The 144,179-nt window shown below is 38.8% G+C and overlaps 2 protein-coding genes across 2 annotated transcripts; both read right to left on the bottom strand.

Annotated features, from left to right (window-relative positions):
• Positions 1-9,303: 9,303 nt before the first annotated feature.
• On the bottom strand, positions 9,304-19,457 carry Tbr1 (T-box brain transcription factor 1). Its single transcript, XM_087900006.1, has 6 exons — positions 18,096-19,457; positions 17,345-17,499; positions 16,709-16,830; positions 15,967-16,125; positions 14,841-14,902; positions 9,304-11,812 (listed from the first exon to the last, which is right to left on the bottom strand). Exons 1-6 carry the CDS (start codon positions 18,785-18,787, stop codon positions 10,954-10,956), a joined length of 2,049 nt encoding a protein of 682 aa, XP_087756132.1. The 5' UTR covers positions 18,788-19,457; the 3' UTR covers positions 9,304-10,953.
• A 3,689-nt stretch (positions 19,458-23,146) lies between these two features.
• Psmd14 (proteasome 26S subunit, non-ATPase 14) lies at positions 23,147-106,182 on the bottom strand. Its single transcript, XM_048425812.3, has 12 exons — positions 106,022-106,182; positions 97,189-97,326; positions 95,022-95,073; positions 58,293-58,364; positions 57,945-58,064; positions 55,250-55,320; positions 54,155-54,305; positions 42,697-42,804; positions 36,427-36,501; positions 34,123-34,248; positions 26,052-26,114; positions 23,147-23,540 (listed from the first exon to the last, which is right to left on the bottom strand). The coding sequence occupies exons 3-12, from the start codon at positions 95,067-95,069 to the stop codon at positions 23,442-23,444; spliced, it is 933 nt and encodes a 310-aa protein (XP_048281769.1). The 5' UTR covers positions 95,070-95,073; positions 97,189-97,326; positions 106,022-106,182; the 3' UTR covers positions 23,147-23,441.
• Positions 106,183-144,179: the final 37,997 nt, after the last annotated feature.

Genomic DNA, 144,179 nt, shown 5'->3' with positions numbered 1-144,179 from the left:
CACACACACACACACACACACACTTAACCAAGCTTTTTCTTTTAGTCTTTACATATAGGCATTTTAAATCCTAAAGCTGGTGACAAGCAAAGCTTTATAATCTACATTATATTTCTCAACAAATAAACAGGTCTTATTTCACCCTATAATTCTAATTCTCCCATATATAAACAGTATACAAAACACAAAAACACATAATGCAAACCTTTTCCTAGGGAAATATCAAATATTCCTTACACTTTAGGGCATTCTAAATCTGAACAAATAAAAAAATGTAAGTTTCTATGATGTTTGTATAATAATATATTGTATAAACCTCTCACATATGTAAGTATTGACTCTGTTTGATGGGTGATGGTCTCAAATGGATGTGACAATTAAGTGACTTGGGAACATGTTATGAAGCCATCTGAGTAAGCAAGCAGCTTGTATCTGCCCTGTACTTATGAGAAGGAATTTTCTATCTGACATATTTAGAGGTACTCCCTCTATAACTGAATTAAAGTCTCTTTTATAGCATGCATTGCCTAAATGGAATTCCCACCCTTAGACTTCTGTATTTGTCCCACACAATAGAACTGTTCTGGATAATGTGATGTTTCTTATTTAGAGAATGACATCAGATGCCAAATAGAAAGTGCTTCCAGAACGCTCTCTGATTTCATTTTTCCCAGATAAAAGCTACTGTGCAGCTGACTGTAGAGTTTCCAGAGGCAGCACTTGGCATTTCGTTTTCTCATATAGAACTGAAGGACAAAGATTTCTACGCAGAAAGAGAGAAGACACCGTACTTTAGATCACTTTTCTCAAGAAGCTAAGCTGCTTCTTTTTAAAAATGTTCATACTGATACATGATTTAAAAGAAAAAGAAAAAATATTTGAAAATAGTTATTTAGGGTCTGGAGGTCTGGGTCAGTGGAAAAGCACTTATTGCTCTCACCAGAGACTTGGATTTGATTCCCAGCATACATAGTAGTTCATGATCCTCTGTAAGTACAGTCCCAGGGTGCTCAACCTCCCTTTTCTGGATTCCAAGGGCACCAGAACTCCTATGATGCACATACATGCAGGCAAACAGTTATGCAATAAAGTAATATGTAAATCTAAAAAATGTCATTTTTTAAAAAGAAAATAATTATTTTTAAGGGCTGAGGAATATATCTCTATGACAGAGCAATTGGCTAGCATCTGAGAGGCTCTGAATTCAATAATCACACCATATGGAAAGAAAAGGTTTAGAATAAATGACCATTCTTCAATCTGATTATTTTTACTGTTTAATTACTATTATAGTAGTCCTTAGGTATGAGATTATTTAGGACAGCTGTCTTGCCACCTGACAAGAGAGAACAAAGCAATCAACCCTGATTATAAAGAACAGTAAGGCCTGGGGCATGTAGGGCACAGTTTAAACCAAGCACTCAGGAACAGAGGCAGGCAGACCTCTGTGAGTCTCGGGCCAGCCTGGGCCCCTGTCTCAAAGCAAAAACACTTAAGAAATATTTTTAAAGGTTGAAGATCCTAATGATGAAGAAGATAAAAAAGGATTTATCATTACATAGCATCACCTTTTATGTCTTCCTGTACTCAGGTATACTGTTCAATAAGTCATTCACTCAATTTTTCTTACACAGCTCATCGTTCTAGAAAAAATATTAAAATTTATATAGAAAGATATGATACAAGAGAGATGTGGGGACACGCTTGACTAGCCAAATTAGCAGTGCTGCTTTGTTTTTCAAATGTAGAGCCACTGTTCAAGAGAATCACGAAATATATTTTCTAGGTCATATCTAAAGTTTTCTTTTCAATAACATTAAAAGTAATTTTAAAACATCAAGGGAAATTTATGTAGTAAAGACAACATTTTGTGAAATTTTGCCTGTGTGTTTCAGTTGTTAAAACTTTGAAAGCCACCACTCTGTAGCAGTAACTCTATCCTTGCTCACAACATTTGAATTTAATCTCCATTAAGAAGTCAGAAATTTCTGGGCAGTGACGGCACACACCTTTAAACCCAGCACTTAGGAGACAAAGGCAAGAGGATCTCTTAGTTCGACACCAGACTGATCTACAAAACAAGTTCCAGGGCAGAGAAGAAACCCTATCTCAGAAGAAGAAAAAAAGTCAGAAATCCACAAATAGATCAATTTATTGCAGCTGAAATGCATTTGAAAAGTTTCATTTTACAAATAAAATAGTGTAGGTCATTATAAAGTGTCTTCTTTTTTTAAGCCAGGCATAGTGGTGCACACCTCCAACCCTAAAAACTTGGGAAGGAAAGGTAGGCAGCCTGATCTACAGAGTGAATGCCAGGCCAGCGGGTGCTACATAGTGAGACACTATCTCAAAACAATAACAATAGGATGTCTTGCTTTGTGTTCACTGTTTCTACAACCCACTAAGAGACAAATTTCAAATTGGTTTTGAAACCAATATAATGTGAGTAACTTACATTTTAAATTTCCATGACATCAACTATAAATTATCAGTTATAATATATGAATATTTCTTTAACATGGTTAAGTTTTCATCAACTTCTTACTCAAATGGAGATTAAAGTGTGTGCAAACTAAGTAATAATAAATTTAAAGGCTTCTTATCCTAATTTGGGGTGTAATTATTTACACAAAGAAGGGATTGTTGATTGTTAAAAGGTACTGTAGGCTCTGGTAGGAGGGCATAGTTTCTAAGGCAAAATAAAAATGCATGTAATACCAAAATCTTCATTTGCTTTTGATTTTTTTGTTATCATGCTAATGCATGCATGCATGCATATGCATACACACACACCTTTTTAAGACTATATTGAAAAAGTACTAATAATAGTGTGCTTGTTTTGAAAGATACATATAGTATATATAATTGTATAGTCATAAAATTTCTTCCTTTTGGATGGCACATATACTTCAGATCGTTGCCTTAGAGGGGTTAAATTAACACAAAGAAAAATTAACTTTTAAAAAATTCATTTTACTCATCATCATGTTAAGCTTGAGTTAAGAATAAAGAGAACATTGCATTTATATCATAAGTCTCAAAGGAGGCCAAATAAGAAACATGTAGACTATAAATTAAAATATCAGACCAAAAGAGAAGTCATCAAGTAGGTAAAGACAATGAGTTGAAGAAGTACATGAAGAATAACACTTTAAAAATGAAAGTCGGCATTTTTTATCACTTAGAAACCAAGGAAGAACATTGAGGATGGGAGTTAAAGAATTCTGTGTAAGATTTTGAATGGCCCTTTCCTACAAGCCTCTGGGGTCCACTACCACCCAGTGTCCTAAGCATAGCTGTAAAATAAATAACAAGGACTGTTTAAATAAGACAAGAAGAGCACGGCCAGATAGTCTTTTTCACAACTATGCTTCCACATAACTCAGGACAGACATATATGAGGCCAGACACACAGAAAAGCATACTTTTTAGAAACTTTTTTTTTTAAATGAATGGATGAACGGGCAAGCAAGCAGAGCAAAGAAAGCCAGAAAAGAAAAGCTAGCAAAAAAAAAAATAAAGGAGTTACAAAATCTATGATATCAAGTCACAAAAGGGCCAATTATGACTTAAAACAGCTAAAAGAATAAGACTATATGGTAACAAGGCCATTGCCTTTAATTGCAAGTGCCATGGTGAACACATAAGAAAGAGTGTAGTAGTGTCCACACAAATGAGGAAGCTGAATTGAAAAAGATCAAAGACAGCATTGACAGATGGATCTTAAACACAAAAGAGATCAGGGATAAATGCAGTGGCGCACATAGCTAAGGAAGCTCTATATGAAAAGAACCCAAACCAGTAATAGATAAAAATATTAGACAGTTCTTTCACAAATATAAAAAGAAACCAGATCATAGAAAAGTGAATATACAAATAAAATGAATATACAAGAATGTAGAGGAAAAAAAAGCATAATTTTTAAGGATAGGAAGGATTAAATAAAAGGACACAAAGCATCTAATATTTGTCCCCCATACTTTAAAATTTCTTTGGGGGAAAGTGTAAAAGTTCTAACCTTAAATAAGCAAACTGATGAGTCAGGATAGAGTTTATAAAGATTCAGGTTGAGGGTGGTAGCAAAAGAAAAAAAAAAAAGGAGTAGGTTCCAAAAAGAGTTGTTGGCAAGAGCTGCAACAAGGGCAGAATGAGTGTCAGAGAGAGAGAGCAGAGATGGAGGAGGGAGGGACACATTTGTTGAGGAAGAAGTCAGTATGTTTCTTTGACTTTCTCCACAGGAACAAAGCAGAATGTAAGCATTAATTAAGAGAATGAATGCCAAAGGTGAATGAGCTGTAACAATTATTAACAATATAGTCATTTTAAGAAATAGTAAATTAAGACAGAGGTAGAAAAAGATTTCATCTGACTAAAACAGTGTATTTCATGTTAAGTAAACCACGAAAGGATAAATTCTCATTATAGTGTGTCTTCTCAAAAGAAAGCTTCTGAGTAGTAAACATTGTTATTATTTGGTAAACTATATCCAAACATAATTTTTTATTCAAAATGACAAGAAGTTATAAAAACACTAGCCACTTTGGAAACACTTTAATTAGAAATACTACTTTGTCTTCCACAAATTCCCAATCAAGCAAGTCATTTAAAATAACATAAATATATATATGATAACTGAATATTCTCCAAAACAATTGTGCTAATTATAGGTGGCCTAAATTTAATCTACATAAAGTCCATGTGTACTTTACTCATTGAAGTTCACAAATATTAAGTTACCATATATATATATATATATATATATATATATATATTATAAACAGAGAGATTAAATTTAGAATTCCAAGAGGTAGCCTGTAACTGGCTGCACTACAAAGAGGGACAGGTGACTAATTCATACTGTAGTTACAATCAAGAAAATAGTTATCTTCTGTGCATAGCAAGCTCTTCTGGAAGTCTAGAAAGAATAACTTTTGTTGATAGGAGATTGCAAATGTCTGAATGTTCATGCATGTGCTTATCATAGTGAAAGAAGCTATTTAAAAAGCACAACTTGAATCTATCTGAGATAATGGGGTTTTCTACAAACTTTCAAAGGCAGATTTACATGTGCCCACAAACGATGTGGCCTATACAGTGTGCAGTGGAGTGCAGTGTTCTACTTGTTTGCAATGGTTTTATTTTTCGACTAGTTTTTATCACACTTGGCATGAACAAGGGAACATGTGCTTTGCTAAATTTGAACTTTTAAGATGAAACTGAATTAACTGAGAACCAAAAAATTGCTTCTGAAATTTTCTAAGATTGAAAATGCCTTTCTTTCGTGGTAGGAATGGCAAAATAAATGACAAATACATCCTGAAAGTTCAGATGTGTGTTAGAAGGTCCTGTAGTTTTAGAACAACACGGTTGGCTTTTTTCCTTTTTACACACCTGAATGATAAGATTGAACTGAAATAGCTCTTCCACCCATATAATACACTTTCTCTAGCAGAATAAGTATACTAAACACAAATCTAAATTAACCTAATATAAATAATAAGTCTGATATAAGCAGATTTGTTTTATTTTCCAGCCATAAATTTTAATAAATTTATCATTTCTTGAAATTTAGTATCTAACCACCAAAGTAGAGATCCAACTGTTACCTTGAAACTTAATCCTGTTTTTTTGTTTTCCTAATGACATTAACTATACTGGCTACAACAATCAGAAGCACCTCTTTAGAGATGCTTTTCCATCCTAATTTCCATCAGCCTCCTCATAAAAAAGTGGACCATAATACAAAGGACAGATGCTTCTCTGTATACACAATGAGAGTTCTATCATGCACACACTTTTAAAGACTTGAAGTTTAAAACCATTTTAAAACAAAATCGAAGGAGAAATTGCAGGCTGTGTTTATAAGGATTCTAGTGACAAGCAGTAGGTCAAACAACCGGGAAGAATCAGCTTGTGGTACAGCTTCATTGTACTAATAATGTCACAGTTAGTACATTTATTAAATTAAATATTACCAGCAAGGGTCTTTTAAATGCCATGTTCCTGATACTAGATTATATATTTATTTCAGAGTTAGCATAGTAAGAAGGGGAGATATCAGTAGAAGGTCTATTAAGCTATGCCCCCCCCCATTGAATTAATGGAACTATTCAAATCAAACGTTTCACGCCATGCCTTGAACACCACTGCAAACCATACTGTGGGTGTAAAACACAGGCAAGGTCGACATAATCAGCTCAGATGAGACCAGTGACTTGTGCACCATCAAGTTTACTTCATTGTGAAAGCAGTGGGGGTTTCTTTCAAGGGAATATGTTTCTAAGTGTGATAACCTAATACACAAGCCAAAGAGGGAAAACAAAAAGGCATGCAACTTTCAAAACCGTTGATCTAAACTAAGTGTAATGCAATGGCCAAACCATTGCCTGTCTTGTCTGTCTTCTCAGAGACACTCACATCCTGTTGATCTGGGAAAAGGAAATCTAACTTCAATGACTTTAGTAATTCACAAAGATTTAAATACACAGTTGCTGCCATACTAACTTAGATATTTTAAAATTTGAGTTGAAGGAGCCTCATACCTAAGCTTATCTATTGCTGCTGTTTCTTTCGAGGAAACCTAGACACCACGCTTATTTTAACATCGGATCATAGGTTCCACTTTTTTTTCCTATGCCATGTCCAAAATGCCTGTGACTGACTAATCAGACACATGCTAACAACGTGCTGCACTTGAGACCAAGCTGAATATTGATATAAAATTGCTTATGAACATACATTGTCTATCACTTGTTTTAAACTTTTTAAAGAATGTATACAGCCTCCATTTAATAACGCTTCGTTCCTAACCTTTATTCTAAACCGAAAATCCTTCAAAACTTCAGGGCTGAAAGGATAAATAATATCACCCCCAAAAAGGTGAGACCCAAAAGAACTGTTAACAGTTGGATTCGCAAGACAATATAACTTCCGGATATCAGAATCTTAAGTTCTCCATGGGCGCTAAGTTCCTAATTGCTAACAGCTCCCGTTATTTCACTTTTAAAAATCAGGAACATTATGATTTGTGAAATAAATGGGTAAGTTCCCCGCTGATAACTTAAAAACTAACAAACTAAACAACCCCCTCCCGTGAGGGGTCCTGAAGGCTATTGAGTGCAGAGGCCTGGCTTTGCAGCAGGCTGACACCCCGAAGGCCTGGCCCTGCGCCCTGCACGTCGAGGCCCAGGCTGAGGGCTCACACCAGGCCTCACTCAGACCTGAGGCCTGGGCTTCTCGCTTAGCGCGAGCCATTGAGGTAGAGCCCGGGTCCCGTCGCACTGGCAGCCGCGGGACGGCATCTGCCTGCAGCACCAGGTGGGCTTAGGCCTCCAGGGCCCTGCAGCAGTACTCGATGGATGGACGGCCTGCGCGGGACCGACCGACCGACCGACCAGCAAGATGGCACGCGGGTGGCCAAGGGCGGGAAGCGGGCGGAGGACGCCAAGGGTGGCGCGCTCCCCTCACCCCTTCCTTCCTCCCTTTCTGTGGAAGCGCGCCTTCGAAAACCGAGAGGACTGAGTCCGCGGGGAGGCTGGGCCGTCGCTCTGGGTGCCCGCGGAGGGCGGCCCGGAGCGTGAACCTGGAGGGCCCCAGGGCCCCAACTCCTCCGCCCCGCGGCCACGCAGCCTCCTCCCCACGAGGAGGCGCCGCGCGCGCTCGTGCTGTCAGAGGAGCAGAACGCACACAGCCTCCGAGCGGGAGCGCGTGGCTGCGAATTTACCTCACGCTGACTCAGTCCACACAGCAGATGGCGGAGCTGCGAGGCAAACGACCTCCCTGGTGTTTTTTAAGCTTTGCTAAGAGCAGCGAGCGCGCGTCTTTCGGCACGAGGCGCCTCGTTCCTGTGAAAAGAGCTCGCCTCGGAGTCTAGGGGCTTCGCTGACGCACTTGACACCGCTCCCGGGCTCCCCGGGACCGGGGACCTGGGAGGCGGGCGGCGCGCTCCCGCGAGCGGGCCTCGGGGGCGAGCGCGCTCGGACAGCCCGAGGCCACGCGCCCCCGGAACCCTGGGACCCCCGCGAGCGTGCGCGCGGCCTCCACGCGGCCCCGGGGCTGCACGTGCTTCTGCTGCTGGGCCCCGGCCGGGCTCCGAGCGCAGCCCCGGCTGGGTGGGTGCATGGTCCCGGGCACGCACTGCTCCACGGCTTGCCCAACACACACACACCGTGTTTTGTACTTTTTGTCGTTGTCTTTACTTCGTAGGTGAGGAGAGGGGAAAGGAAAAACAAAGGAAAATCAGTCATCGGGTTTTTTTTTTCTCTCTCTCTCTCTTCTCTGTGACACACAAGACTCCAAGGAACGCCGTCTAGCGGCGGGATTATCCAGGGAAGGCAAATCACTGCAATCTCTCCCTCGACCTTTCATTTTAATTGGAATTCTGAAGCCTCTTTACAGCTGTCACACCACAAAGGGGACACGGGGCAAACTCAGGTTGCTGGTAAATTTAGTTCTGTCACCCCAGGCCAGCTCACACTAAAGTAGAAGGTTGAACCAGTACCTGCCCCTTCCCGGCGTCACCCTCTCTTTGGAGACTAAAGTCCAGAAGTCGCCTCTCTGAGGTAAAGACAGAATTGCAAACTTGAGCATGAGATTCCGCACCGCCATTTGTTCGCAAGGGTGAAGACCTGGCCTGGGTAAAACTGAGGCAAGGATTCCATTACAGAAGAAAGAGCAGCCGCCCCGGGCATCACCCCTCACTTGCCAGTCCTTCTCCAAAGCAAATTTTAACTCAGTCCTTAAAAACCACCCTTCCACGTGTTGGTCCTGCGGGTCTTTCTCCACCCCACCAGGAACAATACCTGAAATCACCCTCTCTAGAGACATCGGCCCTTCGGGTGTCTGCATCTCCAAGGCCTCTTTGTAAAACCACTTTCCTCAGCACCTGCAGTCAACAGTCTGGCTTGACTTGCTTTAAATTGCACCCTACTCTCTCACCTAATACCTGGCAGATTGCTGTGTGAAATCTAAAGAGATTCTTAACTCATCTAAAGACACTCCTTTTCCTGTCGCTTCAACTTCAGAGAGAATCAGAGCTGGGTGAAAGAAGGTGCATGTATTTCCCTAGAAAAAAAAACAAAAAACAAAAACACAGCAGTAAAGAGAACTACACTCATAGGGAATTAATTGTAAATAAGAAGAAAATAGTCCTTAGTGGTGCTATGAAATAAAACTAAGGGGATGTAGGAAGTGGTTACTATTAGACTCCCAGAGCAGAGGGAAGGGGCTAGCCTTGCTTAACCCTTCAAAGTCATAACCTCTAGTGATTATTTGCAAATTGTAAACTGCTCTCAAACACCACAGTTAGCGTTTTACCAGGTTTATTTTACTTGTTATACACAGACGATACAAACGAGCAGAAAACAAAACGATTCTCAGTGGAGTGTGTACTTGTATAAATTATTCAATTCACGGACAAAACAAAACAAATATAAAAATCACAACATTTGATTTACAGAAGAGCCGAAGTATACACACGTTTAGACCCTGAATTCCTATTAGGAAGAATCCCCCATGGGCTGGAATCTAGATTGAATATTGTGTATGATGCATATTTCACATTGATTTTAAAGTACAAAAAAAGTATAAGTTTGCTACACAACATTAGAAATCCTACTAATCTATTTCCAGGGGGATTAATGCTCCTTATCAAATATAACAAGACTTGGGGGGAATCAGTCTTACTTGCAATAATGCTATTGTTTTCCCAAGAAAGTCAAATTTCAGCTGTCTCTAAGTGGTGGGGGGGAATCGTTTTCAAAACTAAAATGCAGTAAAATATACAACTCACACAATTCATCTTCACTAGACTACACTATAGTTACCAACAATCCAGTCATCTATATCAGTAGATTATTCATTACAAAGATTTACAGCATATAAAGGTGGCATGGGGACTGAAAAGATAGTCAGAAACAGTTTGTCAGCATATTTGGCACCTGCACAGACCAGTAATGGATTTGGCACTTTGGGGAAAAACAAATAAGGCAAAATAATATTGCTGATGTGGAGCTATTCCATTTAGAAGGAAGAGGGGGACAGACAACTCCAGTTAACTCTGCTTTGCGGGCTTCATGCCACTTCATGGACTTGCCTAGGAACACAGGACTAACTAGCTTTTACAGGTGTTCCTGTGGCGTCCCCTTAGCTACGGCCTGTGCCCTGGGGCACATAGTGGTTACACCGTGTAAGGAACTGAGAAGTGAAAGAGAGTCATCACTACAGAGTGTTTCATGTTTCCAGAGCCTCTTAGAATATTTTTAATATCGCACAAGAAAACAAAGGGGGGGTGGGGAGAGAAAGAAAGAAAGAGAGGAGAAAAAAAAGAGGGGAATAAAAAGTTAAGCATGAACTGGTTTTGTGCCTTGACGATGAGAATAAAAACTAGCCATTCGTTACAATAAATTAACACTATATACAATCATTTCACAGGCTTTGTTCCACTAAAATTATGAACATCCCTACCATCCATCCATCCATCCATCCACTCGGGTATAAGAAAGGACGCGCTGGGTGGGTGCAGGTTCTAGAGTCAACATCCTATAGGGAGGCCAAGACAAGGCGGGTCGGGATCGCTGCTGTCTGACAGGGCTGCCCAGGTCTCCTAAAGTTGAAGAGTTTTCATTCCAAGAGAAAGAAGGAGAAGGTGAGAGAAAAAAGAAAAGAAAAAGAAAGACGGGAAGGATCATAATAACTTCACAGAAGAAAAGTTGGAAAACCACAAGGTTCACAGCCAGGTTCAAGGTCGGTGCGCTAACTGCGGAGGCGGCTGTGCAGAAAGGAAAAAAAAAAAAGTTTTAAAAAAAATGATAATGGGAGACCTGCACTTATCCCCCGCAGACGGTCATCGAGGGTCAAGTGAAAGAGCGAATGCGCAAGAGCGGGCCTGGGGAGGAGGACGTGGGGCAGAGCAGAGGGGCCGGGTAGGGCGCGGGCGAGCGCGGGCCGGGCGGCCTAGCTGTGCGAGTAGAAGCCGTAGTAGCCGCCTATGTCCTTGGCGCAGTTCTTCTCGCAGTCCCGCTGGGCCAGCACCTCGCTCTTGAGCGGGGACGAGCTCTCGGACACCGGCGTGTCGGCGGGCGAGATCCGCCTCCGCTTGGCCTGCTCATAGATGCCCGAGTCGCTCGAGTCGATGGACTTGATGGACGAGGGCGTCTCGATCCAGCTCGAGTCGGACAGGTCCTTGGGCTTGGCGTCGTCGGCGGCGGCGGGCGCCAGGGGCGAGCGCTCGGCCGCCAGGCCCTCGGCCTCCTCGCCCAGGTAGGGGTTGGCGCCGGCCATGCGCGCGGCCGCCGCGGCGCTGTTGGGCCAGCAGGGCAGCACGGAGCCCGACTTGGCGCCGCAGTACTGCGGGGGGCTGCGAGCGCCCCAGCCCGAGGGGTCGGCGTAGTAGCCGAGCGGGCGGCCCGTGCAGCCCGCGGCCTGCAGCGGCAGCGCCTTCACCCCGGCGGCCGCGTACGACAGCAGCGTGGCCGCGTTGCCCGCGAAGTCCGTGGCCGTGTCGTAGGCCGAGGCCGCGAAGTCCAGCCGGTTGTTGGCCGGCGTCACGAACCAGCGCTGCGGTGACGGCGCGCCCGGGTCCTCGGCCTGCTGCGGCGACAGCAGCCCGTTGGTGTGCGGCACGCTGCGGTCCGTCCCCGGCCCGGGGCCCGCGCCGGCGCCCGGGTGGAAGCGGGCCTTGGCGTAGTTGCTCACGAACTGGTCCTGCAGGAAAGAGCCGGCCATGGCGTAGCGGGCGCCGGGCACGATCTGCGAGCGCGGAGAGTCGTTGGGCGACGGGGTCAGGCGGTCCATGTCGCAGCCCGTGTAGATCCTGAGGGGAAGGGAGAAAGAGAGAACCGAGGGGTGGCGCGGAGGTCCCTGGAGGGTCCTGGAGGGAAAGCCACCTCTAGTGTTGCCCACCCGCACACCGTCCATCTGGAAGTTGCGTTTGCCATACAGGGTGCAATCAGCAGAAGATCACAGACCCGCACCCTCCCTAGCCCAAACTGGAGGGAGATCAGTTTATCTGCAGGACCCTGAGCCGGACCCACAGTGAAGAGTGGAGGTCTTCCATCTTCCCGTTACCGCTAAGTGCGCTAAATGCACGCCACGGGGAACAAGATGGGGCCTCCATCCACTGATCCAGAATTGTACTCAAATTATGGCAGAGTTATCCAAGCACCAAGTTGCTCTTTGCCCGTTGGGCCTTTCCTCTCTGGGGAATTTCCGAGTGAAATTTCTAAACAAGTGGCCCACTCTCTCCACCCATTTAAGACCTCCTATGTTTATTGAGTAGTTGAGAGGATTCCTTTTCTTTTTCTAGGTAGTTTAAGAAATCCCCAGGGAGGAAACCGCGAGGGGAGAGTGGGGACAGACTTGTCCAGGTAATAACATCAAAGGCTGACTTTCACCGGCCAGAGTCCCAGAGGATTGCTGCTGGAATCCTCTAGGTAGTTTTGTCTGCTGCCCCCCCCCACCATGAACGCCCTTTAATTCCCATCTCTACCACTGCAAAAAAAATAGAAATTACTACTTGGAAGCAACACTTAATAATCAGTAAAATTCTTTAGAAGAAAAAGTGTACTTTAGTCTTCTCTACCCAGCTTTTGATCCATTACTAAAAGAAAAGGAGGAGGGAAAAGGCCCTTTTGGGGGGAACTTACAGTTAACACCTTCCTCCAAGCAACCCACCACTAATAACTAACCCTTCTTTACAGAGCTTAGGTGTGCTGGGTTGGACACATGGGAACTGTTTACATAAGCACACAACAATTCTCTTAGGTACTATTATTTCACTTTCCTGATAAGGAAACTGAGGCAAGGGAAAGTTATAGAACTTCCCAATAATCAAGAGAGATTATGTTTGGGGGGAATTACCTTAGATAAAATATTCACTTTAGGCCCTAGGCCTACGTGAACCCATTAGAATTGAAGTTGGTCAATGCTGTGTTCCCTCATAAACATGCAAACATACCTCACTTTTTATTTAGCTCATACACAAGTGTTTGCATCTTTAGTCAACACACTGTTTTAAAGTAGTGCCTTGGTATTGTCAGATCTTAATCCTAAAGAGAGACAACTTCCCAGGGTGTAGTTAAGCAATCTTCTAGGACCCCTTGAACTCTCATGCCCCCCCCCATGCCCTCTAATCAAACCAGGCCCAGATTACTAAGCTTAAAGAGGAGAGTGTTAAAACTACTCAACTCCCTCTCATCCCCCTAAAACCAGGGATTGCTTTTGTATAGGCAAATCTTTACAACAAACTTATGGTGATTTAAGAAAGGGAGGGGCTTATCCAATAGAAGGCAGCCAGAGGACAGGGGCAGATGAGAGTTACAATGGCTGCCCAGGGGCATTCTGCTTACAAATAAATAAATTAATTAATAAAATATTCCCTCCTGAAATTTAATTCCTGCTTCATTTTTTTAAGTGGAGGAAAGCAGAAAGGGAACATAATTAGCAATGTACAAATATCTTCTCTGTTTGCCACCACAATATTCTTTAAAAGAAAAAAAAAGCAGTCTGAGAAAGATACAGTTTAGATGCCCATCCAGCTCTCAAAACACTTGGGATTACTGAATTGATTTGTGCAAAATAAATGCTTATGAACAGATGTTAGCAGAATTAAAAGCTCAAAATCTGTACAACTCTCTTCCAACATCCCTAGTCTCTTGGGCCACATTCTTTCCACTGTTTGGAGTCCATCTTTTTTCATATTTTGAGACCTGAAGCAGCAAAGTTTTATTCTAGAGAATCACATTTGTGATTTTGAAGAGGACTGCTTTGAACTGCTTTTAGGGGACCTGTAAGAAAGTTGGAGCCAGTAGACACCAGTTACTCCCTCACTGATAAAAAATATTGAGAGGGGAGATGGTGTCTGGAGACTGGGGTACAGGAGCTCCTTGTCTCTTCCTCCACACATTTAATCTGTTCCTAGTCAAAGACCTAGCCAACACTTTATCTCTATCCCAAGGCCAGGAAATTAAAGTGCATATTTCTCTTTATCTTTAATAGACAGAAAAAAAGTAGGCAAATCACACCATCGCACTTTACATTTTGCTATATAACACTATCTGAAAACTCTTAGGGGCTATAGTCCTTGCATGAGAATCCCAGAACAAATCTAGAAAGAATTCAGTTTGTATCTACTGCTGCCCCAAACGACAGTCTTGCTCTGAGAAAGGCCTAGAGATGGGGGGGGGGGGGGGAGCAAAGAAAGGGAACCAACACATTTAATAAAACCATGTATGCAAAAAGTAAGAGGAGCCATATTTCTTCTGAAGCTTGCGAATACGATGCAACCACACCTCAGTGCTGCCCAAAGCCTGTAGGGACTGAGTCAGGCTCTGCTCACCAATTCGCCTGGGGAGAGCACGTCTTCATTGGGTCCACAGGAAACTGCACAGGAGAGGCTCTCACGCAAAACTTGGACATGGAGAACTCAAAGTCACATATGCCAAGGAGACTATAACAACTGCCAGGGCCACATGTACTTTCAGGCAGAGTAGCCCCCCATTTCAGACCCAGACGATCTGAACTGAGCATCTGCAGCCACAAACACAACAAGCACTGGGAAGAACCAGGACAGCTTCCTCAGCCAGTCAGCCAACCCCAGCGGTGGCCAACATCTTTGGAATTTGAAAGAAAGCTAAGGATAAGTAGGGAAAAACCTTCTAACCGAAATCACACAAATACCAGGCCACAAGGTTACCAGAGAGAGCACCAACATGATAAGGGAGGGAAAATCCCAACCAATTTTCTCACACATTTGACTTTCAGAATCCTGAAACACAACAACGACCCTTAAGCTAGTGGCCAGTTCAATAGCTATCTGCGAAGGAACATGGAAAATTACTTACGTGTCATAATTATCTCGAAATCCTTTTGCAAAGGGGTTGTGATCTATTTTTAGTTGTGTAATCTGGAGGAAGAGAAGAAAGGGTGATTGTGGTCTCACCTTCTGCATGGGAAAGTTGTGTGTTTGAGACTATATCATCTGCCATTGACAGGGTCTTGGGCCTACTGAGCCATCAAACAGCAAAGGTTCTCTAACAAAACTTTAAGAGCATAGCAGGAGAGGAACAGCAATAAGTATTGGGAAAGTTGTGGAACTGGGTTTAAATTAATAAGACCCAATAGCATTTCAGTTAGTTCTCCTGTGTGCTATACGTTTATTCAAATAGTCATTACAAAATACTGACTACGTGTGATGCACCAAGACAAAAATCCTTAATATTTTTAACTCTTTACTGTTTTCAAGCGTTTAACCATAGATATATTTTTTTTAAATGGGCCAATTCTGATTCTCGATGGAAAAAAAAAAACTGTAAGCTGCATTTTAAAATTGGGCTGATTTGAAATAATCGTTCCTATTTCTGATATTTTGACTTGCATGACCAAACACAAAACTTCTATCGTTCTAGAGAGTCACCTCAGTTTTTGCAAACATGCAAAAACTGCAAAAGTTCTAGTGCTACCCAACTCCATTAGTCCCCGTAACTTGATTTTATTGGAGTTTTCACATTGCATAACTACGAATGTGTCTGTACTCCCTTTCCTGCTCAGAACTCTCAAAACAGTAATATCTGTTCATTTTAGACACCAGCTATGAGATTTTAGAAACATTTTATTTTAGATTTCCTAACTTGCTAATTGTTTCCTGAAAGCGAGATTTCCCCAAGGAAGAAAATACACATTTTGACGTGTTCTAGTTTAAGGACCAAACTAAAGCTCGGAAATGATCGGTCCTAGAAATCTTGGCCACTGCACAACTGGGGGTGGGGTGGGGGGCGTAGCGGGGCTGGAAGTACACAGGCAGAGCTTCCCCACCGGCTAGGTGTATGGGGAAGGGCCTGGCAGGCGCCTAGCACTATCCTAAGCCCTGCTGTAGGGCCATTTGTGGCCGAAGCTAGTATGCGCAGGGTAATGGAAGACCAGGGGATAAGGGGGTGCCACTTGCCCGCGCCCAGCCCTGAGCCTCCTTACATCCGTGTTCTGGTAGGCGGTGACAGCGATGAACTGAGTCTCCGGGAAAGTGAACGTCTGGACGCGGCCAGGCTGGCTGGTGTCCTCTGTGCCATCCTCGTTCACTTCTACCACGTGCAGACGGGGTTGGTACTTGTGCAAGGACTGTAAAACCACCATCTGTCCGCGAAAAGAAAAGAGAGCGCCTTTTAAAATGCGTGGCTGTTCGCACCAGCCCTGGGGCTCGCTCTGGGCCGGATTGAGCCAACTGGAGGCCGCTGCACCAGACTGGCTGTGGGACTCTCCCGGTGACGGGGTGGCTGGGACACACTGACCAGGATCTCTGGGATCCAGGATCCTCTCTGGGCACTGGGAAAACGAAGCCCGTCTGCCAATCATCAGTCCCTTTCCCCAATTCCTCCTTAGAAGAGGAACAAAGATTTTTCACAACCTACAAATCTCAAATCTCCTGCGTTTATTTTCCAAAATGAATCAATCAATCAGTATGTGTGTTTGGAAAGGTGAATTCCAGAATGAAGTCAGGTAGAAGGTAAAGACAGCAACTTAATGAATTAAATATAATCTGGGGAGGAAGAAATTATTCTCGAAATCGTCACAGATGGAAACAAATCCTACCCAGTTTTCCGTGCTGATAGAAACTAAAGAAGGGTGTGTGTGTGGGGAGAGAGAGAGAGAGAGAGAGAGAGAGAGAGAGAGAGAGAGAGAGAGAGAGAGAGAGAGAAAGGGAGAGAGAGAGACTGACCTGCCCATTGTTGTTTGATGCTCCCTTGTTGTTGGTCAGCTTTAGTTTTCCAAAAGAGATTTCTTGCCGCATCCAGTGAGCCCCAGTGTTGGGGGAATCCGGATGCATATAGACCCGGTTTCCTTGATAAAGAAATAGTTTGTTTACATATGTTCTGGACACTGCCCAGTCCCAAGTCCTTAGCACATGAAACACACACACACACACACACACACACACACACCTCTTACTACACAGAGAAGCCCATTAGCTGTTTCTTGGGAAGGCATACTTTCTTCTATTAAATGGATATTATTAAAATAGGTTTACTGTCCAGTCCCAACTCTATACCACATACCACACACACACACACACACACACACACACACACACACACACACACACCTTCACAGCGAGGACCATTAGCTGGGCTTTTTTTTTAAGCCGCGATTTCTTCCCATTAAGTGAGAATGATTAAAATAGCTTTTGCATAATCCTCCCCTTTCTTGCCGCTCAGTCTGTCCCCGTCCCTCTCCTTCTTTAGGAAGTCATTGGCCGACCGTTTTAAAAGTCGCTCGAGCCAGTCCACAAAAGGCTTTAATTAATCATTCTCACCTAAATAAGTGTCAAGAAAACGTGTTAATTGGAAGGACTTGCCTTGCACATTGGTGTCCGCTTTGCCACAAGGAACCCATTTGCCTCCTTGAAACCTCCAGTGATTGGGATCCGCCAAAATCACATCCACAAAAATATTGTAATGAGCGGTGGGATCGAGACCAGAAATGTTAAAACTCAAAAAGGGAAACATGCGCCTGTTTAAATTAAAAGGGGAGAGAAAACAAGGAAAAAAAGAAAATAAATGTTAGAGATTAAATGCAAGAAGCGGGGCGCCAGATAGCCAAGCAAAACTTGTCCTTGTAGTGTGTTTGAACGAATATTTGCTGCTCTAGAAAAGGGGTACTGGGAGAGGGGAAGACGTAGGGCCGAAGCCGGGGACGGAGCAGTGTGCTCTGCAGTGGGGGGCCGGCAGGTATCAGTGCTAGGGTGAAGAGCGGGGTTGACCTGCTTCTCCACCTGTCGGCACAGGCCAGCCTTGATGAGCTGCTCTAACACTGGCTGCTGCCGCGGCTCTTCGTCTTGCTCCGTCCACTGACTGACTCTCCGACCGCACTGGTACAGCAGACTCCCCGCCACCAACATCACCACGGCGGTTTTTATCCCTTCCATTTTCCCCTTTTTCAAAACCAGCCAACTCCAGGACGCACCCGATCGCCTTTCCACTCCGCTCCCCGACCCCACATCGTCGCTGCCCGGCGGTCACAACTTGGGTGCTCTCGCCCAGGGTCACGCCTGGAACAACGGCAGCCAAAAAAAAAAAAAAAAAAAAAAAAAAAAAAAGTAGCATTACCTTCCCTGTTTAGTGATGATCATCTCCGTTTGATGCCGATGAAATTTCAGCCAAAGTGGCCTGTTGCACAGGTATACCTGCGCCTTGCCCGGCACCAACCCGGGCTGGGTGGAAGAGAATTGGTAGAACGGAGCTCCTTGGTAGGAGTGGCCGTACTGCTGTGGGTAGGGGTAGCCGGCCGTGGGGTAGCCCTGCGGCGAGGAGTTGGACAGCAGGCTGTTGTAAGCTCCGTTGGTGATAACCGGGTGGTGGGCCATGTAGCGGCTAGGGCTGCCGATGGAGAAGGCGGGATGCGCCGGTCCGTGCTGGCCGGGATACGGGAACATGGCACTGGGAGCAGTGGCCGCAGACTGTGGCTGGCTGGACTGAGAGAGGAGGTAACGATCTGCAGCAGAGCCATCGAAACTGTGACGAAGCTCAGAGACCCCGTCCAAGACAGGAGAGAGTTTACTTCTCTGGACGTCCCCTGGTGAGTCCTTGGAGTCAGGAAAATTGTCTGGATCTGACTGATTCGTCATCCCCCTGGTAATTTTTTTCAAAGGTGAACTTCTCTCCAGGTTGTCAGTGGTCGAGATAATGGGATGATCGTGCAAGACAAGCTCAGATCCGCCCGAATGTGGGTAGCTGCTGCTCACATTGAGAAATTTCTTGGAGAGCATGATAGACGGAGAGAGGCAGTGCTCCAGCTGCATAGCTCTAGAACCTGAACGCTCGCCCTCCCGTCCCTGGGTTTTAAAGTCCTGTTTATCATAAACTAGGAATCCACAGACCCCTCACTAGACAGAAAGCACTTCAACCAGCAAATGCTTCTCTAAGGTTTGATTTACTTTTTTTTTTCCCTGGGAGAAGAGATTGGCCAATTGACACTATGCAGCAATCAGAAAAGGCTCACTTTTGATCTTGCTGCTTATGCAGCCGATGAAACGGCTCCTGCCATTGGTTAGCTGCTGACAGTAATTTAATTAGATAGACATTAATTAGGATAATCACCTGGCTCCTGGTCGCGACGATCATGGCAAATTGAAGGGGATGATTTTATTGTTGGTTTGGGGGTGGGGTGGGGAAAGTGTGTTGGTTTACGTGAGCTCTGTTATGTCACCTTTAAGCTTTGTGACCACCGCTTTAGGAAGATTCAAAGATGTGCAATTTACTAAACATTTCCTAACCCCCCTTTCTCTCTATAGAGAGGAGGGGCGGAGGAGGGAATTCGATGATGCTAGGAGACTTTTCGGATCTGAATGAGCCAAATATTCAGTTGAATGTAACGATTTCAAGTGCAAAGTATACAAAGCGCGAGCCGGTGGCCTCTTCTCGCCCTGTAAAACTTCCAGAGTCTGTCTTTTCCAGTTAATACACAGAAGCACACACACCTGAGTCTGTGCTTTGTGTGTAGGTTACTGCGTGTCCTTGACGCCCCCTCCCCCACCTTTAAACTGCCCGACTAAATAAATAAATAAACAAACCTCCAGCGCGGAAAGCTTCAGCCTTAAGGTGGAGAGAGGAGAAGTGGAGGCAAAGCAGCTCACCCACCCATCAACCCACCTCGGGAAGGTTCGGTTTCCGGCTGGGGTACAGAAACAGTGACAATCTATGATCTCCTTTTTAAGTTTTGAAATAATCATAAGCCGCCGCACCGAAGCGCTTTAATGTATGTGCAGTCATGTTTACTGGGTCGTTACTAAATATTTTATCAGCCAACTTGGTTGCAGATCATCTGAAGAGCAGCTAGCTGGGGGCGGGCGCCATGTATCCTTTGAGTCCCACCGCACTTCCTCCTTTCGAAGGAGGCCCTGGCTTGGTGACAGGTTCATAAGCCTCGCCAGGAAAAAGAGAGGGCTGAATCCCCAGTGCAAATGGGTTCGCTAGAAGCGTTGATCTGGGGAGACAGAGTGGAAGTGGTGTCAGCGCAGTGATCTTACTGAACTCGTGTGTGTGTGTGTGTGTGTGTGTGTGTGTGTGTGTGTGTGTGTGTGTGTGTGTAATGTTTACATAATCCAGAGGGAGAGAAAAAGAATCCATGCCAGTAATTTTGGATTAGAAAAAAGAACCGGTTTAAAGAGATTTTGCACAATAACACCACGAGGCCCCAAGCAACTCCGAGGTGTAGGGGAAAAAAAGATCCCCCAGTACCTACTCCACAGGAGGCCAGCCACAAGTCTAGAGCACCAGAGATCAACGACCCCAGACCTGCTGCGTGGGGCCAGGCATTGACAATCTGCTCAGTAGCTTTCCTCCCTGAAGGCGGTAGGCGCAGGAAAGCGGAGTCAACTCCGGGCTTAGCTCAGCTCGGGCCAGCAAGGTGGTCAAGAGGCGACCCGGAGACTTAAGGAGCGCCAGGCGATCCTGTCAGGCTCGGACCACAGAGGCTCAAACTCCACCCGTTAAGACACACAGGTGGAGCATCCGTCTTCAATCCAGCCGCCCGAGTATCCCGGGCCAGAGTAACAGCGTTCAAGACTGGAAACGTGGGGTGGGACTCCGGTATGGTTAGAGAAGAGTTAACAGATTCGGGATGTGGTGGAGTTTAGTAAACAGCGGCCAGTCAGCCAGTGCTGAGCCTGCGCTGCCACTGGCAGCAAGAAGGTACCAGTTTTGGCCTCCTAAGGGTGCAGGAACAAGGCCCATCACTGGTGGCCATAGGCCGGACAAGTTGATGATCAGATGTCTCAGAATCAAGAAGCAATTTTCTGGGAGAAAAATAACGCCAGATCCGTTTTCCCTTTGAAAGCAAACCTCAGCTCCTGGCCAGAAAGCTTCATAAACAGGCAGGATTTTAGTTGTTCAGGCATTGGCGCACCGGGTTGGTTGGTGGTGGTGATGAATAGCTAGGATGGTATTTGATGCTTTCTTCCCTTAATCTTTGCTGCCACTTTTGCCCCATTTAAGCTGCTTGTGTGTTCTCTTTGAATCCTTAGCTTCTGTCACCAAGTGCCTCTCTCCCTTCTGATTCTTACATCATCTTGCCCCCTGAGCATGACACAGTCTTAAATTCATATGAATGGGATAGATATCACCTAAGCTTTTTTGCCATCCTTGACACCTTAAAAAATACGGACTCTTAAAAACAAAAGGAATACCAAAGTGACCAACAAAGTGTGAAGATTGAAAAGGTATGTGCCTTCCCTAGGAATTGAATTTGGAGGTGAACAGGAACTGTGACCCACTTTCAATAATCAGCCCAAAATTCAGTGGTTCCTCACATATACGTCTTGCCTTGAACTTTGTGTATATTCACAAGGAAAATGGGGACTCTCGACAGAAGACTGGGTGGGACTTGGACTTATATATGTGCTTCCTTAGCACTGGTCCAGGCAAATCAGTTTCAACAGAGCAATTACATCTCTGCACTAATAACACGGGGGTTTGTTACTAGACCATCTTTAGCTCCTCATCACCTCTGTTGGGGGTAGGGAGTATCTAGCTCGTGTTTAACAAGTTGGTTCAATGCCTAATGCGCCTAGGCTATCAGGCTGCTGGTAAAATGGTTATATATCGCTAGACAAAGGTATTTGCTAAGTGGCTATTAGGACGACCTGATTTTGATCAACTTAAAAATATTTTTAAAAAGACATGATTACCAAATTAAAAGATTGTGCCAAGGTGCTGAAACTGATAGTGTATCCAACATAAAGCAGGCAGGAGGAAGTGGTCTGTGGCTACTGGAAACCAAGAAAGTCCACATAGTCCAATAAGAGCAAGGCAGGGAGGGCAATGTAAGCCTTCCTAGTCACAGCATTTAGTAATTCAGGGTACTCTCAGGAAACCAAACACGAATGCAGGATCCAGCCCTGGAAATACTGAAGCTTCCCCCTCCCCTGAAGGCTCTCTATTTAACACACACACCCCTAGTTCTCCAGTATCTGTGAAAATTGTCATTGAACTTAATAGTGAAAACCCTGTATCTAAAAAAAAAAAAAAAAAAAATCATGCCCTTAAGTGTGAATTAGTCAAAAGAGAAAATTCTACCCATTTATTTTAATTTTAAATAATTAGATACAATCCCAATAACTTAATGTTGCAGTTAACAAAATACTATATCTAAAGGATATATCTCTATAAGACAAGAAATAACCAGAACGTATCATTCCATGGGAGGGAGGGAGGGAGGGAGGAAGGGAGGGAGGGAGGGAGGGAGGGAGGGAGGGAGGAAGGAAGACTGAAAGATCCTGGAAACTTAAAACAATTCTCTACCTTCAGTTTCTGATAGTCATCAGATGGTAAGCGCATAAACACAACTGTTGAATTATCTGGTATTTGGGTATACTATGCATGGCATGCATGATACCCCTAGTAGGTGAAGTCTAAAGTTAACAAGTACAACCCTTTCACAAAGAGTTAGAAAAACTTTCACCATATTTTCACAAGGGTACAACCTAGAATTAAATCTGTCTCCATACTGTTAGCTACTACTTGGGGTATTCAGTAAACTGCTTTTCAGTAAGTATTTATTATATAAAGAAGGGTATGGCTATGTGCTTTATTTATGTGAGAAGCTACGAGAACTGCCAATAAGCCATACTATTATACCAAACACCAAGTACTTCGGCGTTAATTCAGGAAACAACTATCGTTTATAAGCTCATGACATTCAACACACAAGAATTTATTTATTTATTTATTTATACTTTTTATACTTTCTATGCCTGGGCTACAGGAAAATCTAGTGGTGTTCCCAGCAGTCAACTTCTAGACAGTTTCAAAAGTGTTTGTAGAATATACTCTTCAAATTGTGATAGTTTAAAATTGCCCGCCTTTTAAATAAACTTTTCTGAAATCCTGATAAGTGTAATATGTTAAGATATGAATATATAATGCTGGCTTGAGAGAAAGGCTTTAAAAAAAAAACCAATATTTATCTGGGTTACTCCCTAATGAGGAAAAACTCACTAATGGCGACCACTAATTTGTGAAGTTTTATTATCACAGTGATGCTTCATGTGTTGTAAAATTTCAAAACGCGATGAAAAACATAGCTTTGTGTGAGATCTCCAAAGTACTGTCAAATGTTATTCTGCCACTTCCACCCAGTGCCAAAAAGACCTCTGGAGACATGGATTGTAAATGTATTTTATTTCGTAAGCAACAATCAAAATATATTTGTGCTACTGATTTTTTTCAAATAGTAAATGGGGTCTTAACAAAATTTGTCCACTTTGATGTATTCCTGAACAACTTTGGAATCTGCAGAACCCTGACTAAATTAACAGAAGCAACTGCACAGCTGAGATGGAAGTGGCACAGGTGACTTCAGGCCACCACATCGCCTGCAGAGCTCCCTACACTGTGAGCATTAGGACAACGAAGGAAAATACACTGAGAGTGTCACTGACAGCTCTCTATGTTGCTTTATTTAAATACAACAGTATCCAACATTGCTGCCAAACACTGGACAATATTTGAAGTCATAAGCACATCCACATGTTCTTCCAAATGACGTTTGGGATCCTAAAAGAAAAAAAGTAAAAGAAGAAAAAGATAGCTGTGTTACTGGTAAACTACATTTTTTTCCCAAGAGCAGATTAAATTAGTAATGAAGCCTAAATTTACACATATTTTATCATTCAGTTTTTCTAACACATTGTTACATTCTTGATTGAGGCTTCTAAATTTGTTAAACGGAAACTAAAAAAATTACCCAATGAAAGACAGATTTGTGCTAGTTATAGATAAGTTCCACGGATTTTCATAAAGGGTAACAGGTAAAAGGTACATTTATGTATTTGTATATGCACGAGTACATTGTGTCATTAATATATTTTAATGTCTGATGAAGGTTTATTTAAGGTGTAGGTAAGCAGGTAATGTGAATAATATGAATTGTAAAAAATGAATCCTGTAAATCTTAATATTTCAAGAGAATTATTCAGAAATATTCTGGGATCAAAAGCCACTATAATTGAAAATTTTAAATATAATTTGGATTTATTATAAAATATTAAGAATGCTTCATCCAGCTAGTCTGGAAAATTGTATCACTGGAACTTAAACAGGCATGACTCTGAAACCTGATCAGATCCATTTTAAAATAAGTCAGGTTAAAAATGAAACTTAAAATTGCACTATAATAAAACAAAATTAAATGTTTACTATGTTTAAGGATAAATAAGTTATTTCATCTAAATTTAAAAGCTTAAAATAAATATTGCTAGCAATAAGAAATGATCTTAAAGCATTATTTTCTTATATGTGTTTTAAAATACCTAAGATTTGTAACTTTATACAAGTCTTCTTCTCTGGCTTTATAACTCTTAGCTCTGCTTTTCTTGTCCCTAGTTTCAACACACCAATTTCTTACAACTGAAGATTCAATGACTAGACTATGGTACTATTAGGGCTGGCCCTGAACACATTCCAGGTGAAGGTCCTACAAAGACCAGCAGGAGGAAAGTGGGCCAGTGACCTAGTTAGCACATGTAAAACATGGGCACCTTGCTCAGGCCTTCATCCCACACCTGGGGAAGTAGAGGCCGGAGGATTTCTGAGACTCTTGATGTCAGCCTGATCTACATAGCAAGTTCCAGGATAGCCAGGGCTACACAGTGAGACCCTGCCTTAAAAAAAACAAAACACCATGATTCTGATGATTTGTTTATTTGTTTGTTTTTGAGACAGGGTTTCTCTGCTTAGCCCTGGATGTCTTGGAACTCTCTCTAAAGACCACGCTAGCCACAAACTCAGAGATCTGCCTGCCTCTGCCTCCAGGCACCACCAACACCTAGTGATCCTGATGATTTCTAAACTTCATCAATTATACGTTTTCCAGTTTCAATTTCAATTTAGTCCTTTCATTTTCCTGTGGGCCATTAAAGAAAATACACAAGAACCCACAGCCTCGGAAAGTAATTTATTTAGTGAGTTCTAGAAAGGGTAATGTTCCAAACTAGTAATCTAACATATATTAGATGAAAATAAGCCGTAGAAAATGAAAACAAGGCTGATATCACACAGACTGGAAAATAACATGAACTTCATTTTATTCTGATTTCAGGGTACTCATTTTAAAACTGTAATAATTAGAATATACTCATATTTGAGTACATATCACAAATTTATAATTTATGATAAAGTCAGACCTTTGCCCCTACTACTCTGCTGGACTAATTGGTTTTACAGTGAATCGGTAACTCATTTATCAGTTATCTACATTACTTGCGGCAGCTGGGTGATTCTTAGAGATTTCCCATCCAAGAATGGTCCTGGCCCAAACCTACAGAGCTTGTGAGATGTGGTGGGATCAGAGCATATGGTAGGATGGCTGGAAGCAAAGACAGCTTAGTGTCTTGCATCTGAAATATCAAGATTCTGCCAACATCAGCAATATGATAACCATGCTCCATGAAATGGGGAAAAATGTAATCAACATTCTTTAGAAAAACAGTCTAATTACTCTGTAGATTCTTTTAATTGCTGGGTATGTTCCCCTATCCTCTGATAACCAGGTTTAAATATATATTTCATCTTAGAAGGGCAAAAGAATCACTATTTAAACCCTTTCTCACCAAGTAGTCAATAGAATTCTAAACTTTCCCAGGGTGTCAGCTAAACAATAAAATGTATCTTTAAAAATAGTTACATATGAAGTAAATCTATAGGAATACTACCTACCTACTGAAAAATGTATCATTAACAAAATCGTTATTAGTTAAATAAATCTACCATCCTTTTTATTTTACCTCATCTACAGTAAAATTAACTCAGGACTCGAGTTAACTTACTTTTAGTATACTATTTTCACCTGTGTGTCACAGGTACAGAGTTATGATTTATTCTCTACAGATAACAAAGAGAATCTGATATCTAATAAATATAGTGGCCTTTAAAATTTTACTATGTCTAAATGACAGAAGAAAAATGTAGTATAAATAGACAAGAAAAAATGATAGTGTCCCGAAAATAGTCTTAACGCTACAAGAGCATGCTAGCATGTGACTGTATAACCTATTACAGTCTCCTCACCTGCTTGCCAACATTCTTTATTGCCAGCTGTTCAGGTGTCATCTTATCTTCTTCTTCTACAGCCTGTGAGTGAACACAAAGGAGAGCTCTGAATTCTGTATTTACTTTTCCCACTCAAGGATAGCCACCAAAGCAAAGGTGATCATAAATTCCATTCAAAGCATCTTTTATTAAAACAATTTGTTGAAAAAAAGCAATTTTGTTAATCCAGAATACCAACATTTAGAAACACTTAAGAAAACATATAAACAATACTAGAAAATATTACACTGGATCACTGAATGGCACTGGAGAGATGGGGAGCTGGGAATACGGGGTAGTTTCTTTGCTACTAAATTCCTCTTTTTCCGCTCTCCTCCCCTAACTTCCCCCTTCAAGTTTCCATTTCTCTTTCATTTCTTTTGCCAGTCTAGCCTGTGTGTATCTATTTGGTATCAGTAAGGATCAAAAGATCTGCTGAGTTTAGATCTAACATATGCCATCGTAAGTTAATCACTACACATCTTTAAATTTCTACAATACACATTAAGAAAAAACTCACAATTACACGTGAAGTAACCATAAAGAAATAACTTCAAGTTTTTAGCATCAAATTAACTCCAGAAATTAAAAATCAGATTAACAGCACATGAAAACCGTCTACCACTTCAGAGTTAACTACAATTCTTTGTGAGTTACCATAAGCTTTCTAGTAAAAATCCCTCACACTACTTAGATGTTAGGTAAAAGACTAGAACTGCAGCCCTGCCCTCTGGAAGCCTCCCACAAGCCTCCCACAAAGAGTTTCAACCTGACCAAGTCTGCATTTGGACAGTGGGTATATTAGGCCTAAAGACAGAGCCTGGATCTGGTGAACTCATGGTCTATAATTTATTCAAGGCATCCGATAAAGAGAAGATGAAGAGACTTAAAGATCACCAACTTCCATAATGCTACCACAGCATTTACCACAGACGGTAGAAAGGGGGTAAAATAGTGGTGTCAGAAAGCAGGAAACCCAAATCCCAGTGAGGGTTAGATTTGGACACTCTAAACTTAATAATCTCACAGCTGCCAAATTTCTTCATGTGTGAACAATGAACATGTAGGAAATGCAATCATCAGACATTTCCCATAAACTGGGAAGTTTGGCTGTATTTCACACCTTCTTAATAGTTTTGTAAACAGAGAACTTGAAAATGAGCAAAGATGGCAAGTGTCTAATTTTATAAATGGACAAACTATCTAGAGAATTTGCGCCAGTAGAACCTGCCTAAAGAGAAAAGATGGTGACTATCTCTTGTGTCTGCTGGTGACTGGAGGGTGCTTATTTATAACGTATTAGGAATTACATGCAAACCTGAAAGCAGGAAAAGATTCAAGGCACAAACACTCCAACTAGAATTCCCCAGACAGAGAATATGTTCATTTTCCAAGTCAGATGTCACTCTGTTAGTCCCTGCTAGTTATAAAAGTATTTCTAACTAGGAATTGCTTTCCCTACGTTTCATTGTCTTACAAAAATGAAAGGCAATATAGTTTATCTTTCTAAATTACTTTCAAAATTGTGACAATGTACTTTGCTGCCTTGAAAACGTGCTAGATGAATGGATCAGTTCTCCTGAGTGTGTACTCCATAGCCATTCAGCGCTAGCTCTTCCACACACATGGCAACAACAGTACTTACTACAGTACTGGAAGGAGGCAAGAGTTTTGGAATTTGGCTCGAAATACCAATTCACATATAAATAATCATTAGAGAATATTTTGGATTAATGTAAGTATCAAAGATGGCAAATATACAAAGATGAAAGTCAAAAGCACTTAAGCTTTTTAATATTATTTGAAAGGAAAAATATGATATAAAAAGCACCGATAAAATTCTAAAATCTTGTACAGCATTTAACCACTTTAGCAATTAGTTTTTCCATCCCCAATAATTAAAGAGAGTTCACAAACTCTTTGAGAAGTGCAGATGGTAAAAAGTACTCCCAGCCATGGGTGCCATCTGGGAGAGGAGGAGCAGCTGCAGATTCAGGCATGCACTAAGGTTGCAAACCCCCACGACAGGAGATGTACGCACATCCCTTCCAGTATAAGAGAGACCTGGTCACGCCATCCAAGTCCTCAGCATTGTCTCTCTACCTAAGTTACCTAGATCTACCTACCATCTGGGCAAGCCCAGTCTGTCTTCACTCACAGTTCTAATCTGGCTAGTCCCCAGGAAAAATTAAGAAATGGTAGCAGCAGAAACAAATGAAATTCAGGCACAGGCAGTGTCCTCACTAGGGAACTTCTGTGTTTATGGCAACTTCTGAGATTTGGCTTCAGATTTTGCTTTTGCATTTGTGCTCTTCGGTTTACTCAACCAACAAAAAAGCACTGAAAATGTTTGTGGCTATTCACACTAGAAACGCTTTTAACAGTTTATCAACAAAGACCCCCAGATGGCTATCCCATCATGCACGGTCTGCACAGTTCTAAGAAATTCTTGGAATTTGGTCTGCTATGTGATAGTAATCCCCTCAAATGTACCCTCTATCTTAAAGAGACTTTTACTAAAACCATTAACACCATTCTCTTTTTTTCTACTAATGATCAAAATTTTCAAATGAACAATATCTCAAATTTCATCATTATTTATCTTTTAATATAGACTGGACCCTTGGCAGGTCTCTAGCATTCCTGACAGATAGCCACAGAGCAACTCCACTATTCTGAACACCTGTACAATTAATTACTCCAACACCTGTTTTCTCTCCTGTCTCTTAACCACTGCTTTTTAACATGTCTTTTCCCACATATACCTCTGAAAAGCCCTTTTTTCTTTACTGACATTCTTTCTTTATTCTACAATATGTTAAAATTTCATTTAAGTACACGCTTTCAAACAGCATCAATAGAGCAATTTATTTTTCATGAAACAAAGGACAAAAAAGCTAGAATGGCATATATTATGTTTTTACCAGTAAACAATCTCTGTGTTAACTGCTAAATGTTTGTTTCTTTTGTTACTTTAAATTTTATATCTCATAGTGAATATGACTAAAACTAATATTGATTAGAGAGGCAGAAAGTCTAAATAAAAGGCTTTTAGAAGATATATTTTTGGAAAGCAAAGTGAACAAACATGAAGCAATATGTAAACTTTCTAGGACAGAAGAAACATGACTATAAATGACAACAAAACTTTTGACTACCACCACTAAATTGCAGCATATGTATTCATGTATAAATGTGTCTATGTATATATGTATGTATGTTCTTGAGACAGGGTCTCAGCATGTAGCTCTGGCTCTCCTGAAACTCACTATGACCAGGCTAGCCTCAAATTCACAGAGATTCACCTGTCTCTGTCTCTGAGAACTGGGATTAAAGGTGTGCGCCATCACTGCCCAGACTCACAGTAACATTTGTAAGGAGGAAACCTCATTTCTTTAGATGGTGCAACATGAATAGTAAAAAAGCCAAATACATGATTTACTAGACAACCTCACACAGATCCTTTGCAAAAATCTTAACAGGGAATTCAATTTTAAAGCATAATAAAATCAAATAGGGGATATAAAATAAAGATACTATGAGTATGTAAACATTTGCATATATAACAGCAATTTGTAACCCAGTCTTTTGAAAAACAAAAGGGGTTTTGGTAAGCTAACATAGTGGCACACACCTTTGACCTCAGTACTAAGAATCTGAGAGTTTGAGGCCAGTTTGGTATAAATATTAAGTCCCAGCCAGGGTTCTGTCAGAAGAGAAGAAAGGGAGGACGAGAAGTTTCTGGAAGTATCTGCTACTTGCCAATATCCATCTTCCTTTCTTTTTCTTTTGTCTGATTTTCCTACAGGAATCAATGTTCTCAGCTACAAGACTACATTATATAGACTTTCTTGCTGCCAGAGGCGCTCAGTGGGCCATGTTCTGCCAATAAGAGATAATCAAACTTCTGGCTGGACTATACAAAGGCTCCTAAAAAAAATTCATCCCTTTGGTTTTCCTTTTCTCCAGTTGTAAACTCAGGCTTAGCAGCAGCTCTGTACCTTATATGATGATTAAGAGATGGATGTCAATACAATGAAAGTAGAAGAGAAAGACAGAAGAGATCAGAACCTGACTCTGCAGTCTCCCACTGGCCTTAAAGTGGAAGAGAGAACTGCAATTCTGTTTAAGCAACAGCTACTGAGTTAACATGACACTAGAAATTTAAAAACACAAAGTCAAGAGTTACAGTAAGGATAGAATTTCCTATCTCCTATCTTAAAGATGACAATGTTACTAAAACAATGTTGACTTATGACATATATTTAAAATAAATATCACTTTCAGGGAACTGGAAAGATGGCTCAGCTGTTAAACGCCCTTACTATTCTTCCAGAGAATTTATTCAGTTCCTAGCACCCATATGGCAGTTCACAACCTTCTGTAACTCTAGTTCCAGAAGATCAAATGTCCTCTTCTGGCCTCCCTGGGTAACAGGCATGCACGTGGTAAACATACATACACACATGTAATGCACGTTGTACACATACATACATATTCATACATATAAAATAAAATACAAGCTGTAAAATATTACAGAATACTCCCACTGGTAGCATGTTTCATAAGCTTTTAATATAGAAAGTTTTGTCTACTTGTTTGGTTTTTCCTTTAATAAGGTGGAAACTTTTTCATGCTAAATACCATTTTTGTCTAATTCTTTTGACCATTTGTTTTAAAAAGCACTCTAACCACCTATAACATTCCTGACATAACAGTTCTGAAAGTTATCTCCTTATTCTCTTGGATTTGTTTCATTGCAAATAATCTATCACATTACATTCAAATAATGATGATTTGACCCATTTTCCTCAATATTTACTTCTTGTTTTTCTTATCTAAGTACATGAGCACAAAAATTTTCTACCTAATAAATATACTTAGTTTATATGAATTAATACAAAATTATCTCATTTATCTAAAAAGTAAGCTATCAGGCAAGATTTTTGTTTCTGTGGGGGTTGGTTTGTTTTCTTTGAGACAGGGTTTCTCTGTGTAACAGTTCTGGCTGTCCTGGAACTTTCTCAGTAAACCAGGCTGGCCTTGAACTCACAGATAGGCACCTACCTCTTCTTCCAGACTGCTGTGATTAAAGGTGTATACCACCATGCCTGGTTTCTATGTTATTCTTAAAATGATCTTTTGTAATACATCTTTTCACCAGACATTCATTTACAAATATGTAATGAAACATTTGCAGTTTTAAAATCTAGCAGCAGCATTTTAGTCTCCATAGATGAGGGGTTTGGAACACAGTGCTGTGGGTGTTACAGTCTAGTCATTAGAAAAACCAAATGAGTTATTACAATAATAATCAAGCAGAACTCCTGTATGGAATTCAGACCAGAAGAATTTAATTATCTTCAAACTCATTTTACTTTAGGACCTGACTGGCATCTAACAATTACCTTAGTTTCTAAATCCCAGCCAATTAAAAAGAATGCCATGAAAAACTGGTAGGATGGGCCTTCCTTGTGTATTTTAAGTGTTACTATAAAATCTTCACCGTTTTCTTTCAATCATAGAGGGAATTACATTCCCAAATTTGGACTCTTCATATCACAGCTTACACACTGTTTTCATTTTTTAACTAAACCTTACAAGATTTTTAGTGCTACAGAGATTTTTAAAACTGTAATATAGGAAAAAAAACTTCTATGGATGGGCAGCAGAAACCATAAATAGGTTACTTCCTGGCAGAAGGAAATATGAATTTACTTAAATGTAATGTTACAGAGAAATAAAAACCATTCCTACAGTCTGCTGAATAACAACTTGTTCTTTCTTTTTACAATAAAAGGTAAACTACTTTAAATGACAAACTACTACTTTCTCTCTTCCTCATCCTCACAGCATGAAAGCACCGCTAGAAAAAGAACTCGCTTACCAGAGGGTTCCAGATGAAATTATGCTCTAGGATAAACTTGTCCAAACCTAACCTAACTGCAGGAATGTGGTTTTGAAGACCCTACTGGCTTTATGGCAAACCTTAGTTCTTTCAATGACCTGCTATTACATTTGGTGAATCTTATATACTGTTTCTTGTACAGTAATTTTTTAAATATACTATAGTATTTAAAAACAAATTTTACTTTCTGGTATAACAATAACCAGTCTTTTGTTCTGGTTTTTTTTGGGGACAGGGTTTCTCTGTGTAGCCTTAGCTGTCCTGAAACTCAGAAAGATAGATGCCCTGCCTTTGTGCCTCCCAAGTGCTGAGATCAAAGGTGTACACCACCATTGACTGGGTTACAATAATCAGTCTTAACTACGACTACTAAATCTTGAATTTGAGCTTTTACTATTTATTAATTTCTTTTCCTTTTTTTTTTGTTTATTTTTTGAAACAGTGTTTCTCTGTGCAGTCCTGGCTGTTTTGCCTGGAACTCATTATGTAGAGTTCCACTTGAGCCTGGCCTCAAACTCAAGTGATCCACCTGCCTCTGCCTCCTAAGTGCTAGGATTGAAGGCGTGTACCGCCACCGCCCAGCATTATTAATTTTCAATCCCATATTTCTAACTGTTGAAGAAATGTAACTTTGGATATTTATGTGTGTATCTTGGTAACGGTCACAGAACTAGAAAGGGAGCAGTGAGAGGGGAAACAACAGGAAGTGAGGCAGGGAGGAACAATAGAACACATGTGCCATCAAAGTGGAGAAGGCATGGGGACAGAAGAATGGGGAGAATCAACCAAGCCAGAGCATGTAAAAATACCACAAGGAGACCTGTTATTTTGAATGTCCAGTTTTTGAAAAATACCTTTCTTCATTCCTTTCTATCTACATTGAAAAGGTTACCGCTACCAACATACTTCTAGTCACAAAGGCAGGTAATGTTAAATTGTCTTGTTAGGAATTGTCTTTATGTATCTAGTTTGTTCCACTTCGCCATGTCTTCCAGGTTTATCGCATTGAAATGACAGGACTTCTTTCTTTTTAAAGACTTAACAGTATTATATTGTGAACACACACAGGAGATACAGAGTGAGAACTGCACATTCATTTGTTGCTGGACACTAGGAGACTCTGTGCCTTGGCAATTCTGAATATTGGTCAGCAAACCTGCCTCTACCTACACAGCATTGTCCCCTGTGCAGCAACCTACGCTGCGCTGTCCCCACACCAAGCTTCTCTGCATGGGCTGGGAATGCAACTCAGGTCTTTACAGACTGCACCATCTCCCCACCCCAAAACCTACACGTAAACATTTTCAGGGGAGTATGCATCATGATCTTTTCACATGATTTTTAATGGCCCACGTAAGTCAGTCTCCCCTAGTCACTGCTCTTTTCCACAGCACTAACTATGATACTACATTGTCCTTGTTTATGTTCTCTTATAGAAAGTAAGCTCTCTGGGCAACAGGGATTTTTAATGTCTTTTTTCTTTTTTTTAGCATGCCCCAGTGCCTGGCACATAGTAAATTTTCAGTAAATACTGATTAAGTGAAAAATGTAAAAGGTCATAAAATAAATGAGATGTAGCAAAAAAAAATTATTATTTCAATTTTTGGAGACAGGGTTTCTCTGTGTTGCTCTGGCTGTCATGGAACTCACCTGGTAGATGAGGCTGGCCTCAAATTCAGAGATCTGCCAACCTGTGCTTCCAGAATGCTGGGATTAAAGGTGTACGCCACTATGCCTAGCTTATATTTTATTTATATGTACGTGTATTTACATGCGTATGCCACGTGCCAAATCCTCTGGAGCCGGAGTTATAGGAAGTAGTCAGCTGCCTAACATGGGTGCTGGGAACCACTCAGGTTCTAAGCTGAGTGCAACAAGATGCTCCTGACTACTAAGATGTCTCTCTAGCTCCCCAGCTGCCTATTTGAAAAAAACCCAGGTGAACCCAAAGTTCACATATTTTCTATGGCTACATTTGCAAAAACGGTGGAAGGTTTTGGGAAGAGTCTAGTTTGCCTATACATCAAATATTTATTTTCTAACCTACAAAATAGGTCTATTTTTCATTATTTATTTTATATAACCACTTGGTACCTAATTATACACATTTTAACAGTTATGAAGAAAACAAATGATGTTTACCTTATTGTAATTCTTGGCTAATTCCAACATCTCCTTTACCACTGATTCATTGTGTTTACAATGTTCACTGTAGTCCTGAAGTGTCAATCCTTCCATCCAACTCTTCTTATGCAAATTTAACAGCATCTAAACATAAAAGAAAAGGAAATTATTTTGTTGCCTTAAAAACATTTCCTTTCCCTGTCTTGAGAACAAAAAGACTTCACAAAAAATAATGAATTTAAACTTAATTTTATCCAATCAAATAAGCACCAATTGGAAATATCCTAAATTTATACCACTGTACCCAGGAGCTCCAATCCTCTGTCTGTGTACTGACCTCGGTTGTCCTTTGCTTAGCAGAGACAGATGCCTTTTTCCTAACTACACTAACTGAAAAAAAACCATCTCACATTGTTTGAACAAAGGTATTTCTTCCCTTGTCTTAATGTTAATTTTATAGTGTCTATGAACATTTTCTTCTTTATTCAGTTAACATTTAATATCCTCAGGGTTTAGCTAGACTCTAAATCACACACAGTTTGTTATAAAAACTTAATATTTACTTGTTGATAGGACTGAAAAACAAAACCAGAAAAACCATCAAAGATATGTTTACTTTTCAAACACATCAATAAACTGGGATTAGGCTACCAGCTGAGAATCTAAACAACTTAGATGCCCAAACTGGACCCAAGTTCAAAGACTTCATCAAGAATGCATTTGTGTGCACATGCAGACTCTGGGGCAAGGGGCGGGCGGACTGCACTCTGGAGCCCAAGGTGGCTTCCGACTTCGATTCAGCTCCCCAAAGATTACGACCCCTCACCTGCCTTACAAACTGACGGTTTCCTTTTACTACGTTTATTTTTGGGGGTGAGCACATGTGCCACAATGTGAAAGCCACAAGGGTGCCTTACTACTCTGGTCATCATCATGTCTGGAACAAAGCACCTATGCCTGCTGGGCCATCTCACCTGCCTAAGTCCATTCTACTCTTTGTGTGTGTGTGTTTCCCTGGCTATCCTCCTATAATGTTTCATAAGACTTACTACTTAAAAGAAAATAAAATCTACGTATATGTAGGTATGTGCATGTGCCCGGAGAGGCCAGAAGAGGGCATTGGATCCCCTGGAGCTAGAGTTTCAAGCAATGGCGAGCAACTTGATATGGCTGCTGGAAACCAAACTCAGGTCCTAAGAGCAGGACCACTGAGCCATCTCTCCAGGCACTTTTTTACAAGTTTAAGATTTTTCTTTAAAGTCATACTCTAGAATTTGCCTTCAATCAAGCATTACCACTGAATTTCAGGTTTCTCTTTTGATAACTGACTACATGATGAAATGTGAAGCAAGCATCACAACAGACTGCTTGATGCTGCTGTGCCGCTCCCAGCGCAGCAGTTCAGACTTCAGTACGCCTGCCTAGTACGCACAAGACCCTGCCTTTATACCTGACAACAGACTGACAGACACCCCCAACAAACAAAAAGAAATCTCACAGTGTACTTTAAATTGCTCAATCACAAAATTCTCAATATATAAGTTCTGGAAATATTCGGGTTTGCTCTTTTGGTTTGTTTTTCTCATCATACTACTTAGAGGTTTGCAGCTACTTATGATAGGTATTCCAGCAAGGTGTTACTGCTGGAAACAAGTCACATGTCAAAACCACTATGTGGCTTCTTCCTTTGGTCTCAGAAGCAAGAACAACATATGTTAAACAGAAAAAGAAATAAAAAGAACAAAACAACAAAAGAAAACAAAATCGACCAGGGAATTCCTGGGATGCCCAAGTAATTCCTATTTCTTTGCCTACTTCCCATGTTCTCTATGTCCCCACTTTGTACCAATGGTTCCAATCCCCATGTTCTACACTGGCCTATAACTGAAAGCTGAGAATGGGATTTTACCAACAGTCACTACAAGTGCCAAGACATCTCTACCACACCTGGACAAGGATTCTACTGGAATGCTCAGGAAAGACTTGAGGTTGATTATCCAGGTTAGCTAGATAAGGGCTTTTGTTCTGAGAGAGCAGATGAACTAAAAAATTAATAATACAAATGTAAAGGTTTGGAGAGATGGTTCTGCAGCTAAGAGTATATGCTACTCTTGCAGAGGACTCAAGTTCAGACTCCAGAACACACATCTGGAGGCACACAACCACAGGAGACTCCAGTTCCAGGGGATCCAACAACCTCTTCTGACCTCTGAGGGCACCAGGCATGCAAGTGGCACACAGATATACGTGCAGGCAAATCTCATGAACATAATTATAAAAACTAATTTTCTTTAAAAAGAAAAAGATTTTTCATTGACTTACCTTCTGTTCCAGTTCATTTTTTCGATAATTAATAGTGATGGAGTAATAATGTCTGTTTAATCCATGAATTAATGCCTATAAAAACAATTTTAAATGATAAATTAATCTTTCACCTAATCTAATACAAATATTTGAAATTGTTGACATATCTTAAGCATGACACACCCACCTCATCTTTGTTTATTTTTAAGATAATGTACCTCTGTCTGGCCTGAAACTATGTACACCAGGCTGACTTTGAACTCATAGAGATCTGCCTGACTCTGCCTCAGAAATCTGGGATTAGGGTCTGAGTGTCCACCATGGTAAAAGCCCTTGCTACCAAGCCTGTCAGTCTAAGTTCCACCTCTGGGACCCACAGGGTAGAAGGAGAGAACCAACACCTGCAAGTCCCCTCCCAACAACACAAAATATGTAAAATGTAATACATTTTTAAATATGATTAAAAGGGATCTTATTATAAATACAAAGCAAATATTTTTTCTCAGCTACAAGTTTAAAGGATTGGAAATTTAATTAATTCTTCAAAGCAGTTTAGGTACTTCACAAATTCAAACTTTTCACAGCCTTGCACAGAGGCCAGAGAAAAAAGTTGTCTCAACTCATCATAAGCAGCTACAAACCAACTATTCATATTTTATTGTCTGATTTTTATGGTGTTTAGGAGGGAGTTTGCTATTTCAGAAGGAAAGTCTAAAACCCTGTAATAGTAAACATGTCTCTCCATCCACATTAATCTGGGGTTTCTCTTTTGGTTAAGTCAATTTTCACTAATTCAAAGATTTATGAATTAGTGAAAGTCCAGGCAAGTCTTCAAACTATCAATGAGGAAGCTAGGGAGGTATGTGTGTACTAATTCAAATGTGTGCTCATGGATTTGTGTGTCCTCGCATGTAGAGACCTAAGGTCAACTTCAGGAGTCTTCTTTGATTGCTCTCCACCTCAATTTCTAATACAAGGTCTATTCACTGAATTTGGAGCTTATAGATTATGCTCTGCTGGTTGGCGAATGGGCTTCTGGGATCTGCCCGCGCTAACTCAGTGCTGGGGTTCCAGATGCAAACTGCCTGACTTTTTACTTGACATCTCATGTCTGTCAAGTGTCAGCAGCACACACTCACCACCTGAATCACCTGTTGAGACCCAGAAGCTTGTTCTTTACCATGTCCCCCTCATTCATGCTCTTAATTCAACAACAAGAAATCAAAATAAACAGGCCAATCACAACAAAAACTTAAGCTATTTTTTTTTTTAAAAAAAGTAACTATAGGGGGAACCAAATACTATTGTTTTGAATGCACAACAAAATCATTCCTAAGAACGCTGTACTGGATCCAAAGGTCAGTGTCTCAGCTATCATCAAAGTAGGAGCTCATCCCCACAGCTGGACAAATGGACAAGGAGCAGAGAGTGACAAACTTTGGAACACTCAGTCCTAAATGTCTCCTCGGTACTCAGGAAGCAATGCATGTGGGAAGGCAGAAGGTTTGTAAAAGCTAGAGGGATGGATGACACCAAGGAAGTAATATCTTCCAGACGCAACAGGACTGGCACACATATTGCGTGTGTCACAGGCTGTGGCACACACACAAGACAGACAGGGTCCCATCCTAACCCAGCAGTTATCTCCAACTGACAACCACTTACAAATGAAAAATTAGTTTTCTCCAATGAAGGCTCACTGGGCATACAAATCACACATAAATAACAGCAGGCTCCATGCCTAGCAGTAGATGACAAACACAAAAAGAACTTAATGGCATTTCGTAGATTCTTTTTGTCTCAAATTGCTTTGTTTAGAATTTTTTTTAAATATTATGTCTTTTGCTTGTATATCATGATTTCCAATGTGTTTTGTTTGTGTAGATGTGTGGTTCTTATGCATTTTCTTTTCTTTTTTTGTTATTATTTTACTTATTTTCTGTCTGTTTTCTAGAGAGGACTTGGAGTTGGGAGAAGTAGGGAGATCTGGAAGCAGATGGAAGAAGAGAAACAGTGATTAGAATATACTATAGGAGAAAGGAATTATTTTCAATTGAAAAAACTGAAAAATAACTATGTTGTACACTGCCTAAGAATCTCTCTAGCAACATTAAGTTCAGTTGTGGTTCCTAACAGTATTCGAGAAACCTTAAAAGAAAAAAGAAAAAACACCATTAGCCTCCAAAGACAAAAGAACTAGAATTATAATTTATAATTTTTCAACAACTGTAAAAACTAAAAAGGACTTGGGGTTAACTGTCTGGAAATAAAGACAGAGCTAACCAATAACCACCACATTCTAATTAGGGTTTTTGCAGTCTAAGTCTTAAGCGTTCTAAGACGGAGGAGAAGAGTGGGGAAGTGAGTACCTAACGACTGCCTAGCATGTGCTGTGCGTCCCACACATTCTAACATGAGAATCTAGTAGGTTCATTCTGTGTACATGACACTAACTCTTAATTTATCCTAATTACTAGCTAATAAAAGGTAGCACTGAGGATTTGAAGCCAGATCACTGACTACAATCCATGTCCGTTCTGATGTACTGTGCTACAATGCAATCCGTGGTAAGACTAAGTCTACATATTTTTAAGAACAGTCTTAATTTGGAGATTTACTGACCAATTAAAAAAGGGGAATTGACCATTGATGTCAGCCAAGGACCTTTAAGAGGTTGGACCAGGTTAGGGAGTGACCTTTTTGGTACCTAGAGAAAACTGCCATCCCACACAGGGGCTGTCATTCTCTGGTATTTGGTGGCACTATTTGGTTTTCAATTTTATTATTAAGACAAATGTAGTAAAACACAAACACCATGACAGATTAGCAAGTGCATGATCAAACAAAGATAGCCAACAGTCTTCCAACTTCACTTACTCACCCACTGCACGCACATCCCCAGGATATTCATTCCAGATTATAACCTCATGCACTAGGAGGACTGAATAGACCGGTGGTTCTCAACCTTCCTAATGCTGGGCCTTTAATCTGGTCCCTCATGCTGCAGTGACCCCCTCCAACCTTAAAATTATTTTTTTGTGTTACTTCCTAACTGTAATTTTGCTACTGTTATGAATTGTAATGTTAATATCTGTGTTTTCGGATGGTCTTAGGTGACAGCTGTGAAGGGGTCATTTGATGCTCAAAAAGTGGCAACCCACTATTTGAGAACCAGTAGATCCGTGTATTTATGGTAAACACAGCAGGTTTTTTATAAATCAGCTTGCTGGACATTATAGCACATACTTGTAATCCCAGCACCCAGGCGATTAAAGCAGAATTCTGGTTTTGAGGCTACCCTGGACTACATGGAGCCAGGTTAGCCTGGACACACAGTAAGACTGTCTCAAAACAAAACAAAGCATCACACAGACAACATATAAAATATGCCAAAAATGTATTTAATTAAATTCTCAACTATAATATAAAAGAATGAGACGATCTAGCAGTTCTTGCGAAATAACAGTAACTCAAGCAGCTCCGTTTTCTGGGCCTCAGCTGCTCGTCTAGAAAATGTTTCAGGGTCATTATAATAGTTTCACTGCTGTTTCTTACAACTCTGTGTTTTATAATTATTGAAAATAATGTTTTCAAATGCTTTCACTCTAGTGCACAATGTAGGCGCACTCAGGGCTACACTTAGAGATTCAAAGCCCTGTGTATGCATTGGGGAACCAATGTTTACTAGTGTCCAAAAGGATGACAACTCCAAAATTTATTGTGATATTTATGGATCTAAAATATCAAAAACCCCAAGTTTTTAATGGAATCCTTAAAAAAAATCATTAAAATAAATACTGCCACTTGACAATAAAACATTGACAATAATAATCAAATGTTCCAGGTACAAAATAATATAGTTTTCTGTATTAATATAGAAGCCAATAGCACAGTTTTAGGTATTACACTTTGTACTCCCTTAGAACAAAGGCTTCTCTGAAAGTGAAAATAAAGTTTACTTCACTGCCATGAACACCTGGGGTTAAAGAGATGGCTCCAAGGTTAGGAGGACTTGTTGCTTTTGCAGAAGACCGGGTTCAATTCCCAGCACTCATATGGTGGTTTGCAACCATATAGAACTCTAGTTCCAAGCGATCTGATGTCCTCTTCCAATTTCCATGGGCATCAGGCAAAATACTCACAGATAAAATTCATAAAACACACATAAAATATTACTTTGTAAAGATATTGTTTTACTGTAGAAAGTTTTTAAAATATGGATAAAGAAAATAAGGGGGGATCCCATTATTCTACTACCTAGAGATAATCAAATCCAACATCTTGGTATAAATACAAAGGTACATGTTCTAAACATGTACTTACTAAATGGAGAACTTGTATATCCCGTTTAAACTTTCCTGTAACTTTTAACCAGTTTACAATGTGATCACGATATTCTCCCACATCTTTAAGCACAATGGAGACACCAGTGCTAGAGAACACACTAGTGACTGCTGCCAGGCTTCTACCTCTTCCTTCTAAGTTGTCTGGGGAACAAGTTCCCTCTTAACACAGCGAACTTTCCCTTAAGATAAAGGGTGTGGTATTTCTGAAAGGTTTCTATCACCAACCTAAAAATCTGACATACAGACATTTAAATTCTATTATAGACTTTCTATCTAGCTTGTCCTACAAAAGCAAATTATTTTAAAGGTGTGCCCTTCTTTGGCTTGATCCCAATGGAGTGCCTTAGTGTTGAAATTGTCTAAACTGTAAAGCGTCCAAATAGATGCCATTCTGATGGGCACTACATAAACTGTGAAATAAACATATTTACAGATTCTAATTGGGAGACAAAACAAATTTAAAATGATAGGAAAATAATGCCACTTTTTAACTTAGGTTGGAAAACTGTTTCAAAAGGTCCATTTTTAATTCCAGGTAGAAGGCAGGGCTACACACTACCAAGTGGATTAGTACAGAAAAAAACAGATTTCAGTATCAATTCTGCCTGTGAAGTTAAAAGGCAGCATTTTAATTTTAAAAAGGCAATATGCAACAGGTAACTCGTGACTTGTAGAAATTCACCATGTAGTGAACACAGGACTCTAGGTTATGAGATGCTATTGAACCTTCTGTAGAAATAATGAAGCAGGATGATGCTAAGGGGGTGTGTGAGAAAGGTCATTATCATGGGCTAAACAGACCCAATAATATATTCTCTTGGAGCATGCAAGTATGGGCTTGTCTGTGCCCAATCAAAATCACTGGTAGCTTATTTCATACTCATTATTCTCTATAGTTTCCCGTAACTTATTACAAAAAATCTTTTCAAAAGCAACATACCTCAGTTCTTTAAGGCAAAACATTTCACTATAATGAACAGCTAAAATGAATGACAACAGCAAAAGTGCTTAAAACACAAAGGGCCAAGGCTAACCAAGGCTGGACCATGGTGAACTGTTAATGCCACAACTCCCTAAAGACAACCTTAAGGCAAAACAAGGTTTCGAGGGGGAATAGCAGTAGCTACTATAATCTTTGTCCTGAGTGTGCTATGTAATCAAACATGGTATTTTTGTCCTATTAATTAATCTTTAGAGAAATAATTACCTACACAGACACAGACTGTGCATTTACAAACACATTTGCCATAATTTCTTACAGCAATAAAGACTTGTATTTAAACAATGAAGCATGCAAATGGAACAAAAGAGCACTAATCACTCAAAGGGTAGTAAGTGCTTCAACACCCACCAACTACTGGAACAGTGGTTGATATCACAATATGACAAATAAAATATAAACTGATCAATGTGTTTTATAAAATTTTAATCAAAGGTGGGGATAAAACAAAAAAAAAAAGGTAGAAAGATTTAAGTACTACCTAAGAATTATTTCTTGGGATCTCCTAAAATACATTGCCTGATTTCCTCTTACTTTTTGGGTTTTGTTTGTTTTGCTTTGAAGACTGTCCAGAAACCAATATAGGTTAGCTAACTGTTCCCACCTGCAACTTTTATTAGTCCTATTCTTAGATACTAACTAGATAGAAATGTAGACCAGGCCGGCCTCTTCCTCCTGAGTGCTAGGATTAGTGGTATACGCTACCATCATCCGGTTCATCTTTTCTTTGTGTGTGTGTGTGTGTGTGTGTGTTGTTCTGCTGCACAGACTGAGTTGAAACCTGTAGCCTCAAAAGAAGCTGGGAATCTCTTTTTAAACAACAATAATAAAAGACTGCTTAGAAGAAAATTAAAATGATTAAGAATTGGATCTTACAATGATGACAGCATATTTAAACATTATAAAACAGAGTTTTAACACATTATCAAATACAGTCATTACCTGGATAGATGGCTTGTTTAAGTGACCCAGATTTGAAGTCGTTTGTCTTGGTTCATGTCCTAAGACCATCATATTAGCATTGATCAATCTGAAGGCATCAATAACAACCTGTAAAACAAGGTGTCAAATCAATTCTTTTAAAAACAAGTGACGGTGCCAACCAACAGTGGACAAGGCAAGATCAACTTGCATCTGTTTCTGGCCTATTTCCAGAAAATCATTTAATTATAATATTAATAAAAAGAACCTCCTGCTGATAGTGCCATCAGTGTACCACCCTCTATCTTGTAATGTAAGGTGACACCAATTATTGCAATTTCCATGAAGCAGCAAAATATTAACTTAGCATTTTTATTATTAAAAATATGTCATTACTAAGCATACATCAAATAACTTTCATTGTTGTGCTTATTTGTTATCTAAAATTTTCGCAGTCAAAACGAATGACGGGAAAAGTAAAACTGAAAGTGAGCACAAGCTAAGGGACTACATCTAAGACCCAGCCCGTCACATCAATTATGCCATCACAGAACTTGACATGACAACAAAATTGCAGCCAGCACGTCACTTGCCCATGTATTCTCTACTAGTCAGATACCCTTTACTTCTTCTGACTCTGAAAGACTTTATACCTTGTCTGATGGCTTTCAACATCCAAGCCACCAAGACTAGGAGGCACAACAGAGAAAACCAAGGTCACCATGCTTTCAGATAGAAACAATATAACATGGTTACAAGGTCATAGAAAGAAATATCTATATCTATATCTATACACACACACACACGTCTTTTGTCTATTACAGATTCAATTCCTTCATAACCCAGTATCATGCTAATTAGCCCTTGTGTATCAAGAGCCCTTATGTAACAAGAGTCACCTATTTCCCACTATTATAATTGCTGACATGTTTATAGTCATTTGAATTTGAAAGAACATAAAGCTTTTAAAAACTTGTCATTTTAGGCAATACTAAGACAGACTGCCTCTTTCCAGGACAATCCTGAAACAAGACTTGAAAATTTCTTCATTTTCCTTTAAAATATTAACAAAGGAGATTATCAGGGTTTTATAAAAGTCATTGCTATCTGCATTTGTTTTTAGTTATACAACTTGTGTAAGTACACTGAAATATTAAAAATTATTATTTCCAAGTTAAGCCAACTGTAATATAATTAGTTCTGAAAATCTATCTTGAGGACTTCTTAGCCAAGCCTGATAGTGCACACCTTTAATCCAAGCATTCTGGAGGAGGCAGAGACAGGCAGATCTCTACGAGGTTGAGGCCAGCCTGAGTTACATGGTGAGACCCTGTCTCACACAAAGAAGTGTTTCTATACACTGAGGAGTCTAAAGGCTATAATTACAGCAAACATAAAATTACACTAAAACATTACAATACAGTCTGTGGTCTCTGCATACTTCAGTTGTCCTAATATTGATGATAATAATAAGTTTTTAATGTTGCTTTTAATTTTTGTGGTCTCTGTTTTCCCCAAAATTCCTTTTGTTTCAAAGCCAAGTATTTAATCGTAACCCTACACAATTGTTTTTAATTATTAATGGTAAATTAAGACAGCAAACCACTGGTTTTGCTTCAACTTCTTTATGATTCTATTCTTAGAGTTCAGTAAAAATCATTTCTAGGAAAAAAATTTCACTAACTATGGAAATTTCATATTACATCCCAATGAAATACTTACATATATTTTTATACCAACTGCTTTCAAACCAAAACATTAGACAGCAATTTTCATGCAAAAATGTTTCGCTTCTATGGATATTATAAGTGGGTGTGAAACATCATAAAGAAAATGAAAATGTGGGTTAGGTCATAGTTAGGTGGATTCCATGATCTATTTCTAACCCTGAAATTAATTTTAAGAAAGGTATTTTACAACAATGTTTTAAGATTTTAATATGTTGTTCAACTAGGAAACTACGACCCATATGAAATGATATGTTCAAATAGATACTTCCTGAGCAATAACAGAAATGATTACACTAAGATTAAAGGAATTTTCTGGAATCGCTATAGCAACTGTCTTAAGGAAACTAACATGTTCAAAAACCTGCAGACCAAAATTAGATTTAGCATGCAATAAAAAAATAAATATAGCAATATATTTTACATTTTAATTTCTATGCAATTTTATAATTGCCTTTTCTGCTGTGAGAATAAGTGGATTTTTCCTTTAGAACAACCTATCGAAATAGACTCATTAATGTCCAGTACACTAATGAGCAATGGGTGAAGAAGGTGTTAATTATGCCACAGTCAGACTCAAGAAAAAGCCCCAGTGAGAACTTGGAGGCGTGTGTAAGCTCAGGGCGTTCCTCCGTGTTTGTGTATTTACAGAGTGATGCAACACAAAGACAGCAAAGTGGTCACTCCACAATCAGAAAATAAACCAGGATGCAGCATACTAAACAAAGAACCTTCAAGAATTTAGGCACTGAAGGGAGGAGGAGAAGAAAGAATAATAAATTCTTAAGCCATTCTGCTATTTTTTTGGCTCACTGTGAAATATGTATACAAGAAATCAGTTTGTCTTGTGAACCTCAAAATTTAAAAAAAAATAAACAAAGAGAGACAGCATCAAAATCACCTCCTCATAGCAACAATAACCTTCACACAGGAGTATGAAAAATAAAAAATCCTGTCCACGTTGAAGCCCTGTGAAGCCAATGAATCTCTATTTCCCAGCCTGACCAGTTAATTTCTTCTGGTACAAGTGCCTTGAGACTTTTCAGAGGTCACCGCAACAGTAGACAGCTTATAACAAAACCATTAGCAGTTTGGCTAGCTTAGGGAAACCTCTTACTTTCCTTTTTTTGTTTATTATCACTGCATGAATCTGCAGCATATGATAGTTTATAATTTCTCAGGCTTGTTAAATTCATGTTAAAGGTCTGTTTTCTTGTTGAATAAATTTTGTTCATATAATGCTGCCTATTTCATACACTCAGTCTTTAATAGCACCTTTGGTCTATGCGCAACTCACAGATCAAAACAGAGGACTAAAATAGGGGTTGATGATGCTATTTACATGTGTGATTCCTGCTGTCTTCTTGTTAGTAGCTTTAATATAATAGAAGACCTTGTCTGTTTTGTAATTAACACATCTTTACTGGAGAGATATTTGGAAGTGATTGCTGTGAATATACTGGTTAGTAAAATAAACACAATCACACACCACTTTCTGTTATCAGACAAATTTGTGAATTGTACACATTATACTCCAGATCAACAAACTGTGATATAACAGCCAAGTAGAAGACACATATTTATATAACCCTTTATTTTTCTGAAAATATGTATTCACTCTGACCTTGCAAATATAATTAGCTGTGGGATGTGCAGACTTCAGTACCATGGTTGCTTTACTAATTGCAACTCTTGGAAATAGATACTAAATATTTGGAAGCTGCCAATACAAAATAAAAACTGCATCTTTCTTGTACATCTGTCTTAGCTTACAAAAGCAAAATAGTTTTGAAAACAATACTGAGCTCCATGTTTATTCCAAGCACATCCAAGGGTCAAGGACCTATCATTTCATTTCAATGATGAATCTGGCTTAGTATTTAAGCTCTAATTATTTTCAAATTCATTTTAATCCATATTTTTACTTCTTCCATGAGTATACCACAGTTCATTCAATATGCTATTTTTCAACCCATGTTTTCCTAGGTCACTAAAAGAGCAGACTAAATTTCTAAAGCATCAAACTGCAATCCCAATTTTTACATTCAAAGAAAGCTATTTTTTCTTTGAGCAACATTCACCATCATTTATGAAAATGAAAAGCATTTTATTGCATGTGTACTTCCAGCAGTGGCTCCTGCTCATGCCTCTCCTCACCCTCTCAGTGTAGCTTCCAGGGGCATTTCCAACAGTGCTCTCACTGAAGTCAATGAGCAAGGCAAGTGTTCCAAAACCACACAACAAAAGAACTAATAGTAAAATTTATAATGCATTTACTTTCTTGAGCTTAAAGGGAGGATGCAAATAATCAGAATCTTCCATACCTATATGGTAGACCTAAGACTTATAGATAGAAATAAATAAATAGATAAATAAAAATTAAGACCAAAATCAAAGCTAAATACTTATAAAATAAAAAGGAGCTAGACAACACAGTGGCATATTTAAAAGCATAGAAACCCAGTGATGTACAGACCCCACCTCTAGATCACTATGACAATGAGAGACTGAGAAGGGCAGCGCCGCACCAAACACTGCTGCCTGGAAATGGCCTGTTATCAACTTCTTAGTTTGCTTCTAGATTCTTTAAAAATTAAGAATGAGCGTGACCTGGGAAACACTGAAATACTGTGGAGGTTTGTGACCATTTCGTTACTTCTGCTGCTATGCACTGCCACACATCTATAAGATAAAAACATTTTCTGTCTCTTGTAAGCTCAGAGCATAAAAAATTCAGAGATATCTTACTTTTTATGCCATTTCCAATGAAAAGCACTAAGAACTAAAACTGACTCATGCCAAATGCATATCACTGGATTGCTGTGATTTCTTGGTCTCAAGTTTGCAACACGGAAATTATTTATAAAAAGTCAATTTTAGTTCTGGAAAAGAAATTCCTATGTGAATGTACAGTTTCTTTCTTCATCCTCAGAGAATTGCTTACTGTAGCTACAGATCTGTACTCTGATTTCAATATACTGGGAGAATAGGGATGGGGCAGAACTAGCATAATGCACTTTTCTGACAAGTGAAGACATGCATCAAAATTCAAAGAGTTAAACCTACAAGTTTTGAGCATATAACCCTTAAGGAAAGCAAATCAATTTATAGAAACTAGTAGGGTAAAGGTAATTAGACATTTCTAGATCCATGAAACTGTGAGAAAAAAATATACTTAAAATCATTAAAAAAAAAGTCTGACAGAACTTTTTAGTGTACACATTTAGTCAGGAGTTTGAGTGCCTACGCGTGAGTCAGAAGGGAAAATTCTACGTCTATCACCTGCTAGTCAAGTGGCTTATGACAAGTTACTTAATGTCTCAATCTCCTTGTTTACTTAAGAATGATACTTCACAGAGTTGGTGATATGATTAAATAATACATATGTGCTTGTCATTACATCTCTTGCTAACTGTGGTCCTCACAAAGCTGTTCCCTTCAGATCTTTCTCTTTTCACTAGAACCTGCTGTGGACAGCACAGTTGACTTCTAAACTCCAGCTGATGCACCCTTTAATCCAATGGGCAGTCACACCAGGCAATGCTCCCAGCCAAGGACTAAACACAACCACTGTACAAGAATCTAGCCAACACTGCCAAAATAGAGACACCTTTGAAAAGTAACTGTGACTCTTCCACTCTCATCAGCCTACGGTGAGGCTCTTCCCACCTCAGCTCAGCTTTCTTTTGTCCCATCCCATGGTCAAATTTAACATCTGTCTGGAAGTTGATGCCTTTATCCATTATGAGCGTTTTCTCCAAATAAATGTGTCACATGTCTAATTTCAGTTTGGCATAAGGTCCTGCAGCATCCAACCCAACAGCTAACAGAACAAGCACTGCAAGAGCGAGCAAGGTGAAAACTGCCCTAAAATTCAAGTCATCCATTTCTTGTTCTAAGACACTTGGTATATGAAAAAAAAATGAGGAAATTAAGGAGATAGATTTTAAGGTTTTTTTTTCCTTAGAAAAAGTCTTGATTAAAAACAGAAAGAAAATGTGGTTAAACAACGCTATTCTTTAAAAATGTTTTTATGATTACACTATAATTACATTGTCTGTTTTCCCTTTCCTCCCACCAAACCCTCCCATGAACACCCCAGGTCTTTTTCTTTAATTATTGCTACACACACACACACACACACACACACACACACACGTATGTATATAATGAAAAATGTCTAGAATCTTTACCCATGCATGATAGATATTTTTCAACTCACAGGTGACAAACAGCACACATAATACTGAGCTCCTTAGGGGACTTCTAATGAGCTTCAAGAGCCTATCACTTACAGGTTGCTGGTCTGAAATTAACTCAGAGTGCCAGGTGTCTCGGTATCTACAGCCAGCCTACACAAAATAAGCATGTGATTTCAAATCCTGTTCTAGTGTACACACTGTGGAAGTAACACTGAGTTCATATAAAGGATGTAGAGTCCCTAGGTACTAAGAGACTAGGGTTTACAAGTGTTAGCAGGGCAGTGGGCAAGGAAGGACATAATTTGATTTTCTTTAAAGATGATGATGTTAGTGTAAGAAATATGTAGATACCTTCCTTGCCCACTGCTGTGCTAGCATTTCTCGAAAGATAAATGTATTTAGCATGAAAATATATTTCATATATTTCATATACATATAACTTAACCATTTTAAATTTTGCTTATTAATAGGTAGAAACAGTTTTTCCAAACCATCTCAATAATCAAGAAGTAAATTGTACTGGAGAATAACCAAAATAACATCAATTTATAAATAAGGAAACTAAGGTTTATACAACTTAAGTACATCAAATGAGATGTTACATGTATACGAGATAGAACTATGATTTGTACCTATACGAACACTAAGACTAGTCATTAGCAAGCTATTTGATACAATGACCACACTAACACAAACACTAGAAAAGACTAACTTTCGCTTACACAAAAGCAGGGTTTAAAGACTCACTACTGGGTATCTACTACATAACAGTAGCAAAGAAGAACAATAAAGACCATCAAAATAGAATAAATACATAACAAGATGAAAAATTCAAAGTATTTTTGTGTACTATTTTTATGTGTGAAAAAAAGCTATCAGTTATCTATTTAAAAGCCCTTATCATTAGGTTTGACAATATACTTTCATTTCCTTACCACTGTTTAGTTTTAGTCACGTAGCACTTCCAGAGAGGCAGATCAAACTGGAAGTCTCACAAAACACTGTTTCATTTAGAAAGAAAACTGTACAATAATAGGATGTAAAATATGGCAATAAACACATAGTACCCTAATAACTAGCAGCCTAATAACTGAGGAACTCCGCCACCGTGTCTTTGAAGAAAATTTACCACTATTATAAATTCTTCTTAGGAAATTATAGTTAACACATTAAAACTATCAAAACTAGGGCTGGAGAGATGGCTCAGCGGTTAAGAGCATTGCCTGTTCTTCCAAAGGTCCTGAGTTCAATTCCCGGCAACCACATGGTGGCTCACAACCATCTGTAATGAGGTCTGGTGCCCTCTTCTGACCTGCAGGCATACACACAGACAGAATATTATATACATAATAAATAAATAAATATTTTTTAAAAACCTCTCAAAACTAAGTCCTGGGTTTAGAAAGGTCCCCCTAAAACTGACAAAAGAGATAATGTCAAATCACCTACAATATCACTTTAAAAACTAACATGTGCTATTGCAGGAAAAGACTTCTGAGCCACTGTTTCCCACACAAAACTTCTCTTCCTCTTTTCTGTATCTCTTGTACACAGCCAGTACACAGAGGGAATGGCTGGAGATGACTGGATGGCTAGGGAAGTAAGAGCACTCAATAAACCCTAAGTCAGTAATATTCTTATGGGCAATGGGACGTTCATGGTTTTAAACTCTATTTTTTCTAAACTAATACAGCTGCATCAAATTAAATATAATCACACCACTGGAAATGAATAGCAAGTACTACAACAAAATCAATTAGCTCAGTGACTGTATTATTAACACAGGAGCTTTAGCTTAAAATAAATGCTGCCTCTACACATAGCATTTATTCCCTTACATGCCATTACAATCTTGTTAAAAAATTTTACCACTTGTATAAATGCTATGAATTTTATCTCTTTACATACTTGTTTTTTAATGAGAAAAAGTATAACTATTATTTAAGTAATTCAAAACTACCACCATCTTAAAATTAATATGAAATGTTGTGAAAACAACATTTTTCTCAATCCCTATACATGTGGTAGGGGGAGTAAGTCCTTAGAATATTCATTCTCTAATTCATTTCTCCTGTGCTTGCATTTATTTTCCAGCGCTCCACGTTTAGTAGAAGATCCCTGTTTTAAGCTCTAGTATCTGCAAAAGAATGAACAGCATTCCTTCTTCAGTCTTCCCACATGGGAACTTCTCTTAGTGATGTCTTCATCACCTGCCCTTCAATGCTTAGCCACAGCTGAACCTGCTTGCTCAGGGCATACTGTTTTCTGATTTACTCTGAACTTACCAAGTATGCTATCAAAGTATACTTTTATATAGTGGCAAATATGGGATTCTGATCTGCAGTCAGATAAATACCCCATTTTCAAAAGTTTATAGAATATTTCTCATTAGGTTAAATAAACATGTTTGAAGACAGCCAGTCACTACTTAGACTAAATGGTCATTAGTTTCCCTTAAGTTGTCAGCAGAAAACAGACGCTACAATTACAGCATCTAGATACTTACTAACAGCGACCTAGTCAAGCAAAGTCAAGCCTCTAAATCAATAATATTTTAAAGAAATAACACGCAGGTGCATATGTGAGCTGCACAGTAGCTTTCAGATGCTGCTCAAAGCAATAAGCCCACGGTGAGCACATGAAAGACGTGTGGGATGTGACAGGCTGAGTCCACATGAGGCTACTGTGCTGGATCAAGCCCACTGCAGCTGACTGCAAAACACACTAGGCAAGAGGTTAGTTACCACTGTGCCATTGGAAGCTCTGGGTGTGTGTACTTTACAAATAAACTGAAAACTAGACAACAGAATCTTGGAACTACTTCACTAAATAGTTCAAGAGCTCACTGGCAATCTCTATGCATTTACTCTCCACTTACATTATGAATTCATAGCAAAGATTTTCTCTTGTATCATTTAAAACTATTTCACTAAGTGAATTCATCATATAGCAACTTTATTATTTGTGGTGGTCTTACTGCTTGGTCCCAGGGAATAAACCTGTCTAATACAAATTAATAGAACATCAATCAAATGGGAAAAAAATCAATTCATACATAGTACGTACTACAAATGATAGGAACTACTATTTAGAATTCAGAGAAACACTGAAGTTCTCTCCCATGACTTAAACTACAGGAAGCTGAAGGAAGTGACAACCTTGTCACACTAGCTTAAAAGGCTGTGTAATGACCTCTGGTGTTCACTTTCTACTCTGGTTATAAATAAACCATAAAATTTAATATTAAAGAGCAAATAAAAAAGCTTAAGGGCTATATAATTTTATAGAGATGGATTTCTTTGTTTATTTTTACCAGTAATAATAACAGCAACAGTAACAGAAGCAGTGCCTATCTCTAGAATTAAGTCCAAATGGGTATTACTCTAATAGGTATTATTCAATAAACTACTCAAATCACCCTAAATGAAAACTGAGCTTAATGGGAGTGAATTAAGATGACAAGAAAACAATCCATAATCATCTAAATTGATAAAAACATAGGCAATATTGGAATTTATAAAAATGAAAATATACAGAAAAAAGTTTTAAAAGTATGAACAGAGTTCCACTTTTATTTACAAACTGTCATCTTAACTCTTGATCTAAACACTGCTTTGCTAAATATTTTGACAGTTTTGATAAATCACATACCAAGGAAGGGAAAGTACTTCTCTTTATAATTTAATATTCTTAAATCTTATGATTTAACTAAAATATTCCACCATAGATTTACTAGCATTTAGTTTGATTTACACTGTCAAAAACTCTTGACTGTTAAGAGTATTAAGTTACAACCAAACAAAGGTGTCAAAAAGGTACACTATATACTGACAAAACTTGATCATTTCAGCTAACATAAAGTAATTTTCCATATTTTAAAAATTAGACAACACTGTCAAAACCTATGCTTTAGATATAGTTTTAGCTCTAACTTTATTGTAATATGAATTGCAACTGACCAGAACTAATGAGTATTCAGTATTACACAACACTTGAATTAAGTCTTGAATTTAAAACTGCTATTTAGAACTATACTTGATAAGCTCTAATTATTGTTTGTAAATTACTGTGGCGGAAGCTTCACAAGTTTTAATTTTGTATTTCTAGAATAATAATTATTATTAAATTAAGTTGCTGAAAAGACACCTTAAACATCAGAAAATTATACTTTAAATCATAAAGTTAGTAAGCAATAAGGATTTTCAATTCCTTCGTCAGTATTAAGTTACAACATTCTTAGTTTTAAGAGAAGGCAAATAAATTGAAATACAGGGATACAGCAAACACTAGAAGTTAACTTAAATTGCTAGTCTATCAGCTGGTATTATTGTTTGGGGGACAGTTCTGCTATTGAAAAGCTACATTACATCTCATAGGATGAGGTTTAAAGAAGACCTCAATTTTTATGCATCCTAACAATGTGGTATCAAAAACCATTCAATTTCAAATTTGCAACACAAAGAATCTATGTTTTAACAATCACATTTAGTTTGTTTCAGCTGCTGAATAGATGTAAATGTAACCCACACCACTATCAAACTCGAGGTCTAATAGATATCAAGCTAATATTTATTTCTAAGTGCTTTAAAAATTATTTGTAAAACCTGCATAAAAAGGATTCCATGAATGTATTGTGATTTTACTTTAACAATTATTCTGCACTACAATGGAAGTACATGCTCAAACAAGACACCTCAGCAGTATTTTAAAGCAGTAACCACCTAGCCAATTTCTGTATGTTCTGTAGTTTTTCTAATCCACTCTCCCTGTGGTTGAGCAAAATCGAATTGCCTCTCACATTTGCAGACAGCTCTGTGAAGGTGATAATAGAGCTGCACCCTGCTGTCATGAGGCAGGAAATAGGAAAATGGCATATGGGGCTAGAAAGAAAGAAATAAGGGGAAAGAACGAAAGAACGAACAAAAAAAGAGAGAGAGAACTAAACAAGAACAAAAGAGATTTCAACAAAGAACAATATAACCCAATGTGTTCTGCAAGTTAACCTCTTTTCAGAATCAGTCAGCATATTTAATCATTCATCTGTGTCCTCACAGCAAATACATGAATGGCTGATTACCAAGTCTTTGGGCAAGTTTTCATTGTCTAAAATATTTGGAAAATACAACTCCAGAATACATTTTGCGTAATGTCTGAAAAAAGAGCCCTTTAAATAAACACTTTTAGAATGTACTGATATTTATTAAAATATTAATAAAACATATAAAGCAATAAATACACATATATAAGCAATCTTACACATATAATGTATAAATATATATAGGATATATAAAATAAGAAAATGAGGTATAAAGCTTTCAGTATGATATAACATTCAAATTCATGAATTTTTTTAAAATTAGGAATAAACATTCATTCATGGTAATAGCAATCTTAAAATCCCTACATAATGTGTTAAATTGCTAATATCATGCCATATTTATGGATTTGCATACTTTTAAAGAAATCACTTATGTATGTGTTTAAGAACATGTACACGCATATGTATTAAAAAGTGGCGGCAGATGGCTGTAAAGTTAGAATTGACTCTACCTTTCCTTTTACACTCTGGATGGGATCCACAACCACTGCCACAGCTCTCTCCGACAAGGCTTCAAAGCTCTGCTGAGTGTTGATATCCACACCAGAAAGCCAACAGCCAAAGCCAGGGTGACTGTGATACCAACCAACAACCATCTCAGGCCTGAAACAAAGAGGGCATTCAGACACTTAGAACACAACAAGTAATACACTGATGATATGAGAAGAAACAACACACTAACAGGGTATAAATTAAGAAAAGATGAAAACACACAGGTGTGAAAAAGCACCATTAGAAACTCTGAAATCGGGCACCATATTATCCAGAAAACATGGCAGTGAGTAAGTGTGACAAAGGAGTTGCTATCATTAAGAGATGCACATTAGCAGTGGTAGATAAGGCTTTCAGCTTTTCACCTTGTTACCACACTTTCTCAGAGCCAGTTTTTAGCCTTTCAGAATTCAAGTAAATATCTACTCTTTAACTCCTTAGCTCTGGGAGCTGGATTTTTCAGGCACAGAGTACATTTTTTTAACAATGGACACCAGGATCCACTGTTGTGAAAGGATTAAATATCAATTAAACCAGCAGTAGAACTAGGAACTCAGTCAAAAACCAATTTGCACTGCTCTGCTCAGCTGCTGAGCCTTTTGCTAACATTAATTTTGAAGTTTTTTCCACAGTAGAAGAATTTGAGCAAGAGAATGACAAGCATTGGGAGACTTAGTCTGAGGGGAAATACTTGGATTACAGTGTCTTTAAAACTCATATCAACAAACATCTATTCAGAACTGCATTTGACTGCAATTCTCAAATATACAGACAGAACCTACCAGGTCTTTTGATTACAAGTCAATGGAAAGTAACTCTAGATGCTAAACAGAGGGACGTTATAGCCCAAGCCTACCACATGACAGCTGAGAATCTTAATACAAGGCAGTTTTCTGGTTGGGAGATTTTCATTCAGGGTGTCAAGAGGCACCATATAGGTGGATCAACCACACTGATTCCTCCCCTTGGAATGATACTCATAAACACCCATTAACTTTAAGGCACATTTCCAAAAGTATTTTCATTTACAAAAAATGCTAGTGTATAACACTTACCTTCCTGTTTGTTTCAGCATATCCAACATTTTGGCTTGGAACACTGGATCAACTGCTTCTACACTGACACCCTAGATTATGGGGGAGAAAAAAGACTTTATCTGGGAAACTTTGGAAGGAAAGAAACATTCTGTAAATGAACAACAAAAACCTATTCCCAATTTCTTATTAAAATTTTATAGGTTTTGATACATGTATTTGAAAGCTAATCAAATCACTGAACCCCAAGATTTATTATCAACAAAATTTCTAAATCTGCCAAGTATTGAATTGCTATTAGCTAATGATTAGACAACATTCAGGGTGTTAAAAGTTTATGGCTATTGCCATATATATTTCTGATTATGTATGTATCATTAGAAGTACCAAAAATAGCTGACAAACTATGATTTTTTTTTAGTTATAACTACCTATGGTAAGCATACCTCCTAATACCATGCCAGCATCAGAATTTAAGTCTAATCTAGCTAAACAAGCCAGTTTATCATAAGCACTTCCTCCAAGCAAAGCAAAAAGCACACTGAATTCCAATATAGAAGGCAAACTGGAAAACAAGAATACGCACTCTGATGCTGGGCTAAGATTATCTTTCTGGGGTTTTGTTTTCATTATTATAAAGAGGAGAAGATGAAGAGAGGTAAAGAAAGGCAAGGATGGGGGGGACAAAGAGGGGGGATGAAATGAAGACACAAGTTTCTACAGAAGAGTCTACTGACTCCTGAACCAATAAATACTTTCTGACTCTATTACACAGGGTGAATATAAGCATCAAAATCTGTAACATGAGGGCCGGCTTGTTGGGGTATCTATCCCGCCCAGTACCCCAACAAGTCGGCAAACCCCAAAGAAAACCAATCATATAGAGATCTCTATAAGTTATAAAGCTGATTGGCCCATTAGGTCAGGCTTTTTGTTAACTCTTATAACTTATGTTACCCCATTATTTTTATCTACGTTAGTCACATGGGCTCAGTACCTTTCTCAGTGTGTCAGCTTACATGTTGCCTCTTTGGTGGTCTGGACAGGAGTGGCAGAGGAACTTCCCTGCTTCTCAGAATTCTCCTATTCTCATTGCTCCATCCCTACTTCCTGTCTGGCTTTTCCGCCTATACTGCCTGCCTGGCTAATCAGCATTTTATTAAAATATGGTTGACAGAATACAGACAATTCTCCCGCATCAAAAATCGCCTATCTTATACTGTCAGACAAACATTTACATGGAAATGTGATGATAATACATTGGAATCGTTTATTATCCTGATTATCTACATAGGGACTACCTAAAAGAGAAGTGAGTTCATTGTTATGTCTTTTTATTTATTTTCATAGAAAAAGAAGATATAATAGTAGACTAAGATTTAAATGTAAATATAAATTGTGGGTAGTAAGTGCTTCTATATCCAAAAGAACAAAAAGTATAATGATTATCCAGGAAGACAAAAGAATTCTAAATCAAGTTACCAAAACAAGCAAAAATTCCAACAACAAAAACCAAGATATAGTATAGATTGTTTTGTATTATTTTCAAATCTTTTGCATACTATAGCAACTAGTCTACAGAAATACCTGTTTCATGTGTGTATGTATGCATGGCATCATTTAAATGTGTATAATTTGTTTCAAGTATATAAGGATCCTCAAACAGAACAAGCATCTTCACCTGATAAGCCTTGCCAGCCTTACCTAGAACACTGCCACAGCAGAGGGAAGCCTCCATCCAATACACAGAAAACACACAAGTGAGATTGCTAAGTGTCATGGCTTAAGAAGTAGGTAGAACTAATACTGACAATTTTTGTCTGAGACAGTGTAATATAGGATGGAATGGCCTCAAAGTGAATACTCAAGATAAGAATGATATTGAATTCCTCATCTCTTTCTTTCACCTCTCCAGTGCTGGGATTCAGGGCATTAAGCCACCACACTGCCTTTTATTACTGCTTTTTTTTTTCCCATATTCTCTTTAAATTCAACAGGGCACAGAGGCACACACTTTTAACCTTAGCACTCCAATGCAGAGGCAGGAAAATCTCTGTCAGTTCAAGGATGGCCTACATTACATAAAGAATTCCAGGCTAGCAAGGACTATACGTTGAGAACCCTATTTCAAACAAACAAACAAGCAAAAACAGCCTAAATGCACCACGTTCTATAAAAATCGCCTTCAGTAAATAATAGGCAGAGCAAAGTTACCTCTATAAAGAAGAAATTTTAAATCGTGTAGATTGCTTTAAAAAAAAATCTCCATTTTACTACTTAACATGTAAAAATCATTCACTTTCATACACAGCACACTAAAAAAAAAATCACAGACTTCAAAAAACATTGGAAACCTCACAGGAGGATTAATTTACACACATTTAACTTTTATACAATAGTTTCTAAAAATTTTTGAGCAGATATTCAGAGTAATTAATATAACGCCCTACTTTTATAACAACTAACTTTAAGCCCAGCTTGTTTGGCTCACTAAAGGAAAGAATAAGGAAGTTAGTACTAGTATCATTGAGCTTTTAAGATGCACGGTGCAGTTAAAAGACTGATTTAATTCAACACAAGATAAAACTCATACTATTAGTCTTATGATTGCTGTTTTCTAATGCAAAGAAAAAACATAAAGAAACGAAAGTCATTTTGAATTTAAAAAAGAAAAGAAAAATGAAACAAGAAGCAGCCAACATAAAGAACTACTCACAGTTCCTGACTGCGGCATAGCAAACACATCAATCACTCTGACGGTGTAATCATCAACAAATTCTCCAAGCATGAGACCCATAACTTCCATAGGAACTCCAGCACGGCCATGTTTTAGCATCTGTAAAGAGGAAGAGGCACAGACACAAAGCACATTTATTTGAGATCCTGACTCACACACATCCATGATGCCAAATAACCTAGTTTGTTTCTGTGAAAATAAAAGCCAATTTTATAGATGTACCCTAAATAATACTGATGCCTGAGGGAATTAAGGTGATAAATATGCCGAAGTAAAAAAGAGACTGCAAAAGAGGCTCTAAAGCAAGTAACTCTATTCCTTCCTTACCTTTAGCAATGCCAAGGAAGAGATATAGACTTGTTCTGCGGTGTCCACGGCAGGAGCATCTGTAGGTGGACCCTAGGAACAAGTTCATCAGTTATTACAACACACAGCATAGTGAAGTAAGAATTAAAGTTACATGTGAAATAAACTTGATGATTTTAATAAACATTCTAGAAAAAAATTAAGTATCTTTTTATCCAATTACAATACAAATAATCATGAAGTCATTTACAATTATTAAGCACAAAGATGACAGTCAAAACTCAGTACCCTGACTTTCCAATAGTCATAAAGTTTATTTCCACATTGCTCATCTACCTTGGCTATAAAATAATTATTGTCAATTACTGCAACATTTGTTACCACTGTTACAATATAATATTAATATGAATGCCAAATCCTATTGGACTAGCTTGATAAACTGAAGGATCATGAAACAGTAAATCCTCTGAGCTTCTTCAGCTTTGGCTACGGACAGTATGCAGCTTAGGGATATGGGATCACTTTGCAGATTCACAGAGTGGGAGGGAAGGCGGGAGAAGACTTCTAATCCCTGGGTGAAAGAGCTGTGAATGAACACATACTCTGCACTGGCCTAATGAAGTTGTTCCCTTCCGCACACAAATCTAAAACCACCACCTCAGGTGCGAACAAACTAGGTAAGGTCAGGTGGGTAGCGGGAAAATACTCCCAATAACTAACGACTGCCTTTCATACTATAACAGGCTAACGAACCAAGTAAGTTTCTCCCCCAAAAGAACCTACTTACTCACAAAAAGAAACAAATCTCTATAGGTTGTCACAATGAGACTCATAGAGCAACTTGGGGTCTTTGCATTTAAGGTACCTTCACCCCAGCAGCCAGTAAATACAATTCCATACCAAGCAGTACATATCACTTAAAAAACAAAAGTCCGCCTGTCTTTCTTCAGTACTGGGATGTGCAGAAGACAGTCTCTTAACTGCTGTGGCCTTTCCACCCTTCTACCAGGTCAAAGGTGCTAACCGCTCATTCTCGTTTGCCGTTATGCTTTTACTTGCTGAAATTAAACAACTGCTTTACTCATACTCCACTAACAGTCTACGTGCTTTCTATCTATTTATATCGACTAAATTCTGTCACATTTGGGGGCATTTAAAAATCTCACAATATTTGCTGGAACCATTAACTAGAGCTATAGATGGTCCCCAAGTGACACTCTCCATTTATCACCACTGAACGCAGCTTTGCTGTTTCTTTCCACTAGATTTTCAAGATGAGAACTAGCTGGTAAGCCAAAGCACTTCTGCTGAAGTTATAATAATTTAATTTCATTCACTTGGATAAGACACTTAAGAAAGATTAAGAAATAAGGCTGGAGAGATGGCTCAGTGCTTAAGAACACTACCTGCTCTTTCAGAGGACCCCCCAGGCTTGAATCCCAGCAACCCCGTGATAGCTCACCAATGAGAATATCACATCTCCTCTGACCTCCACAGGCCCAGCACATATGTGGTGCACATACATATGTATAGGCAAACATCTCTATACATAAAATATAAATAAATAAAAAATTTAAAGATATGAAGAAAAAGTGGAAGATTGTATCAAGTCAGATGTGATAATACATTTGTGGAAGCAAGCCTTAATATGATAAATACCATATTCAAGTTATTGCTTGGACATAGAACAACTTTAAAAATTGTATGTGTCCTTCTTTTAACCCACTTTAGTAATGTCAACTAAACGTGGGGCGGGCTTTTTTTTTATTTCATGTGCATTGGTGTTTTGACATGAGTGTCAGGTCCCCTGGAGCTGGAGTTACAGACAGTTGTGAACTGCCATGAGGGTGCTGGGAATTGAACCCCGGTCCTCTGGAAGAGCTATCAGTGCTCTTAACTAACCCCTGAGCCATCTCTCCGGTTAAATGGCCTTTTTCAATTGCCAGAAAATAATTATTAAAAAGAAAAAAGTGACCACATTTTCACCTAAACATATCACCGATAGAATCCAGAAACTACTTCAGTCATCAATGTAAGAAAACCGCCTTTGTTGTATGTTGTTTGTATGTAGCAAAGTATCTGGCACACAGCAAGAACTCAGTAATACTTCCTGAAGAAATGAATCAATAAAATGGTATAGAAAATTGAAAGAACTGAAGACTTTCCAGCAGTTATCTGAGAGGAAGCAAGCACATGCAAATGGAGAGTTTACTTTCTCTTACAACCTACTTTCTTAGGGTTCAGAATCACAGTAACAGAAAAACCTCGGCCCTCGCCCTTTAGTACGAGTGCTGTCTGTAGGGCTGTCAGAGATATTTACCGTTTGCTCTCTCACCTCCCTACCTCCCCAGAACTCCTCCCTACCCCAACAGGGTCTCTGCCTGCCCTCCTTTCCCTCTTCCTTCCCTTCCTCCAAAGTCTTGCTAACCGATCCAGGTTGGTTTCAAAGGCTTCAGCCTCCTGACCTCTCTCTCTGGTATGGGCCACCTATTTTATCTCTTAATCATGTTAGCCAGAGAATAAAATTACTTGGCGTGGGGATGGGGTACTGGCAAGAAGTAGAGAGAGGTTGATAGCAGCTAAAAATGTACAGTGAGACAGGAAAAGGAGAGGGAAGAGAAACTGGGGTAAATATGAGAGCAGTGAGCGTCTCATCTAGGCTGCAACACACCTGTGTGTACGTCTACACTCACCTGTGAGAAATAAAACGCAGTGAGGCAGTAAGGACGTGACCCCACTAAAGACCCTGGACACAGTTCAGAGAGGGATGTTAAACCTTCAACAGCTAAACAACAAAGACTTCGCCTCAAGAGGGAAAAAATGTGGAATTATAGAAATCTACACATAGTGGTTTTTTTTTTTTAATGTAGGGGAGCATACTGATAATTTAAAAAAATCATCCAAAAATTGGAATAGCAAACATTTAAAAAACCTCTGTCAGAAAAATAAAAATAAAAATAAAAAAATAAAAAAAACCTCTGTCAGTAAATATGATTTTCTCTGTAATATAGTTTTGGATGGAGACAAGATTTAAGAAGTCACACAATAAGGAACGGGGACAAAATAGCATTACTGTACGGTCCATACAGTGAAAACAATATTATCTCTTATACATGGAAAGGGGTACAGTTCAGTGGTGACTATTCTGGAAATAGAGATTTGAAAGAAGTTTGACTGCTTAAAAGTCAGAGCAGAGTTTATGAACATCTTCCCAGTCAGTGGGGCACAGGGAGTAGACACAGACGGGCTGTGTGGTAATGGGAGAGCAGGTGCTGGGGGCTCTCGGCTCTGCTGGAGACTGTCACGGGATGTTTGTAGGTTCAAGGACAACCGGCAGTCGTGGAGAGACTTGCTTTTTCTATTTTTAGAAACAGGTTTGTTTAGAACTATAAGAGTCAGTGTACTGGACAGTAAAAAAGTTTTACCTGCAGCCACTCAATTTCAAGTCTTTTAACACACATACAATCAAAAACTAAGAAAAATTTAAAAATACCAAATGATATAAGATGAAACAAACTGTTTTTGAACAAATATGATGAACAATGTCTTGTGTTAAAAAGGTACATGTACCTCCAAGTTGAGTTAAAGTAGAAATTCATGTATATGTTCCTTAAAAGACTTAGAAAATTAGCCAACAAAAAAAAAATGACTTAACTGAACAATTTAGGAGCAGACATGTTCAGATTTCGGAACATCTGCAGTCTAAACCAATTAAGCACCCAGAATTTAAAAATCCAAATTGCTACAAATATCTCTCTCTCTCTCTCTCTCTCTCTCTCTCTCTCTCTCTCTCTCTCTCTCTCTCTCTCTCTCTGGAATGCATGTTACTGTGAAAGCCACAGTAGCTACTACGCTTTGTGCTTCTTCACTGAAACAGAATAACACTACATAATAGTAAATCATCTTTGCACTTCCAAAATCAATTAAGTAGTTTGTATTTACATTTTGTTTTTCAGATTAAAAGTGACATTGGTCCATTCCTCTTTGTTAAGATTATTAGGTTTTGATATCATTATGGGGAACTTATAAAATAATCTGGAAACTTTTACAAGTTTTCTAGTTACAAAACTTTCCATTTACATATCTGCTCTGTACGTACATTAAATTATCTAGCATTTAAAATTCAGTGAGTTCACTATTAAAACATTTGGCTCTGTAGCAACTTTTAGAGCTAGCTGCTGTAACTCTTTCCATCAATGTATTGATAAATACAGGTTATCTCCATCTTGAACCTAAATAGACTTCTATGCTATTTTGAACATTTCACTTCATTAGTTTTCCAAGTTGCCACCATAGAAATGAACATATTTTATCTTTTCTTTTTATATTTCTTAATAGAAGCATTAAAAACTAAATTTGCTCCTCCAAATTATACTACAGTATTAACCAAGAGTATTAAAGAGCTACATTAAAAAAGAAAAAGCATGGCAAAAGTTTTTTTAAAATTTTTTATTTTATGTGCAACAGTGTTTGTTATGCCTGCATGTATGTCTGTATGAGGGTGTCAGATCTTGCAGTCAGACAGCTGTGAGCTGCCATGTGGGTGCTAGGAATTGAATACTGGTCCTCTGGAAGAAAAGTCAGTGCTCTTAACCACTGAACCATCTCTCCAACCCCTGCAAAAACTTTTCTAATAATGAATGTCTATATGAGCAGTAACATATCTGACAGGTAAAAAGCAATCAATAAAAGAATACACAATTTAAAATATAACCTAAAGCTACACAAAGAAACCCTGTCTTAAAAACCAAAAAAAAACACTAAAATTTCTGAATACTAAAAAGTTAAAAAGGAAAATAGTCTTAAGATTAGTTGCCTCCTATTAGTTATGCCAAAAAGTCATTACAGAAACAAATTTTTAAAATGACTAAGCCCTCAGCAGAAACACAGGCAAAGAATATAAAAGCTAATTATATAAGAAATACAAAATGATATAAACATGAAAAGTGTTCAACCTCCTACCTGACCTTCTTTAATTAAAGCAATACCAATTAACACATTAGGACTTTTTCCCAACAAGACAAGTTTTACAGTGTCCACTTTTGGAAAGGGTAATGAAGGGAACACTGAGCTGCACTGGCGGTGATATGAACTGGTGTAATCTATCAAAGGCAGCTGAACAATGTATAGCAACAGCATTAGGGTTGTACAAACTTTGTGACCTATTTCTTCACTCCTAGAAATTATTTGAGTAAATAAACAAAGATGTTTGCAGGAACTAGAATGTTCATAGTTGTCTTTAAATAATGCAAATAAACCCAAGAACTTAACCTACAATTAAAGAACACAGTCGAAAGCCTTATCCTCTGATGGCTTTAGTCATCTTAAACAGCAGTAAGCACACACTTAAAGCAAGTATCTTAATCTGTGCTATAGGAACAGGGTTTCTCTATGTAGCTCTACCTGTCTTGGAACTCACTACATAGACCAGGCTAGCCTTACACTCGAAGAGATCCTCCTGCTTCTGCCCCCGAAGTGCTGGGGCTTAAAGGAATGTGACATCAAGTCCAACTATTAGAGATATTTTAATTTAGAATCCTGAAAAAAACCTCCCTTAAAGTGAAAGGAAAAGAGGGAGGGAGGAAGGGAGGGAGGGAGGGAGGGAGGGAGGGAGGGCAGACAATAGGATAAAAGGGTAATGCGTATGAAACTACCATGATTATGAGAATCACTCCACAAAATATAAGCATATTAAATTATCACACAAAACTTAAGACCACACAATTTTGTCAACTATAGCTCAATAAATATGAGGTAACAAAAAGGAAAGCTACAAGGGGTGTAGCCACCAAACACACTGGCATGAAGGCAGATTCTCCAGGGCTTTGATGGAAGGGAAAGCTAACTAGCCATCAAGCCAGTCTGCAAAGCAAACAGGTGGGCTTAAGTGTTTACTAGTGCAAAGTATTTTTAAGCACTCAAGGATGGAGATTTTTGGCCAGTTCTTGACTATTAAGTAAGAGATTCCACATTTAAAAAATACTTTACTCTCAAAATCTAGAGCATCACAGGACAGGAGCATGAGAAAAGTCATGACATAGTATGAAAACTGTGAGGACATTTGGTAAAAACAAAACACTCTTTAAATACCTGGAAAAAAAAAAACCCGAGAGAATACAACTGTTAGACTAATAGCTCTGAACGCACAAACTCTGAACTGGTCCCGCCTGTATCACTTGGAAACTTGTCAACAACACACATTTCTTACACGGCCCAGAAATCAGGGTTCTAAAGAAGCCCAGTTAAGTCCTGAAGAAGCTTGAGGACCACTGACTTTAGACTACATGTGTTAAGACCTATAAGTCAACAGGAAAAATTATCCAAGCTAGTAGACTGGGGTTCACTATGAGAAAAATCTTGTGATAGCCCAAGATACATAGAAAATTAAAATGGATTTTCTTTCTGTAACTAGAGTTAATCAAGTATGACTGTTCAGATTAAACATTTGATGGCTGGATAGATCAAACAATACAGTAAATTCTCTATTGTTAGGGCAACTGTACACTAAACGATATACAATAAAGAAAGGATCTTCTTTCTGGTGCTTCATCAACACAACTACAAAATTATCAGCTTCTACACTGTGCCAACTCTTCATGTGCACTCTAGGACAACTACTTTACCAGCACATTCAGAATGCAAAGCACGTTTTAGAAGTTAAACGTCAATGTCAAGGTTCTTTAACAACTGCAAAAACTGAAAGCACTAGAATTTAGTAAAGTGATAATCTAAGCAAGCAAAAAACTAAAAATTAAAAAAAAAATCCAGCACTAACAAAGACCAGCCTGTATTTCACACAATTCCACTCAAAATAAACACACACATCAAGGAGGTCCGTAAAGTAAGAACATCTGAAAGTTTTCTAAGGATAAGGGTTAAAACTTAAAGGGATGCTCCTATCTAGCACCAGAACCTGCCAGGCATGGCAGCACACACCTTCAGTCCCAGAGCTCAGGAAGCTGAGGCAAGAGAACTGATGCACATCTGAGGTCAACCTGGCTACACGGGAGGTACCATGGGATACATAGCAAGACCAGGTCTTAAAACAGAAATAAATTAGAATATGACTTATAGTTGTATAATTCTGGAACTCCATGAATTAGATGTGTTCTCACAAAGACCAGAAACTGAAAAGCTTTTGTTCTTAAATCTGCAGTACTCAATTCCTCCTGGGCACTTTGAAATTACTGAAACCTGACTGTTTAAAGTTTGTTTTAAAAGTAGGGGCACGAGATATATCTTAAGCTGAAGAAATATATGTGTCAACGACCTAATGTAGAATAAACAACTGATCCCAGGCAACGGTGCTAGTCTCATTCAGACATCAGCAATACCCACCAATGCTGTAAAACAACGCACTCTACAACAGCACGAAGCTCACCTTTGTACAAGTAAAACAGAAACAGTCACACATGTCTACAAATATTAAATATAGTTAAATTAAATGAAACATGAGTTTTGTTTTGTCTGGTGTTCTCTTCATTTAGAAGGTTAAAAATCTGATCCAGCACAAAAAAAAGCTGTGACTTTTACTTGGGTAGCCCTTGTTGACTAAGTGCTAAAAAAAATTTTAAAAAGCCATTTGCCGTTATAACAGCATAAAAACCACAGCCTCGAAGTGCTACCTACTCAGGCCTTTTAACAAATTTGTTAACACTAATAGTTATATTACTCCACCTTTCTCTTAGTGTGAACTGGTATCAATTATTTAGTCAATTTTACTAAGTTATTAAAATACCTGCTGATTAATCATGAACCAAAGTGTCACATAAAATAAATGTAAAATAAATAGTATCAGTGAATTGAAACATGTCCCAAATATCTGAGAATATTAATTTATTTTGGGAAATGACATGAAACATTTTTAGTATTAAACTGTTACAGACTTATGTTTTATTATAACTGTTTAAGGTGTATACTTGTTCTTGAATTTTAGAATTATCTTTAAATCTGTTAAAATGTATTTTTTAAAAAAGAGAGAAAGGAAACTTTATTAACAAATGAAGGTGATTGTATTTTAATACAAAACAAATGTACAACATGCTAAGCAGTTGACAGAAAATATTTTTAAAATTTATAGGCCTCAATTCTATTATAAAATTCATAAATTTAGTGAAACTACCACCATCAGTTTTGTCAATTAAACCTTCTTAAAAACAAAATTATAAAATAATAAATGAATCAAAACCTATACAATTAACTACCACTGTATTGTTTATCTCTTCTTATCCAGCAAGGTAAGAGAGAACCTTTTACTACTTTAATCTTTGCGTATTAAACAACGAGTGTGAAAACAAGCTGCATGGAAGCTACCTCCCCGGCCCAGCTTCACTGACTAGTGGAGCACCCTGATCTGGGAGGTGTTAATTGGCAATAGGAGAGCAAGTCAGAAGCCTGTTCCCCACCGTCCTAACCCAGCAAGGCTAGGTCATTAAAGTGGAAATGAATTCTTTCATGTGAACTTAACCCTTTCACTACATGGTTTCAGCTGCTTTCTCTCAATTAATTTTTTAAAAACTTGTTACTTTTTAGAGTTAAAATTGTTCCAAAAGAGGGGGTAGGAGTCCTTTGGCTGACAGTTCCAGTGACTGCATTATTCAGAAAAGAACACAGCAAGTTAATTGCAATGTAATACTGCAACTCTCTCCAGATAAACATACAAACTAATTGTATTTGCTTATTTTAACACCAGAACAAAAATCTAGCATACAGTGTTTAGAAATAGCTCAGAACCATTTTAGTCACAAGAAATTTCATTTAACATTTCAGGCTTAAGAATCCAACAACTATACAATTTATCACCTTAACATTAAGATAAACTGACAGTATTTTTTTTAGTTTTAATGTGCATACAAAATTCTCAACATAAAAATGCTTTGAAGCATAGGAGTTAATACACCTTTCTAATTATGTTTCATTATTCTGATAAGGTGCAGTCACAGCATATCCTGATGACTGGTTGCCAAAAAAAGCCAAAATTCCTTTTATGGCATGATCTCAGGTTTCCAGATGGCACATTAATTCTTTAAAAAAAAGAGAGAGAGAGAAACAAAAAAGGGAAGAAAATAAGAATGGAAATGTCAAAATAATGATGCATTGCTTTTCAAATGCCACATTTATAAATACTAATATTCCCTATATTTTACTTCAGGAATAAAAACTATATAGACAAGATATTAAATACTATAAAGATTAATGTACCTATGCTATAGCTTGAATCTGAATAATCTTGAAAGCACTGACTTTAATAAAAACATTGTAAGTCTGAGAAGTAAACACTTGAAAACTTATACCTTATACCTGACACTAAATATATGTGATAAATCAATAAATAATTACCAATATGATGATGGAGACGTAATTTTACTCACTGTTGAAATACCTCTGGACTCCTGAGAAACTATACTAAAAAATGTGGTTATTCATTAGAAGCTAAATATGATAGAAAACGCAATGGTTCAAGGATGCAGAAACTGGGGGATCCAGCATATCCCTATACAATATTCTTTTCTTCCTTTGCACCTCCTGACAAGCCCTCTAATTATATGACAAACTCAGTTCCGTTTAGAAAACTTTCCCATCCTAAGCCTATTGAGCTTCACCAACACAACAAACTAAGAGGACACCATTCCCCAGTAATAAAGAGATCTGATCCAAGCAGGATAAGAACTGGTGGCCCGGGTCTGGTGCACAATTCTGACACTTCCTTCCCTCTAAGACCACCCTTTGACAGTCACTTTGAAACAATTTTCACCTACTTAAAAATGTGTGTGTATGTGTGTAAAATATGTCATGAATATCAGTCAGAATAGACGTCTATAAACTCTGTCCTACCAGAACAGACTGAATGCCCTTCACTCTGTGTAACTACTACTATCAGCCACATGACAGGAAAGAACCAGTACAATGACTGACTACTTTTAAAAGTTCAAACTTTTGAACCTAAAAATAACTATAAGCATTTGGGAATAGCAAATTATGTCATCTTTTATAACTCAAATAGGGAATCAGGAAAGGCAGAATCTTAAATTCCCTACAACACAAATACTGAAACATCAAACTGTTCCATAACAGACACTGCAACTAGTTAACAGGCCTCCACACTCACACTTAAACTTTTCTTTTCATTTATTTGTGTGTGTGTGTGTGTGTGTGTGTACAAGAATGAGCAAGCCTGCACATACAGAACTCAGAGGACAACTTTCAGTAGTAAATTCTCTCCTTCCACCACAGGCTTCAAAGATCAAATTCATAGCCAGGCTACGAGCTGAGCCATTTTCCTGGTTGGGCCCCATTTAAAAAATACTATTCAACTAGTACTGCTTATTTTAAGTGTTTCAATTACAAAATGTAAACAAAATTAGTTGCAAATGATCATTTTGTGAGGCATTTAAAACTAATTAGTTCAACTCCTAGTCACTCTTGGCGATCTTATCACTGATGTACACATCTATACCTGGAGATACAGACTGCATGCTCTTATTTATTCATTCAATAATCACAAGCTTAGGAAACCTTCTGTCACGAGTGGCTATGAAAAGGTAGGCAATTTTACACCTCTAAAAAGTTTACAAAGTAGAAGGCACCCAAGAAAAATAAAATTAAAACTGCAGCACAGTAGAACAAGAACAAAAATAAAAGAGAGCACCTAATCATAATAACTAATTTGATACATCTTCCCTTGTGCTATGACCTGAATATGCAAGCCTTTCCCAAGTCGGGAAGGAACAGAAGGGAGCAAAGCAAAAGCAAGCAATGCACTACCAGGCACAGACACACAGCAGTGACTATCCTATGCATTAGAGTTCATACAGCAGTATGAGCTGACTAAACTGCAGAAACTTAGATGTCAAACATAATTCTGCTTCGATTTGAATGGATGTTTTTCTAAAGGGAGTTTAAAAAGGGGAGACCCTTTGGGACTGGCAGTATGGCTCAGTCAACACAGTGCTTGTTCTGTGAACACAAGAGCACAAGAACTCTGTGATCCCCAGCACCCACGTAAAAAGCTAGATGGTAGGGTATGGTGAAGAGTGCTTGTAATCCCAGCACCCAGGAAGCAGAGATAGAGGATCCTTAGGGCTCACTGACCAGTCAGTAGAGCCAAATTGATGAGCTCCAGGTCAGGATGCAACACTATTTCAAGAAAGTGGATGGCAATTCTGAGAACAACCAAGGTTACTCCCTTGCTTTCACTCACACATGCACACACAGGTAGACCTTTTGGGCTGGAGAGATGGCTCAGTAAGTATGTGACCTTAGTCTCTGGAACCTATATGGAGAAAAAAGAACCAACTCCTGCAAACTGTCCTTGATCTGCATAAATGTGCCATGGTTCAAGTATGCATGTACGCACATGCATGCACGTACACACACACACACACACACACACATAAATAAAAAAGGTAGAAATTAAGGTAAACTTGTACATTGCATTTATGAGAAAAGTTATTTAAGTTATTATTTATTAATATAAATCAAATAATGTAAAATTGGCTGACACCCATGAAAGAAATAGTTTCTTACTCAAAGGCTATGTTTTCCCATACAAAAACTATGTCTTAGAACATATTGTGAAATTAATGTGTATGGAATGTGTATAAAGATTACACCTGTTTTGTCTCAAGTCTGGGTTTTCCTTTAACATGCTATCCCCAGGAGTAATATTCTTTCAGCACATACTGTAAGAAGCTGATTATCAAACATCCAAGCAATGGGCACCACTGGAAGGGGAGGCAGAGTTCAAGACTGGATTAGTTGCATCACTGATCAAAGGAGCTGAAGGTTAAGAGGATGCTACTGTGAACAGCTGTCATAAACAGCAGTCACAAGAGCCAGGCCCTGAAGATGTTTAAACGAATACTGAACCTTGCCTGTCTGTATGTAGTTTTTGCTTTCTATTTTAAAAAATGTTATCCTCATGTTTCTTTCTTTCCAAATGTTACTTATCTCATCTAATGAAAGAAAAAGACAAAAGAACAACATGTAAGAAACAAGTGAATGTGGGCATGGGCATCACAATATATATATATATATATATATATATATATATACACACACACACACACACACACACACACACACACACAGACTTAGAAAACCTGTGTGACAGACAGTATGACAAGCACTAGATATGTCTATGATAAACTAATTAGATGTAGTGCTAATTCTTAAAATGTAGTGTCTCCAAAACTACATATTATATTTATACACAAATATAAAAATGAATATATAACACAGGTTTGGGGCCAAAATGACAGGAAACATGGTAAGCTTTAGGAATAATAAAAGCAAAGCAAGGCCTGGTGTTCAAAGAGCTTCTCCAGAAACGAGTAATGAACACGTGAGGGGGTCTTAGCCTGCTAGTATTTCAAAATTGCATGTCACTTAAAATAACTCTGATGCCTGGGCCCAGCCTGAAATTCTGATATAACTGCTCTCTGGTGGGGTTCAGGCATGTTTTTTCCTTATTCTGAGACAGGGTATGTAGCTCTGGTTGGCCTTCAACTTACTAAGTAGACCAGACCAACCTAGAATTCATAGATCCATCTGCCTCTGTTTAGCAAGTGCTGAGGTTATTTGCAAATGCTGAACTTAAAGGTTTGTACCACCACACCATACCCAGCAAGTTTTATTGTTGCTGTTGTTGTTTTAAAGACCCCAAGAGATCCCTGGTAAAAGACCCCTGACCTGAACTTAAAAGCAAAGGACCACACTGCCCGGTTAATAAGACTATTGGAGCAAGTTTGCCCAGCTAGCTGCTGTGAAATTTCAGAGGTTTAGAGACAATTTCCAAACATATCAAATTCTATATCGTTGCAGATTTATTGTAATTTTAACTCAGTGAGACATAGTTCACAAAATATCACAGAAGTACAAAGTAGGACGAATTACAAGTGGCAATTTTTGCTATGTATAAAATACTCCTGAGTTCTCTTGGACACATAAAAGTATAAGACTCCTCTGACCTCTTGTAGTTAGCTGTAAACAAGTAACTGGCTTTAACCAACTGAAAGAGAAGCAGAAATGACCTGACCTGTATTGTGCTCAAAGAAAACTTTCAAACAGTGATAATGCTGTTTGTTACCTGGCATCTTAGAATAATGAGGATACCAGAACGGAGAATCCAGGTGAACCATCACACACAGTGTGGCTCCAAAGAAAACTTTTTCATGTTGAGCAACTAAGATTTAGTTGTTTCTAACTCATGACCTGGCACACTGAAATAACAACTAACTTCTGAGGGAAGAGGAAAAAGGTTATTTTTAAAAACTAGGAGGAAAATAAGGAGCAAATATTAATAATGAAAGCGAAGAAGAAAAGAAGAAGAAGAAGAAGAAGAAGAAGAAGAAGAAGAAGAAGAAGAAGAAGAAGAAGAAGAAGAAGAAGAAGAAAAGAGAGAATTTAGAAAGTATCTCACAGCTCACAGGCCAACAAGGGATGACCCAAATAGCATGGGGCACTAAAGTAATTTAAATAGTGTAACATAAAATGGCTACTTTAAAATATAAGGCACTTGCAAAGAGAGCTCAAACTGCAAAAAACAAAAAAAAAAAACATGAGTCAAATAAGCAAACAGTCCTTTCCATCCTAGTATGCCTAGTTAAGGGAAAAGATCACTCATCCTCACAGTGGCTCTCCACTGCTCATCATCTTATTAAACCCCAAGGACTCTGGTCACACTCCCCTGACAACTCCCAGACCACCGTATCTTACCAGAGTGGTATTACTTTTATTCAACACTGAAGACAACTGACAACAGCAAAGACAAAGCAAGGTTTAAACACAACTACTGTTCAAACCCAGGAGAGAAGTCAGCTGCACACTGATTTAAAGGGTTCTTGTGTTTCTGAAGGTAGGAGGTTTGCTGACGTAGACTGGTGGTGAGAACCACAGATAACAGCTAGCCCTCCAAATGAACAATGGCTACACTAGGAAGAAGTGCAATCCAAACACTTTGAGCACACTGGAGGATTGCTTGTGTGGGACAAAAAAAATGGAGAGGTACAATACGGTTGCAGGTGGGAATTGACCAGTTAGGAAATATCAAATCTATTATGAAAGGCATGAAATACCGGTAGGCTGGATCTCAAAACTCAAGAATCTGAGTACTTGCCAAACCTGCAACAGAACACTTCAGTGACTTACTACAAACATATTCATGCAGACATGAAGCCCATTTTTATCTCATAAGAATTTTTGTTCACTCTTACCAGAAATTACCTAAGATCCCCAACGTGTGCTAAAATCTGACATTAACACAGCTTGTACCAGTAACATGGTATCTAATCTTCAAGAGGCTGTTTAGACCCTGACCAAAAAGGAATAATACAAGACTGTTCAAAAATATAAAAAGCAATCAATATTTCCTGAAAATTAAACATTATCGCATCTACTATAATAGAATGACCATATTAAAATGCCTGATAATTAATTCAATTTTAATTTCTGATAAATATTTTTAGTAAGTATACCCTATGCAGCAATTAGAACACACCCATATTAAAAAAGTTAGATGAAGAGTAACAATATATGTCTTTAGTCCCAGCACCTGGAGAAGAGGAGTAGGCAGAGGCAGGCAGATCTCTGAGTCAGAGGCCAGCCTAGTTTAACAGTGAGTTCCAGGGTAAGGATAACACAGTGAAAGAGACCCTGTCTCAAATTAATTATTACTTGAAAATCACAGTTAACTGGGAACCTAGTATTTTTATTTGCTAAATTTAGCAAGTTTAGACCCAAGTAACTCTAAGTACTTTGTTCTAAGGCTCTTACTTGTTTTCCCTAGCTTAAGCTAGAAGCAACTTTATATTAGCATACATACCAATACCATTCTCAAAATTTGTTTATTCTTTGTCTTGAAAGAAGAAACACACCTTTAATCTCAGCACTCTAGAGGTAAGTGGGTCTCTGTGAGTTCAAGGCCAGCCTGGTCTACAGTCCAGTCTCTGGGTTACACAGAGACTCTACCTCAAGGACAGACAGACACAGATGATAGGTAGGTAGGTAGGTAGGTAGGTAGATAGATAGATAGATAGGATAAGACACAGCAGCTTTAACACTAAAGCACCTTCACAAGGCTCAGGTTCACACCTATAATTCACATTAAATTTGTATTTCACCAGTAAAATTTCTACTTGTTATAAATCAGTATTTACATTGAAATAGCATCTCTCCAAACATTAAAAATAAACAAACAAACAAGCCATTCACTAACTGCAAATACATCTTTTATTTTAAGGAAGAAATGTCCATATTTCAGAGCATGCCACCAATACTGGGCTCTCAGACCCCAACTATAGCCTGGCTAACTTTTGTACTTTTAACTGTGTAAGGTTTCTTCCCCCTTTCTACAATGTACGTACACATCATGAATTCTCCATGACACCAAATACTCTGAGTTCTGCATTCACTCATCTGTATCTTTACATAGATCTGAGTGAGGTGCTTTACATGTTTCTACTTATCAAGTCAGCAATTTCAGAGAAGGCTAGATAAACTGAGAGAATTCCACAATGAAGGAAAATTATTACACACCTCAAATGATGTTCAGTAAATAATTCTTTAAAGTCTGTGAGTAAATACACTTTAGCTTTTATTTTGATGCACTATCTCATCCAAACATTCAGCCAGGCACACATGAAAAGACAATCCTTAGCTTGTATGCTCGCCCTTAAGAATTTCAGGTCCACAAAAGAATACGTATATTCAAAAATAAGATAAATAAGAAACTAGAGAGAAAAGTACTACATAGCAAACCAAAAGGCAGCAGACTGGGCATAGGGGTCATTTACCTAAGATAATGTGATCTTTCGTAGGCCCGAGTAGAAGGCCGCTTCTAGGAAAGCAGTCAACAACAAGAAGGCAGCAGAAAGAAAGGGGGCTAAGTGGCAACATCCATCCTCACTGTGAACAACACACACATGCAGATTTAGCCTATTTCTTTCCTTTGTTTCTTGTAAAATTTATTATATAATACAAGGAATTAAAAATATTACTTCTGTAATAAATCATTGTCCAGTTTACAAAACAAAACAAAAAACAAATCACTACAGCAGTTGTACTCTTCTCCCTTGACTACGCGCAGTCACAGCACACCCAGATGTAGCAATTATTCTAATTTGCTGATTAGCGAACTTTAAAAAAACTGGGGGGGGGGGGTGTTCCTTATTTTGTTTTGTTTGGCCATCAAGGACATGCCCAGGCTGGCCTCCAGCTCTTTATCCTCCTTCCTCAGCTCCACAAGTGCTGGAATTACAGGTATGCCCCAATTTATGTGGCTTTATCATGTACTTCTTTATTGTATACAGGTGATACAGCATTATTTTTTGTTTTAAAATTGTTTACTTCATCATTCATTTAGAATACAGAATTTTTCAACTTGTTTTTCCTTTATTATATCAGTATAAATTAATCACACTAATATGTGAAGATCATTCATGCATTTTTACTACACAATAATCCTACTGTTAAACACAATCATGTATATCTTCTGCTGCTACTAAGACAATTAGGTTCAGTTTGTTTATGTCTTTGTTTACTATGATTAAAAATGGCTCAGCAAACTACAAGCTGTGGGACAAACTAGCTATTTGATTTTCTTTTTCCTGTTCTCCCCTTCTCTACTACAGTTCATTATTCAGTCCAGGTATGCTTCAAATTTGCTAGACTCCTGGTTCATTCTCTAGAGTACACAGAGTATAGGTATGTGCCATCGGGGTCAGCTCCTGAATTTTTCATTATTTTAAAACGTACTGGCGATTGATTGATATAGGATCTCACCTATGCATGTGAAAAATTAAGATTACAACAAATGCACAACTAGACAATTGTAAACATATCAATGACTTAATCATAATACTTATAAGAAGAATGCCTTGAACATATTAAGTGTTCCACAAACTCTACCTAAAGGAAACTCTAAATGTTATTCCAAGGAAAATAGGTTTCAAATGTTCAATGGGAATGGAGCAATCTGTTTCTACTACTAGTACTATCTATCACACATTAAAATCTTGAGTCAATAAACATATATGACTTGAGCCAATAAACATATATGACTCAATCTCACCTTGTTTATTCCTATCTCTAAGGAAAAAAAAATCAGCATTTTCTGTTAAACTGGATTCAATTAACTGTTTAATTTAGGTGGATTCTCTTATAAACTACACAGCAGTCTAACACCCATGTCTCTGAAGTTCAAACAGAAGACTCCTAGAACAGCAATAATTCTCAAGTTACGGATCACTACGCCTTTCCAGGTTGAATGCCCCTCTCACTGGAGTCGCCTAAGACCTTCAGAAAACACAAGATATTTGCATTACATTTCAGAACAACAGTAAAATTAGTTGCATAGCAACAAAAAATGTCATGGTTGGTGTCACCACAACATGAGGAACTGTACTGAAAGATTGTAGCTTAAGAAGGGTTGAGAAATACTGATCTAGAACATCTATTCCAACATCAGTCTTTCCCACTAAAAAGTAAATGAGAGGGGCAGTGATTGTCAGTCATCATGGCCGAGGCAAGAGAACCAACTGTTCAAGGACTGCCTAAGTCACATAACTGTTCACTGGCACCACCTAACAAAAAAACAAAAACAAAACAAAACAAAACAAAAAGGAACATCAAGAACTGAGTTTAGATTTCTATTCTCCCCTGCAAAGGACAAAGCCATGTGAAACAACAGATTATGACAAAGAAATGGGACAAGGCAAGGTAACAAACGGGAAACAAACAAGATGAGCCTCCCCACCGCCAACCTAGTTTACTGAGACATTTCCCAGGATGAAGTGCAGGGTAAGGATCCAGGCAATCAGATGGGCTCTGTGAGATGAAGTGAGAAAGCCAAGATTACTGGGAGACTGATTAAAGCTCTAGGGGCCATGAGATTTTGAGAATTCCGCTATATAACAACAATACATGTGTATGAAGAAGCAACAGAATCTACAGAATCGCCCAACAGGATCAGGGGGAAAAGCAAAACTCCCAGAGCACTGGAAGCAAGTGTTCTTTCACTAATATACCAGGGGAAAATATTTAAATTCACAACATAGAAGGGCATTGCTCCAAAAGGAGAAGAGTGAGCCCTAGGCAGGTCACTGCACAACAGAACAGAAAGTTCAGTGACAAATCCCGACACAGCTGACAATCTGCCAACACCTGTAAGACAATTCAGTGGGGGGAGGGAGTAGTCTTTGCTATAAATTTGGTCTCTGAGACAAACAAATATATTTGCATGAAAAAGCATGCAATTGGACTCCCATCTTGTCTTAAGCAAAAATAGTTCACAGAACTAAATATTAAAGTCACAACATTGGAGCTGGGCATGAAGTCTGGTAATCAAATACTTGCCTCGTATGTATGAGGTCCTAGGTTCAATGCCCAGGACTGGAGGTGGGATGAGGAACAGAAAAATTACACTATTAAGGAACACCAATAAGTAACTATGAATATGGTTTAAATGATGCTTTTTTAAAAGATTTGACGTCTGTGGCAGTTTTGTATGAGAATGCCCCCACAGGCTCATGTTTGACTACTTGGTCCCCAATTGGTGGACCTATTTAGAGAGGATTAGGAGACGTGATTTTATTGGAGATGTGTCATTGTGAGTGAAGTTTCAAAAAGACTCTGTGATTCCCAATGCTCTCTCTCTGTCCCCTGGCTGTGGATCAAGATGTGAGCTCTCAGTCTTCACTCTGCCATCATGGACTCTAACCCTCTGAAACTGTAAGTCAAATCAAATGCATTCTTGTACAAGTTACCTAGGTCATAATGTTTTATCACAGCAATAGGAAAGTAACTAATAAAATATCAAAACCAGAAATAGACAAAGTTTATATATTGAACTTCATCAAAATTAAAGTTTTTGTTCATCAAAGGTCACCACCAAGATAGAGAAAAAAAAGTGAAAGATTGGGAGAAAATACTTGAAATTATGTAAAGTGGTTGTGCCTACAATAAAGACCCCTATTTCAACAATTTCATCCCTTTTGATGTTGTTGTTGTTTTACTGTTTTTTCGAGACAGGGTTTCTCAGTAGCTTTGGAGCCTGTCCTGGAATTAGCTCTTGTAGACCAGGCTGGCTTCGAACCCACAGAGATCTACCTGTCTCTGCCTCCCAAGTGCTGGGATTAAAGGTGTGCGCCACCACCGCCCAGCCAACAGTTTCATTTTTCAAAAATCTTTTTTTTAAAAAAGGTAAAAGACTTTAAGAAAGTATAAACAAAAGCTTAGCTGTTAGGAAGGGTGGGAAGATTGGTTAATTGTTAAGATGGGCAACATCTGTGCGTCTCAAAATGTTTCATCCTTTAGGCAGAAAGAAAATGATGCTCAAGAGAAATCTGGATCTTCACAAAGGAAAGGGTAACTAGAAGTGAAACTACAGGGACATAATCTTTTCCTTCCTTATATCTTTTCATGGGTAATGGACTACTGGGGAAAAATGCCACAATAGTTTTACAAAAACAAACAAGTCACTCACCTTTGATTACATTTTTTTTAAAAAAAACCCTGAATATACAGACTCCAACAGGTATGTCTTCAATGTTCATAGCAGTGCTATCCACACTAGCCAAGAGCAGATAGCCCAACTATCCACAGTAGGCAAACGAATAAACAGAAAGTAATAGTAATACACACATAATGTCAGAACACGGTCCAGGAATGGAGCCAAAGGAGAACTCCTAGTGTCTGTGAGAACACTCCAAGAAAACAAGAGTTTTGTGACCCTAGTTTCTTCGAGACACAGAACTGTTCCTAGAATGTGTTTTCTTAGCAGGTGTAGCAGATAGGAGTGAGTTTTCTTCAGGTTGTTCAGTATTGTTTGTTGGTGGTACTCAATTAAATGCTTAAACTATCCTTTATATGCCTCTACGGAAAAACATGTTTTTGCCACATGTGGCTTGTCCTTGTGATTGTATAAAGCTTCACTCACAAGAACTTTATTCGGGTGATCTTTCTTACCCCTCAGAGTATAAACTGTCTGAGGTTCTGAACAAAGCTGACTATTGCATGAGACTTTAGGCTGACTCATTTATCGGCTCAATTCTCCCAGGTTCTACCACCCCTAGCGTGGTGACAACATATAATGAATTATTATTCTGCCCTAAAAGGGAATGAAAATTCTGAAATCTATAATATACACAAGACATATGCCCCAGTCACAAAGTACTTAAGAGCAGTCACATTCAGAAACAGGAAGCACAATGGAAACTGACAGAGAGTTTAAATGTAAAATGTCTCCCACATGGATATGGACATTTGGTCCCCAGTTAGTCATTCTGTTTGGAAAGCTGTGGACCCCTTTGGATGTGGGGCTAAGCTGTCTGTCAGGCAAGGGGACATATGGCAGGGCTAGAAGATGATAGGTAGTCCTTATTCTTGTCCGAAGACTCAGTTTCCTGATCACATTAGATGTAACGAGCTTTGTCCTTGTGTTTGCCACCAAGATAGGAGCCACCATCACTATCAGCCTTCCCAAGCAAGAAACTGTGAACTGAAATAAATCCTCTTTCCCAACTTGCTTCTGCTCAGGTATTTTTGCCCTAGCAAAAGAACTAATGCAGAAAAAGGTAATCCTTGTTTAATGAGCACAGAGTTACAGTTTAAGAAGATAAAAAAGGTCCAGAGAAGCTCCATGGTGACTAGTTGTGAGGCAATTTGACTGAGCTGTCTAGTTTTATTCAAGTTGGCACAGGCTAGAGTCATGAGCTGGCGGACGTGTGTCTACACTGACCTTTCCCTCCCTAGACGATACAGTACGATGACTACTTTCACAGCAGCAGACGTCACACTAATCTGGAAATAATGGAAATTACACAGGGCTCTATGCATAAATACTAGTAAAAATACTGTGACCTTTGATAAGGTGCTTGTGTGCCAGAGATTCTACCTGTGGGCGAGTCTAACACTTGTCTCCCATGATATCTAGGAAAACTGTACACACCTGTGAAAGACTCACAACAATCAAAATGCTGAACATCCGCCATTCACTGTGCTTTGCTCCTTGGCAATCTACTCGGTGTGATCCTTTCACAGACAGACAGACAACTTTCTGCTGTGCTGTCATCATAGATTAGTTTTTTTTTTCCCTATGGTGGTAATAAGGGAATCATACTGTGCATACCCTTTATTTGGTTTTTATTACTTTAAAGACGGTCCCTGACTTAGAGTGGCTCCACTGATATGATCAGATTGTGATAACGTATAGAACTGTGAGTGTGTGTTGAACACATTCTCCTTCCTAGGCATATTTATCATATAGTACATTATTCACTGTAGTCAAGAGAACACCAGATCTTTCTTCCAGACTGCTAACATTTCACATATTGATCCCCCTTCCACTTCCCCGATTCTGGGAGCCACTATTATCTACTTTTATGAGATCAACTTTTTTCTCCTACATGTATGTAAAATCACATGTTATTTGTGTTTCTATGCCTGGCTTATTTCACATAACAATGTTCCCTAGGTATACCCTATTGTTTCAGCTTTTCCTACTGTTGGATGATGCTACATTATGTACATGCATCACATCTTTTTAAATTGCTCAGCCACTGCTGAACAGTCATTTTGATTATATTGTGTCACCCCCCCATCTCCCGTCTCCATCCCCTTGCTGTAACAAATACTTGAAGTTAGGAGGCTTATAAAGAAAACAGATGTGTTTAACATAAGCTGTAGAGCTCTAAGCACAGGACAGCAGTATCTGTTCTGGTTTGGTGAAGACCTTACAGTAAGTGGCATTTACATGATGGCAGGGTGAGAAAGAGCACCCAACAAGCTAATGTGTGGGAGAATACACACAGTAAAGATGCTCAGAGAGGGTACTATGCTGGCTTATTTAAAACGACTCAGTTTGGTGGCTAACTAATCCACTCTCATGAGATTTAATTTATTCTCCAGAGACCCATACATGTCCCTGAAGAGTACTGATTATCCTTTGTTTTAAAGACAGAAAATATTACTTCTTGGCCTATTAACTAAATCAAATGCAAATATGAGGAAATAAAGGTAGACAAATAACTTGTATACGCTTCAGGTCTAGAGATACTAGACCAGGTTGGCCTCAAACTCAGAGATCTTCCTGCCTTTGCCTCTCACGTGCTGGGTCTAAATGTGTGTGCCCTATTATAACCAGCAAAGTCACTCTGAAAAGCACATTACTGTGGTTTAAAGTCAACTGCAGTGGCATCTGTGAATGACAATTTACACCGCTAACCCTACCTAACACTCAGGTATAGTAGAGAAGACGACAACACCTGGCAGCAATCTGAGTAATTCCTTCCTGAACTAAAATACCAACGACACACCAATGGTGTGTAAGTATTTTAGAATCAGAAAGCCTACATCTGAGGTTGCATCTTTATTGCTTAAAACTAAGACTCGCTTTTTTTTTTTTTTGTGAATGGTGCTAATCATACCACATGGTACTGGTTAATGTAAGGATTAAATGGGATAACATATGGAATACATTTGGTATAGAGCCTGGCACATAAGTGCTATTCCTCCTACTACTTCTAACAATAAACCTTTAATACTTAAGATTACTGGCGTCTACCAAAAAATAGCAAATCTAATTTCAATATAACATGTACACTTAAGAAATATGTACTAAATTCAGATATAAAAGTTCGATACTTTATTTTTCCCTGAACTGAGTTTAATACACAAATATGCTTTTTAGGTAGAGGCTAAAAAAGATAGGAAAACAAACAGAACACATTTCCCTCTTGCTCATACAAATACAGAGCATATCCGAAACTGATTCTTAATGTGAATCCTTGGAAAACTTTAGATTACTGATTTCAAACAAACATTTCATTAAAAAATGTAATTTGAATACATTCTAGCTCTTTATTTCTTCAAGTATATACACACGCCATGACATACATGTAGGGATCAGAGGACAAATGTGGGAATAGGTTCTCTCCTATCATATGAATCTCAGTGACCAAACTCAGGTCAACAGACTTGGCAGCAAATGCTTTTATCTGATGAGTCACTCACCACCCTTAATAAGTTATTTAGACTTATAAGTTTAGACATTCAAATGACAGTGCTAAATGTTGACAAGATACTTTTACTATAAGCTGTCCTGTGACCAAGGAACCAAGTTATAAATTTAATTTTCTCTATATATTTTTTCCCTTTTTTTGTTTTTTTGTTGTTGTTGTTGTTGTTGTTGTTGTTGTTTTTCGTGACAGGAGTTCTCTGTGTAACAGTCCTGGCTGTTCTAGAACTCACTCCATAGACCAGGCTGGCCTCAAACTCACTGATATCAGCCTGCTTCTGCTGCCTGGCTCAAATATAATTCTAAGGGTTTTGTTTCAAATAAGCAAAAGTCATTGTAAATACTAAAGAGACAAACTATATCCAAACTCATAGAAATTTTAGGACCTAAAACTGCTTAGTCTAAATATCATAAGCCTTTCCTTTCCTCCCCCGCCTCCCAAAAGAGGGCTGTCTTTGAACTCATAGATCAGCCTGCCTCTGTCTCCCAGAGTGCACCAGCACAGCCAAGAACTTTTTCATTGTCTTGCATTCTACTGATAAAACAAGTGCTATTCAAATACATTCAATTCTATATTCAGACAGTGACTCTGCCTAAATTATCTACTGACTGACAAGCACCACTAACAACATGAAATGCACAGTTTTGCCAGCTGACACACACACTGCAGCACGAGCACTGTGTACAAGAGGCCACACGGAATTCAGGGAGCTCAAGGAAGGAAAAGGTGGAGTTATAGGCCATATTACATCTAGTGAGTTAGCTAAACCCATCCCAAAGGTTCCAGCACATTCAACCTTCTCACAGGCCTCTGGGCTTGTTTTGTTTCTGTTGTCAATAAAGTAAGTAACAGCAATGCTATTACCACCTCTCACTTGAAGCTCTAGTGCCATTTGACAGATCCATTACATACAACTGCAAAGTAGATACTACTGCATCTGTGGTCATTTTACTGAGATGGCCCCATGTGGTGGGCACTTGAATATTTAGTATCCAGTTGGTGGCGGTATTTTGGGAGCTTGGGAGGTGTGACTGTGTTGCAGGAGGTATGGTCACTCAGGGTGGGCTTTGAAGTTTCAAAGCCTGGTACCGTCCCCAGTTTGCTCTTTTTGCTTCCTGTTTGAGATGCTCTGCTCCAGCATCGTGTCTGCTGTGCTGCTTATCCCAAGGACTCACAGGCACAAAAACCTTCCTTTTATAAATTGCCTTGCTCATAGTGCCTTAACACAGCCACAGAAAAGCAGCTAACAGTACCTGTTATAAAAGAAGTTTAGACTCAAAGTTAACCAGAGTGTTCAAGTTCAATGTAAAGCCTTATCTCAGATCCAAAGTCTGTGCTATTTCTACCACACCAAGCTAACCTATTCTGAGTAAACACAGCCATCCATCCTAGAAATTTAGCTTCTGGAGGAATGCATGTGTACCTCAAAGAGAAGCTTATTACAAATCCGTCTGTAAACCAAAGAATCACACCTGAAGTGTGATGGGAAACAAGTGTTTACCAAGAGAGGGCTGGCTAAACACATCACACTCCAAAAGAGCAAGGCTGAGTTAAAAACAAGCTTTACAGATGAAGACCTAGCTCTGGGTTAAGTGCATGCCTAACATTCAGAAAGCCCCGAGTCTATTCACCAGCATCAGGTAGGGAGCTTTATAGACAGAAAACGAATGGAATAATCCTCAGGGTTGACTATAAATGTATAATACCCTGTCCAACACAGTAATCATTGTCTCAAGAAGCCACTTAAACATATTAAAGTTAAATAAACATTTAGTTTTCAGTCATTATCAGTTATACTTCAAAGATTTGTTAGCCATATGTGACTAAAAGCTACAACACATTATTTCTATATATTTCTACCTTCCTTTCCATTTCATACACCTGACGAAAACTCCATCAGACACAACTGATACGCAGTATCTTTGAAGGGTTAAAAGAAAAAGGTAACAACTGTTTCTAGAGAAGAGAGCAGGGATAGTAGGGACAAGCAGAATTCAAAAAAATATAACTTCTACATTCTGCAAAATATCATATATTTAATATAGATATATTTAAAAGTTAATTATTTGCCTACATAAAAACACCTTGCTTGTTTCTCATACTACACAAACTTCCTGATTTATGCAAAGAAGAAGCACAAAAGGCTGAGAAATTCTCAGGCATAACAGAAATTAAACAAAAATCACCTTCTTGGTACTTCTAGAAATATTGTCAGCCATTACCTGCATATCATTAAACATTCATTTATTCAAACTATTGCTTGGAATGTGATGAAAATACCAGAGTTCCTACTTCTGAGGAACGCAGGGAAAAGGAACAGAGAAAGACACCACAAGAAAATGCTTAGGAAGTACTGCAGTGACAGAGTTCAAAGGCACATGGCAACGTCCTATCCAACGTCCTATCCGGCAAAGAAAATCACAGGTCACACAACTGCATCTAATTCTCTTCTCCTTTTCTAAACTTTGATTTATTCACTACAGAAGTGCACAGAAAAGCAACACAGTCTTTCAGTTATAAGCCATTTTTTTCAAATGTACTGTTTTTTCAAAGTTATACTAAAGTTACTTGTTACAATGTCTCAATTTCCTCACCTACTAAGAGAAACTTACTAGTCAGTTAATGTTTATTTAGTACTAAATGTTTTTGTTTTGTTTTGTTTTGTTTACAGAGAAGGAATACCATCCAAACTTTCCAAAACAAAAAGAAAACACAACCCAAGACTCCATACTACAAGAGTTCACTGATGCTCCAGTGGCGCAATGGTTAGCACGTGGTACTTATACAGGAGTTCATAAAGTTCTCTCATGGAAACTGTCTACATGCAGGAGTTAGAGGCCTGGAGATGATGCAATATATATAAAAAAAATCTACTTTGGGAGAATAAAAAAATTAGACCCAAATCACCGACAAGCTTACATTACATTCTCCAGCTCTTGTTGGATTTGCAAAGGATTTTAGTCCTTATTCAGATCTTGCCCAGCTCCAGAGACCTGTCAACTGTTCCCCACATAAACACACTCTCTCTGCTGTGGCCATCTGTGTCAGCATGAGCAGAGAGGCGGGTCACGGATTTATTTCCTACACAAACTAGAGACCAGGAAGCTTATGACCTTCTGAGAAGAGAAGCCTGGCAGCACAAGTCTCCCTCCACACAGGACTGTCACTCAGACTCTATAATGTCTAAACATTTCACAGGCACCTAAAGAATCAACCCAAGGAAAGCATCCTATAATGTAGAAGGCCAAGACATAAAGATACACAACAGTGAGAAAGGATTTTTTTTAAAGAAATTTATGTTTCTAAGTTATTGAATAAATTTTAAGATGTAAGTTACCAATAAGTGATTTAAATCCTTACAAAATGTAAAGAACAAATGCCAAAGTCATTTCACACAAGTACAACATGAGAAATCTCAACACTTCTGTGGCCTTAGGCTACTCTACACTTCTATAAAGGAGACATTTAAAAATGAGCTTTTATTGATGGGAAAGTACAAAGAAACTTGCCAGTGTGCCAGCTCCATGGCCAACAGGCAGTGAGCACTGCCTGACTGCGCCAGTCAGATCACCAACCACCATGACTGTGAAGGCCATGAAAGAAGCTGTTAGCACTGTGGTTTAAAAACAGCACAGGCCAGAGCAACAGATTAGGCAGAACTTTACATCGGTGGCAGGTCTCCCAAGTTCTCTGGATGCCACAGAATTCATAAGTGGGATCAGTATGTTCTAAAAAAACATGGTGCTGCAAAAGGAAAAAAGGTTCCACAGCACCAAGCCGTGTAATACTTGAAACCTCGTCATCAAAGTGACAGTTTTCAAGTGCCATTTATGATGCCCTAGTCTGGAAACAGCCCAGCTAACCCATCTGATCAGCAGTTTCACAGATGGAGGCACTTGATGGCTAATTGGCAAGTCTATTATTCAAATAAACCAGCTCCCGGTGCCTCTTTTTCACTGTACAAGTCAAGGTATAACCCAACGGTCATTGTATTAACATGAGAGGCTTCTTTCCCAGAAAAAATTTTTAGGAAAACAACATAATTTGGCAAAGTTTAGAACATTAACCCATTTGTGAGTAACAACAACAACAAAAATGGTTGTACAGGAGTCAGAAATGCAAACCTTATTACAGAAGTCGTACTATTTGTAACCTCAACCTGTATCAACAAGCCCAGATACACATTATCACAGAAAATAAAACAAAAAATATTCTCATTGCTTAAATATCCCCAGTACATGGATCAAGTATTTCATATCAGAATGAACAACCTCTCTTTTCTATTCTCAGGACTTATGTGCATTACTGTAGTTATGGGTATGTGTGAGGGTATGTACATGTGAGTTGAAGTGCCCAGGGAGGCCAGAGGCAATGGAACACCCCTAAACTGGAGCTACAGGTGGTTTCAAGCAATCTGATGTGGGTATGGGGAACTAAACTATACGAGCACTTGCTCTTAACCACTGAGTCCAAGAACAACCCTTTAAAACTCTCTATATTTTCTGAAAGTTATAAAAAAAAACCAAGTATATCACTCTTCACCTACATTATGAGTGCTTTGATTTTATTAACTTTTGAAGCATATAGGCAGTAATAACAATACAGTTTATCTACCTGAGAAAACATTAACTATACAGGCTATGGCATCTGAAAGACCTCTAGCTACATTTCCTATTAGTATGTGACTCAAACCATAGTATGGGAATATTATCCCTACCCTTGCAAGGCTGTTATGATAAATGAGTGAGAAGACTGAGCATATAAAAATCTCCCATCAGAACACCTACTAGCCCTGTACTCACCTGACCCATTTCTATTAAGTACTAGATAGGAATCTTGACACAATGTTCAACATTTAAGCAGATTCTCTTTCAGGACCCACACATTTGCTCTAAATTCCATGAGCAATGACTCATAATTCCGAGTACCTGATAGCCTTCCTATGTGACTACCATTTTTATAGTAGATCAAACTGAGAGCCTCTAATTAGAGTACTGCAGCAAAACAGCAATAAAATATTCAAAGGCCCCTGCTGGAATAGAAAGTAGGAAATAGGAAATGTATACAGGAAGCAGAATCTGCAAGGAGGAAAGTAATGGTGATCAGAAACGGGTAAGAGGCTCATACTAAAGCAAAACCAACTCCCAAGAGTGGCAGTTACATAATGGGAGCAGAAACAAGAAATCTGCTTATCTTCAAATAGAAAGAGGCACCTATCAGCAACTGAATTTTGTCGCTTTCCTATCTAGTCTTTCGGCAGTGTCAGTGGTCAAGCCCAGGGAACTCCTCTGTCTGGGAAGTGCTCCATCACTGAGCTACACCCTAACCCTACCACGTTTCTTTTCCTATTTGAGCAAGTTCTCAAGCATATGCTCAGATGAGCAAGAAGGCTAGAAGAGTGTGGCGTCCCTTGGAACAGCAGTCACTCATACGGGTAAGAGTGCTGGTAAAACGGGTCCTTCTGAAGCAGGAAGAACCCTTACCACCAAACATTCTCTCCAATCTTCCTGCCAGATTTCTTTTATATATGCACTTTCCTTCCAACTATTCAAGCTCTAATGCTTCCAATACATAAAAAACTAATTAACGGGGGAGGGGGTACCCTAGGCAAAAATGTTCTTAGGGGTAAATATAAAGACAAGAATGAGAGAAAAGGAAGGTTATCATAAGCATTCATTTACTCCTACTGTCCTTATCTGCTCAGCTCACTTTCTACAAGCATTCTCTCTTGTAGAAGGAAAACCTTGTGAAATCATTGGTAGCATTTAACAATGTAATGCTGAAAGAAAGCAGCCTGTGGAGACCACTGCTCTGCTCAGTGGCATGCTTTTGGCGCACTTAACTTAGACGATATCCCACAGAGAACATGAAGGTGTGAGTTGAAGGACAATTCCAGTCTGCATGCCCAACTTTTAGGTGGGTATGACGAACACAGAACTATCTTAATGATAAAAAGAAATAAAAACTTATAAATTCAATATGCTAATTTAAGATAGAAAGCCTAATGTGTGCCAGTAAGAGGTTCAACAGCAAAACACATGGAAAGACATGGTAGTAAGTGCCTGTAAACACAGCACTTGGAAGGCTTAGGTGGAGAATCTTGTACAGCCTACGCTACATGATGAGACCCATCTCAAACGAAAAATAAACATAAATAAAACAATATGCAAGAAAAGGAAGGAAACACAACTTGGATTTTTAAGATTATAACACCTCCCAAATATGTGGACTATTAAGATTACACCACAATGTCTGAGATTCCTGTATCAAACATAGGTATCTTTTGTCTTCCATCTCATAAAAAAATAACCAGATATACAGATCCATCATTCATCATTTCACTCTTCCTCCTAATTATAATTTTATCTCATCAGACTCTGATACTCTTGAGAATAGTTTCAGTATAAATAAAAATATATCACCACTTCTCTTACATTCCAAAGAACTCAAACAAATCGACTGTTATAACTTCATGTCAAAACTGAAATTCAGTATTCAAAAACGTCACATCAAAAAGGTTCATTAAAAAAAAACAGCACAGATTGGCTGGGTGGTGGTGCACTTGGGAGGCAGAGGCAGGTGGATCTCTTTGAGTTCCAGGCCAGCCTGATCTACAAGAGCTAGTTCCAGGACAGCCAGGGCTGTTACACGAAGAAACCCTGTCTTAAAAAAACTGAAACCGAACCAAAACCAAACAAATGAAATAAATGAACTACAATGCCTCCAACAGGAATTGTTTCTACTTATTTTGAGTACCCTCAAGAGCAGCACATTTCCATAGTTTGGTGTCTTTTCAGATTCACACTGCAATAACTAGAAAGACAATGCTCGGTGAGTTCCCCTCTGACTGGACCTTTCTTCTCCTTCAACACTACATCCAATCAGTGGAATGATTGGAAACTAGAGGAATTAGTTTTGAAAATAGCAAAGGCATCACATATTTTTGCTTTGTTTCTGTAGTAAAATCACTATTATTTGTAGTTAGGTAAAGAAGTAAAACTATAAAAATAGCTTGACTTTTTTCTACTTATCAGGAAGGAAAAAGTCAAGTTAATCTAACAGTGTTTAGTAAGGTTCTTTTTAGTCTACAGCCATAAAAACCTGAATGTACCTAATCTGATAAAGCCCTTTGTAAGTGTATGGGGTAAACAGAGGTCCTTATCTGGATGAAAACCTATCAATCAGTAGAAACAATATAAACAAAAGAAACTCATAGAAAGCTTTTAGAAATGTCTATTTATCTCACGATGCTACACTAGTTCTGAGAGCAAAATTAAAACTCTGGTTTCAAATGTGACAGCTACAAACATTAACCTTACTTGCTAGACCGTGCTGGCTCATGCCATGTGTCACAGCATAGCAATCTAGCAGACAAAGGAGAAGACAGAAGCTAACAACCCCGCAGGCCCTGCCTGCCTCTACTTCTATCCTTACTTACCTATATTCCACCTTCACACTAACTCTAGCCAGGCTTCATAGTTAGTTACATGGGAAGGCAGAGGCAGGGGCAGGTGGATCTCAGAATTTGAGGCCACTCTGGTGTTTACACAATAAGTACCAAGTCTGACAGAGTCACATGGTGAGATCCTGCCTCAAAAATAAATAAATTTTAAAGAGGAATAAAAAAAGAGGCCATATAATGTGATTTAACATTTTAGTACTGTTATATTTATTTTATCTTAGGTTTTTTTGTTTGTTTGTTTGAGGTTTTTTTCTTTGGTGTTTTCTTCCCCCAAGACAGGGTTTCTCTGTATAGCCTTAGCTGTCCTTGGTTGTTCTGGAACTTGCTCTATAAACTAAGCTAACATCAAACTCAGAAACCTGTCTGCCTCTGTCTCCCAGCTTTAGGATATTGTAGTTACTTTTTCTATTGCTGTGACAAAACACCATACTCAAACAGCTCATAAAAGAAAAATTTAATTTGGAGGCTCATGAGTCCAGAGGGTTAGCATCCATGACATCATGAATGGAGGAATGGAAGAGGGCCGGCAGGACGGGCAATGGAGCAGTAACGGAGCTTACATGTTAAGGCAATCACTAGGAGGCAGAGAAAGGGAGGGAGGGAGGAAGGGAGGGAGAGAGAGACAGAGACAGAGACAGAGAGACAGAGAGGCACTAACTAGAAATGGCATGGGTTTTTGAAACCTCAAAACCCATCCTCAGTGGCACACCTGGACAAACAAGACCACACCACCTTATCTTCTCCAGGCAGTTTCACCATCTGGGGACCAAGCATTCAAACTTATGAGCCTATGGGGGCCGTTCTCATTCAAACCACCACAGATGATATATGATTGAAATCCCAGGACAAAAGACACAGAAGGACGATAATGAGTTCCAGACCAACCTGAGTCACCGATTTCATTTAAGAAAACCACAAAACTAACATGGTTTTGTCATTTCTGATTTAGTGATGCTAAGTATCTTCTCATGTTCTTGTTGGCCATTACAAACATCTCACTAAATGAGTTCTTTTTCTCAATTGTTTGTCTTAATGATGTCATTCTGCTAAATGTGCAGTAATTTTTTTTCTTTTTCCTCTACTGCTAGACTTAAATGTTGAGTTTGTCTTTCTCAAAAAGAATGAGTAATAAAGGCTGGCTCTAGTACTAGTGGCACACACTTTAGTTAACAGTACACAGGAAGCAGAAGAGGTCTCCCTGGTCTATATTAAGTTCCAGGACAATCAATGATACATAGAGAAACCCTGCCTTAAAAATAAAAAAGTAAGTAAGTAAATCAGAAATACTATCCTAAAGCAGTCAACTTGTAATCTTTTAAGTTGTGCTACTCTATCCTAACAGTGTAAGGATACAAAAGTCTCTTTAAAAACAAAATGGTCTTTTAGGTCTGGCCTTGCTTCACTTAAAATGTGTTTAGTCATGGTGGCATACATCTTTGATTCCAGTGCTCAGAAGGCAGAGGCAGGTGAATTTACATAAATCTGAGGCCCAACTGGCCTACATAGCAAGAAGTTCAAGGTCAATTCTAAGTATACTAACCTTATAGCATATGCCAAAAGTTCATTCCTTTCAGGCTGAATTATATTCCACGGTGCAAATGAATATATGCCACACCCCATTTACCCATTCAACTATTAGAGGACATTTGGGTTGTTTCCATCTTTTGGCTGCTATATATGTTTGCTTTAAACACTGATATTCAAATATGTTGTAGTCTTGCTGTCAATTCTGTGGTTCTACACTCAGAAATAGGACTGCTGTATCATAACAAAATTCTATCCTTAATCTTTCAAAAACTTACCACACTGTTTTCCATGATAGCTACACCATTTCATGTTCTGTGTCAAGGTGCAAATGTTCCAATTCCCCATGCCTAACAATGTCTACTTTGTTTTGGAATGGCAATAGCCACCCAAAAGGTATACTGTCCAAAACTATAAAGCTTGATTTCCTACGTAGATGATTCAACCTATCTGATAAATATTTTGTGCGTACATAAGGATGGGATACGATTTTAATTTTGTCAAATACTGAAAGCCACTTGATTCAACAGCATTTACTGACTAGGCCTTCCGCTTCACCAGTAATGCTTACAAACCAAGTTCTACATACATGGGTCTATTTCTGGGCAGCACGTTCAACAAACAGGGTAGGTCAAACTGGTTTATGCAGAAGAAAGAAAAAAAGCCGTATCTCTCACCCTGCAAAAAACTCCAAATAGATTAAGGACGTCAATATAACAACAATGTTCCCTGAAGCTGATTATATTTAGAACAGAATGTGAGAAACAGTATTGAACTCATTGCCGGAAGAAAGAAACCAATAGCACAGGCACTAAGAACAATAACTAATAAATGGGACCTCATGAAGCTGAGAAGCTTCTTTACAGCAAAGGATGCCAACATTCAGGCAAAGCAGCAGCCTACAGAATGAGAAAAGATCTTCATCAATTCTATATCTGAATGAGCATTAGCATGTAGAATACATAAAGAAAATGAACATCAAGAAAACAAATAACTCCATTAAAAATAGAGTAGAGAACAGAAAATTCTCATATGATGAAACACAGATGACTGAGAAACACTTTGTAAAATTCCCAATATCTTCAGCCATCAGGGGAATGCAAATTAAAACTACTTTGAGATTTCATCTAACTCCAATTAGAACGGCCAAAATCAATAAAATAAATGACAGTACATGGTGATGAGACCGCAGGGAAAGGGGAACACTTACTCATTGCTGGTGGGAGTGCAAACTTGTACAGCTAATATGGAAGTCAGTGTGATAGCTCCTCGGGAAGCTGCAAATCAATATACCTTAAGATCCAGCTATATATCCTGTCACAGAGACACTTGCTCATCCACATTCAGTGCTGCTCTATTCATAATAACCACAAATTGGAAGCAGCATAGAATTCAGCAACTAATGAATAGATAATGAAAATGAATTACAAAAGTTGCAGATAAATGGTTGCAGGGAGACACAATCATCCTGAGTGAGGTAACCCAGACCCAAAAGGACAAATATTGAAGGTTTTCTCTTATATATGGATGCTAACTTTCAACATTTGTATTACAGTCCTAATAACCACAGAGGTTATATATAAAGAAGTAGTAGATTGTTATGGCAAGACAAAGAGGAAACTAGAATAGGGGGATTAAACAGGGAGGAGAATCTGAGAAACTCTTGAGATATTGGGGAGGGACAACTAACACTAAAGGCCATCTGAAACACCTACTACTGTAGAAGCTTACTCATATACACATATATGAGAAAAATCTAGATGGAGTCACCAAATAATAGGGGCAATAATGTCCTACCAAGGCACTGTATGCAACTGAGTAAAACTCAGAGGGTCATGGAAACCCCCAAACATCACAAGCTACTGTCAAGTCTATTGGTTGCTCTCTGCAATCTGAAGGTAAGGTCCTACTGCAGACAATACTTACACCATTAAAGAAAGAGAGCTTGGTGCCTACCTAGAAGCTTACCCCCACTGACCAGCATTCATGGTACTAGAAGGGAGTCTGTATACTACTGGAAGGCAAAGGGAATCATCAATATCAACCAGGTACCAACTTTGCATTCTACAACAATGACCGTCCTGCAGGATATACTGGTGCAATAGTGGCACAAATGTACAGGAACAACCAACCACTTATTGCTTGGACTTAAACCAGGTCATGAGACAGATTTCATAACTAACAATCCTAAAGTGGTCAAGAACCTGAGACTAGATATAGGTCATAAGCCTAGGTGGAAAAACCTAATACTTTGCTAAAGGAAAATAGCAATGAAATGACTCCTAGTGACATATTGCTACATGTATAAATCTATGCACTACTCAACCCACACCAGAGAAGCTTCTTGCAGTAGATGGGAATTAACACAGAAAGAGAGAGAGGTTTTGGAGTACTCACTCCTAAATGGGATGTTTTCATCAAACCCCTCCCCTCAAGGGTCAGAGAGTTATGTAGACAGGGAGTCAGAAAGACTTTAGAGCCTGTGGTGTTTTGAAAGAAAATAGCCCCCAAAAGGGAGAGGCACTCTTTGAAGGTGTAGCTTTATAGAGTAGGTGTGGTCTTGTTGGAGAAAGTGTATTATTGTGGAGGCAGGTTTTGAGGTCTCATATATGTTCAAGATACATCCAGTGAGAAAGATCACTTCCTGTTGCCTTTGGGATCAAGATGTAAGAACTCTTAGCTCCTTCCAGCACAGTGTCTGCCAGCACACTGCCATGACGATAATGGACTAAATCTCTGATCGTAAGTGAGGAATTACCATAGGCGTCGTGTCTCTCCACAGCAATGGAAACCCTAACTAGAACACTGAGGGTGACCCACTTTGATGAAGAGAAAGGAGCTGAAGATTAGGCTCAGTTTTGGTCAATGGCTTAATCAACCAGCACAGGTACTGGGATTTCAAAAAACAGCCTTTACTTCAGGCCCATTGGAGCACGTGGAGCTTCCCAGCTGAGGAACAATGACTTGCAGAGCAGTAACACGTGCTGACTACGTAAGACACAGAAGCCCTCATAGTGCTGTCTGCTTTTCTTCATCTGTGCCCTTGACAAAAAACTCTAATAAGAACAGTAAAAATTATCAAAGATGAGACGGTCCAGAGGACTCTAAGCCCAGAGTTAGTGGGTCAAACTTGGAAACATCTGCACAGCAACCAGCCTCTAAAGTCATGGCAATATTGTTACGGACAAAGCCCAGAACTTATAGACTGATGGTAACTCCTGTTTTTACTTTGAACTGTTCCGCAACATTCCCAAGAGAAAGTAAACAAGAGTACAGTAAAATTTAAGAGAGAAAAAAATAGATCACTAGTATTTGAAAAAAGAGATACCACAAGAAGAATTCCTCCACATTATTCTTCTGAGAGCCTGCCCCCTAACCAGAGAGAGGAAATACATGAAGTAGTAGGTTGCTAAGTAGGACACATTGAAGTTCCAACAAATTTACAAACTGAGGACCCTGAGGCTAGCTAATAAAATCAGAAACAAAAGAGAGATCACAGAGCAAACACTGAGTTTCCCGCATTCTACAAAGTTATACAGAGATGACTGTGATACAATATTAACTCAATCTTTGGCCATTATTTCATGTATAGCAATTTTCAGAGCAGATTTATAATACGAATAAATAACATATCTAATAATTAAGGAAAGTTAATTTAGTATCCAGATATAACTCAACTTCAGTTAAGAACTCTGCTAAGGCAATGCCTTATAATTTGCACATAAATTTGTAGTATCTCCATGACAGAGAGTGAATTTACATAGATAAAGAAAATGAAGTCTCATGATGAAACTGGCTAACATTAAAGTATAAAAAAATGTTCAAAACTAACAAAAACAAATGAAATTTTAGTCTGCTTCAGCATACAATAAGAGAATCACAAAAAAGGCACCTTTTTAAAGTATTTATCAGTAACAAACCATGAAAGGTCTAATCAAGATTATGTAAGGTATTTTTAAAACACACACACACACACAAATCATTTATTAAGTCTCAAAACTGTGTTTCTTCCTCTTTATTTGAATGAAAGAAGACTACATACTAATAGTAATATAGAAATGAGAGAAAACTGGGAACTAAGAGAGTAAAGTTGCGAAAGAAAATGATATCTAATAACCTTTCATTAATTAAGGGAACAGATAATGAGAACTATAATCAGAACTTAGAGGGAAAGCGCTGGGCGGGGAGCAGAGGCAGAGCACTTGCTGAACACATGTGAGGCCTGGGCTTTGAGCCTCGACAACAAAAGAGAATACCTCTTCAGTGGGAGGCAAACAGAAGAGCTACCCAGTATCTTCAACAAAATAAATGATACTAAAACAACTGAAAGAGCATTTAGATTTAATTAACAGCATAAAAGAAAGCATAAAAACATCAAAGGAAACACTAAAGGTAAAAAGTAGCTATATCAGTGCACCCAGAAGTCTAAAGTTAAGACTACATACTGAGTCAATGGATTCATTTTCTGATCCACTAAAAAGTATGCCATGTTATATTTTCATGTGTAACATTAAAAAATTTGTGTTATAAACTTAAAAATAACATGTTTTAAGCTTTTATTTTTGGAAAAGATAACTTTACAAGCTCATATATCCCAACATTTTAAACCAAACAACTGAACAAGAACAAAATTCGTATTACCAGGAGAAAAAGATAAAAATGTTTCAAGTTGCAATTCAGTCAAGGTGCTCTGTTGGAAAACTACATAAAAGCTTATTGCTTACACACTAAAAAACAGTCTTGCATACTAACCTGGCCCAGTCCAGGCATACCTCCTCCAAGTCTAAGAAGTCTGTCCATATTTCTAGAAAACAGAAACAAAGGAAAACGTTCCTAAGCACAAAAGTGTTTACTCAATCGCTATCTATATAATTCACCTTCAGTCACTCAGTATGTCAAAAATATTGGTGGTAATTACAACACAACATCAGACTTCCTGTTAATTAACACCACATATTAATTCAAGAAGCTGTCTTCCATGCTAATTAACAGACCTTATTTCACTGCTTTGGTTTTGGGTTATCCCCAGTTTTAAAGACAAGCAATCTTAGCATACTTTCAAAACTTTGCTATCCTTAAGTTAATTATATTTTCTTATTGTTATCTAATAAAGTACCTGGATGGGGGGGGGAAGTGCCTGGAATACTTATCATATGTATGATTGAATTTCCTTCAATTTGTTCGGAGTGTACAAATAAAAATCTACACTTTTAAATTAAATTTTAACATCCTCATTAGTAAGTGCTGTGCTAATTAACTTACAGCTTGTCAGTTATCATCAAAACTACATGTGAAAGACATTGTGAGTAGATTATGGATCTCTGAATTAGCATCAAAGGCTTTTTAAAAAGGAACTCATTATATTAAAAGAAAATACTACAGAGTAAACATTAAATGCATTAAGATAGTGTTCTAGAACCCACACAGATACACTTATTTCAGATGTAGAGATACACATTCCTTCATGGCTGCTATTCTCAATCACAATTTCTGAGTTAATTATTACAACTTTGAAATATGAGTTTATCTTCAGCATCTGGAATAACTAGAGAAGATACTCATAAGCACAGGAAGCTCACAAAAGAAAGAGGAAAGAAGTAGTAGTTGTACTTACATGGCCTTGGATACAGAATAAAGAACCAAATTATTCAAGGTAGGAGGGTAACTAAGTGCAAAAATGAAAACAAAGCAACTGTGTTTTTACTTAAAAACTATGACTGTGCCTTATATTCATCTTCTTACTAAGTGCATACTTAGATTATCACAAATTATAATATAAACCAAGTGTTAAGAGATTAGGAGCTTTTGTTCAAGCTTTATCAATTAGAACTATCGCAAACGAAACCCCAATAACATACTTAAATCATCACAATTCTGCCCAATTATGTTTGTTGGTAACAACTGAGTCCTGCTAATATTTAACAATCATAACATCACAAACTTGGTCAAGTCTGCACACAGAAAGGCACACAAGTGACAAAGCCAGGACACTTCACAAGTGAGGACACTGGCTGATGAAACCATCACCTACATTAAAAAGCCACATGAAATGCCTCTGTAGCCCCATTCCAGTCTCTACCACTCCAGGCAAGTGGGATTCTGGCTTCTAACGGTACAGAACAGTTCTGCTACTTTAAAATGGTATAAAAACAGAACCGCAGATTTTTTTTTGTCTGACTTTTTCTTTCACACATGTCTGTGAGATTCACAACAGATAAATTCATCTGTATAAATGAAAAGGCAAGAAAATTTGGTATTTCAGACAAAATCTAATCTTCACAACCATACTTATCTGTCTAATTATAATTACAAATATCATCTCTATCAAGTTCCTCAACTCAGTGATTCAGTACAATCCATTTTAAACAATCTTGTGTATCTTAAAATATTAAAGATATTTTCTCTACAATGTAATTCTAAAGAAAAAAAAATTTGGACCACTTCAATCTCACAAAGCTAAAGAACCAATGGGGGTGGCAACATACATTTCAGAGTACAGACACAGAGATTCATTCCAGGCCAAAGTCGATTCCCAGCTGTGTTAGTTTATCTACTTTTGCTGTGCTGTTTCTAATGATATTACACAGACTCCAGATGCTGTGAATATACATGAGCGATGTGGGGAGCAGAGGGAAAGAAAAATCTGGCAGGTCAAATTTGTGTTTTTCACAAAACTAGATGTCTCAGCAAACAAGAAAAGATATTTAACAAATTAAAACACTTAAGATGAACACATTTTACAAAAATACTAACATTTGGAAATGAAATATATTGATAAATATTCTAAATCATACAACTTCCTAAAATCTGGTTATCACACATATTCATAATTTGATTCCTGTTAAAGATAATACATTTACATAGCATCTATCATATCCTAAAACAACAGTTCAAGGTAAAATACACTCTTAAACCTTACCTGTTCAGTAACTATAACTCTTACAGTGTTGGGCTTCAATTTGTTGAATTTGGCAAATTCCTTATTAACTCCAATTCTTGTTAATTTTGGCAGGTATAATTTTTCACAAGTAGTTTTTTTTTCTTCTCTCTCTCTCCCCTAAAAAAGAAAGGTACTGAATTGAGAACTGAGCTATTTTTTATTTCCCCCAAAAGAATCTTTAAGACAAGTAAAGTTCTGCAAATGAAATAGAAGACAACATTCCCCCAGCGCTAGGGACTGGACAGGGCCTCACCCATGCTAGACAAACACTCTTACATCACAGCTGTAACACTTGTTTTTAACAATTATTTCTAGAGAGCACAGATATATTTACCAGCCATGCAGTTGCTGGGCATAGAGATCACTCTGTTACATCATGTGTATGTATTTTACTTTTGCCACTGACTCTGAGGACTGGTATTTTATAGCTCTCAGTATTCCTTGAGGTCTCTCAAAAAAATATTTACTTATAGTTTTAAAAAGTAAGAATCACTTTATTATATAATCTGCATAGAGGTTCAATACAAATTTCAAAACTTGTACATAAAGACCCTACTAGTATTATTTCTTTTATCTTGAAAACGACCTCCACGATTCTTGCAATTAGTTCACCCGTTAATTATTCACAACTATGATAAAAATTTAAAAATGTAAAGCATTAAGAACTGTATAAAATGCAGAGGGAAATAAATTATAGCAACAATATTATCCTTTAATTCCTACTATGTTGACCAAAGCACTGCTTTTGCTTTCAAAAATATGCAAGAAGACCCTGAGTTTGAAACCAGTCTAAGTTCCACAATAAGACCCTGTCAAAAATCACAAGAAAACAAAAGGCCAGAAACACTAAATATGTCTTTACTTCCCTCTCTGAACACACTTCAAAATTTACAAGTTTACATTTTCCACCCACAATCGCAAAGGGATAAACACTGAGACAGAAATGTTTTTATTTTTTGTTTGTTTGTTTGTTTGGTTGGTTTTCCAAAACCATGTTTCTCTCTGTAACAGTCCTGGCTGTTCTGGAACTAACTCTATAGACGAGGCTGGCCTTGACCTCACAGAGATCTGCCTGCCTCTGCCTCCCAAGTGCTGGAATGAATTAAATGTGTGCGCCACTACTGCCTAGCAAAAGTTTCATTCTTTTTGCAGATCCCAAGTGAATGCAAAGCAGCAGGCACTCTTGTTTCTGATGACAGTAAAATTCAGTCAAAAATCAGAGTATTAACTTTGGTACTACTAACATCCAGAACCTTGAATTTTTGCCGTGGGCTATCCAATGTATAACAGAGTGTTAGAAATATCTTTGACCCCTACACCCTATATGTTAGCAGAAATGACTAACACGTTGACAATAAAAGTCTCCAAACATTCTTAAATGTCCCTCAGTAGGGCAAAATCACTCACAATTGAAAAGCACTGCTATAAACAAAATCTGAAGTTATGAATTTTGATGTAACACAATCCTAAGTAAATTTTTTTTCAAATTTAAAAACCAAAGAGTTCTGTAAACAATGTGGCAGTTATTCAAAAATTTAAACAGAATTATTTACCATACAGCCCACCAATTCTATTCCTAGATATATGCCACAAAAATTTAAAACACATCTTCAAAATAAGACATGTACATTCATGTATATAGCATTACAAATCATGATACCCAAAATGTGGAAGTAGTCCATAGGCCCATCACACAGTGAATAAACACATTCTACCATATGTACATACAATAGAATGCATGAAATACTACTTGGCTATTTAAAAAAAAACTAAAGTAATGACACATTTTACAACCTGGCTGAACCTGAATACATGTAAAGACTGGAAATGTAGCCCAGCCACCGAGTGCTTGCCTTGGTGTAAAAGTTGCGCTCAATCCCTAGCACAAGAAGAAAGGAATGAAGGGGGAGAAGAAGGGAGGAAGGAGGAGGGAAGGAGGAAGGGAAGGGAAGAAGGAGGGAGGGAGGGAGGGAGGGAGGGAGGGAGGGAGGGAGGGAGGGAGGGAGGGAGGGAGGGAAGGGTGAACCAGGCCTAGCATGTGGTATGCCATGCGTGATGGTTTTAACTTCCAGGCTGACATAACCTAGAATGGCTCTGAGCTGAGAGGAGTCTCAATAAAAGATTATCTAGATCAGGTTGGCCTAAGGGCACATATTGGGGGGGAGCTGTTTAGACTGTCTTAATTGCCTTAATTTATATGGAAAAACACGGCCAGAAACCAGGGAATACCATTCCCTGGTTTGGGGTCCCAGACTGGACAAGAATAGAGAAAGCTAATTGAGTACTAGGTACACACCCATTTCTGTTACTAACTGTTGGTGCCAAGGGATTACCTGCTTCAAACTCCAACCCTGACTTCTTCGAATTGATGATGGACTACAATCTGAATTTGAAAGATAAAAATAATTCCTTTCTCCCCTAAATTTTTTTAACGGGGGAGGGAGGTTATAACAGCAATAGGGACATCATGTGATTCCACTTATATGAAAAATACAATAAGTCTATTAAAGGAAATCAAGAAAACTGAAACATACAGCATTTTCATCATGCTTGACTTTGCTAGTTCCCCAACCCGTCCCAACATGCCTTTCCAGTATCCAGCCCCTCCCTTCGGACACCATTCCTGTCCCGGCACTCCCTTCCCACCTTCACGTTACATTTGTTCTATTGCCCTCCTCGTTCCTTTCTTAAAGCTCCATTTCCCCATCGGATAGGCCCCATCTACCTTCCTGATCTTTATCCAATCTCCTACAAATACACATTTATTATAAAAATTAAACTAGGATCAACATATGAGAGAGAACACGTGGTATTTGTCTTTATGAACCTGAGTAACCTTATTTAATGTCCTAATTTCCAGTTTCATGCATTTTCACGCAAATTTCACAATTTCATTTTTCTTTACAATTTAATAAAATTCTACTGTACAAGCCACCTTTTCGTGATCCATTCACGTCCTGGTGGACAGTGAGACTAGTTCCATTTCCCTGCTACTGTCAGCAGAGCTTCCTCTCCCAGCATCCATCAGGGATTGCTATGGTTCTAATAGTCATTCAGCCTGAGATGAGGCGGGATTTTAGAGTAGTTTTACTTGGTTGTTTCCCTGGAGGCTAAGATGCTGAAAACCTTTGAAAATAGCTACTGCCCATTTGTGTTTCTTCTTCTGAGAACTCCGTTCAACTCATTACTGACTGGCTGCTGTTTTCTTAACAAAGATTTATTTTGTGTGTATACAATATTTGTGTGTACGGGGTGGGGATGTTATTGTTTTGGAATTTAATTTTTGTGGTTCTTTATATATTTTAGATAGTAACCCCTGTCAGAAGTTTATCTGGCAAAGATTTTCTCCCATTCTGCAGGCTGTCTGTTCGTTCTGCTGATAAGTTTTTTTTTTCTGTACAGAAGCTTTTTAATTTCATGTAATTCCATTTGTCAATTCTAATTGGTATTTATAAATCTAAAAATAAAATGTTTTACAATTGAGGCAAATATGATGGCTCTCCTCCATTCAACAAAATCATGAGCTGTCAATGTTTTTAAAAGTATTACAAATGGGAAAATGAAAAGCTCTGGAAATGGTAGGTAGTGATACAGTGATTCAACAAAGAGAATAGACTAAACGCTGCAGAACTACACACCAAAAACAGTTAATCATAATTTTACTGTGTCACACTCACAGTCCTACTAAACGTGTACTTACACTTTGGGATTTTTGGTAGCCCTGAGGATCGAACCTAGAGCTTCTTCCAAGCATTCTACGACTATACCTAGTTCCTATCAAACTCATCTTCACAGGGACAGACAGTACAAGCTAGGTACACTCAAAGGATGCTGCCTGTCTGGGCTACCTACACTTTCAAAATCAGAAAAATACAGAATAATCACTTATATCCACTAAATCACACCTTATTAACATCTTGAATATAATTTTCGCCATCCTTTTATTTTCTATCTTTAAGTTATTACCAAGATGATCTAAAACTGCAAAAAATAAAACAGTTCACAAGATAAGAAACAATGACTACCTTTCTTAGTATATGGGGGTTATGTGCTATCATCCTGCAGCTGTAGGGCCAGAAGGGCAAAGTGGTTCTAATACTCATTAGCAGTGCATCCCTCAGTCGGTTACCTCTCATCGGCAATGTCCTCATCCACAAAATGAGAACAAAGAGAACATCTGGGTCATAGAGCCGTTTAGAAGAAAGAAGTCAGTGCACACAGAAACACATTCAACACGATCATAGGCATGTAATAAGCTAGGAATGCTACCTGCTACACAAGATGGATTTAGCATCATCACCACTCATCATTCGAGAGCAGCTTCTTTCTCACTCTGAAGCCACTTAGTGGACCTCAGAACACCAAGTATGTCTCAGAAATGAATTCATCACATGGGAGACAGGAATATAATTTTCAGAATTCAGCAAAGAGGTTCAAAAGATAAACTGTGCACCATAACATAAGAAAGAACACTTCTGTTTTGTTTTTGGAGATGGGGTTTCTCTGTGTAGCCCCGACTGTCCTTGAACTCACACTGTAGACTGGGCTGGTCTCGAACTGACAGAGATCTAACAGTACCTGCCTCCCAAGTGCTGGGATTAAAGGTGTAAGCTGCCACCACACCTGGCTAAAAGAAAACACCTTCAATTCTCAGAAATAGAAGCAATGTAAAATGTTTATAGATCTAAACTAAGCTTACACTTGTCAAAAAAAAAAAAACCTGAGGATTTAAGAGCCCACTCATAAGAGACTCACTTTGATATTTTCTTCAATTTATTTTATTTTTATGTGTGTGAGTGTTTTGCCTGAATGCATGTATGTGCACCACATAAATGCCTGGTGCCCCAGATCCCCTAGAACTAGAGTTACAAATGGTTGTGAGCTGCCCTGTGGGAACTGGGGGCCAAACCTGCCCCCAGTGGGCAAGAACAAGTGCTGTTAAGCACCGAGGCCCTCTCTCCACCTCAAAATGATAACTCTGCTTAACACGTTTATTACCACAACATGAAGTGTTTCGCATACATGTATAACACACATACACACAGTGACATCTAGAACCCTTATAGGAAAGTGTACAAAACAAGCATCTACTTGAAATGTGACTCGCGTCTTAAGCTCTTGGGGCAGTATCTTGACTAACATGCAATAATTTTAGGGCATGTACATGTTAACTTTAAATCAATCCTCAAATTCTTAAAGGCACTGTATGAAACAACGACTACCTAAAAAGCAGAACCTTCACAGTTGTATTAATTTGGAGTTTTCAACCTTCCACGCTTTTCCTAGGGATCCTAACATACCAAAAACACATCCCTTCATACAGAATCACAAAGTTTTAGTTCTTCGGGCTTATCATCATCTCTTAACTTCACTGCTTCACTTCCCATTCCAGTGTAAACAAACATTCTCAAACGAATAGTAAATCCGTTGGAACTACTTCAGATTTGTGATCTCCCAGATTTGTACAGCTTCAATTCTCTATTCTCCGATTTGTGGAAGGTAGGAACTTCTTCCTTACTTTGTTCCAGTAGAATCAGAATCAGAAAGAGTAAAAATTAAATTTAATTCTTTAAATAGACTTTTTCCACCTTTTGGTTTTCAATTCAGGGTCTCAGCATGTGGTCCTGGCTGGCCTGGACCTTGCTACAGACCAAGCTGGTCGCATACCTGCAACAATCCTACCTCCTGAGTACTCACTCACTGGAACTACAAAACTAAAGATTGGGAGCCACCAGCAAGATGGCTGTACAGAAAAGAGCTTGCTGCCTAGCCTAATGATTAATCTGAGCACCAAACCCACATGGTCTACAGTCGTGGGATTCTTGGCAGTCAGTGGACTGACTGCTGCAGGCTGTCCAGACTCTTTCTCCCCTCCTCCAACCCTGTCTGCCTGTCTCTTTCTCTTTCTGTCTTTCAGTGAACCAACATTTTAAAAGTTAGAAAATAAGATTCCACTCCAACCCCCACTTAGAAGACTAAGAATTTAGTCTTAGAAGAAATATAGCTACCTACTGCAATGTCACTAATTATAACATTTAAACAAAACATTTGCAAAGTACTACCTTGTGTGCTCAAAATTTAAATATGCAATAGGAAGAGAATACAGAGTTAAGAACAGCTCTAGAACCAATCAGCTTACATCTGAATCCAGACTTCACCATCTACCTGCTATATTATGTAGAACAAGTTACTTTCTTCTAGAATGAGACACTAAAGTTCATCTACAAAAATATGTAACCTTGCCAAGTCTGCTGTCACATTAGAGCGAAAGTGTCTAAAACAGAGCCTGGAAGGAATATCCTGGAAATGCTTTCACTGCTACAGCTCTCTTAAAACTGATAAAGATCATTTAACCTAATGTTTTCCAACTAACAGATGAGGATAACAAGGTATCACGGCAAGACTACGGACAGCACATCACAAGCAGACCTGTAGTGCGTACCTCATCTCACACACACACACACACACACACACACACACACACACACGGCCTTCCCAGGTAGACCCTGAATATCAAAACACTGCTGGAATATGAAAACCAAAAAGGCACAATTGCTGCTTCTTACCCATTTTCAAATGAGTGATTCTGAATCTACGTACTATACTAATATAAGGTTTACATGGCAAGTCTAAAAAGACATGAAACCAGTCACTGTGGTCAAAACCCAGCTTTTTAACTAGAACAGCAATGCATTATTACCAAAGATCTCAGAAGATGAGGCTGGGATGGATGTCATAAACCCAATAGGTGAGACTAAAATAAAAGATCATGACTTCAAAATTTTTTCCTTTGACAAGATTAAATTTTTAGACAAATTCAAGACAACTTTCAGTTTTCACCAAGTATACCTTAACTACCATTAATTATGAACCACTGTACATCTTAGTATCTATACATATACAACCTATGCACTTTAAGTCAGATAAATTATTTGTATTATTTTTAATTTCATCCATGTAGGTGGGTGGGTATCTGCACATCTGTACAGATGCCTGAAGACGCCTGCAGAGCTAGAGTTACAATCCACTGTGAGCCACTGGATATCATGCTGGGAACAGAACCTGGATCCTCCACAATTGCAGTAAGTGGTCATTTTTGGTTTTTGTTTTATTTTGTTGAGGCAAGGTTTCTCTGTGTAGCCTTGATTGTCTTGGAACTCGCTCTGTAGATCAGTCTGGCCTCTAACTCAGAGATCTGCCTGCTTCTGCCTCCTCCTGAGCACTGGGATTAAAGGTGTGTGCCGCTGTATACTCTTAACCACTGAGCTATCTCTCTAGGCCCCAAATCGTGCAATTCAAATATTAAAAACGAACCACTTTGTGAGCTTACAGTAATTATCTTCCCTGACACTTTGGCACAGTTTCCGTTTTCAACAGAGGGAAGTGCTTGTCTTGTTGCTTTCCTTACATTGTGCTTGCAGCTGTACAAGGGCTTGGTGTTGAGGCACAGTCCTAGAATGTCAGCTCTGGGGAGGCTGAGGCAGGGCATCACAGCCCTGAGAGGTTAGCCTGGGTTGTGTGGGGAGAAAAGAAACAACAACAAAACACTACCACCACCACAAAAAAAAAAAAAAATGCTTTTATCTGAAGTTACAGAACAAGGTCTTTCCTTTTATCCTGGACTGCCTATAACCAGTGTACACAAACAAGGATGCCCCAAACTTCCAGCCATTCCCCCACCTTTTCCTCTGAGCACTGCGGGTGATCACACTAGAACTGAATTTCTTTGCTAATTTTAAAGCCTTTTATGGTAAATATTTATTAATGTTTGGGCTTTTATTTATTTATTTTTTTTTTTTGTCGTAAGACAGGGCCTCACTGTGTAGCCAGCCCTGCTGACCAGGAACTCAGTTTGTCCGGGCTGGCCTTGAACTCAAAAAGATAAGCTTGCCTCTGCCTCCTGTGGACTGGGATTAAAAGTGTTCACCAGGAAATGGAACTTGGTTGTCATTTTAGTTCCAATTTTTTTTTCACTCCGTGCTGAGGTGGGATTACAAGCCTGTAATTACAACCTTTGGGAAACTAAGGCAGGCCAACATGGTGTATATAATTAGTTCTAGATCAAACAGAAATACGGAGACTTTGTCTCCAAATAAATTAATAAGTAAACAAACGATCACAAAATTTCTTAAGACTTTTGAAATGTTGACGTTATTCTTTTGACAATGTGCCCGATTCACAGAAAAACAGAGTTCCAATAACCCACAGCAGCAGTAGTTGGTCTCTACTTTACTCCAAAAAGGAATTGGAACCAACCCACAGACTAGCACTCAAATGGAGCAAATACTGCAAGCAATGAATGGCACAGCAGGAATAACCAAACTTTATTTTAAAAATATTCAGGATCAAAAGCAATGCCTCTCTGAAGGTTTTTAAAGCTAAAGGACAAACGATGTATAAAACATGCACTCTCTTGCAACTAGCTCAGCCCACCCTCTCTCCTTTGTTTCCTCTGACTGTATACAAGTTTTTCAACACGGGAGGAACTGAAGACGAACACAAACAGGCCATAAACAAGGTTCTGCTAGTTGATGGGGAAAAGGCTCCCAAGTTAGAGGGAAGCAGAAATGTTTGCAAGGAGATGACATCCAAACCAGACTCTGCCAGAGACTCGGAGATAAAGGAAGAGAAGACCAAGGGGGCCGGTGCTCCCCATCAGGCCCCGGACTCCACGGGCAACCTGGCCGGGTAACGTGACTCAGGAAAGCCCGGGGCTTGCGGCGGCCTAGCGCGGCTGGCTCCCGGACCTTCCCGGGCCCGCCTCGGGGTTCGGCTGGGGCCGCCAGCAGGGAGGTCGCGGTCTGCACCTTACCTGGCCTTGCGGCAACCCGGCGACGAGAGCAGCGCCTCACACTCAACAAGGACCTGGCTCCGAGAACCGGCGATGAATCAGCCCGATTCCATTCAAAAGAGTCGCCCAGGCCTCTGCCGACAAGTACTTCCGGGTTCCCGGCTCCCCTTCGGCTTCCTTTCCCGCACCGCCAATTGGAGACCGCTGGGGAGTGGAGCCGGCTGGGGGGAGGGGAGCGCACGGCGCACGCGCGGGCCGCTGCTCGCCCAGGCCCCGGGAGGCGGAAGTCGGACGGGCGGCTCCGCCCTCCTGTTTTGCTCTGAGCGCCAAGGGGACTTCACGCCTCTCTCTCTCTCCCGGGTTTGGAAACTTTGGTGGCTTTAGCTTTAAGGGGCTCTGAATCTCCTTGGTTCTGCTCTTTGCTCTTGTCTCCTTGGCTCTGTCCTTCGCCATCGTGGCCCTTCTTAAAAAGTAAAAACTTGAATTAAACTTACCTTGGTCACTCGAGAAGCCAAGGCTGCGAAACAGACTTTTTCCGTATCCAGTTTACCCCTTCTTGCCTTCACTGCCTAAAAAGGTTTAGAGATCTCCAGGAAATTGACGTTTTCCCAGTGTTCCTGCTTCTTTAAGTTCAGCTGTTTATAGTATTGGAAAAAAATTACTAATTAACAATAAACGACCTTTTTGTCTTTGCTCTGTTAGATATTCAAAAAGCAATGTTACCCAAGAAATAAATATTGACAGTTTCTAGCACATCATCTCCATTTAGGTCACTCACCGTGTGTATAAATTGCTCTCACTTTCTCAAATGTCCAGAGATTTCATCTTTAAAGCATTTCTTAATAACAACAACAACAACAAAAAAGACAACGTATTCGTAAATCAAATAACACGATGGAACTACTGGGTGAAGGAAGAAAACAGATTACAGAATTGTGCACCTTTAGTGAAACTCACAAGAAAGAAAGGCTAGGAATGAAGCGTTACTGGGCCTGGAGAGATAGCTCAGTGATTAACAGTTTGCACTACAGCTGGAGAGGAGCCAAGTTCGTTTTCCAGCACCCAGGATGGGCTGCTCATAACAGTTTGAAAGTCCAGCTCCAAAGATTTGACCTCTCTGACCTTTGAGTGGGCCTCCTGTGGGTACATATCCACATGCAGACACACACACACACACACACAATTTAAAATAAATCTAAAAACAAAAAAATTAAGACCTGGTCGACATAGAGAGCCACTGTCTGAAAATAATAGATATATCAGGGGCTGGAGAACTGGCTCAGCAGCTGAGATCTTAGTTCATTTGCCAGCATCCACAATGAGTCGTTCACACACCACTGCTTGTAACTCTACCTCCAGAGGATCCAGTGACCTCTTCTGTCCTCCAGGGAACACTGTGCACACAGCATATACTGTCACACATACAAATAAAATGTTTAAACATTATTGAAACATAGTCACTTGCCCAACTCATCCCCATCTCAAACTTTCCCCCTCTTCTGACCCAACTTGGAACCACTCTTCCCCATCTAGTCTAGTTGGTGTTGCCCAACTAGTCCTGGGAGTGTGGCTGAACCTACAAGGATCACATAATTGAAGAGAATAAAGAGAACCGACTCTTCCGCTCCCTGCAGCTGTTAATAGCTCCTCAGCTAATGGTGGGATTTGGCACCTATCATCTCACCTCGATGCTGGATTCTGTGTGGCTTGAGCTTGCTTAGATCTTGTACATGCTGTCTCGTCCCTATGAGTGCATACGTGCAACTTTCCTGCCGTGTCTAGAAAACACTGTTTCCTTGATGTTATCCTCTGCCTCTAGTTCACACATCTTCTGAATAGATCCCCGAGCCTTGGAGGAAGGGGTGGGATATAAATGTTTGACTTAGGGCTGAGCACTCAACGGTCTCCTATTCTCTGAACATTGACCCACTTAGAGACTTTGTGTTAACTGGCATCTACACAAGAAGATTCTCTGGTGAGAGGTGAGATATGCTCTGATCTACTGGTGTAGAAATGTTACTAGGAGTAATTTTAATATGATGTCCGTTTAGCAGAATAACAGTGTTGAGTTCTTTCTTAAGGCCTATGGCCTATCTAGCCACAGGTCTTGGCCCCTTTAACAGTGCTAGGTATTGGTTCCATTTCATGGAGCAGACCTTAGATACAATTGGAAGGTGTTGGTGACGCTCATGACATTTGTGCCACTATTGTATCAGTGGGCGTGTCTTGTCGAGCCTATTGTATTTGGAGTTTGCAAGGTTTCAGAGCTGGGTTAGACAGACGATTATTTTTCTCCTCTGGTATCATGCACTGCACCTTCCAGCATCGTGAAAGTTAGCCAATAGGGATGGAGCTTCCAGGTTAGCACCAACTTGGTTTCTCTGTGCTCTTTTTGAGTCAGCAATACTGTCAGACCATCAGGTTCTGGGGCATAGCCCAGAATATCAGCAATAACCTATAAGCTTGGGGGTTGACTTTATTGGCCAGTAACTCAAAATGAGATAGCAAATTGCTGGCTCTAAGTTTTTATTTACTAGCATGTGATGTCAAATTGGGGTACTATCCCGCCATTGTGGGGTAACTCCATTAAACCTCTTGTCATATATATATGCTTCTATAGTACTAAGATAAAATTCTTAAACATTTATTTTTATTATTTTTATTAATGTGTATGTAAGTATGCCCATGTGAATTGTTGTGCCCGAAGTCCAGACCCCCAAAAGACCACCAAGAAACCTAATCTGATGCAAAAGCAAAGACTCTTCATTGCAAGTTAACTCTGGCCTCTCAGTCAATCTGAAACAGCAGCTGAGGGACCTGGATATAAAATTCTTTGGGTCTTTTTCTTTTACTGCCTTCTGCCTTAATGGCTTATCAAAAACTTTATTAAGATTATGTGAAAGTAGATTCTCTCTTGGTACCGTCAGGGCTGTTTTCTTTGACTTCTAACACATTGATTAATATATCAAGGTGTGGGCTTCCCTATCCATTCCTCCTACATCCCAACTGTCCCATTCCCCCAAGCTCTCCCCATCCTCCCCTTCTCACTTCTCTCTCCCCATCTCCCCTTACCCCTGTCCCACCCCCACCCCCAAGCTCTCAATTTTTGCCTGGAAATTTTGTATACTTCCAATATCCAGGAGGATAACTACATGAGTTTTTTTGGGGGGGGTTCACCTTCCTATATATCTTCTCTAGGATCATGAATTATAGGCTCAATGTCCTTTATTTATGGCTAGAATCCACTAATGAATGAGTACATACCATATTCATCTTTTTGGGTCTGGGTTACCTCACTCAGGATAGTGTTCTCTATTTCAATCCTTTTGCATGCAAAATTCAAGATGTCATTGTTTTTTACCGCTGAGTAGTACTCTAATGCATATATATTCCACATTTCTTTATCCATTCTTCCATTGAGGGACATCTAGGTTGTTTCCAGGTTCTGGCTGTTACAAATATTGCTGCTATGAACATAGTTGAACAAATGCTTTTGTAGTATGATAGGGCATCTCTTGGCTATATTCCCAGGAGTGGTATTGCTGGGTCCTGTAGGTTGATCCCGAATTTCCTGAGAAACCGCCACACTGATTTCCAAAGTGGTTGCACAAGTTTGCATTCCCACCAGCAATGGATAAGTGTTCCCCTCACTCCACATCCTTTCCAGCAAAGGCTATCACTGGTGTTTTGAGACCTCAAATCCCTGCTTTCAGTGACATATTTCCCCCAATAAGGCCATGACCACCCCAACAATGCCATATCTCCTAATAGTGCCAATGCCTATAGGTCTATGAGGGCCATTTTATAGACCACCACAGATATATGTACATACATGTTGAGCCAAAATTATCTCAGGGCCTGTACCTTGAGGCCTGTAGGACAGAGAAAAGCCTGGCTCAAGTTTGAAGGATAGTCTCAAAGCTACCGAGTAAGGATTAGACAGCAAAATCTAGGTCCCTCCAGCCAGAGAGAGGGCCTGGCTGTCTCTCAATGACTGGAGGTACACTCACATCACATGATGTCACTTAACCTATATAAGCTGATGCTCACAGTAATAAACTGAGTTCCTGCTTTGACTTGACTCACTATCACGTCTGATTGTCCTGCATTGTGGGGCTGTGGAATGGACAGATAACGCACTTGCCTTTCGCTGGAGAATAAGGTTAAGAAGGCCTGGCATATGTATTACATTAAATGTATAATATGATGTTTATATAATATTATATATTCATAAACACGCATTTATATAATAAATAAACATTATATTTATATGTTTATTATATTTATAACAAATAAATATTAATATATTTATAATAATAAATTTCATATTATATATGACAATCTAACAGTTTTACTTGTAGGTATATTCATAACCCTTTTGATGAGATGCAATAGAGAAAACTTAGAGCATTCACAGAAGCTCATACTAGCAAGTAACAGAAAATTACTCAAATATCCATCAACTGAAAAATAGATAGTGATTGAGCCATAAAACAATAAAAATTTCTGGAGTTTATATATACACAGACAACAGAAACTTGCATGTACATGTAGCTAATACCCTACTCCCCAAAGAAACTTTCCATAGAGTCCTATAGGACGAGAAAAGGATGACGGGGAAGAAGGCCCAGATAATGTTTGCTTTAAAAATTACCTAATACCAGGGGCCTAAGGCTGTTTCAGGTAGGTTAAGTGTTCTTTTCTGTGTCATCTTAACACCTTTTTCAATAAAATCTTTTTATAAATTGGAAAATTATTTTGTAATATAATGACCCCTTTTAAAAAAATAATCTTTAGGCTCTCTCAGGTTCCTCCATGTAAGGCGAGTAAATCTGAATCATTTGAGTTACTCTGTGCATTCTGCTTGTTTCTCTAGAACACAAGAAATAAAGTTCCAGAGGCTCTTGCAAACAGAGGAAGTCTTGCCCACTAGTAACTTGAATTATCACCTATAGAATGTCTTTTTTTTTCTTAGACGATGTTAAGACAATTCTCCATTGAATTATTTGCGCAAACAGTTGCAGAGAACTAAAAAAAAATACTTGGAAAGATTAAATTTAATTGACATCAAGAATACTTATACCACATCATCAAAAAATCGTGGCAATATCAGTCAGTGCCTTTTAAAGTAAATGACAAATTGGAAGTGTTTAACAACATATGGTCGCTTTTCCTTGACATATATGATTAAGAATATATCTTTTTATCAAAATGTAAAATACCATCTGGCAAAAGTAACAATTATTCTATTGGCTTTGTACATTAAATTAATTCACTGTACTTTAAAATGTAAATATTTTCCTATTTTTTTCTTTTCCTTGTGCTGGATCTATATTTATTTATAATACAAACTGCATAACTAAAAAACCTATAATTAGGTAGAACAATTAAAACCAATTTTGAGTTTTGAACAGAAAGTATTCCTTAAATGATTCCCAAACGTTTCTTCAAAATTAAATGGCAGCCGTCCTTTTTTCACATTCCCAATTGTAAAGCTGAGTTAATGAAAATTTTACTATTATAACTTATTAGGCACACCATCAGACCTTGTATTTTATAGCAGCTGTGTGTTGAGCTCCTTAGAAAGAGGAAAGGGATTTATTATAAAGGCGGTGTGCCACTGCGTTTGAAGGCTCTGAACATGCGTGTAGGGCTGGTAGGAACCTATCCATGCATCCATTCACTAGAGTCACCGAGTTCAGAGAAGAACCAAAGAGCCGAAAAGTCCCTTTCCACCAAGACATAGTGTCCACTGCACAATTAGTGCTGTGAGCTGTTGGCAACTTGTAAATTTTAGGAAGCATATTAAATATAATTCTTTATGCGACAGTGTTCTTAAAACCACGTATGATGTAACCTGAAAGATGACTGTGCTGGTGTGTAGTATTCCTATTGGATATGTAGCAATCCAGGTTTTGCTGTTTGCTTTTAAAGAATTTATTATTTCAGTGAAATTTTTTTCTTGGTTTTAAGTGTTCTGAATCTTCTTAAATCTTTTTTTTTGTGGTAGGATGGATGGAGAAGTCAGATAAATATATATTAATATTTGGTGTTAAATTTTAGTTTCTACTGTGGTCAGGGCATATTTTCTGCTTTGTGAAAACTTAAAGTTTCAATAAAATGTAGATAAGTAAATCAAGGCTTATCAATAAGGTTGTAGGATAGGATCACACAATTGGTATTGACGGATCCCTCCCCACTCCAATATGTAGAATGCAGTGTGGGGATAGAAATGAGAGGGAGAACAAGAGACAAGAAGAGTTAGACGTTTGAAGATCTTAAAAGCATAAAAAACACACATGATTTAAATAAGCTGAACCCATTTCAGTGTACGGTATGATGAATCTTGGCAAACCACTACCACAATAAATATATAGAACACTAATAACAACTAAAAAAATCTGCTGTGCTCCTGCACAGTGAATTGTACTGAAATTCACTATGAACCACAAAGGCAATGATCTTCCATCAGCGAAATACATGTGAACATGTATGTGTGCACGTGTGGTTTGTTTTTGACTTTAAAGAGGTGTTGTATATAGTATGTATTCCTCACTGCGATGTTTCTAAAATCTATCTGTCTTGTTACATATAATTTTCTTTTCATTGGTCTTGAACTCATTACCCTCTTGCCTCTGCCTCTTGAGTATTGGGATATGCTTGCCATCCTGACAAATAATCATCTTTTAAGTTTTTTTTAATGCTAGCACAAGGCAAATGTGGTAACACATAATTGCAATCTCAGTGTTCAGGAGCTGAAGCAGGGAGATTCTGAGCTTGAGGCCAGTCTGCACTACACAGTAAGTTCAAGGCCATCCTAGACTACATGGTGAGTCCCTCTCTAAACAAGAAAAAGAAAGAAAGAAAAAGGGCTAAAAGAACTTTGAGAGAGACAAAGAGACAGAGTGACAGAGAGAGAGAGAGAGAGAGAGAGAGAGAGAGAGAGAGAGAGAGAGAGAGAGAGAGAGAAGTCAGAGGACAATTTTTGGAAGCTGGCCCACTCCCCCCACCATCTATATTCAGAAGACTAAACTCAGGTTATCAGGCCTGCATGGCCAGTGCTCTAACTACTGAATCAGTTTTGGTGCCCATGAACTGGTTTCTGGTCCAGGATACAAAAAAAAAAGTGATTGACATTTCTTTCTGTCTTTCTTCTCATTTTTGATTTCCATATGAAACTTGTGTGAAACAATGGGTTTTGTTGTGATCTTTTTATACATGTGCACAGCATGCTTTAATATTATTCAACCCATTTCCCATTTTGTGTCCCTTTCTTTTGTTTCAATATGAATAGAACTGCTCACTTAGACCTTAACTTCTTAACAATTGCAATAGAAATGTCCTTTTCTTAATTTCACAAAATCCTCAGACTGAAATTTAGTTCCTATCTGAAGTAACAGCCATTAATGTTTCATTAAGCAAGACTTCCATAAGAACCTTTATAAGACAACCTTGATCTACTTATTGTACAGAATATTCATTTACACTGTGTGAAGATGTGTCACTGTGATTGGTTAAATAAAGAGCTGAATGGCCAATAGCTAGGCAGAAGAGAATAGGCAGGATTTCTGTAGAGAGGGAGGAACTCAGGATGAATCTAGAAGCTTGAGAGATGACAGCAAACACTGAAGAAGTCAGACATGTGGTACAAAGGAGAGGTAACCACACGGCAGAATGTAACAGATTAATTTAAGATTTAAGAGCTAGTTGAGGAAAAGACTAAACTAAGGCCAAGCTTTCATAATTAATAATATGTCTCCTTGTTATTATTTCCCACAAAGGAAGATTTGATTACAACTTACCAGCATGAGGGTTAAGTAACAATGTGCTAAGTGTCCGAAAACGGTGCTTTAGCAAAACTCCAAAAATGTTCTTAGCATTTAACGAGGTATTTTAGACAAAATTGTCTTTGTTAGGTGATATTAATTGGGTCTAAAAAATGAGAGCACAGTTGCTTCTACTTCTTTGGTATTTAGACTAGTTCATCATAAATCTTTTCTAAACTTTGTATTAGTTTCCTCTATATGTGTTTTTAAATATAATTGTTGTGAATTTAATAAACAAAGCTATAACCTAAACTATAAGGGGACTTTGTCCTGCCAACCAGCTCTCAAATAATGACATGGACACCTAGAATTAATTATAAAATCTCTGCCTTTGCTTAGTCTTTCCCCACCAGCTCTTATACCTTAAATTAACCTGTTCATATTACTCTACATTTTACCATATTACTTTTTACCTTTCTTTCATTCTGTATGTCTGACTTCTTCCATGTCTCATTGGCTTCTAACTAGCATAATTCAAGCACCTAAATACTTATTTTCCTCCCTCAGCCTGGAAGTCCTGTCAATCACTCTTGCCTAGCTATTGGTCATTCAATTTTTTATTGAACCAATCACACGCAGCAACACATCTTGCTACAGTGTACAAATATTCTGTAACAGTTAACACATTAAAATATTGGTGTCCTATATAGATGTCCTAAGAGTTGAGGGAATGTGGGCCTATTTCTGGAGAGAAGTTAATGTTTACTCACAGAAATGACAAAAAGTCCATTGCAGATCTATGGTGAATCTTAAAATAAATGCTAGTAATTTACTGAAAAGGTTTGAAAGTAATTCTGAGACTACAAGAACAATAACAAAAAAACTCAATGAAGGGAAGATCAGTTTTTCTTACAGATAACTTTATATTTTATGTTTACAAGCATAATTAGGTCATTAATGCTAAACAAGAACAATCATGGTGTTTATCATTCTAATGAAAATGTTTTAGGATGGTGTCAATATACAACTCTGAATGAAACAATAGTGTTTGCATGAAATAATTTTTTTATTTGATTTTTGAGTCAGAATTTCCTTGTGTAGCCCTGGCTGTTCTAGAATTTGCTCTGTAGACCAGGTTGACTCCAGTACAGGGATTGATCTGTCTCTACTTCCCCACTGCTGGGATTAAAGATGTACACCATCATGCCTGGCAATGAAATAAGTTTATGAGATGAGAATACAAAAGGACAAAAGTCTTTCTGGTGTTTTAATGCTAGTTATGATATATATATATATATATATATATATATATATATATATATATATATATATATATATATACACTGTGTAATTGCTTCTCTGGGGACACCATATGAAAAGATACTTTGAAATTTGTATGGAATCAATGCATTGTGATAAAGTCTATAAAAATAAAAAATAAGACATAAAATAAAAACCCTGTTACAACATTATGAAACAAGAAATCTTCAAGAATGTCATTGAGGTCATTTACTTTGGCCATCTGCGGGTGGGTATGTACCCCACCCTTGAGAGTAGTTTGTTTCCCCAGTGAGACTTCCTTGGAGGAAACTAAATTTTTATTTTCAAGTGGCTATTAACTGGAGATAGCATCTGTGTTTGGGATGGGGGCAATGTGTCCACTCTTCCTTTCACCTCTCAGACCCCATGCAGACCTGTGCAAGCTCTGTAGCAACTTCTTAATCTCCTTTTTATATTTGCATGTTTTCACTCTTTTTTCCCTTTTTTTAAAAATGATTTTATTGAGCTCTACATTTTTTCTGCTCCCCCTCCCTCCCTCTCCTCTCCCCTTCAACTCTCTCTCATGGTCCCCATGCTCCCAATTTGCTCAGGAGATCTTGTCTTTTTCTACTTCCTATGCAGATTAGATCCATGTATGTTTCTCTTAGGGTGCTCATTGTTGTTTAGATTCTCTGGGATTGGGAATTGTTGGCTGGTTTTCTTTGCTTTATGTCTAAAATCCACATATGATTGTGTATATATAATATTTGTCTTTCTGGGACTGGGTTACCTCATTCAATATGGTGTTTTCTAGATCCACCCATTTGCCTGCGAATTTCAAGATGTCGTTTTTTTTCTGCTGTATAGTACTCCATTGTGTAAACGTACCACATTTTCCTTAACCATTCTTCAGTCGAGGGGCATTTAGGTTGTTTCCAGGTTCTGACTATGACAAACAAAGCTGCTATGAACATAGTTGAGCACATGTCCTTATGGTATGATTGAGCCAATCATACCTTTGAATATATACCCAAAAGTGGTATTGCTGGGTCTTAAGGAAAGTTGTTTACTATTTTTCTGAGAAATTGCCATACTTATATCCAAAGGGGTTGTACCAATTTGCACCCCCACCAGCAATGCAGGAGTGTTCCCTTAACCCCACATCCTCTCCAGCAAAAGTTGTCATCAGTGATTTTGATCTTGACCATTCTTACAGGTGTAAGAAAAATTCCCTCAGAGAAATGGATGAACAAACAAAAAATGGAAGACATCAACAAATTCCTTAAAGAAAACCAAGGAAAAATCAAATATATGAAAGAAACTATTCAAAACTTGAAAACTGAAATAGAGACAATAAAGAAAAGATAAGCCAAGTGAATTTTAGAAAAGAAATCATGAGGAAACAATCAGGAACCACAAATGCAAGCATAAACAGCAAAATTCAAGAGATGGAAGCTGTATCTCAAGTGCAGAAGATACAATAGAGAAAATAGACTCTTCAGTCAAAGAAAACATTAAATAAACAAAAACTTAACACAAAATGTCCAAGAAATATGGGACACCATGAAAAGACCAAACTTAAGAATAATAGATATAGAAGAAGAAGAAGTTCAACTCAAAAGCACAGAAAATATATTTAATAATATCATAGAAGAAAATTTTCCCAACCTAAAGAACGATATGTCTGTGAAGAATACAAGAAGCTTATAGAATACCAAATAGACTGGATCAAAAATGTTCCCTCACCACATAATAATCAAAACACTAAACATACAGAATAAAGAAAGAATATTAAGAGCTGCAAAGGAAAAAGGCCAAGTAACATATAAAGGCAGATCTATCAGAATTATACCTGACTTCTCAATGGAAACAATGAAAGCTGGAAGGTCATGGTCAAGCATTATGCAGATATTCAGAGACCACGGATGCCAGCCCAGAATACTATACCCAGCAAAACTTTCAATCACCATAGAAGGACAACAAGATATTCCATGACAAAACCAGATTTAACCAATACCTAGCCATAAACCCAGCCCTACACAAAATACTAGAAGGAAAACTCCAACCCAAGGAAGTTGGCTACCTCAACAAAAGCACAAACAATAGATCATCTCACAGCAGCAAATCCCAAAGAAGGGAAAAACACACAAAATAATATCACCAACAACGAAAACTAAAATAACAGGAACTAACAATCATTGGTCATTAATATCCCTTAATACAAATGGACTCAACTCACCAATAAAGAGACACAGGCCAACAACTTAGCTACAAAAACAGAATCCATCTTTCTGCTGCATACACGAAACATACCTCAACCTCAAAGACAGACATCACCTCAGAGTGAAGGGTTAGGAAAAGTTTTTCCAATCAAAGGGACCTAAGAAACAAGCTGATGTAACTATCCTAATATCTAACAAAATAGACTTCAAACTAAAATCAATCAAAAGAGACAAAAAGGGACATTTCATATGAGTCACAGAAAAAAATCCATCAAGAGGAAATCTCAATACTGAACATCTCTACCCTGAATACAGGGGCACCCTCATATGTAAAAGAGACACTTCTAAAGCTTAAATCACTCATTAAACCCCACACTAATAGTGGGATACTTCAACACTCCACTCTCACCACTGGACAGGTCTGTCAGACAAAAAATTAACAGAGAAATAAGGGAACTAACAGGTGTTATAACTCAAATGGCTTAACAGACATCTATAGAATATTCCATCCAAACATAAAAGAATATAACTTCTTCTCAGCACCTCATAGAACCTTCTCAAAAATTGACCACACACTAGGTAACAAAACAAACCTCAGCATATACAAAAAATTGGAGTAACCCCAGGTATCTTATAGGATCACCATTGCTTAAAATTAGAATTCAGCAAAAACACTAATTTCAGAAAGCCCACAAACACATTGAAATTAAACAATGTTCTCCTGCTTTCATCCTTCTAATTATAAATTTTAAATTCCTTAAAATCCAGACTTCTTTTTAAAAATCTTCCATTTATTTCTATGTGTATGGGTGTTTTACTTGTAATGCCCACACAGGACTGAAGAGAGTGGTGGATCTGCTGAAACTGAAGTCACAGCCAGTTGTAAACTGTCCTGCAGGTACTGGAGCTGAACCCAGGGTTTCTGAAAGAGCAGCCAGTGCTGTTAATCACTGAGTCATCTCTCCATCCCCATAAAATTCTTAATTTACCATAGCTATCTTTTGTTTACTGATTTTCTCTTTGGTTTTTAATTCTACATTTATGCAAGTGCCATTTCTTTATGGCGTCTGCTCCACTTGTGTGAATTCAGATTGTGTAAATATACATGGTACAGAAGGGATTGCAATTCAGATTCACTTTTTAAAGGCATGGCTTCAACTTCCTGCTCCTGTCTTTGGAGGAGCTTGGTCCAGGTCTTTTATTTCCACAAGGGAAATTAGAACTCTCATTTCCTATCCTATTTGGTTTACCTTTTAGCCTTGGCATCTGTACTAATTTCTCAGTTCTGCATTAACAAATTTCCACAAACAGTGATTAAAAGCTCCCAACATTTCTTCACTTATTAGGAGTGATAGCATCTAAAATGAGTTCTTTGGGCTAAGATCAAGGTATTGGAAGGAGTAATTCTCTCTGGATGCTCCAAGAGACAGTCTATTCCTTCACTGCTTCATTCCCTGAGGTGGTCAGTCGTTCTTGGCTATGGCTATATCACTCCCATATGCTTCTTTGTCAAATTGCACTCTCTCTAGACTCCTTCCTCTGACATAACCCAGGACATTATTAGGTCAAGAACTCAAACTCAGTCAAGTCTGGAAAGTTCCATTTGCAATAAGTGGTAATTTGTTCAGATTTTTGGGATCAGGACAAGGACTTCTTCTGGAAAGGAGGAACCCTTTGACCATACAGTTTTACCACAATGGCTGTGGATTCCCTCTTTTCTTCTTGCATCTCAAGATTTTCTCCATCTTCCTCTTCGAGTACAGCTTTCTATTACATCTAATTTTTAATTAGAAACTTTTATGATTTTATGTTATAGGTGAGGAGAGAGGCAAAGGAAAGGCTTTTATTCATTTTGATGACATGTCATCAGCATACTAGTTTTTATAAGAAACTACAATGAAAACAGCCATAACCAGGCCCAGAGGAGTAGAAAGGAGAGGATCCTTTGAGCTCAGCAGTTTGAGGTCGTCTTGATCAACATGGGTAAATCTTGTTTCAAGAAAATAAAAGCTATAAATAAATCTATTTTCATTTTAAATATAGCAATTTCTAACACTTCAGAGTTGTGAAAAGTAAAATACATAATTTTGTATAAATAATATACCTATTCTCATTTGTTTAGGATAGCTTCCTTTTTTATAAAATTCTTCCTAGAACTCTGACTAGGAACCTTGTATCAATTAAAATCCTAGCAGGAAACACACCTTTTCAAAAGATGCCATTAGAAGACGGCTTAATGATGGTTTTGTTAAGGCATGTGGGCAAGCTTCAGGGAATTCACCAAGATAAGAAACAGCACTCCCCCCCCCCCCCGCTAACAGGCCTTCCAGTTAGAAAAATCGTATACAAAATAGGGTTTTCTCTTCTGTTTTGTTATTTTCCTATGTCTAGGGCCATATTCAGGTATAATGACTAATGAATTTGGAGATTTGTATCATTTTATATAGAAATTTTAATTAGAAGAAATGAGTGGTGTGAAGGAAAACACTGTGAATAAATATTGAACCATATGTCTAAAAAGGAAAAAAAAGATCTTTAGATTTCCCTTCGAGCTCTCTGGTCATATACAGACACGAAGAACTTAAGCCTTTTACTTTTGTTTCCTTCCTAGGAAAGACTCACGCCATGATGTCTCCAGAGTCAAGCTGATGACAGATGAAGGCAGGAAACTAACTTACCTGGGTAGTTTTTTTCTTCCCCTCACGAAAATTCTGTGGTTCCCTATTGTCCATCATAAAATACATCTTTTAGAGACGATTCCTTACGTAACCTTTATGCCATTCTCATGTTCTTTTTTTCCCTTCCTTTCTACCTTGACTTCTACATCAATATTGCATGCTGACTCCAGCTTCGTGCTCCTCGCTGGGGTGCCGCCTTACTTTCTCTGTCATCTTGTATTAGTCACTCTCCTTTTCCGATCCTGCTCAGAACACCTTAGATCCTCCGTTGTCTCATCGTATCCCATCTAAGGTATTTGCCTCCAGGGGTGATTTTTTTTTTCTCCTAGCCTTTTTTCTTTGAGCCGGTGAAGGGGTCAATGAATGAAGAAACTAAAGCTAAGTGAACATCTATTACAGCCATGCCATGCTGTGTGCGGTTTCACAGAGCTGGCGTTGTGTGTTCTTTATAGTACACAAGGTTGCGGCCCAGAGACTTTGCAGATACTCTCCAAACTAAACCTTGGCAGCTGCTCGGTGGTGGTGCACACCTTTAATCCCAGCATTTGGGAGGCAGAGGCAGAAGGATCTCTGCGAGTCTGAGGCCAGCCTGAGCTACAGAGGGAGTTCCAGGACAGCTAGGCCTGTTACACAGAGAAACCCTGTCTCAAGAAAATCAAAACCAACCAACCAACCAACCAACCAAACAGAACCAGCAACAACAGCAAAAAACCTAAAAGTTGACAATACTAGGCTTCAACCGAAAGTTCACCTATGTACTCCCTGACTCATGTACTGCCTCTTCATCCACAATGATGGCTGACGCAAGAAGAATTCCCATTTAGCTCTGGAAAAAAATATATTCATGTTTGAGTCAGCAGTGTCAGAAATTGACTAAATATACGCCAGTAGTAGATATATATGAATATTTAAAGATGTTTGCTTTTTAGTAAGATGACACAAAGCACCAAAAAAAAAAAAGCAAAAAAAAACCCCTTTCTTGAGTTTTGATGAAGTGGTGGCTATAGGTGTAAGAAGCCTTATAAATTGTTATTTTTCCTACTTTGTAACTAATTGCTCTTTGCTGTTACAAATCACTCAGAATATTATAATTTTTTTTCTTTTCAGCCCATTAAATTTCTGGAAAACATACTTAACAAATACCTTTAGTTAACTGTAGTCGATCGGAAAAATCATCTTGTCCCACTAAGGACTAACTTTTGGATATGTAGTGTCTCATGAACTAGGACTGGGGATGGATGTCTAACACTTGAGATATGGAAGTGGGGCCCGGGGGGCGGGGGGAGAATCAGAAATTCAAGGTCAAGGCCTTGGCCACATTACCAAGTTTGAGGCCAATGTGGGTTACCTATTGAGCTTCAGGCCAATCTAAGCTGCAGTAAAGGACCTTGTCTGGAAAACAAAGTTGGAATTTCCACTCAGCAGTAGGGTGCTTGCCTAGCATGTACGAGGTCTTGGTTTAAACACACATGCATGCATGCACACACACACACGCACAGACTCACACACACACACACACACATCCAATATTGCCTCATGTAACCACCCTTATCAGAGAATTCTATCCCATATTAATAAAATGTAAGATAAGTGATAAAAATTATCTATATTTAACAATGTATTTATGATAAGCAGTTAAGCTCTTCCTTAAAGTAGACTACACTGCTATTTTTCACTTTGCATGTCTAGCATTATGACTATGTTAGTCGTACCGTTATCATCTTCAATGTCTTTGTCATTTTCCTTGTTCTGTATCTTCAGTGTAACTGAACGATCTTCAGAGTAGGCTGTACTGTTAAAGCTTTTTAGCAGCGCCTTTGGCTTTAGCCTACTTCCTTATCATTCTAGTCGAGACGATAAAGCAATTACCTGGGTATCAAAATATGGTTAATAAGTGTAAGGAACCTAATCTATTCTTGAGTTAAACTGTATGGGAGAATCTTTGTCTTCCTTTGAAGCAAACCAGACTGGAGTCTCTCTAAGAGTAAAAGCCGACCAGGTAGTGGTGGCTTGTGCCTTTAATCTCAGCATTTAGAAGGCAGAGCCAGGCAGATCACTGTGAGTTCAAGGCCAGCCTGATCTACAGAGTGAGTTCCAGGACAGCCAAGACTACACAGAGAAACCCTGTCTTGGGGTGGGGGTGAGGGACAAAAGTAAGAACTGAGGCTGGTGAGATAGTTCAACAGTTAAGAGTACTGCTTTTTGGGAGGACTGGGATTTGTCTCCAGAACCCACATGCAGCAGTTCACTACCTGTGACTCCAGCTCCAGAGGCGCCAATGCCTCTGAACTCCTCAGACATCTGCACGTTCAGGTGCACACACCCCCCACCACCCCCATAGACACAATCAAATAGAGAAACTTAGGGTTCCTAGTTCTTTAAGATCTTTGCAAAATTGGCTGTCTGTTTCCCCTTCTTAAACTAGGCAGATGAATCTCTGTATTTTAAAGAAACAGCCCAACAGAATTTTAACCTTTTACTTTTGAATTTTTAGCTGGCAATAAAAAGGAAAATTTCAACTGGATGGAGTAGAGTTGAGTGCATTTGCTTGATTTCAGCATTAAAGTGTGTTACATAACCACAGTTTACAAGAGAAAATATAGTGTTCCACATCAAAGGTTCCTCCAAAGTAGAGCAATACTTAAAGTACCATTTAATATTTATTTTCTCAATAAATAATGTGTTGGGGAATCTCTTCATAGACCAAGTCATATCATCTGAGGATGACAAGCTAAAATTGCTTCAGATTGTCATTTATTAGTAACGTTTTCTAATATACAATTAGAAAAAGTAATTAATATCAAGGTAGCTATGGTAGGCATGTTTTTTTTTTTAACACCAATCCTTTGGCAAAATGCTGACTCTTTCTAAACATCAACTTTTGCCCTCCATACTTGGTAGTAACACTTTCCCATGCCTTTTAAGTGACCCTGTTTAGAACAGTGCTAACACTTCAGGAAAACCTGCAGATGTGCGCTGCGTGTCTTTTACTCCACTTTAATAATAACAAAAAAGAGGCTCCTTGTTTTCCTCACTTGTTCACCAATGTCCATTTCTGCCCCTGTGTTTATGCGGTGCATTCATTAGTGGTTTTTACTTGTCTAGTCTTTGGGACCATAAAACTAGAGTTTATTATTCTCCAGGTGATGAATTTTCTTATTTACAAATTACTTGCAGATCATGTGTGGGCAGCATGATTGCTGATCCTGCCTAACGAATACATTTAGTGTTTAATTTTTTTTTCTGTTGCTATTTCTAATTTGAAGTGGGTAGACCAAAACCAATTAATTCTATTCCAGTTTTTCAGTACTTTGCTGCATGCCTCTTCTGTCACTACAGATGCTTATGACTCTTAATATATGGCTTTAAATAACATCGATATTAGAAATGCGTTGATACTAAGTTAGCCGCTCCTGATAACTGTATCTTTCAGGTAAACCAGAGCTGCTAATTACCTTAAAGAAATTTAGGTCACGTATTCATAAACTGAATTAATTTATCTTCAACAAAACTGCTTATAGCCAGATTGCTTTAAAGATAATCATAACCATAGAATTAGAAATCTTTAAGAACTTTTGAAAACATAGCCCCAAAGATTGCAATGTCTAGTATAATGAAACTTTACCAGAGAAAAGTGGATTGTTTCTATCTATTTATGAATTATGAAATAGGCACATGAGCTAATTTAGATGTCAGTGTTTATAGTTTTTCCTTCTCTTTGGTGACTAGTCAGTCAAAAGGTGTGAGTGGAGTGGAAGAAACTTGGATTTGTGAGGGTAATTTATCCAGGCTATCTGAAGAGTCTAGATTGGATTTGTGAAGGTAGTTTATCCAGGCTATCTGAGGAGTCTAGATTGTATTTGTGAGGGTAATTTATCCAGGCTATTCGAAGAGTCTAGATTGGGTTTGTGAAGGTAGTTTATCCAAGCTATCAGAAGAGTCTAGATTGAGTTTGTGAAGGTGAGTTATCCATGCTATCCAAAGAGTCAAGAATTCTTGTTCTGTTTGTAGACTGGGATTGAACATTAAGCAACAGAGTGAGTGTGAGCATGAAATGAACAGGTAATTATTTATGTAAACTCATCTTGACATAGCTAAAGGCCTATCACCATAGGACTCTAGTATACGACAGAAGTATCTGCGTTTTTCCTTCATTTAAGAAGCTGTGGATTGGTTCTTCATGATGCTATTAGAACAAGGACACTTTAGCCATTCCAACTTTAACTTCGTGACAACAAAGACCCCAAAATCCTGTGACATAAAGTGAGACTAGATACTCAAGCAAGACTATGAAACAAGTGGATTTAAATATAACAATTTTGAGGGCTCTTTATTTTTCTAGCACCCTGCTAGGCGTGTTTATATAGGTCAATTCATTTAACCCCCAGTCTTATAAGTCTTTCACAGATAAAGAAGCAGTAGTTTATCCCTGGCTTGTTAGTTTTCTTATTCCTAACGCTATATGATCTAGCAATAACCACAGACTATTGACTTTGAGGGTGCATATCTTCTTAAAGGAATTCAGGCATCAGATGGGAGCTTGAATTCAGAACTCATTTAGTTCTGATCATTCTTAACTTTATGCAGCCCTGCTGTAACAGATCCTGGAGAGCCTTAAGACTCAAGCGGATGGGACACAAAGCCAGTCCAGTAAGCTGAGACAACAACGTGAGGAAATAATGTCCAGATGAGACAGACAGGCCACGCCCATGGCACTCTGTAGAGGTAGATGTGGATCCGATTATGAGTGTAAAATGAATTATATATCCTTACTGTTCTACAATGCCTGCATCATAGTAGAATAATCACCCAGTAACTAAAACATTACACAGAGCCGACTTTCCCAGGTTTTTTTTTTCTTTAGTCAGTTTAATATTCGCACCTACAGAATGAGCAGAGGTTAGAACATTCTGATTCTATTTCTCTGTAGGACACCAAAAATAGAAGCAGCTTGCATTGAAATAGTTCTGTGACTAAGCCTAGCCTCCCTGTTGCATGTTTCTAATTGCATGCATTTCAAGGTTGGGGTTTTTTTTAGAAAGCTATTAAAAAGTGGGAAAGTAGGCCCCAAAGTATGACTTAGAGTTTACTTTTAAAAATTCAACTGCTTAAAATTCATTAGTGTTTAAGACGGCGTTATTTTCACTTCTTTCTCAGTCCCATCTTTACCAACGCTCATACAGATAAATTACATGCTCACACGTGTGTACTTCAAACAAGGCAACCTGGGGAAAAGATGTTTGGTTGGGAGAGAGAGAGAGAGAGAGAGAGAGAGAGAGAGAGAGAGAGAGAGATTGGGTCGGTGGGAAAGAACAGTTAATTGATTATATCTGACTTTAATATTGTCTTTTGTGACTTCCTTTGATAATTGGTACTTGAATGAATTCCAGTGGCAAGTAACAACGGAAGTATATGTTTCAATAAACTGGAGAAAATGCCCGGTTTTCCTGCTTTCTCAACCATATATACTTGCACCCTTTCTGTGCTAAACATGCTTTCTTTGTGGGGTTAAGTAACTTTTTATATCAGGTCCCAGATTTCTTCTTTAAACCAATCTTTATTTTTACGGTGGTAAAATATACACTGCTTACAAGATTTATTGTTTTTGCCATTTTCACTACTGTCTATTCTCCATAGCCATCCAACTGCAGAACTTTTTTTATTTAATTTTTATTTTTTGAGACAGGGTTTCTCTGTACAACTTTGAAGCCTGTCCTGGAACTAGCTCTTGTAGACCAGGCTGGTCTCGAACTTACAGATATCCACCTGCCTCTGCCTCCCGAGTGCTGGGATTGAAGGCATGTGCCACCACCGCCCGGCCCAAGTGCAGAACTTTAAAACATCTCTCGCTGTTAGAGATGTAGAACTGGGCCATTGCTGTGACTTTTCAAACTTCCACACAGCTTTAGTCCCAACACCCACAAGCCAGAGGCAGGTGGATCTCTGTAAGTTCGAGACCAGCCTGGTCTTCAGAGCAAGTTCCAGGTCAGCTAGGGCTACATGATAAGACCCTACCTAAAATAATAAGTAAAATAAAATAAAAATAATACTTCTGCTGTACTCTTCTTAGGTGCTTTCCAGAAGAAAAAATAAAGATGTCAAAGCCCTTTGAGTTTCAAAAGACCAACTTTATATTTATTTTCTACCAGCAGAAGAAACATAGGAAGAAAGTAGTTAAGAAAAGTGATGAAATTAGGAAACAGATAAGCAGAGAAAATTCTAGGATTGAGTAGGATGTCTGTAGACTCACGGACATTCCAAAACATTTGTAAGGTTACAAGAAAGATTCGAAGAACAACCTCTAAAACTAAAAACCAGTGCTTACAGCCATGAATTCCCGAAACCTCAAGGTTGTTCAAGAGAACTTGAAATAGAGCATGGAAGATGAATTTAGATGGTACGAGGCCTGAAACTTGTGAAAATGTCAATTCTTTCTACATTAATTATCTGTATAACCAAATATTACCATTAGATAATGAGTTTCTTAAACGGCGTTCATACGTCTGTTCTCATAACATATGTGTAAAATAAAGCCAAACTTCTCTTTCAGGAAATCGATTCCATCTTTAATTTACTTTCCAATTGCACCTGAGTATATCTCAGGTGAAAATGAGAAGACCTGGATCTGTCAGTATTGATGTCCATGGAGGTGGCTTCCTTTATTATAATTTGTGAAGTTCTCTTGAGCTGTCTTGGCAAGAGATCTCACATGGGAAGAGAGAATCAAGACACAAGGTGGTCAAGACCACCAGGTTGTGCGGGTTCGTGGTCAAGTATAGTGCATGCTTAAGCAAACAAAGGAGATTGTCAGCTTGTTCAAAGGTGAGGTGCTCAAGTGTAGCGTTTTAGTGCAAATTACTCGATATCTTAAGGCTATTTCTTGTTATTTCTTTTCAGTCTAAAGTGACTGACAACACTTCTGAATCACCTGTTTCAGGTTGAGTGGCATTTCATTAAAACATTCCAAGCTAAGAGCTCTTATTCTTTTTATTAAATTTACATAAAAACTGTCTGTGACCATGACCGCAGCGTGATTGTATTTATGCCTTTGCATTAACTGCTCTTCAACTGTATTGAGAAAATCACTTTTATTTTTCAATTACTTATTCAATTCTAAGAGAAACAGTTGTCAGAGATAGGTTTACAGCGGAGAATGGCTGTTTCAATAGGTGTAAAATCAATTTGTAACTTTTATTTAAGAAAAGAGAACTGCTGTACTACCCACTGTTCCTTTAGTTACTGACTTTTGGAATCAATGTTATACTTAACTCCAAAGGGACATTTTTGTTCTTAAAAAAAGCATGACAATGTCATTTACCACCACGTCAAACATATTGTGCTCAGTTGACATCTTTTAGAAAATATTCCCTTAAACTTCTTTATGTCTGAAACTTTTTTTCCCTGAAATGATTTGGTCATCCCTCCAACATAGCGTAAGTCAATTTCAGGATCAAAGTTCACTGTGGTGAGGCCAGTGAGCAAGCTTATTTAGTGTGAAATAGCAAAAGCTACTCAGGAAGCAGATGGGCCAACTAGGCAACTACATACTGTGAGAAAATAAAGCTTGTGGTTTTTTTTTTTTTTTAAATCCTTTGCATTTCTCTTGTGGTCAACTTCTGCACTTCAAAATCAACAGTGAAACAGCATCAGCAAGAACCATGATGGGTAGATAGGTGGTTATGATGGTGTCAATAATCTTTGGGAGCAAAAGAACCAACCGCGGGTAATTAGCAAGATTTAAAAAAAATATTTTAAAAATGAGGTGTTTATGTTCTTGATTAAACATCAAACGTCGGGATGAGATTACAACATGGCCGATTTTGATGTAAATAATAATCAGAGAGGTACAGGGCTGGAGGGTACTCAGAACATCACTTAAGGCTACCAAACGCACAGTACTAATGTCCTGCCTTTGAAAACAAAACTGTTGCGTTGAAGTGTAGCCAACTAGTCAAAAACACATGGTTCCCGGGACTCCGTGAACCGGTTACGTTACTTTGGGTCTACCTGAGGAGGGACCAAGACGAGAGAGCCATTTAAGAGCAGTTCTGCTTTCTGCGTCTTTTGTTCTTGCCAGGGTGCCCATTTTTTAAGTATTCAAACAAAGAACCACAAACCGCCAGTCACACCATAATACCAGCTTGTGTTTACATTTTCAGCTCTCCGGATCGTGATCCTATTGAGTGCACACAGAGCGAGTGCTCGTGTACACGCGCCCGTCCGCCATCAGGAGGACTGCAACTGTAAACACAAGCTGGTATTTTGGTGTGATCACGCTAATATGGCGGATTGTGAGGTCAAGGGGTGGAAGGTGAATTATGGATCCAGAATTTCCTTGCTTTTGTCAGTTTAAGTCAGGCTGCTTACACAGTAGCTGCTTTTCAAACTCAAATAACGGCTATTTTAAAGAAATGAAGATCCATCTTAAATAATTAGGAGGGCTAGAGGAGAGAATTGTCTTTCTGGAATGAAGTAGAAGCACCTGCCCTCTCAACCTTAAAAATCTGATCATGAAAGACACATAATATACTAATTTAGAACATAGCCATGAGTTGGTCACAATAAAAAGTCTTGCATAAAATAATTCAGTCTTTAAAGGACATCTCATCTTGAGGGAAACCCACTTTGGTGCCTTGTTTCTATTACTAAAAGTCCACTTAGCCAAAAAAAAATTGATCATCATACCCCAAAGAAAGAAAAGTAGACCAAGGCTGGAATGAAACATGGAATGTCTTCTCCTTTGCTGTTTTAAAAAAATGATAGTCTGCATCATTTAATCACAGGTAGACAATATATCCTTAACCAAGGTGTGCTAGATGAAATCGTCAAGGCATGTAACGTGAATTTTGAAGCACAGTGCGGAGCATCTTTAGTGAGAACAATGTCAGAAATCATGCCACAACCCATCCTCCAAACACAAGAATTGAATCACTGGTATAGATTCATTGGGGATCAATTCCTGCAGAAAACAAAGGACTGCTATCAAATATAGATAACTGATTTCTCATAGTCTCAGATCTCCATCCAGATAAGTGCTAACAAATGTCATTCTTTTTATTCTCTTCGTTTTTAAAAAGGTATGCTATCTTTAAAATCATCAACGTTAGAAAGACAAATGGAGGTGTCTGATATGGGGGTACATTTAATATATTTGTCTCATGAAGGCAATACCTCTTGTGACTACATGAAGTCCAGGTGTCCTAAAAAAGTTCAGGTGGCCTTTTAGTCTGTTCTAATCCTAAAGTTATCTATAGGCATGGAATTTTCAGCCATATACTTCCTCTGATTAGCCATCTCTACTTAGGTTCTAGTCAGCAGCTAGCAAAGTCCTCCCAATCATGTACTCAGGCTCTTAGGTAATAATACAATAGAAACATACCCATCCATACAGCGAAGAAACCTACAAATAAATACCAAGATAACTAAATAATCCATATTAGTTTATTTTGGGGGGGGGGGTCGTTTCAAAGCTCTCTTGCCTCCCCAGAGTTTACAATTCTTAACTACGTTTAAATGAAAGAGTGGTTCTCCCATCATTGGTCCCCTTGCTGACATTCGGTAAAGATGGCAACCCGACAGCATGGAGGTGGTGAGAGATGAGAACACAAACAGGAAGCAGAGAACTATGTTCCGAAGGGTTATTAAGACCAAAGTCAGAATGTTCAAATTTTTACATAATGATGTTTTTAACTACTTGGTCTGTAGCAATGTCTCTGTTTTCCATTGACTACTAAAATGTATCTCCCTTCTTTCTTTCTCTCTTTCTTTCCTTCTTTTTTTTTTTAGAATAAAAAGGGAATTAAATTTAAAGCATAAATAGAGTAACCTGAATGAGCAAAACCCAACCAACCTAGGGCTGGGGAGATGACTCACCAGTTAAGATTGCTCACTGTTCTTGCAGAGAGCTCCCATTCCTTTCCCATATGGTACCTCCCAGCCATTGCTATCTTCATTTGCGTTGGATCCGGTGTCTTCTTTTGACCTCTGCCAGCACCAGACGTAAACGTTGTGCATATACATACATGCAGGCAAACACATGCATAAAGTTAAATTTAAAGACCTTTAAAAACTCCTCACACAATTTTGGTATTTTTCTGCTTTGAGATTTTTATCTATCTAGTATTTTCCTTGGAATTCTTTTATACATAAATGTGTGAAATCTGGTTTATTTTCTACATGCTTTATTACAAAATATCTCTTTAAATAAAAAATATAACGTATGTGAATGGGTGTTTCACCTACCATGTGTGTCTGTGCGTCGTGTGTGTGAATTGCCCAAGGAGGCCAGAAGAGGGTGGCAGATCCCCTGGGACTGGAATTAAGGGTGGCTGTGAGCCACCAAGTGAAGCAAATGTGTGTCTCAGCCCAAACACGGGTCCTCTGTGGGAGCAGCCAGGGCTCTTAGCCACTGACCTATTTCTCCAAGGTCCCCAAATGTCTTTTTCATAAAAAAGATTTGGTCTGGAGAGCCAGAGCAGCGGTTAATAGCCCTGGCTGCTCTTACAGAGAATCAAAGTTCCTTTCCAGTACTCACCAACAGCAGCTCACAAGTACTTCTCATTCCAGCTCCAAGGGATTCAATGCTTTCTTCTGGTTTATACACACACACACACACACACACACACACACACACAGAGAGAGAGAGAGAGAGCGGGGGGGGGGGAGAGGGAGGGGAAGTGGGAGAGAGAGAGAGGGAGGGAGAGAGGGAGAGAGAGAGAGAGAGAGAGAGAGAGAGAGAGAGAGATTTAAAAAAACATCTTCAAAAAAAGAATATTTGAACCTGACATGGTGGTGCACATCTTTAATCCCAGCACTCAGAAGGCAGTCAGACAGATCTCTGTGACTTTGAGGCCAGCCTGGTCTACAGGGTGAGTTTCAGGACAGCCAGAGCTATGTAGAGAGACCATTTGAGATCAGAGAGAAGAAAGAGGAGAGCAGGGGAGGGGAGGAGAGAGGAGAGGAGAAAGAGAAAGGAGGGGAAAGCAGGTGCCTGGGAAGATCAGATGAGGGTGTTAGGAGTTACAGGCAGCTGCGAGCCACCTGATGCGGGACCTGGATGTGGGTCCCCTGCACAATCAAGAATCTTTCCTCCATCCCCACAAAACTTCTCTGTGGGGAAAATGAAGGACTGCTTTTGAGTTTGAATAACTAGAACTGTCATTAGGTTTTATTTCCACATGACTAGATAGACTTTTCATGTACATCATAGCGAATTGCTTTATGAATTGATTAATTGCACTTCTTCTGTTGAGAACATCAGTTTGGGTGACAGCTGTATGGTACAGGCGAGGCCTAGCTTTTCTTCATTGTAGTCTTCATTAGAAGTCAGCTAAGGGAGTTGAAGCTTGAGCTCAGTGGAAGGGTGAAGCCCAGTGCCCTGGGTTTCATCCTTAGCCCACCCCAAAACAAAATAATAAAAAAATAGAAATCATCTTAAAATGGTCTTAAAAATATATACAGTATGTCTGTGTATATATGTGTAGTATGCATATGTATATGTAGTGTATATATACATAGTGTGTATATATAGGGTGTGTATGTATATATAGTGTGTATGTGTATATATAGTGTGTGTATACATACATACATACATACATAATACATACGTGTGTGTGTGTGTGTGTGTGTGTGTTGAGGGGGTATGCCATATGCACATGCCCATGCATGCAAGAGTCAGGGCACAAGTACAGTTACCTGAGAATGACTTGTGGAACTCAGTTCTCTCCTTTTCTTGATGCGGTTTCTGCAAGTCTTCATGTTCGGCAGTAAGCACTCTTCCTCTCAGCCATTTCACTGGCCCCAAAAAGTATACACTATCTGTACAGATGATGCATTACTTTATACATGGATACATTCAACCAATCACATTCAGCCAAAATGGCTCACTCTAGTCCCCAACTGGCCATCTCCAACTACCAAATTTCCCGCCACCCTTTTCAAATCTTTTGGAACAGCCTTAAGTAAAGCCCCTCACTCAGTCATAGTAAATACTCAGCAAGAACAGAGTAGCCCTCTCTTCAAGGAAGATATTAAGAGTAAGTTGTTAAGATGTTGAGAGGAAGCTTCAGTAAGCAAACTGTGGAGGACTTTATCTTAGGTCTTCAGAATGTCTGCAGCTGAGATCAAAGCCACGCCTGAAATACAACGAGGATTTACAAGGAACAAGCAGGTTTAAGGCTGTGCAGCAATGTAATGGTTTTCTTTGTTTGGAAGGCAATTTCTCTTGACATGCTGTTATTTCTTCTCCGTGATTTAAAGAGGTTCTCACGACAAAATACAGGTAAGAAATAATATAGCTAAGTTGTAGTTTGTAGACAAGTATACATGAGAGCGGAGCGTGGGAAGAGGTGAGCGGTGCCATTTGCAGCTCTCATACTAGAATTAAAAATATGAACGAGATTTAGTCTCAGTAATAAACATCTTCTGTGAAGTAAGCAGATACCGAAGGAGAAATTGGGCCAGGTTTGGTGGTGCACTCTTTGATCCCGGCAACCAGGAGGCAAGAAGTAGGTGGGTCTCTTGTGAGTTCAAGGCCAGTCTGGTTTGCAGTCTTAATGATAGAGTCTCACTAGCACGCATGAGGTTCGGGGTATGATCCCCAACATGAAAGGAGAAAGAGAAGGAGGAGGAGGGAGGAAAAGGAGAATAGGAGGAGCCTGAACTTACATTTATTAAAATCTCCTGAGATTTGTATGCATATACTGACTCAGTTATATATTTTTCAACATAGAACAATTGAACAAAATGCTGACATGAGATGTGTCTCTTAGTTCAAAAGCATTTGAGAACTACTTCTTTGTTATTGTTGTTGTTTTGAGACAGGTTTTCTCTGTGTAGCTCTGGTTGTCCTAGAACACACTCTGTAGACCAGGCTGGCCTTGAACTCACAGAGATCCGCCTGCCTCTGCCTAACAAGTGCCACCACCACCGACCTGAAAACTACTCTAACTTTTTTTTTTGACAGAAATGGTCAGTTACATCTGAAGCTTTGTGATTATAATATTCTTTTTTTTAGTATTTTTTATGGTTTATTTAACTTTATTTTATGTGCATTGGTGTGAAAGTGTCAGATCCCCTGGAACTGGGTTTTCAGACAGTTGTGAGCTGCCATGTGGGTGCTGGGAATTGAACCCGGGTCCTCTGGAAGAGCAGTCAGTGCTCTTAACCGCTGAGCCATCTCTCCAGCCCCTATAATATTCTTGTGATAATGAAGTTGCCAATAGTTATAATAACACAACACAAATTCAACTGTGGAATCCATAGGAAGTCTTTAAAGTCACAAAGGCCATTTCCTCAGGTAGAGATGAGTAAAGTGGGGGAGAGTGACAGCTACCTTTCTCTTCAGCGGCTGTGGAACCTGAGCAAAGAGCACATGTGGCTTAGAAAAGTTGCTTTTAAAAAAATCCTTACAGGATTGATTAATCGATCTGTTACTATCTGCAAGTACACCGCTTCCATAAACAGAAGTTACCTGGTAGACTAGGAGTTGGGAAAAGTCTAATTTTGGTGAGCTTGCCACATATATACATACATTTTACTGAACCAGAGGCAGGTCATTAAATAAGAACAAAACCACATTGCTTTATTCTTCATTTCTACCCAAACCGTGCAAATCCATCAATTTTATTGACACATTATGTTATATCTTAGAAAAATAGACATTAGTTCTTAAACCCCTGCCCTTCCCACACACCTTAGCTTTTAAAATTGAATAATGCAAATCTGATTAACTTGTTTCAGGGCTCTAAATTAGATATTTTTAGTTACTTATTTTATTCTTTGAACTACCAACAATTTTTCTCATCCTTTAAGGATGTAAACAAGAAATAAGTTTTAAATGAATATGTAAATGATACATGAAAAAAGAAGAAACCACTCCTTGCCTATTTGAGGTTAGTCACAAAACAGTAAAAACGCTTTGTTTTAAGAATACTTTGACTGCTTGATCGACCCCCTGGTACTCCTGGCCCCAGTTCCTCTCCTCCTTCTTCTAGGTCTTTGGATTTGAAATCATATCTCTGTTTCATCTCCTGCAGCCCTGAGATTACAGGCACATGCCACCTGCCTGTCTTCCTCAAGTCATTTTTGTTGTTGTTGTTTTGTTTTGCAAGACAGTGCTTTTCTGTTTAGCCCTGGCTGTCCTGCCTCGAACTCACAGAGATCCACGTGCATCTGCCTCCCGAGCAGTGGGATTAAAGACACAGTCACTTGCCGGGCCTAAGCCATTTTTTTTTTTTTGATGATCCCTCAAATCATTTTCTTCTGTTCCTTCCACTTCCATATTCTTGCGCATCCCACACAGATGTTCCTCAGCCTATAATAGGGTTCTGTCTCGGTGCTCCCACTGTGAGATGATGACAGAGCAAACGGAAAGTACATCAGTGCATCCAGCCACCAGACACAGCTCACCAACCCGGCACGCTAGGATTTCAGTTCGCTTGCTTCACGATCACGTGACTAACAGGAGCCGCAGCTTGCAGCTGCTGCCCAACACTGCAAGCAGCAATTATGCTACATATAGCCAGCCAGAAGAAAGCATTAAAATTCAACATTCAAAGGAGTTTCTGCCGAACGTGTAAATAAAAACTGCAGGTGAAGCCACTATGAACTGGAGACCATCTGTATGCCGTTGGTAGCTTCATCTGTAGCTGCCACTCTGGCAAGCACTGCTTTTATGTCACCGTACTAGTCTAGGTCTAGGACATTAACCGCTCCGACTAAGCTTGTACAGTTTGAAAATTAATATAGCAAAGCTTTCACTGTCGTGAATTCGCGGAACGCACGTTGGTTATTTTTTATGGTTTCTAAGAGTCCCTCTTCAGCCTCCTCACGGAAGGCTGTGGACCAAGTTGCTCAGCAGTCTGAAAGAATGGCTAGATCGCGTTTTCCTCAGTTCATACAGAGATGTATACGTGTTATATAATAAAGCCGGGTTTATTACGTACTCAGAAGTCATCTGGAGGGAAATGGCAGTGAATAGTCAGGAGAGTTGTCTATACAGGGATGGGGTGGCAGTGAATCTGCTTTTTCTCATAGGAATGTGGCTTTGTTAGGAAGCAGAACTATATTTTTAAATTACTAAAGGCCAAGTGCAATGCATTTGACATTTGTTATCTATGACGCTGAAATTCCGCTGTCATCTCATTTTGACACAGAGGATGCTGAGGTTTGGAAAACAGAACTAGCTCGGTGTGGTAGACAGGGCTCTGTGTTTAGTTCTCTGTTCTAAGTCCTTGATATGTCTTCTGTGGAGTGTGTGTGTGTGTGTGTGTGTGTGTGTGTGTGTGTGTGTGTGTGTATGTGTGCTAGGGTTTTGATTGCTGCGATGAAATACCATGACCAAAAATGAAGTTGGGGAGGAAAGGGTTTCTTCGCTTTAAACTTCTAGATCCTTCGTCCATCTTTGGAGAAAGTCAGTCAAGGAACTTAAGCAGGTCTGGAACCTGGATGCAGGAGCTGATGCAGAGGCCGTGGCAGCGTGCTGCTTACTGGCTTGGACCCCATGACTTGCTCAGCCTGCTTTCTTATAGAACCCAGGACCACCAGCCCAGGGGTGGCCCCATCCACAATGGGCTGACCTCCCCCGCCACCCTCGCACTACCAATAACTAATTAAGAAAATGCTTTACCGCTAGATCTTATGGAGGCATTTTCTCAGTTAAGGTTTTGTCCTTTCAGATAACTCTAGCTTGTGTCACGTTGACACAAAGCCAGACAGCACAGGGGGTTATTTCCCATTCTCATTCATTTAGGGTTGGTCACTTGAGTTTCTCAGACCAACATAATGGGGAAGCAAAGACGTATGTTTTCAGTTGAGCTTAAGAAGTGCCTTCCTTCTCAAGGAAGGGAGAGAAGGTGATGAAAACTTCGATGAAACTACTTTGGGGCAGTAGGAAGATTTCTGTGAGTTCCTGGCTAGCCTGGGCTACAATGTAAAATCATACACACACACACACACACACACACACACACACACACACACACAAACTAGAAGAAGAGAAAGAGGGAGGGAAAGAGAAGGAGGAGGGGAAGGAGGCAGGGAGGATGGGAGGGGAAGGATTTAGGGAAATTCATCAAGTCTCTCCCACCCTGGTATCTGACAGAAGACACCAGGCCTGAGAAAAGAGGCACAGGAGTCTAAGACTGACCAGGAGCTGAAAGGGAAGTTCTGTTTTTCTACCAGAACCCTGAAGTCTCTCAGCCGACCCAGAAATACATACCACGGCAATAAAGGTTTGCTGCTGCGAGCTGATACAATCTTGGGAGTTTTTGTTTAGCAGTTTCGTTGCCTTGAGACTTTAACAAAGCAGCAGAGTCATGTGACTGGGACAGATATGAGACAGGAGATGAAAACCAGGGAGCCATGGATAGCACAGCCAAAAGCTTAGCAGGGAAAATAGGGAGTGTTCAGAAATGGTGCGGGAATTTTAACTGGCAAACTGAGGGAGGTGGGAATGTGGTTGAATCTCTAACTTAGACTTTAGAAGAGAAATCTAAATAGATTAAAGGCATGATGAAAAATGTAACAGCATCAATATACTTAGAATAAAATAAAGGAATTTTTCTGAGTAATCTCCTTTTAGAAATGCCTTTATGAGGAGGGTATAAAGGACATTAAACATAGATATGGCTTATAAACTTGATTACATAAAAACGTTGTATAAAAAAACAGGTATAGTAAGGCATAAAGGCTAAAGACATGCTGAAAGGTACACGTCACAAGCAAAACTGACCTTTTTTTTCCTTTTAAGGAGTACACAATTATAAGCTAATAACAAAATGTCTACTCCAAAGGAATCAGTAGAGTAAGATGGAATAACTACTTCCCAAATGTAGAAAGCCATGGGGGAGTCTTGATATGCACACTTGGTAAACTTTATTAGAAATCGACTTCTAGAAATTAAAAGAGTAATGAAATATCATATCTCACTTAAAATATAAAAGAATTTTAAAATATGTTACCAACTATAGAACATACTAGAGAATAAAATTACTATGATTTTCAGAAATTGTATTATATTTATGTGTTTTAGGGTATGTGATGAAGAGGGGGTGTAGTGGGTGCATGTGTACCATGGCATGTGTGTGGAGAGTGAAAACAGCTGTGGGAACTGGTTCTATTGTTCCATAAAACTCAGGTCTCAAAGCTTGATGGCAGGGACCCTTAACATACCTATTGAATCATTTCACCAATCCTATGATCTTTTCTGATAATACTTAGAAATAATACATATTTTAATTATAAGACAGAAGTAGCATTTCTATTTGTTTCCCACACTGTTCCACCATCTTTCCTTATTCCCTCTCTTTCTTTTTCCTTCTTTCCTTTCTTATTCTTTGTTTTTCTTTGTGTGTGTGTGTGTGTGTGTGGTGTTATAAAACATAGTCATGCTGTGTGGTCCTGGACAATGTTGAATTCCTGACCCTCCTACTTCAGCCTTCTGAGTGCTAGGATTACAGGTGTGCACCATCTTAGTCCATGATTGAGATTATAGGCATACTCTACCACAGTACATAGCAATTTAATTAATTAAGGAAGTAATACTGGACCACATGTAAAAACATTCAGTGTAAATATAATATTCATCGTAAACATAATATTTATTGCAAAAATTGGAAATAACTTAAGTGTTCATCAGCTGGTGTGGTGACAGACACTTGAAATTTCAGTATTTGGGAGGCTGATGTAGAGCATGTCCCAGTCGAGAGCAGACTTGACCACACAACGAGGACCTGGCCAATTCAAGTTATAGCAAGATCTTGTTTCAAAATAAGACAATGGCAACAACAAAGGGAAAAAAAATCAACAAAAATAAAACCAGAAGATTAATCAATAAATTATAGAACATCCATAAAACAAAAGAAAAGGTCACATTTTAGTGCTAGCCATTGAGAATTATGAAGATTAAGGCTGTTAAGTGAAACCCCTATTTGTTGTTGTTGTTGTTGCAGGGAATAGAGTCGGCTACCTTCCTACAAGTAGTTGATTGGGGAAAGCACTTAGTTAGGGTTTTTATTGTTGTGATGAGATGCTATGGCCAAGGCAATTTATTTTAAAAAAAAAAGCGTTTAATTTGAGGCTTACAGTTCCAGAGGATTAGAGTGTATGACCCATCGCGACAGGGACTGCAGCAGCAGGCAGGCAAACATGGTGCTGAAGTAGTAGCTGAGCGCTTCGACCTTCATCTACCAGCATGAGCTGACTGGAAATGGCACGGTGCCGCTTTGAAATGCCAAAGCCTGTTTCCAATGACATACCTCTTCCAACAAGGTCACACTTCCTAAACTCTTCCCAAACAGTTTCACCAAATGGGGACAAAGTATTCAAATATATGACCCTATAGGGTCCATTCTCATTTAAACCACATCCTCTAAACAAGGAGGGAGCTACGAGGTTGTTGCCCGCTAGAACTAAATGATAAGACTCTGTTGTTGAAGACATTATATGCTATGGTAGGTCCATCAAATTTCTATTTAAATAATTATGTTCCTACCCATAGATTAATGCTACTATCAGTTTTGATCAGTGGACAGCTGTAACTGTGGAGGCCCATAATTGCTTAGTTCTGAAAACAAGGAACTATTGAATGCTCAGCCATAAATGGAAATTAACTTATCACTCTCTCAGAGGTTCAAGGAACAGTGCAGAAGACAAGGTGGCAAGAATGTAAGTCTGAGGAAGGAGCAGAGTAAGGTTAGAAGTCTGTCTTTGAAACACAGCATTGTTATTGCATTCTTAATCTCACAGTTGTGAGTACTGGCACAAGACCTGTGCAGCATTGGACTTGTCGATATCTTGTCAGGAGAATAGCTCATACACGCCCCCTCCAAAGACTATATGCAGATAATGGTATCTAGGTGGAAGGGGCTCATATGACTTCACCCCTCCATGATAAACTCTAGGCAGTTAATGGTCATTGAAGGGAAGGAGAGACGTCGTTTTCAGGGTTTTCTTAGTTAAGGTTTCTATTACTGTGAAGAGACACCAGGACCACAACAACTCTTATAAAGGAAGACATTTAGTTGGTGCTGGCATAGAGTTCAAATGTCCAATCTGTGTCCATCACGGCAAGGAGAGTAGCAGTGTGCAGACAGCCAAGACGCTGGCAAAGTAGCTGAGAGTCCTACATCTTGCAGACAACAGGAAACCATCTCAATGTCACACTGAGGGCAAAGGAGACCTCAAAACCCGTCCTCCCAAAGTGATACACTTTTCCAGGTGGATGTGGTGCACACCTTTAATCCCAGCACTTAGGGGCAGGGGCAGGCAGATCTCTGTGGGTTCGAGGCCAGCCTGGTCTACAGAGTGAGTACCAGGACAGGCTCCAAAACTACAGAAAATCCCTGTCTCAACAAAACAAACAAACAAACAAAAAAACCCAAAGGGACATACTTCCGCTAATGAGGCCATACCTTCTTCAACAAAGCCACACCTCCACCACAGGGTGTACCCACTGCTAAAGAGGAAGCCCTTGCTCCCTTAAACAGATTCCTCACCCAGGACCTGGTATTGAGCTTCATGAAATCCACAGGGTCATCAGAAGCAAAAGGCAAGAAAAGGGGAAGAGAAAAGGGGAGAGAGAGAGAGAGAGAGAGAGAGAGAGAGAGAGAGAGAGAGAGAGAGAGGTGAGAGCAGAAGACAGACTAGAGGTAGGAAGAAGAAGGGGGATCAGTGGGCACGGTAGGGAATATGAACAAAATGCATTTCACACACCTATGAAAATACCATAATAAAATCCTTTGCTAGAAAGAAAGGAATCATGAAGGTCTTTATCTGTTGACACTGAAAGATTAAGGGTAATTTATACACCAAGAGATAAAGGAATCTACAAAACTATATATTGCACAGTCTCATTTTTATAAGTATGTGAAATATATATTAATAGTCTTGTTAATTGATCGTGTGTGTGTTTTGCCTCTATGTGTTTCTGTGCATCACTTGTGACTTGTGCGCTGGTGCCTGCTGATCCCCTGCTACTGGAGTTGCACACAGTGGTGAACTGCTACATGAGGGCTGGGAATTGAACCCAGGTCCTCTGGTGGAGGAGCCAGTGTATTTACCCTCTGAACCACTTCTCCAGCCCCTATAATTAATTCTTAAAAGATAGGCCATGTGTCACCTGTAATGGTTTGTTGTTATTTGCAGTACAAAGAAAAAGTTGCGGGGCTGGAGAGACGGCTCAGAGGTTAAGAGCACTGCCTGCTCTTCCAAAGGTCCTGAGTTCAATTCCCAGCAACCACATGATGGCTCACAACCATCTGTAATGGGGTCTGGTGCCCTCTTCTGGCCTGCGGGCAGACATGCAGACAGACTATTGTATACATAATAAATAAATAAATATTAAAAAAAGGAAAAAGTTGCATGATTGATATTCATATAAGAACACATAGCGGTCTTATCTAGAACTTGGGAGGATGAGAAAGAACAGTGAGAAGTTCAGACCACATAGTTAGGCATTTTCCCTAAAAAGGGGAAAGAAAGAAAAAATTATGTGATTCTCAGCACCCACATGGAGGCTCATAACTATCTGTAACTCCAGTCCTCTGGGCTCTTCTACCCTACACAGGCACTGAACACATGTGGGGTACAGGCAAAATACCCAGACACAGAAAGGCTAAAAGTATTTGAATGTTTTTTGTGACTAGGGCATATTCATAGTTAGAGATACTAGCAATAAAATCTTTGCTTTTGAAAATAATTATATAAAAGAAATAGCACCCACAAATATGAGAAAAGTCTGCAGGTTTCAAAAATAAGTCATATCTGTTATTTTCTTTTCTAGGTTTTCTTAAATTGTTCATTGGATCCCATATATACTAATATTTTTTATCCATTTCTCCTTTTAGAGAATAATGTATTATTTCTTCACCCAGAATATTCCTTGTAATAACTATTTTCTCAAGCCACATTTCCGTGACTAAAAGTTTACATCTAAAGGAAAAGTTATATTGACGAAACTTAGAATATTTCTATATAAATAAATCATTTTACCCAAAAGAACTGAATGATTACTTTCAGATTGTTTTTAAATATTAAAGTTTGAAACATTTAAACATAAACAGTTTACTTAAAATATTTAGAGATTAAGAAATGAGAAAATTGTTTTTTTATTAAGCAAGTTAACTCACAAAGGATTATATATTATATGTCTTTTATTTCTATATATCAAGCTGTAGCAGCAGATATAGACTTCAGAGAAAAACTAATGAACTACAGAACATGTATAGGACCTACATGAAGAAAGTCTTATGGCTTTACTTAAGACCATACATTTTTTTTTAAAATAAATCTTTTTCAAAACAATTTTACTTGTTTATGTGTGTGGATGTTTTGTCTGCATGTAAGACTGTGTGCCACCTGTATGTAGTGCCCATGGAAGCCAGAAGAGGGCACTGAAACTTAGGGACTGGAGGTAGAGATGGTTGTGAGCTGTCTATGGTGTGGTGCTGGGAATCGAATCCAAATCCCCTGGAAGAGGAGCCAGTGTCTTTAACTGGTGAGCCATCTCTCCAGCCCCCAAGACCCCCTCCCAATACACACGTTAGTGTTGTTGTGCTGTGTGATACATGCATGTGAGTATGTAAGGGAATATATCCATACCAGCACATGTGGACCCTAGAAAGGACACATGATTTATGTTCTTTGCTTTACCACTTTAAGGCGGTTGTCTCTTGCTAAAATGGAAACTCTCTGGTGGTTGGCGACTTCTCAGTATCCACCTGTCCTGTCCTCACTAATACTGGGTTTATAGGCATCCATAGCCATGTTCAGATTTTACATGGGTGATGGAGATCCGATTTCTGGTTCTCATGACTGCTCTGTAAGCCTTCTTAACTACTGAACCACCCCCACCCCTAATCTCAAGACATGAAATGAGTTTATTATGAAGATAATACAGATTTCTTATGAAAAATTCAGGCCATGAAGAAAGTAAATGAGAAACATAACCCTAACCTATACCTTACATCTTCAGTCCATTTCCTCCCCAGAGAGATATGTAATTAGAGATATGTAATTAATTGTGGTAAAATTATGTGGGGTTTATCACTTTAGTAATTTTAATTATACAGTTCAGTGGTATTCACACTGCATTTCCAGAACTTTTTCATTTCGTACAACTGAGACTTGGCACCTACTGGACGAAGCCCTCCAGGCCCCTCTCACCCCACCCCCCGATCCCTAGAAACAGGCTTATTCTCGATTACTCATATGAATCATAGTGTGCAGTATTTATCCTTTTGTGTAGACAGTGTCGCATGTGCCCCAGGCTGGCTTCAAACTCTGTGTGGTGAAGGACAACCTTACATGTCAGCTCCTTCTGCCTCCGTGTGCTAAGCGTTGGAATCACGTGTGTGGGCCGCCGTGTTGGCTTTACGTGGTTCTGGGGATTGAGCCCAAGGCTTCCTGTACTTGAGGGTTACCAACAAAGCTACATTCCTCACCCTGGATTGATTATTTGTTTTTTTTTTTTTTAAATATTTATTTATTTTTTTTTATTATGTATATAATATTCTGTCTGCGTGTACGCCTGCAGGCCAGAAGAGGGCACCAGACCCCATTACAGATGGTTGTGAGCCACCATGTGGTTGCTGGGAATTGAACTCAGGACCTTTGGAAGAGCAGGCAATGCTCTTAACCTCTGAGCCATCTCTCCAGCCCTATTTGTTTGTTTTTGAGGCAGAGTCTCACTATGTAGTCCTGACTGCCCTGGAGCTGGCTACGTAGACCAGGCTAACCTCAAACCCAAATTGATGTACCTGCCTCTGCTTTTGTTGGGATTAAAAGCATACACCACTGTCCCTGGTCCTCAGCTCCAGATAATTTTCTTCTTTTGGATTTTAGATACAAGGTTTCTCTGTGTAGCTCTGGCTGTTCTGGAATTCTCTAGGTAAACCACACTGACCTCAAACTCAGAGATATGCCCTGCTTTCTCGAGTGCTGCCCAACAAACCCCAGTTTTTACAATACGCATTAAAACTTGTAAAAATAATGCCTTATCATGGCAGAAAATTCAAAATGTGTAAAGATAATTTATAATAAAAAGCAAAAGTTCCTCTTCTCTTATCCTTTCCCCCCGACCATGGGTAAACATTGCTAATAATATTTTTGTTCATTTCCCAAACCCTTGTGTAGGCATCCATAAGGCACACACGCACACGGACACGAACACGCTCTGCTTTTTGTGCCTCTTTTACATTACGAGAGATGATGTTATACATACTGTTCTTCACTTAATATATCTTGGGCATTTTTCCATACCAAAACATATGTTCTCCAGTGAATCTCTTTAACTTAGTGAAGTAATTCTGCAATGCATGAAGGAATAGTCAAGAGGGACAAATTTAAAAAAGCTGCTTCAGAAGGACTCTTAATATTAGCTGGAGGAGTGGGTAATTAAAAGATCGTGACAGATGTGGAAGGACACAGAGAACTTAGAGGGACAGAAATTAATCTCAGGAGTAGACCCTGAGCCATAAAGCTTTTGGTTGGATTGCGAAGTCTTTTTTAAATCACTTGGAGAGAAATGTACCATTCAAAATCCATGCAGAAATTATCAATTAGCAACTGAAAAGGGAATCAAACTCTCACTTCATGTCATAAACCAAAATTAGCATCATATTTGTTAAAACATCACTACTACCGAATGAATATATACAGATATAGATAGATGGAGAAAGGAAGTGGGGAGGAAGAGAAACTATAAAGCGAATAACCTTTCACGAGGACATTTTCCAAGGTAGAAGCCAGGGAGAAGTGAAAACAATTGAGGAACTGACATTTTAAAAATGAAAGAGTTAATAGCAAAATATTATAAGACTTAGCTTTGAAAGATACTTGTAAAATGCATTTTACTACATTGAATAATGCATAGGATAATGTGGTTTTCTTACTGTTCTCATAGAAGGTTCTCATAATTAAAAATAATAACACCCCAGCAGAAAAAAATGGATGACATACAGTAATAATTAAGACACAGAACAGGGAAGGAAATGGTCAAGGCACTTGAAGCACTTGGTTTTTCTTTTTTCACATAAAGTAGCAAAATGTAAAAGGCCATTCTTTTTTCAGCTATCAGTTTGCAGAAGGCTAACCCCGATGACATTCAGCGCTGTTGAAGATATGAATACATGGGCATTCTCATAGGCCTCTGTTTTCAGAAGCCTCTTTGGTTTATGTACTGAAACTGGTAAAATAGAAAAACAATTTAAACTTTGAAACTCCAATTTTAGAAAATTGTATGAAACGGATAAAT

This window comes from Myodes glareolus, chromosome 21, assembly GCF_982192425.1.
Source record: "Myodes glareolus chromosome 21, mMyoGla1.1, whole genome shotgun sequence".
Lineage (NCBI taxonomy): Eukaryota > Metazoa > Chordata > Mammalia > Rodentia > Cricetidae > Myodes > Myodes glareolus.
The sequence above is the reverse complement of the archived record's forward strand: the minus strand, read 5'-3'. Positions and strand labels throughout refer to the sequence as shown.

Excerpts from the sequence above, each read along its gene's own strand:
- Tbr1 (XM_087900006.1), bottom strand. The coding sequence starts at position 18,787 with ATGCAGCTGGAGCACTGCCTCTCTCCGTCTATCATGCTCTCCAAGAAA. Across the intron at positions 17,500-18,095 it reads ATCATCACTAAACAGGGAAG|GCGCATGTTTCCCTTTTTGA; the intron begins GTAATGCTACTT and ends TAATTTAAACAG. Across the intron at positions 16,126-16,708 it reads CATCAAACAACAATGGGCAG|ATGGTGGTTTTACAGTCCTT; the intron begins GTCAGTCTCTCT and ends TTTCGCGGACAG.
- Psmd14 (XM_048425812.3), bottom strand. The coding sequence starts at position 95,069 with ATGGACAGACTTCTTAGACTTGGAGGAGGTATGCCTGGACTGGGCCAG. Across the intron at positions 55,321-57,944 it reads CTATGCCGCAGTCAGGAACT|GGTGTCAGTGTAGAAGCAGT; the intron begins GTGAGTAGTTCT and ends CCCATAATCTAG. Across the intron at positions 42,805-54,154 it reads TCCAGAGTGTAAAAGGAAAG|GTTGTTATTGATGCCTTCAG; the intron begins GTAGAGTCAATT and ends CTTGTTTTACAG.